General features: G+C 33.4%; 1 protein-coding gene and 1 pseudogene across 1 annotated transcript; one reads left to right on the top strand and one right to left on the bottom strand.

Annotated features, from left to right (window-relative positions):
- Window positions 1-31,371: 31,371 nt before the first annotated feature.
- LOC133201836 (deleted in malignant brain tumors 1 protein-like) lies at window positions 31,372-105,163 on the bottom strand. The gene is made up of 27 exons (XM_061337639.1): window positions 104,930-105,163; window positions 103,035-103,176; window positions 100,256-100,419; window positions 97,185-97,326; window positions 95,992-96,161; window positions 95,733-95,874; window positions 95,220-95,395; window positions 94,973-95,126; window positions 94,624-94,805; window positions 94,409-94,550; window positions 83,394-83,560; window positions 83,172-83,313; window positions 81,089-81,255; window positions 80,867-81,008; window positions 63,102-63,268; window positions 62,828-62,969; window positions 61,321-61,487; window positions 61,102-61,243; window positions 53,626-53,789; window positions 53,403-53,544; window positions 52,924-53,099; window positions 52,681-52,822; window positions 45,671-45,849; window positions 39,860-40,010; window positions 39,457-39,638; window positions 31,854-31,995; window positions 31,372-31,745 (listed from the first exon to the last, which is right to left on the bottom strand). The coding sequence occupies exons 1-27, from the start codon at window positions 105,141-105,143 to the stop codon at window positions 31,577-31,579; spliced, it is 4,311 nt and encodes a 1,436-aa protein (XP_061193623.1). The 5' UTR covers window positions 105,144-105,163; the 3' UTR covers window positions 31,372-31,576.
- A 17,143-nt stretch (window positions 105,164-122,306) lies between these two features.
- Window positions 122,307-124,835, top strand: LOC133201854 (golgin subfamily A member 6-like protein 2; annotated as a pseudogene).
- The last annotated feature ends 5,979 nt before the right edge of the window (window positions 124,836-130,814 follow it).

Here is a 130,814-nt window from a genome sequence, read left to right as displayed (position 1 = left end):
ACAATACTAGGACGTTGGACTAATGCTTATTAAAGTTTATGTTTCAATTACAATTTATTTTATAAAATTCCAGGATTTTGTACAAATTTATTGAATAACTTGTTTACTTGAATCTGATTTGTCTATTTCATACGTAAATGAGTATTATGTATTGTACATTATAAAATACGATCTACGGCGCTCTTCGGGAGAGCCACTATACGATCAGCTTTACGACTCACAACTTTCAGTTAATAAACTCTTTGCAAACATTTTGGTTTCATTGGCTTACATGTACATGAAAATATGAACTGATAACTGAACTACTGATTATATTAATGACGTTTTTAAAAAAAATCTTTTATCGACAAGTCAGATATACGTAGAATAAAAATGAGAGGAAGGAACTAATTTTTTTTTTAACTTTTGTGAAGAAAAACATGTTTTAAAAAGGACTTGGTTAGAGCGCCCCGTAAGCTCCAATCACCAAGTACTGTAACCACTGCATGAAAAACATCAAATTGTATTTTTCTCAGGCATGCATTGACACTGCATAAGATCTTTGATTCATCTCAAGTAAAGTATAAGCATTTTCATATTTCAATTGATAATATTTACATTTGCCAATGCTTTTTCTTATATAACAATACTAATTAAATTGAAATTCAATTTTCAATGGCATGCAGTTGGTCACATGATCAGACTTTCTTGCGTATGGAAAGCAAACTGCACGAGCCATTTGAAACTTCCGTCCTATAACAGCACCTGGCTGTGTCGACAAATTGAATACCTAGCACAATGCTTATATAGAAATTCTTATATTTACATTCTCAAATTTCTCTCTTCGTAATTGTTAATTTCGTTATTCTATTTTATGAATTTAGCGCCTTTCAGTGATTGAGTTATGTCAACATCCAGTATCATAAGATACTTGGATTCTATCTCACTCATAAGAAAAAAGATAATTAGGGTCTAATTCAAATGCAGATTAATGTCTAACTGCAGTCTTGAGTCCTTCTTCCTGTAATCATGCATTCAAAATCCAGTTGTTAAACGAAAGGAAAGCAAGTTAGCGTTTAGATATTGCTGTTCATTTTTAGCTCTACTGGTCAGAGACCAGAAGAGCTTATGCGATAGTGAGGTGTCCGTCGTCCGTCCGTCTGTCTGTCTGTCTGTCTGTCCGTCCGTCTGTAAACAATTTTTTAAAACCCTACTCCTCCTAAAGTTTTGGTCTGATTTCAATATAACTTGGCACACAAGTAGACTACACAAAGATACATAATTCTGTGTATCAGTTTTTGATTTCAATGAACGGTGTTGCCATGGTTACTAAAAATAGAATTTTTTTGAAATACTTTCAAAATGCTATTCCTCCTACAGTTTTGGTCTGATATCAGTATAACTTGGCACACACGTAGACTATACTAAGATACATAATTCTATATATCGGTTTTAGATTTCAATGAACGGTGTTGCCATGGTTACTAAAAATAGGAATTTCTGTGAAAAACTTTCAAAATGCTACTCCTCCTACAGTTTTGATCTGATTTCATTATAACTTGACACACAAGTAGATTACATTAAGATACACAATTCTCTATACCAGTTTTGGATTTTGATGAACGGTGTTGCCATAGCTACTAGAAATAGAAATTTTTTTAAATACTTTCAAAACGCTACTCCTCCTACATGTTTTGTCTGATTTCAGTATAACTTGGCATACAAGTAGACTACACTGAGATACATAATTGTCATTATTGCTTTTTGATTTTGTTGAATGATGTTGCCTTGGTTACTTAATTCGAAATTTCTGTAAAATTCTTTTAAAAGGCTACTCCTCCTACAGTTTTATTCTGATTGCAATAAATCTTGCCACAAAAACAGACTAAACCAAGGATCATTATTCTATTTATTGCTGTTTCAAAGTTTCAAGTCCAAGTGCTACTTTTATCTTCCTTTATAAGTACAACCAGTAGAGCTACAGTCTCCTCAGAGTCTTCTGGTTTATTATAATAATTGCATTAAAATTTTGGGTCATTGTAATTTTATACAATTCAGTGTGTAAATAATGGCCTAACAATTAGTATGAAAAACGTCAGTCAGCATTTGACTAAATGATAGATTGTATTTACTGACAACGTTATTTTATCGACCAAAGAACTTGCGAAATGATGACTTTAAACGGGACTGTTGATATTTTTGTTTCATCAACTTGTTTGTCAATAGCTTGTCTCGTTTTAGACAATGTTCATACGCAGAGCATGCTCTTGCGTATCGAATCAACTGGGAGAAATAAAACCCATACGCAGGTGATAAAGGTATATTGCTACATAAAAAAAGGAAAGTGCAGATAGAAACATTGAAGTCATCAAGTTTATCATAAAGTATTGTTGTTAGGTTACCATTTATCTCTTTTTCTAGTAAAATATCCAAATACGAAACAGACTTGTCAGACCCTGTGGTATCTGTGGAATATAGCTCTTTTTAGAACTGGTGAGCTTAATAGACGTAAGAGCCGATTTAAAGTGGAAAGTTAAATAAAGCAATGTATATTGCGAGAGGAAAAATGTCAAATTAATTCTAAACGTACAGGTACATTTGTTATATTTTTACAATAGATAATTTCATAGGGTAATATTTTTTAATTAAATTGAGCCAAACAATATACCGGTACTTTATGTTGTTCCTAGAGTATTGAAAATGCATATACAATATAGTTCCTATAGTGTATTCTACTGCGCAGTGACAAGGTTTCGTGTAGTGTTTTGAATGTTTAGATTTCCTATGGATTTCATAAAGAAAACTACACTGAATGTAAATATTGTTATATAATGCATTCTTAACTAAACGCCTGTTGACCGTAAGACATATATTTCACAGCCAATGATTTAATGAGATGGGGTAACGTAGTCAGCGGTACGGATCAGTTGCTAAGTCATTTAAATTTTGATACCCGCACGTTGACCACTTTGTTCACGAAGCACGTGTATTTTGAAGACCCGCCACCACCCCGGCGATCCTACCTCTTTTCTTATTATTAACGTAGCATACATGTATGTAATTTTTCTTGGCCAATTTTGTTTGGATGTGCCATCGTTTTGCTATATTTTTCTTATCGGGTTTGAATTTTTTTCTTTTACATGTACTTTTTTCTAGTCATTTTTGGGGGATCATTTTTGCGTAATTTACATTCAGAACTTGTGAGTCTGATCCTCCCTTTGTATGTAAAATTATTTTCATTGATATCGTTTTTTGTATAAATGACATAATTCATTTCTATGAACGTGTTCTAGTCAATTTCAAATTTACTTTGCAAAAACCAGCTGCAGTGAACCTGATGAGCAAGACACAAAGAAAATTAAGTTAATAACACTAATAACATACGTGTATCTTTCCACTACAACATGGATATCTTTTATCATTTCTAGTATTAACAGATATACGATGCTTATAAGGAATAAATACAAAGAAGTAGCATAGATAAATTAAACTATAAAGATCCACACCTTATAGTTAAATCAACAAAAACATGAAATTAACTAGTTCTAATTGTAACGGTGACCGTTACAGATGTTCCGTAAACGCTCCCCCTACTCCTTTTGGGGCCCCATATGCTTCAACAAATTAAGCAAAACCTTTGTATTATAGACTTTACAACTTATTTTCAAAAGTATTTTGAAGAAATGTTAATGCAAATACATGTATAGCAGAGTGAGCATAAGCAAATCAGATTTAATTACACGTGCAAGCACATGATTTTGAATATTGCTATATACATGTACAAAATCTGATAGAATGCCATAATGAAAAGTTCTATTTAAAAATCAAAGAATTTTACGGAAAACAAAGAAAATTCGGCAACATGAATATTAAGCAATCAGAAATCAGCGCGAGGGCATGCTGGTCCTCATATTCATGTCTGATGATTGAATAATGTAGGAACGTATTAATTATATATACTCTGAATTTCTTCCTCTTTCCTTAACAATTAAGAACGTTGTAAATACTAACAATCTTATCCAATCAGATTCAGCACATGTGTTTGCGCTTATTTTCTAGATTTCTTGCATATTCTTATAGTGCCTTATAACGTATGCCAATGTCTTAAATTTCAAAGAATTATATTGAATATTAAGGGAGATACAACCTTTAAAGCATTAGCCAATCAGATTTCAGCACACATGCATGCATGTCATTGCATTCAATTCAATTTTCATAGTAGCATAATGTAGGGACCCGTTTTACCTATCTATATTCTAAATTTCATTCTGTTTTATCTAAAACTAAATAAGTTATAGTCATTTAAAGTTTCAGTCAATCAAATTGCAGAACACATTCATGCTCGTAGATTCACGAATTATTGTATATAACATATTGTAGAACCTTATAATGTATACCTATATCTTAAATTTCAAAGGATTTTGTCAAAAAACAAGGAAGATATTGAGATTTTTGTTTCAACCAATCAGAGCGAAGCGCATGTGCATGCGCGTGTGTTCATGTTAATTTGACCATGTCATCTTGTCTACATTACCAATATAATTATAAAACTATGTTTTGAGTTTTAAGGCATTTCATAAAAAAAATATAAAAGTTATGGCTATCTTAAATATATCATTCATTTCACTCATTGCACGCGAACACACATGCATACACGTGCGCGCAAACGCAAATCTACACAACATTCCTGTTTACCCTCAAAAGGTTTCATATCAATCGGATTAGTAGTTTACGAGAACAATCGCAGACAAAAAAGTACCGGAGAAGAAATTTTGAAAAAAGAAAGTAAAAACAATATGTTCCCAAACTTCGTTTGGGGAACATAATTATGAAAGTTTATAATTATAAAATGATCTACATAAGCTGATAAGCTTTGTGCGTATTATGCACTTCTACTCAATTGCGAGTTATGACTGTGGAATAATTTTGAATATCTCTCTCCACTGTATTACTAATCGGGGATCCTTGAATTCGCATCAGAGAGATTTTTTTTTTTTTGGTCTAGAAAAAATCTCTTTACGAATGAAAAAACCCCATGATACTATTTCAGAGACTTCCTTGTTAAATTTTCTACAGTATACTTATGTAATTGTTTTCAAAACATAGCCAAGGACACTGAAGAAAAATCAACATATCCTGTAAGATGGTGAGCAAAGATGGTGAGCAAAGATAGACAGTTAGACCTAACGAAAAAATAACTTATACAGGTTTAACATCATTTGTGTAAGATATGCATTTGCACAAAATTATGTTCCCAGTAAAAAAGGGAAAAAGTTATCTTATTCCTAATTAGCTCTATTTTATATAAAAAGAATCCTGACATGCTTTTTTATCTTCGTAGGAATCCTTAGAGAATGTATTTAACTTCCTTACACGTCGTCCTGTTACAAGGGGTCTTAAAAGAAGAATTCAAGTGCGGATATAAATGCAAAATTCGGTTAAGATATGAACAGGAAGGAAAATTTTATGGATTCTCATTTTATGGTCAGAAAAATGTTAGCAATTCAGAAATGATGATCGTTCCATTCGAGGAAGAACGGTAATTCTTATAATTATTTACAGGAGCTAAATTAAAGAGGCTGAAGATTTTTTTTCCAGCAAATATAAAAAAAATTATACTCCATCTGTATGATAAATAATTAAAAAATGCTTTTAAGAATTTTCAAATTTCTAGAATCTATCACCAATACTATTATATAGACAGTATTTATCTTTACACAGCTTAGAAGACAATAAAAACAAATCTTTATTTCCTTAAATAAGGAATGCATAATTCATATTCATAATTCAATGACACAAGAAAAAGTCATCGAATGATTAGGAGCTGAAACCCGTTTTCATTTGTTTTCTTATACTAGTACGTTACTGTATAAAAAACAAAATTGCACTGAAAAGTTTAAGTAAGCAAAGGTAATAAAAAGAAAGGATTAAGCAAGGATAATCAAGGTGCTTGCAAAAAATTTCTCCAAGATCTATAGATTTAGTACCAAAGTAGAAAGTACTTACCAAGGAGACATGTATAGGAAAAATTTTTGTCCCCTACGGCTCTTAGAGAAATAACGGCAAGCAATACTTGTCCTAGAATTAAATGTAGATGGTTGAATTTGATTGGATCTTTGCACAAGCAGCCACACTTCTCATGAGTAAAACTGGAATGTTCGTAATTTCTTTGATAAACTAGCATTTATGCAATACATGAAAATATTTATAATAATAAAAATGCTTTTTTAAAATCAAAAATACAATTTAAAATGAATAATTTCAGTATTTGATTTGTATGGAACATCGTTTTTGTTTGAATGAATTATTAATTCTTTCGGATAATTGAAATATTTATTCGGTCAAAATAGTGATTCGTTCAAATAAATAAGATGTTCGGACAAATCATTTCTTCCTTTGGACGAATTAGATATTTGTTAAACGGGAGAAACTTTTCTTTGCACAACATTTATCATTCTCAAGGTAAAGAAGCAGATCGAGAAAATTGGAAATAGATACGAGAAATGATCAAAAAGGTATTATATATTTCTAAGATTTGCATTATAATTTACAGCATATATACATTCATTCTATACAAGCATTTTAATTTACCTGATCATTTTATATTGTCAATGAAAGTTTGAATTCCAGAAAAGATTTACCATCATACTAATAGCCCATCACTGAGTACACCTTTCCGTAGACAACAGAAGAATACTGGATTAGAAAACTAGGCACGGCCTTTCCATATGGTAGGAATGACATTGTAGATAGTGTTGGGAATCATTCAAGCGCAGATTGTAACAATGTGAATGTGATGGGACTTTTTAACAGTACAAAGAGACGTAAGCGTAGTCATTGACATCGGTCTTACAACAAACCTATTATACATGATGTCTCCTTTAATTCACTACTACCTTAATATGTAAATAAGCAGTTAGGCCTTCATCACATTCGCACCAAACTTTACTCTGTCCCATTCAACGTTTTGAAAAGTCTATTTGTCAAAGACAAGGAAAGTCCATACTTTGATTCCTCGACACGAGAAATCTGTGGTTATGGATATTGCAAATCATAGGCTTTTTAAACGTTCTACGGAAGAAAATACAGATAAATCTACCATTTTTTTTCCTTAAACTTCAATATGCCAACAAAGGATTTGACACGGTTAATATAATATAAGTAATATTCTTAATCACAAAAGGGCCCAGTCTTGTATTCCACCATTTTCCAACTGAAGACTACACCCTGTATTTCCTATAAATATACATTGACTATTGCTTTCAAACTTTTTCATTACATCTGATACAAAATCCTCCATCGTGTTCATGTTCTTCTTTTAAAAAGAGGAGTACTGTCCAACAATATATATATATATAGATGTGGATACTGAAAAATTCCAAGGAACTTTTTGAAAATTTTAAATCACAAAATTTTACCAAAATCAAGAACATAAAAAACTTACGACTTTTCAACTCTGTATACAACCATTCCCCAAGATAAATTAAAGTCCAGGATTTTTGACATCATTGACAGCTGTTTTTTCAATAAAAATGGAACTCGTAAATTTACTTACCTTGTCAGTGGTCATTTGCATAATTATTTCGTTAAAAAAACACTCTGATTATACACACAAGTACTCTGGAGTTGATATTAAAAAGATGCTTGAGTTTCTGATTGACAATATCTATGTGGTTTTTGGAGACCAGGTCTTCCAACAATCTGCTGGAAATCCGATGGGTACCAATTGCACCCCGTTGTTAGCAGACCTATTTTTGCATTCATATGAAGCAGAATTTATTCAAAATCTTATACATGAGAAAAAGAAATCTCTTGCTGTGGCCTTCATCCCGACATTTAGATATATCGACGACGTATTATCAATTAACAATAGTTATTTCCATTCATATGTCGACACGATATATCCCAGTGAGCTTGAAATAAAAGGAACCACAGAGTCTGATACATCTGTTTCATATTTGGATATTTTACTAGAAAAAGACGTTAATGGTAATCTAACAACCAAGCTTTATGATAAACGTGATGACTTTAACTTTTCAATCGTCTACTTCCCTTACTTATGCAGCAATATACCCTTATCACCTGCATATGGAGTGTATATCTCTCAGTTGATTCGATATGCAAAAGCATGTTCTACGCATGAAGAATTTCTAAAACGAGGTAAGTTATTGACAAACAATTTTTATGAAGCAAGAATATCAACAGTCTCATTTAAAGTCATCATTTCGTAAGTTCTATGGTCGATACAATGACCTTATCAGCAAATACAATTTATCATTGAGTCAAATACTGACTGACGTTTTTCATATTAATTGTTAGGCCATTATTTACACACTGAATTGTCGACGGATTTTTCCGTTATTTCCCGATCATGACAAGGAGCACACGGCGGGTGTGACCGGTCGGCAGGGGATGCTCACTCCTCCATGGCGCCTGATCCCACTCTGTTTTTGGAGGTCTGTGTTTGCTTTGCTTCCGATTTGTATTGTTTTAGTTGACTTTGAGCTTGAATACTGTTCGTTATCTCCATATTTCATTACAGCCGTTCCTTGCTCGAGCGACTGATTCAACCATTTTTTGTCACAAGTCATATACATATTGACATCATTTTCACATTGTGATGTCATAAACATGGAGTAAAATATTACTTAACACATGCGATTTATAGATCATGTTTACGACTATTTGTATGCCAAATTTCATTCTGATCTGAATTGAGGTTATATAGATTCAGAGATAGTTCGCGAACTTTTTTATCACCCCTCGCATATCAAATTTAGGATTCATGCATTACGTTACTATCTTAAAAGAATTAATATTAAAACAACAGAATATTCTGCTTATTTAAAAAGAAATGTGAAACAGTACATGTATTTTCATGTATTAACATTTTGCCATTGTGCAATAGTCTTTGCCAACAAACCATTAAGGGTGAATATGAAATTGACAATGTCACATTGTCAAAAAATCAACACAATTGTAATTTTCATGTATATAAAACAGTACAGTCATCTTAACTTATTTATTAACAAAAAAAAAAATGCCGCATTTGCAACATCTCTTAAATATCATCTTAGAGTTAAATATAGTATTGACAATACTGACAAATATTTATCAATCAAAATGTACAAAACTTTAATTTTAATTCCATCTTATTTTTATGGAAGCATTTTTTTTTTACTGACATTATACGTATTGAAAGTCAGTGGACATTTTGAGTTTATTTTTCAGCTACAAACCGTCTTATTGAAAAAACCCACTGCATATTAGAAAAATATAGGTATAAAGATTACAAAAAAAAATAATTATAATTATTATCTTTCTCCCTCTTTATGTTTCTTTTCATATGAAGTTTTCTTTTTCCTAAAACCTTTTTTGTTTATTTAAGAAATAAATATTAGTGATGGAGGAAGATGGGAGTTTGTTTGCGATCATCTTCATCAACGTAAAGATGTTTACTTGTAATTATTTTGTATATTATGAGGAAAAAATTAAATGAATGTACAAAACGAGAGAATAATACATACAGGTATACAAGGCACTGTAACAATCACTATTATACTTATACCTCTAAATTGTATTTCCCGCGTTTTCCCCCTATGCCCTTTCTACCCATAAGCCCTGGCAACATAGCCTAACCGACCAGAACAATTGAGACCTGCAGGCATGCTTATGGAAATTTCCTAAGATGCGTCGTAAGACGTGTGTTAGGATATTTCTTAGGACATATCTTAGGAATATCTTAAAACACGTTTTAGGTTGTAAACCAAAAGCATCCTAGAATATCTTAGGTTAAGATGCCCCCTCTCCCCTTTTAGAAAAACGCTTGGATTCACGATTGATATATATTCACCGTGTAGAAACGGACTAGGGTAAAGTGCGTTACCCTAGTCCAAGATGGTAATAGGCAAGATCGCTTCATATTTTCTCGTACAAATATTGGTGATTTCTAGCGAAAAGCTTTACTTTATTTTGCACCAATCTGTCAGGCAAATTCAATTTTACATGCTCGCTTGGAGATTGTATTCAACTTCAGCGCAATTAAAAAGAAAATACACGTCAAAGTTTTGCTGCGGATTAAGGTAAAGTTTCTGAAATATTTATTTACGATTAGGGTAAAGTTTTTTCGAGACTAGGGTAAAGTTATTTATTCTACAACCTGATAGTACACGATTTTGTTTTTTAAACTGCTTTATTAATTAATATGTAGTTAAAAAAGTCTTCCTGAACTGTTGCTTCCACAAAGAGGTCATACCGATCGCATTTCTTTTTTAATAACCACAATTTTCCTACAAAATATTACTCTTATTATGAACGTTATACTTTCAGTTTAATGTACATATATATTATTTTATACATGTTTAAATTGTGTAATTAATTTGTTGGGTTATCTTTAAGTATTGTTTCTTGTATAAATCTAAATCTGCTTTGCATCTTTTAATCCCCACCTTTTGCGAAATCATCGAAAAAACCGTTGATATCATCTTTGGTACTCGACAGTAACGGAATTTTGACCAAGTTAAATTCGCATTCCGGCTAATTAAAATAAACTTTGATCAACTGAAATACGAAAATTACGAACAGTAATCATGCTCAAACTCCAATCAAACAATACAAATTGTGAGCAGAGCAAACAAGGACCTCTGAAAACATCATAGGTGCAGGTCCATGGGGAGTAGGCATCATCTTTCGATCAGTCACCTCCACCATGTATTCTCTGTTTTAATTCAGGCAGAAAAATAATAAACTAACTATTCATATGAGAAAGGTAAGTCAATATTCGAGCTAACATAATGTATTTCCTAACAAATTCATTGCATTGACCATAGAATTTGCAAAATACTGGCTGTAAACGAAATTGTTAATACCCTTGTGTCATCAACTTATTCGTCAGCAGTATGCCTCGTTTTAGAAACTGTTTGTGCGAAAATGTGGTCTTGCTCAATGAATCAATTAGCGACATATATTGCTACATTAATAAGGAAAGTTGACGACAGAAAAGTTGGAGTCATCACGTTTATGGTCAACTTTTGAGCCTAGGTGTTAATTTACCATCTATGTCTTTCTTGAGTAAAACATCCAAATTTGTAACGTGTTAGACTTGTAGTGTCTTTTATTGAGTTTAATGGGACATATCGAATCAATGTTTGAATGAAAATGAATATTGTAAATTGACAAAACGTCATAAATGTATCTTTTTGTTTTAAAGTATAATTATGTAAATTCTGAAGATATCTTATATTGATCAATCTCATTAATCCGTAAACAAAACGAAACATATACATGTACATGTATTAACAATGTGCAATGATGACGACATAGCTCTATCAATATCTTTTTACAAAATGACTGACAAATTTGATATAATTTAGTAGTCAAACTAAACACTTCCATCACAAAAGAGCGCACTTTTTGTTATTGCTCAGGAGATTTAACTTAAGTGTTTGGATTTTCTAAGATTTAAAATTTATTAAATGGTTGAACAAAAAATGTTTTTTTCTAAGTTAAGAATATTTTAAGTACATTTTATGAAAAACTTACACAAGTTTTCTGAATATAAGCCCAGGTTAATCTGCATTTATCTTATTCTTGGACAAATGCTTTGTCAAAGTTTTCTCAATAAGTACAGCAAAGAGAGGGAGGGAGGGAGGGAGGGAACATACAAATACATGTAAGTTGATGAGACAAGGATATCAACCATCTCGTTTAGTCAACATTTCGCTAATTCCATGGTTGACACAACGACCTTGTTTGCGAATACAATATATCGATAAGTCGAATATTGACTGTCGTCTTTCCTACGAATTATTAGACAATTTTCTCCCATTTACCTGATCATAACAAAGAGTACATGGCAGGTTTAACCGGTCGACAGAGTATGCTCACTCCTCCATGGCACCTTATCCAACCTCTGTTTTCTCTTTTCAGAGGTCCAAAATTTGAATTGTTTAAATTAGATTTTGAACATGATTTCTGTTCGTTATTTTCACATTTCATTGATGGTGCTTTGAATAATCTATAGATATTTGGAAAGTTTTTCGCCGTATCGAAGTCAACAGGGCACTAACTTCAAGACTCAATTTGTTTTATAAACAGAAAAATAATCTGATTTGAGCAAAAGTACCCAATTGTGCTCTTCCAGAAATTGTCAGCGCACCGAGAATTTTTCAAGTACATAGTGTTTGGTGCAATGAATTATGAATTTACTGACAGAGTGTATTTTGAGTCTGCTGAAATAGTATCTTTTTAAATCCTGAAACAAGCAAAATGACATTTTACACATGCTTTACCGTAGTCACTCAAAGAGGTCACAAAATCTTTACCCTAGTCGTAAATTTGCGTTACTCTAATCTTGTTCAAATTTTCTACCCGTAATTTGGCTTTTAATCAGCGCAGATCATCCAAAATTTTTGCAATAGGTACGTAATTCTATTTAAAATATTTAGAATAAAACCACCCATTTCATAATGTACGCCTATATAACACGTAAACTAAGTGAATAATAATCGAAGCGTATTTGCTTGTCGCCATCTTGGACTAGGGTAACGCACTTTACCCTAGTCCGTTTCTGCACAGTGCATGTTGCTTGTGAAAGATCGTCGAAATCGTGATAAAGTGTTCAAGGACATTGATAACCATCTTGATTGACCAAATATTGCAAAATAAATATTCATTTATACTATTTATATATATTCCAAATATTCTCCAACAGTTTGTCTAAATCAATATTTACATGTATTTGTTTCCTTATGTCACTGTGTCGCTCAGTAAGATGAAAATTGGAAAATGAAATAGCTTTATTTTTCTCTACTCTAAGAGGATACGAATTTCCGATTCGGAAAAGTTGGGATTCCTTTTTTCAAATTCATTATGCAAACACATAAAACGAACATGTTTGTCTGAATAGAATATAGTGTTATTAACATCCACGAAGAAATCTCGAGAACTTTTCATGGTTCAGGATGAGTAAATGATATTCTATAAAAGATTTACCTAACAAAAAATATCATATATAGTTAACTGTAGTTTACTCTCAGAGTATCAGTTTTTTATCATTAATAGTCAATCAAACTATTCTTACTATGAATTTCAAATTGTTATATTTCATTTTCCTAAATTCTTACATGCATTTTTTATTTGTATAAATATTAACTGTATATGTTCACATAATATGACTATGATTTACATCATTGACATGAAATTTAAGAGATATTTACGTCTACCCCCCCCCCCCCCCCCCACACACACACACAGATTCATAGTAAATCAAAGTGTATTGGTTATAGTTATAACGCAAAACTTTCCCTATAAAACAGAGACATTTGCATAAATCTCCATTTTCTTTTTATTTAATGATCTCGTTTATTCATTACAATGAAAAATGAAAGACTTTTTTGGACTTGGATTATCACAATCTGAAATTTTATATTTTTTCGCCATTGAATGTCTTTCCGTTTTTCTAAATCTTCTTAGCAGTCAAATTTTGTCTTTCTCAACGCTGTTCAAACATTTTCAAAGTCTATGCGAGTTTTTCCAAAGTGAAACTCTTATAATTAGGAATTTCGGACAAATGATCCCCCCTTTCCGGCGTCATTTTTAACACTCTTAATGGAATTTGAAATAAAATTAAGATCTCAGTAAATTGACAAAAATGAGGTAAATTTGTATATTTTAGGGAACAATTGTGTCACATCACATGAGTAACCTAAAGTGAATATTGAATGACAAATATTCGTATCAATATACGTATATATATACATACACAATACGTCCTATTTCTTTCTTTAGGCGGAAAAGATGATGTTAAATAAATGTGTACAAACTTTTTGCTGTATACCTTAAGCAGTTTTAATTTATAGCGCTAGTCCACAAACTTTTTAATAACCCCTCGTATGTATAAATTACGGAGGAAAATTAAGAAAAGTAGAACCCTCCTCCCTGAAAAATTTGTGATTAACATTTTCCTATTATAATTATTCTTTAAAAAGCCTCATATGGCACGTTAAGCTCATGAAATGATACATTATTTCCTTACTTTTAAACCAGATTTCAACAGTGAATAGTTTATAGTCCAAAATGATGGATTTCTTTACTAGTGGTAAAATTGTAGTGAACGTAAATGATAAAAAAAAAGTCTTGAAAAAGAAAGTGACAAGTGACAAGTGGAGATCTTCCTGAAAAAAAAAAATCAGTCTAAAGAATTTCTTGGATTCTACAAAACAAGAATATCTTTAAAGGAATATTCATTTTATGAATAAGTAGGATTTTGAAATTAAATGCAAATTTCTCAAGACTATTTTACCCATTTCTCGCATCAATTCTCTTTTTCATCTTCAGAAGAAATGTCATTTATAAATTAATAGAATTCCCCGTCTGTGTTCATGTTTCTTATCTGTCAGTTAAGATCACAAGTTCCGAAGTAACATGACCAAAAAATGCATGTATAATTTCGCGTTATAACGCAAAAGTTTCGCGTTTATTCGCGAAAGTTACGAGTTATAATGCAAAAGTTTCGCATTATAACGCGAATTTTTTTTTTTTTAACCTTCGAAAATGAGCTCAATTGGCTTTCGTACGTAATTAATGTTGCAGCTTTTGCAAAAAAGTAAATAAATAAATAAATAAATTAATAAATAAATAAAAACAGAAACACAACCCGCGTAAGGTGGTTATGTTATTTTTTATCTGCAATAGCTACAACGTTAATTTCCGTACTAACAAACAAAAAATACATTTTATTGTTTATATCTGTATAAATAACCATATAGAAGAAAAATAAGTACTTTAAATATTGTACAATTAATATGTATGTCATTGTATGTTTCGTTGATGAAAGAGCCGCTGTTCAAGAAATTTATACAGGTGGCTTGCTTAGTGGCGTTTATTGATTGATAACAAACATGGTTTTCATACAGGAAATAAAGGAGGTAATATTCATTGAATGTAAATATTAGGAAGTTAAACATATCAATACTCATTATCGATCAAAGATGTGATATATTTTCATCAATATATTGAGCACGGTTTTAAAGGGACTGGGACACAGATTTGAAGCTCATATTTTCTAAAATTTTCTAAATAATACCATAACTTATATGTTGCTAGAGCATTTCACATCGAAATATATTAAAAAGTCTGTTTAGAAACTTCTTTTATGTGGAAATTATTAGAATTACAAATTTCGGGACGCGTTTGATTGACACATATATTGCACTTTCACAAAGTAAACTTTATCTATAATACTTCAACAAAGTAGAAATTTTGTTGTGTATGAATGGAAAATATGAATTGCAAGAAAGCAAAACCAGCTCAGCAGTATTTTCAGCCCGTGCTCAGTGGTGTGTGCAGACTTTAACAATTGAACACACCCGGTAAAACGTAAACACTAACAACAACAGAGCTCGTGCCCTGTTTACAAACACAGGTGTTTGACTGATGTTAATAATGTCGTTGTCATTGAATTCTTAGAATGGAACCCTCATCCAAGCGTCCTTTAAGATGTGATGGATGAGGGTCATTTTCCGAATTAGCCGAAAGGCTACGAGGGTTTAAATGGAATATCGTGTCACATTTAGTCCACGTGTGTACCTTCTTTTAACGTGATCAAAATAAAGATATTTTTTCATACCTGAGTGGTTCTCATACCTTATATATACCTGTAGCAGACCATTGTCCGTGTCTTTTTAAAGTACACATTATAAATTTTTCAGGATCTAAACTTGTATATAAGCGGTGGGCAAAGATGATACCAAAAATATTAAATGAGACAGGGAGGGTATTTAAACCCTCGTAGCCTTTCTGCTTATTCGGAAAACGACCCTCATCCATCACATCTTAAAGGATGTTTGGATGAGGGTTTCATTTTCCTTCATTGAGCCTCCAGGCTTTACTCTGGTTTAATTTTAATCTTTAAAGCATTTTAAATTTAGAAGCTGAAAAGAATTTCAATAATTAATTTTGAAAAATTATTTAAATGAGTATGACCAAGACAACAATTAATCTTAATGACAAATATTTATTCAAATACTACCAACATTCAAAGGACTTTAACACATTAGTTATTACATCATAGATAACAAATTATGAAACTTAAGCGCAGTCCTTGTAAATGTACATCACATTACACAACAAATGAATCCACCAATCATCACTGTAAATGTCTATCCTATATAGCTAATCACACAATCCAGAACAGAATACTCCAATTCCTCACAATCCCTTTGATGCTACCTCCTGGAAAAAATCAATTATCTTTTGTCCTTAATATGGTATCAGAAAAAGAATTTGTTTTTCTCTTATGATAAGTATAAAATGTCTTTGCATTTGTCCTGTTAGCAGTTTCTAAAATCTCACTCAATTGAACACCTCCTGCAAATGCTGCAGAGGTTGATGCACTTCTATCTAAATGAATGTGCAGAGAAAACTGATTCATCAATACCAGATCGCTTTAATACCTCTTTGAGCCATCTGGCTACTGTAGATGTTGAGATATCTTTGTGGGTTTTAAATGATATTAAAAACTTATTAGTTTCCCTTTTTCTTTAGTAATTTTCAAGTAATATTTTTATGTGTGTAAAACACAACAGCTCTTACTGTTCTTTATTTTTTGAACATCATGGCCCGGTCTTGATGTTTTCAAAAGAACTGAAATTGTGAACACTACGTATTCACCGACGTCAGCCATATTATTGATATCCAATGATATCAAAGCTTGAAGTCTTTATGCTGTTGTTAAAGCAAGTAAAGCTGACAATTTTATGGTAAGATCCTTCAAATTTACGTTTGCAAGGGATAAAGAGTTTTTAAATAATTCAAAACTTTGCTAACATACCATGTCACACTGTATTTTGGTTTTGGTCTATTACAAGAAATACACCCTTCATAAATCTAATAATAATTGGACTCTGTAAGTATGAAAAATTTCCACAGGCTGAAATGGTTTGAATTATTGCAGCTTTATGTGCATTTATAGTATGGTAAGAAAGTTTTTTCTCCGCTAGATTGGACAGATAATTTATTATTTCATAACAAGAAGGTTGCATGGAATTGATTTCCCTTTGATCACATCAAATTTTCCAGTTACGCCAAATAAAGTTATACACTGTATTTTCTATTTTTACTTGATCTACATGACTGAATGATATATCTGGTAGAGTCTTCTGATAAACCTGTATTTTTGAGTCTATTCCTGATACAAGACAAGCGCATAGAAACAAACAACAATTATTAGAATAATAATTGTATTTATGTATTTAATGCGGGTATTTATGTAGAGGATTCTATAAGACTTAAATGCTTTCAAACTTCCTTTATTGTAAAAATTTTTAGATCCACGCCTTGGCCAATGTACTAATTAATATCGCCTAGCCATGGATGGTATAACGTCACGTGGTCAGCTTAGCGAGTCAGTTGTATTTTGATACCCGCACGCTGACCACCGTTTACACGAGGCACGGCTAATTTGAAGACATTACAACTTTTTGTGATCGTTATTATAGTCAGCCAGGAGGCGTGCTTTCTTATTCTGTCGAGGACCTGGCGTTAAAAGAAAAGCAAAAAGCAAAATACTGTCGAATACTGGCACAGTTTGTGCTGTTTGAGTGTATTTTATTGTTTACTTGACCGATAGTGTTGGTGGTAGATGTGCGCGGGTCATACATATGTATAGATATTTCAATACCCATGTGGTGTATATTTTTCTGATGATTGGACTTAATTAAATATTGTGTTGTGTTTCGGACTGGCACTCTTTCATAAATTTGATGGACGGAGATTCCCACATAGGGCGCGTGATAATATTCTTTGGTTATTTTAATTTTTCCAGCAAACGTAGTTTTGCTCCAGATTTTGAAATAATATAAGTGAATTTGATAATTGAACGACTTTAACCGGACACATTTATATCAATGACGACACGGAGTTGTTTGGCGAGGAGTTGTGATAATAATTGCCAGTGTTTGCGGGATGGCGTTGATGTGAAAACGAATACGCAGCTGGAGACTTTGACCAAGTCTTTATCAGGGATTCAGTTTTGGCGCCACTAAGTTTTCAGGAAGAACTTGAGCTATCAGGTCCAGATGGTGGACATCTGTGCTGCACCCCCTCGCACGACCAGCCCTTGCCGAAGTTTCTTCGATGTATAAGGAATGCAGTCGTCTTAATTATTAAGGCCAGTATAACATTCCATTTTATTGCACAGTGGGGTGCTTATGCTTGGGTTAGGCTATGAATATTAAGGTCATATAGATAAAGTTTGTCAGCCAATGCTATCGAGTAAAGGCAAGGATATGAATTTCTGTGTCAAGCATTTAATATTTTCCTAATATTAATAATTACGCTGGCAGTTTTGTTAACTCGTTTCTGTGGAAATTATTTTATAAAACATACTTTGCCCTATTGTTCGGTTATCATAATGACAATGGTTTCCGTCTTATGTTGTAATTATTCATTTAGACATGGTTATACAGATCTATATGTACCATATGAATCAAAGTTTCTCGTAGTGTTTAATCTTGGTGCAGAATTTGTAGAGAACTATGGTAGAGAGTTTTTATTCCACCAGTTTGTTTATTATTGATACGTGATATAGAGATTAGGCCTTATGTACTTATCGTGTGGAAGTAGAGGTACAAAGTGTATATATGAACCTACCCACGTTGTTTAACAATAATACAGTTTAGGCCTTATTTGTACTTATTGTGTGGGATTTTGGGCACAAAGTATATCTGTGCCTACCCACGTTGTTTAGCAATAGTACAGAGTTTAGGCCGTATATATGTACTTATTGTGTGGGAGTCTGGGTACAAAGTATATCTGTACCTACCCACGTTGTTTAGCAATAGTACAGAGTAGGCCGTATATATATGTACTTATTGTGTGGGAGTCTGGGTACAAAGTATATCTGTACCTACCCACGTTGTTAAGCAATAGTACAGAGTTTAGGCCGTATATATGTACTTATTGTGTGGGAGTCTGGGTACAAAGTATATCTGTACCTACCCACGTTGTTTAGCAATAGTACAGAGTAGGCCGTATATATATGTACTTATTGTGTGGGAGTCTGAGTACAAAGTATATCTGTACCTACCCACGTTGTTTAGCAATAGTACAGAGTTTAGGCCTTAATTGTACTTATTGTGTGGGAGTCTGGGTTCATTATTTTTATGTACCTATTCACATGTTTAAGATAAGTACAGGGCTTAGTGTTTGTTTGTACCAGTAACGGAGTTTGGGTCGTTCGTGGACTTTTTGAGTTGGAGTTTGTTTATCGTTATTTTAAATGTGGTCAGATGAATGGAATTTACCATGATCAATTGTTTTATTAGGTGATGCATTGACGTACTAACGTTAAAAGAGTTCCTTGGTGCTATATTTGTAAATTTATATATATACCAAGGAGTCATAGTTATCTATTGTTTTTGCATATAACGACATAATTTGCGTCTTATGTAGCATGATTTTATTTAGTTTAGAGTTTTTACGTACCTATGGGTCAGAGTTACCCGTATTGTTCATGGTTTTGTACGGAGTATATATGTGGGCATATGGGTCGAAGCTATCCATATTTTTACTGGTTTGGTTTAAAGTTTATATGCTCTATTACCTCTTTATGTGGTAACAATTCATTTCATGTTGATTACAGTATATATTAAGTAGAGTATAATGATATTTCCCCCATTTGCTACAAAGTATGTGTTCCAAATAGTAGATTACCTCTGATTTATCAATATTTATTTAACTTTTCTGTTGGTCAAATGGGTAGAGTTCTGCCAATTTAGTCAAAGCAGATCCTCTCATCGTTTTAATAATTTATTATTATCAATATGTTTGTAATACATTTGCTAACAAGGTTAGTCTAGGGTAGGAAGTTTACTCTCTCTGTTCAATGCTGTTGCATTTATTTTGATGATCATGATGATGTAGATTTTTGTTTACTACTCAGTTGCTGGTTTGTGGCGTCCTCTCTTTATATGACACCTTAGACTTGGAAAAATATTCATATAATTTTAATTTTTAAGTTACAGATACCTTCTGAAGAACTTTCGAGAACACACAAACATAAGAAAGAGTCTAACCATCCTTACCAATGAGCAACTTTGCCACATGCTAGCAGCACCAGTGAAGAGGGAACATGGCTATATTATTCATAGCCCAGAGAGCCCAGCAGAGTTGTGTGCCATGAATTTAATGGCAATAAATCATATGTTTATTGTTTTACTGAACTGTTTAACAAATATTGACTCAGCAACAGGTTTTATCCAACAAACTGCATAAGATCCGCATCTACAAGCTAAATTGCAGCAGTGTTGCCACCGTTGGATAATGTCCTAAACCAGCGAATAAAGAAGATGTCCCACCACAGTTGGTTGTCAGAGCATCCATACCAGTCAGATCACTAGAGTCAATTTCCTATAGGTGAGTCAGCAAGCACACCCAGCAAGCACACGCAGGTCCAATTATCTCTCGGTTCAACGGTGACCGAAAGAGTAAAACTATGTGGATCTGCACCTACTTTGCTCTCTCACTAACGACCCCTAGCATATTTAGTAAGAACAAGTTAATTTTATTTCATTAGACATCAGAAATCAAGACTTCAATGTAATTAAATTGCTTTTACATCTTAATGATGTATATTTTGAAAAGGGACAATATCTTCCAACAGATAAAATTTACTTGTGTAAGCTTATTCAGTAAGAAAGAAAAACAAGTATTCTTAATTTTGATATTCCTAAGGAAGTTACAAATTAGGAAAATGAAATTCGGTCTTGGTACATGTATCTCCGGAAATGCCATTTTTGAATCGTATCGTTAAACATAGGTCCATATCCCTTAAACAATAAATCACCATAAAGAACATTTGATTGATTGTTGTTTAACGTCTCTCTCGAGAATTTTTCCCTCATATGGAGACGCCACCACTTGCCGGTGGAGGACTACAAATTTTGATCTATTCTTGGCACTGGGGCCCATTGAACAGTGAGGGATCTTTTCCGTGTCGGCACCTACTGCGACACGGGACCTCGGTTTATGCGGTCTCATACGAAGGACCGGTCTCCGCGTCCCGCAGTGGGATTCGAACCCGCAACATAAGGATCAGCTCCTTACTTCGCGACTCTAGAGCAGACGCTCTAACCACTGCGCCACGCGGGCGACTACAGAACATTTGAAGATGAACCTAAGGGTTATGTAACTTGCAAATTATCTCAGTCGATAGCTTAAGCAATTTTAGATTTTTAAATCCCTATTTATTAACTACGCTCTCATAATGTCTATGGTAATGATATAAAGATTTCTGAACATCCTCAGGATATGAACGTGTATTTTAATGCCAATTTTTCTGCTAAGGGATTTCTAATGTAATTTTGTCATCCCCATTTCCATGATTTCAGTGTTTCACAAGGGCGTTGTTTACAGAATTCAAATGATATAATAATTAAGGGTCTTTCATACCTTTTTCTTTAATTGCTGAAAATCATGGTGATTCTATTTAACAACATATTAACAGCATCGTAACACATATTTGTAATTGATGGTATAGATTCCTTATGGCAAGATTCTACAGGACAGTGCATTTCATAGCATGCTGTTAAATTTATGATTAATTCCTTCTCGGTTCTACAGTGAAAGAGCAGATATGCAGGCATTATGGAGGTTACCTACCATTTGGAACAAGTTGGTCTGTAAAAACTTGAAATGGTTTATATTGTTTTAGTTTCGGGTTTACATCTTTAAATTACAAGTAACTTTATGAGTTGGACAATTCTGGTATTTCTTATTTAGTGGTTATTTATTTATTTATTTTAATTTTATTTTATTTATCTATTTATTATTTTATTTCTTATTTTTAAAATAAATTTTCCCGCATGAAATTGTCCTCGTTTAAGCAAATATCTATTTGGAAAATCATACATGCTATAAGCATTGCATCACTCTCATATTCCCCAAAATATGACTTTCTCAAGACTTTGCCATTACCAGTCACTAGGACAATGATATAAAGCGTTCTTAAATTCATGAAATTTTAGTAATACCTTCGATGCATAGACAGCCCCAATGTCACTCGCATATCATTTCTCTTTTTTGTAAGACTATATAACTTGCAAGGTTGGTTCTCAAGCATATTTTGTTTAGGCCCGGCCACTCATAGTAAATTTGAAATCTGTATCAATCATTTTAGGTGCTGCAGTTCTAATGTTTTGCATAGATCTATTGGGTTTTCATCACTTTAACTATGATATTCGTGTTTTTTTTTTTTTTATTTATATATTTATACATATATATTAGGTAATATTGACGAGAGTGTAGTTTAAATGCGGATCAGTGTTCAACTGTTCTTTTGTTCTACTCCCAATGAACAGTCAGGTGCTAGTAGTTAGTTCAATGCTGGTCAGTGTTTAACTGCTGTTTGTTCTATTCTCAATGACAGGCAAGTGCTAGTAGGTACTAGTAGTTTTTAATGCAGGTCAGTGTTCAACAGCTGATTTGTTCTGCTCGCTATGAACAGTCAATTGCTAGTAGGTAGTGGAAATACAGACTAGTGTTTAACTGTTCTATTCCCAGTTCAAATACAGGCCAGTGTTTAACTGCTGTATTTGTTCTTCTCCCAATGAATAGTCAGTACTAGTAGGTAGTTCAAATGCAGGTCAGTGTTTAACTGCTGTTTTGTTCTACACCCAATTCAAATACAGGTCAGTGTTTAACTGCTGTATTTCTCCCAATGAATAGTCAGTGCTAGTAGGTAGTTCAAATGCAGGTCAGTGTTCTGCTGTTTTGTTCTACTCCCAATTCAAATACAGGTCAGTGTTTAACTGCTGTATTTCTCCCAATGAATAGTCAGTGCTAGTAGGTAGTTCAAATGCAGGTCAGTGTTTAAATGCTGTTTTGTTCTACTCCCAATTCAAATACAGGTAAGTGTTTAACTGCTGTATTTGTTCTACTCCCAATAATACCTATAGTTGTTGAGACAGGTCAGTGAACAGCTGCGGTCGAAGATTGTTTACTTAGCATCTCCCTTACTTAGCTTGCTTGCTGGCTCATTTAACATTTATATATATATATATATACTTAGTCTAGCTACTGTTAATGTAGTATTCTTATTGATATTTATGGCTCATAGTCGTGTATATAAATATTGTCCATGGGATAACAGAAGGTAGATTTTAGTATACAGTTTTTCTTTTTGTTGTTTTGGATTGTGTTCATAAATTATTTTCGGATACATTAAATGGATAGGCCAGTGATTAACTGCTTCCATACAGAATTGTTATTGGATTTGAAAAATGTAATTTCATTGTGCGCAAGCTCACCTTGGATGGCACGGATGCTATCTGTATGTCACATCTTGCATTGTTGTGACTTGCATATCACATCTTGTGGCCCATTTTGGTTTTGATGTGCCATCTTTTTGCTAACTTTTTCTTGTGATGTTTTGTTTGTCTTGTTTTATATGTACTTTTTTCTACTCGTTTTTCGGGGGATCAGACATTATCATATTTTACGTAACTTACAATCAGAGCTTGTGAGTCTGATCCCCTTCTTGTGTGTTAAATTGCTTACATTTATACCGTCATTTAAATAAATGACAGTACTAAACGCAACAGATCTGGTCTGACTGGTAGTTGAATTGGATTGGCTATTAGCTTTCCTAATAGTTTTGGAAACCAAGACTGAGTTCCCCCACTTTGGAACAATAAGGATAGCTTTGCTCATCTTGTCATCTTTTATTTTCTGAAGAATCTTTCCAATCAAAGTGAAAGGAGGAAATTTATAAGGATTAAAATCTGACCAATTCACTGTAAAGGGATCTGATGTTAATGCAGGGAACTAAAAAATATATGATTATCCAACTGCTTGTTTAATCTAGAGGCAAAAAAGGTCAATATCAGAAAAAATGTTGATCTACAAATAGCACAGAAAACTTTTTCATTTAATTTCCACTCTGTTGAATCACTAAACGTCCTAGACATATAATCTGCAACAATATTATTTTTTCCTGATATGTGAATGGCAGAAAGAATAATATTTCTATCATCACACCACAACCATATCTCTTTTGACTCCTAAAATAAAGAAATCAACCTCCTTGATTATTAATGTATGAAACAGCAGCACTATTATCTGATCTAATACATATATGAATATTTTTCTGATGATTACACAAACTCTGAAGGGCAAATTTTACAGCTTTTTAAGCTCCAAAATATTTATATGCAATAATGACTCTGCGTAGTCCATCTACCCCCAGTAGTTTCCAAATAAAATCGAATTTGAGGATTCCTTATCAATTTCCCATTTTCCTTTTTTTACCTTATTCTTCCACCAAATTATTTCATTTTTAACAGATTCAGAAAGAATCATAACACTGTCGTAATCATAATTATTTGATGTCCTTAAAGCTTCCACTTTATCTCTATCACGATATCTGAAAAATAATCCAGCTAAATTCACTGCATACATAGATGAGGTAAAAAGACCAATCAATTTAGCTGTTTCTCTGATTTTTTCGTATCTTTTTGAGGAGTAACTTTTCACAGAGTAAACGTATTTTTTCACTTTTTTTCTTCTGGTAAGTAAATTTAAAATCCACAGAATCTATTATATGACCTAAGTAATTAATTCTAGTGGTTGGAATTAATACGGATTTTTCTCTGTTCACAAAGAAACCAAGTTTCTCCAATAATTTCACAAGATAATTTGCATTTTGCTTGCAAAGTATAACATTTTCTGCCTCATTCAATGAGTCGTCTATGTAAAAGTGTTATCTTATTCCAAATACTTGTTCAAAATTAATAATTATTTCTTGCTGGTTTTGTCTATGAAACTGTAGTATCAGGTACATGTAATACAAACCCTTAGAAATTTTGATATACATCAGTATAATAAACGCTTATCCACTGGCTGTGAGTGGGATAGCTCTTTCATCAAACCCTTGACAGGAACTATTCCCCTCGGGCAAGCCCTCGGGGAATAGTTCCTGTCGCGGGTTTGATAAAAGAGCTATCCCATTCACAGCCAGTGGATAAGTGTATAATATCCTCCTAATATAGTATTTAAAATCCATCTATCTGATGTTATGTTTTCCCATTTAGATAAATGGTCCGAGAGACCCCTAGCAATAAATGTAGATAAAGTTTTACTTACATTTAAAACTGTGTCTGATATCATCCTCTGGCTCCTCTGAAGCCTCTTGGCCTGTTTGATCTTCCTCTTTGGAATACTAGAGAACTGTTGTAACTTCCCCTGCCTCTCCTCACAGGTCTCCCTCTGAAGTTTTTTTAACCTTTAGACTGAACATGGATTGGCCCGTTATTTGTTTATTAATCTTTGGCACATCATTTATCTCCTTCATCCTTTTTGTTATATCGCTAGGAAATAACGTTTTTTCCTCGATGGGAGTTGAAGCTGAACACAACTGCTGAAAATGTTTCTAAACATAAGCTTTCAAAATAAACCTCCTTTTAATGTTCATTTCGTACAACGCATTGCACGCCAACATTATAGCGTCCGACACCGATTTCATTTCTTTGCTTTTTTTTCATTTTAAGTTTATTTGTTTTAAATATTTCTGCTGATGCAATCACTGGGACAATTGATAGAACTTCTTGTAGAGGTTTATCTCTTTGCTTTGATTATTCAATGTCTCAGAATTTATCATGGGGGGAATCAATTTTTTGCAATTTCCAGGGATTTTTTTTTTTCTTCAATGTACTTTGAAATGTCAGCTTTTTGGGTACAACCCATCTTTATGAACTTTGACATGTTTTCTGAAATAGGTTCACAGAACTTAGTTTCATCCTCGAATATTTTGGCATGCTAAATTCAGTTTTTTTTCATCATCAAAAACAACCTCAGGATCATTATCTGTTGAAAAAATTTCATAAGTTTGATTTTCATTCTCCGTTTCCGGAATTCAATCTTCCATAGGAAATTCGTTCAACCCGGAAGTACTACATTCAGCACTCTCTAGTTCTTGAAAGTTATTGGGAAAAGAGTACCAATTATTTTCCCATAGAACTCTATACAAACCTTATGCCTTCTCAGTACTTTACCATATCACTTTCAGACAAATCCTTAACACCGTTTGAAAATTCATTCTAAGCGCTTCTAAAAAAAACTCCCCAAGAATTCCCGCGGCGTTTATAGGTCAAAATTGCAGTTGTTTACAACTTATAGCGATCGGCAGTAAATGACACTCTGCAAAAAATATCAACTCCCACTCCTACAATCTCCCCTGATATTTCTATATTTTCTGTAATATTCTTACATTCCATCATTTATTTCAAACATTAATATTTTTACTTTAAAATGAAAAAAATTACATACCTGAATTCAGCCAATCAGGTAATGCACACTATTCAGTACTCTATACTACTTTGTGTAACAAACAAAACCACGTGTACATCCGGGGATTTGGTACTCTCCTTGCGTGGACCCTGAGGTCCACGCAGAAAATATATTAGCGGAGTTAAACCGGATGCCATGGGCTTACGTCAGGCTACGCATGCGCGAGGATGCTAGAGAGTTCGCCTCTAAGACAACTTGCCCGTAGAACAATTCGCCCTCTTCGAATTAGAATATGCCAATCATTGGCAAACCTCGCTCTAAAATCTGCACATCGTATTTATGTATTCTTTGGCGTAACCAAGATCTGAATTTCTCTTTAACACATATATCCTTATATACAAACTAAATTCTATGGTACAAGCATTTTAAATAAGTAGGAAGAACTTATAAAGATAGCTTAACAGCTTGAACATGTTGAATTAAAACACTAGGTTTTAAAAGATAGTCTTTGCCATGTTTACCGGCATTAGTTTTGTGCATCAAGGTTTGCAAAATAATTTGATAGACAGCAATCCAAATATAGCTTGATAAAGGCCTGTAGCAATGTTTTTCCATGTGGGGGAGAGGGAGAAACATCCAAAAAAAAAATTCTGCGTACTACAGATCTGTGCTACACGTGTACCATCTATCTTTCCAATGATAGGATACTTCCGTATAAATCTAGTACAGATGTCAAGTCCCAGCCGTTAAGCATTACAGGTATCGAAATAGCCCGATTTTTTTTCAGTTAAATGACAAAACTTATAGGCCAATCGGGAATAAAATTTAACAACTTTGCTATGAAAGTACAATCACTCAAAGTAAGCAGATCATTGTAGAAAATGTTAACGAAAGATAAACCTATGCCACCTTTCAGAGTAACCAATGAACTCGCCCATGGATGCATTGACGGTCGTTGTAACAAGAACAGATATGGGTTACCCCGTATCCAAAATATTCGACTTTTAATTTACTCCAATTTTCACTAGAAAAAAATCTGTACATTTTATGAAACTGGTGTATAGTTCTTCATGTTTGTAGCAAATACCGTCACCAGTCTAAGCGTCACTAGCAAACAATACACACACCTGTGCTTGCAAGACCAAATAGCCTAGGTCTACACACGTGCGATAAGATTCTCAGACCTTCTGCCGAGAAGTTACGATTGCAGTTGTTGTATATTAACCATTCCGTTATTTAAATGAGACAGACAAAACACACACAAACACAAAATTAATCTCTTTTTTGTGTTTTTAAATTGATCGAGTTAATCGATAACTTAGCATTGTTTAAGATAACTCGAGACCCTTTAGTAAAGGGGGGGGGGGGTCTAAGTCACACCACAGGCACTTACATTCAAGCCCGTAGCAACGGTTTTCAAAGGGTGCAACCTCCAAAAAGAGTTGACAAGCAGAAATAAATAAATAAATTAACAACCTGTGCACCACCCTCTAAAATCCTATTTGGGGGGGGGGGGGGGGGGGGGACTTCGTCTAACTTTTCGGGTACATTTTGATTTCTTTTAAATGTTTGATTTTCTGTATTTTGAACCTTTCCGCAATAAAAAGGGCGGGGGAGCTCCCTATGCAGATTAAAACTTATACATTCAAATTCTAACAAAAGATTTTTTAAAGAAAAAGTGAGCCCCCCTCCCCCACATACTACGGGACATTTTGAACCTTTCTCTTCAATGATTAAAATATCCCTATAGTATAAGGAGATAAATATTGTCCTTTACAAAAATTTTGATATTTCTTAAGCAAAATTTGTACATGACAATTAATTGTCATGTACAAATTTTGCATAAGAAATATCAAAATTTTTGTAAAGAATAATATTCTCTTATGGATACTTCCTTTCATGACTTTTTATGCATACTTCTTAAAGTTAGTTACTTTAGAAGATGGTCCAAAAATGGCATAGCCGTACGTTCGTTCGCTGGAATCATCCGATGATATCAAAGTGAAATATTTCAAGTTACATGTGGGTGGTCGAGGCCCGGGACCGGTATTGTGAAGGTACACGGAGGAAGCAATAAGCAAAACTCTATCTAGAGAGCAGAAAGGGCAGAGATTGAAGTACTTCATATTTTATTGAAAATACTAGATGTAAAAAAAAACATGTATTACAGAATAAACATTCTCTCTCTCTTCCTCTTTCTGCAAAAAAAAGGAGGTTCCAACACCCGAACCCCCCCCCCTCCCTGGATACGCCAATGGAGATTACGATACCTGCACGCTTAAGCCTCTTTTAATTCTGTTGTTAATTTTAAAAGCTAAATTACAATTGTGATAGATACCTAGATCAACATTTCATATTCACATCATTTCAAGGTCATGATTTTTCTTATCATTACAGCCTAATTAAACAGACTTAAATAACGATGAAAATTAGAAAAAAAAAGATTAAACTTAATTACACCTTTGTAAACTCACTAAATCTAGAAATTTTCTTTGAATTTCGTTTCGAAACACATGCATATGGTCCATGTATTGCAGTCCTTTTTTAAAGGACAGCAACTTGTTCCTATATATTATTATCTAGCATTTCTACTGAACGCTAGGGGGAGACAAAGAACGATAACTCTAAATAGCGGAAGTTGTGACCTATTGATATTTATTGCTCGTGAGTTTACAAGCAATACACCGCGAATTCTATTTGTAACACTTCCCTGGTGTATGACATTGTCCGAACAAGGTAAACATAATTTCTGAAGGTTCATGGAAAGCAATTTTTGGTAAGATTTAATCAATTACAACTTGAAATGTTAACCCAAAAAACAATTTAAACGCATTTTTTATGAATTCGTCAAACAGAAAAAAATTATCTACAATGGTATTTCTGCCTGCTTCAAGTTGCTTCACCGATTAAAAGTTGCCGAATATAATTAGATATTTTTATGCAAAATCACAGTTTGAACAGAGGAAGCAATTTTTGTCACTCATTTTTAAGTATATTGAAGCGGTGTTTTGGTGTTTGATTACCTCCCTGTTGTTTATAGTTTTCTTCTATAGACATAACATATTTTCACGTTAGGTATGTTCTATGCAGTTTCATTACTTTAATTAATGGCAACATCTGCTTAATGAATAATATAATATATAGTGAATAAGTTTATTTTAAATGCACGGCATTTTTTGATGTTCTATGTTATGCTATACTAGTACAAAGAAACGGGTTATAGATAGGAGTTATCCTGCCTAATGGAAATTCATCTTTGTTGTCAGGTTAGATTATTTCCTTTGAGTCACAGATCGCTGTCTAAGGTAGGTTGTACATATAACTTGATTTTATGAAATCCAAAAGGTACTGAAGCAAATTTCATTTAGAATCTACTAGGGCTGGGACGATATATCGAGATATCGATAATATCGATTCAATGTGTGGATGATACGCATATCGATACGTATGAAGAAATATCGAAATATCGCAAAAACAATTTCTGACATGTTTTTCCTTTGTTTGCTTAATATTTTGGATTAGATATATAAAATAAATATGCAGAATATAAATATAAATATGAAATACATAATAATAAACCCCACTTGTGTAAAATAATTTTGTTTTACAACAGATATACAACTTCTTTGAATAAATTATTCTCATTTGTGAAGAAATGTTTTGTTCATTTCAATACAAAAATTTTTTTTATAACTAATTCAACATATCGTGATACATATCGTATCGTGGCTCAAATATCGTGATACATATCGATATAGAAAATGTTGTATCGTCCCAGCCCTAGAATCTACAATTATATGGAGATAGAATAATGAAAAATGATATTTGACCTTATAATCTTTTATTTTAATTTTTAGGAAGAAGTGCTAGTATTATCTGATCGAGTTCTTGCAAAAGTGAATTAATTTGTGAAGGATTAACATCCTCTTTTGGTTTCTTGTTTGAAGTAAGTTTTTCGTCGTTTTTACGTTTTGATACCTTCTTCACAGGGGCTTTACCTTTCTTGTTTTTTCCAGGGCCTTTGCCCGTCGATGTGGAAGCGTGGACATTGCTTCTCGTATTTGGTCGACTCGAATTTTCTCGAGCTGCTTCCTTGTCATTAAGATGATTTTCAAAAGCCGACTCCTGTTCCGAAGCGAATAATTGTACAACGTCAGCGGGAATATTCCTTCGTCTTCGGAACTGGTATATGATAATTTTGGCATCTTTTTTAAAGATATATTAAATAGAGTTTTTTGCACTGAAAGTATGTTATTAACTCGTAAGAGACACGGACAATGGTCAGATACAGTACAAGAACCACTCAGGTGTGAGGAATATCTTTATTTTGATCACTTTAAAAGAAGCTACACGTGGACTAACTGTGACATGATATTCCATTTAAACCAGAGTAAAGCCTGGCGGCTCAATGAAGGAAAATATTCATGTAAGTTCAAATCATTAAACTGAAGTTATTTTCATGAAGAAAATATAGACATTTAAAACTGTAAACAATTCAACTGTGTCCAGGCCCCTTTAACCTAGTGAGGTTGATTAGTCAACACATAGGTAAATACATGTACCTAATTACGGGTGATTAATCTTCATGTCTACCACAATATTTCATAACAATTTATATTTGTCCGTCGATCTATCCGAAGTCAACAGACCTTTGAAAGTTGATGAAACTACGTATTTTCATTGATAAATAACTTTTCGTTGTAAAAATCGACACAAACGCACTTTCCGGATTATTGAGATAAAATAACGTTAGAAAAATCCCCACCCCACCCCCAAGGAAATCGTTCGAAACTTGAATCGACCGGATTATCGTCGTGCGGGTAAACGATACTTCTCTGTATACGTATGAACTGTATGGTTCTTGGTTATAAACAATACAATTATACAGTAAACATGTAATTACACTTCTCCCCCATCCCATTAAGATAATAATTGTAACTATGCAATAAATTGATAAAAGCCAAATGTTTATTTCGTAAAAAGCTAGACTGCAAAGTCTGAGATACAATATCAAACTTTATTTAAATCTAAATTGTCTTTATCAAAAAGGCTTGTAATCAAATGGATTTATTTTAAATAATAAATAGTCTTTTAAAGTTTATTTTATAGAATGGTAATAGTATAATTATTGAAATAATTATTTTTACTGACATTGATATCGCTTTGCAGTTAAACAATTATTGATTCCCTTATTAATCACTGAAATAACATACACAAACACACACACCCACACACACACACACACACACACACACACACACAGAGTACTAAACGCAAATAACTGTTGAGAATTTTAACAACTTTGAAGCATAAACTATTTGCATGTTACACCAGCATCCTCAGAGTGACTACAGTTTTCGTTGCCGTAGCTATTTTGATCACAATCGAAGATGGATGACTCAGTCCCCTGACATTTGACGTCATCTAACCAAGTAGGTTCCGATCCTCGTCCAAAATAGGCACTTCCGCGAGCAGTAGAGTTTCTATGGAATGAACATGAAAAAATACAATCAAAGTACATTGTATGTCGTTAATAATTATTAACTGTATAATATATGTGATATATAAATACATGTACAGTAAATATTTACCCTGAATATCCAAGACTTCTGCACACAACACGTGCATCCTTGTCGTCCCAGTAGTCATCACACACAGTGCCCCATACACCGTTAATAAACACTTCTACACGCCCTTCATTGCTTGAAGTTCCATTGACAAGTCTCATGATCTCTTTATATAGAAGAATAATAGATTAAAAAAAGGATTTAGTATTTACTCTGAATAAGATTAATGCCCTGTGCACACGGAGAGTTTAATTCGCAGTAAATTAATGCGTATTAAACTAATGCGAATTAAATTGCGTTCACAAGACAGCTAATGCGAATTATTTACATTTGCAAATATTTTTCTTAGATGAACCTATTGAAGAGAAAATATGTTTAATTCTGTATGAGCTTATTAGGGGGTCAGAGGTCATGGCGTGACCGAATCACACAGCGAGATGATATCTTGTCTACATATATATTTCTGTCACGGTGACACTGGTTTCGGAACTTCTAAGCTGTTAAAGCGATGAAAAAGATAAAATTATTGAAACAGATATGTTTTTTTTTTTCGTTCAACAAATGATCATTAGTTCTTTCTTCGGTGTGAAGAATGTTTTTAATTAACTTAAAATCACGCTTACCTTTTTAACCCTTTGAAGTTATGTAAACTGAAGACGATACCATCGCTTTTGACTTCATATATTAAGAACTCATACAATAATAGTAAGATTATTCTCAGTAGCGATCATGGATTTTTCATTATGAACATTATGAACAGATATTTCCTGAACTGCATTGCTGAACATCAATGTAAGTTAAGTATTCAAATGTTGGAGCGAGGCGAACTCTCAAGACCAAACAGCTTCTAGGTCATTGCGCGTCACAACATAGCAATACGGCGGGCCGTTCGTGTAATAAATGCAGTTCATTTCAGAATATTCGTCTCAAATGTAAATAAAAGTAGTAAACAACAATGTTAAAAAGTTCACTGGGAAATGAACTTGGTTGGCCTTCGGGCTTCACAGGATTTGATCACGTGACCAACCAAGTTCATTTCCCAGAGAACTTTTTAACATTGTTGTTTATTTCTTAAGTAAACTAATGCGAATTATAATTTTATTTCTACAAGGCTTTTATGACGTCATTTACAAATCACGTCATATTGTGCAGAGCAGATACACATTTGACAAAATGTCAAAGTGTCTGTACACATTTTAGTGATTAACATAATTTTCCTTTGTTTTCCACTCAAAAATAGCACAAGTATCTATATTTGACCATCGACATGTGGCCTGTGACTAAATTTTGCCCTTACGCATGCGTCAAAATTTAATTCGAATTAGCTTCGCTTAGCGTTCACAAGGAGCTAATGCAAAGTTATTTAATGCGCAGTAAACTAATTCGAATTAAACTAAATCGCATTAAATTCTCCGTGTAAACGCGGATCAGATTTAAGTCGCAGCAACTTACGTTTAATTCGAGTTAAACTCTCCGTGTGAACAGGGCATATTAAAAAAATCAATTTTTTAAACAAAATTTTGTTCATGTTTTGCATATTACTGGATTTTTATATTTAAAAAAAATGTGAACATATTCAAATAAATAGTTGATATTGATTGGCACTATTCTTATTTAAGTCATGGTTACGCCTGGTTGAGCGTTACTCAACAAAGCCATATTAATACGGACTGAACCATACTTTGTAAGCTCCCCTTTAGCTCACAGTATTTGTTATATACGTGTATTACCGTTTACTGGAACTCACAGACAAAAGGCCGAAGGGCTCAACAACGCTCAACAGAATAACATAGGTCCTACTTTATTTCAAAACAAGATTTAAAGGGGCATAGACACAGATTCGAAATTAATATTTTCTCAAATTTTCTGTATTATATCAACTTATATGTTGCTATAGCATTTCCCAAGGAAATATAATAAAAAAAACTTATTTTTTTGGAAATTATTGAAACTACGAATTTCGGGACGCATTTCATTGACGCATTTCTTGCACTTTCACAAAGTAAACTTTATCCTTAATACTTAAGAAAAGTAGATATTTTGTTGTGTATCAAAGAAAAATATTAAAAATATAATCCAGAAAATTCAGAAAAGCCATGTGAGAAAGCAAAACCAACTTACCAGTATTGTCAGTCCGTGCTCAGTGATGTGTGCAGAGTTTAACAAATTGAACACAGCCAGTGGAATGTAAACTGTTTTGTAAACAGAACACGAGCTCTGTTATTATTAATGTTTACGTTTTACTTGGTGCATTCAATTTGTTAAATTATACAGAAAATTTGAGAAAATATTAACTTCAAATCTGTGTCTATGTCCCTTTTTAAAAAAAACTTCCCCCATATTCGCAGTGAAAAAAAGATCCCATTCTATGGTTTAAAAAAAAGGCCTAAAAGGGGCCGTGACCGTACCAAACTGGAATCTTCACAATATGCATGGGGATGTTGAATATGAAAATGGCTACAGCAGCGGCTAATCCGAAAAAGATTTTTAAAAATATTTTCTCCAACATTCATATACACTGTATCAGTAAAATTTGCCGATTTACACCTCTAAACTCCAGAGTTATAATAATTAAGAAAAATGAATCCACAAGATGTTGGAATGTAAGCATTTCAATATGATTTGGTGTAGCCCTTCTACTCTTGTCCATAGAGTTCGTGGACAAATGGTAAAATTTTCTTAGTGACCGTGTACGACAATATATCGGCACCATAAATTAGTAAATACATGTACATGTATAGAAAAATTAAAACAATACAAACTCTTTTACGAATGTTATAAGTATAAATACTTTGTATATGTAAGTCGCACGGCCCAGTTCTTTGTAAAGCTAATTTCATGATAACGTCAAAAATATGAAATTTGATTTTTTTATTACATGTTCACGGACACACGCTACATTTTCTTTATTATGCCACACAGCCAAGTGTGTGCAATAATATTTATGTATAGGCCAAAACTTATTTAAATTTTAGAATTCAAAATCGATACACGATAATTTACGAGCATCGTCAGTATAAACATTTCGTTTATACATAGGCTGTGCAGCCCAGTCCGACGTTGCGCTAGATTTATAACAACATCATGAATAAGGATATCCTATTTTCATCAAATAACAGTGGTTTTCCACTTCTTGTAGTGTCTCTTAAATTGTATAAACTGTTGAAAAATTGTATATACTAACCAAATCAATAAACTTAATATATTATATTAATTCAAAGTTGTTTGAATAAACATTTTGTCTCCGACGTTGTTTTAACTATATTAATTAAAACGCAGCTATGTTAAGGCTTCCCGAAGCTTTAAAATGTGCTCAAGGCATATTATTATACCTCATTATTATAATTCTATACAACGCGTTATCTGATTGGTTCTAGATAATCAAGTGAAAGGGCCATAAAACTTCATATATTTTCCTGTCATTGTCATGCTTTTCATCATATTCAACCTCTTCGGAGACCTAGTGCATTTTCCCACAATAGTTATCGTTAGTTGAACGAAAACTCGAGAGAGTAGTAGACGTCACAATAGCTTTGTTCACGTCACAGAAGTGCTGAAGTGTTTTCAGTAACTTTACGTTAAAATTGAAAGTAAATTTGAGAGCGGTGCCGAATTTGAAAGTTTAAAGTTTATTTCTAAAAATTTTCCTTGTTTGAAGTGTTTCACATAAATCGCTTCGGCGCAGCCGATTAACAATAATTATTAACATTTTGTTATATAAATAAACTCATTGTATCCTTGTGTACCCGAAATGTGCTCGAGAAAAGTCATAGTAATACTTGGGTACAAAATATTTCGTGAGAAATTCAACTTACCTACAAATTTGAGGGTATTTCCCACACAATATCGGAATCTGTATTAAAACAAAGCCATCACACATTTTTTCCCAAGCAAGATTCAGTTAGAGAACAACCTCTTCTTACAGATTTCCACAAGAAAATTCAGATTAATCCTCAATATTTACATTTGCTATGTTTTTCTACTAAGCCAACTGTGCAATTGATTTGAAGTTTATTTTTGTGTATACTCACGCCTAGAAATATACATGGTGAAACTCGCGGTAAAGTGACGTCACAATGAGGCTACAGAGACGTTAATAAAAATGTAACGATACAGGGCAGCAAGAAATTCAAATATTGAGCATAATATTGCTGCTTTTGAACTTGTAAAATGTAAATATAAGGAATGTTTTTAAGTTTAGTGTGAGTTATTGGTGTATAAATCACACAGACTTGCACGTAGGCATATTTTTCATGAAGCGCTATATTTTTCGTAAGCATTTTGAACATGCTGAATTTCAATCAAAGGTACGTAAGCGATGTATTTTAAAAATATTTGGACATATGACTTAAAAAACCTTTAACGATCCGTGAATTTTGCAATAGATAGTTTTCACATAACATATTTTCTCTCGAAGTTATTTCCCTTGGCCGCCATCTTGGTGGTCAACCTGGTAATTTTTCCTCTTTGTTTTACCAAATTTAAGAGGGTGTAGCAGAAATATTTGGGGAGAAATCTTTATGGAATAAAAATTATGAAATGAAGGAGACTTTAACAAATGTATATTTTTCAGAAAAACAATGCTTCCTACCCCACAATGGCCAGTATAAAAAGTTAAAGTTGGTTGAATGATGAAGGAATATGAGCATGTTGACCTCCAATATGGCGGCCAACGGGAAATAACTCTTGATAATATGGGCCTACTGAAAACTATCTATAGCAATCTAACATTTTACATGCAGTTTGAAAAAAAAGTGTAAAGTTCATGACACTCTTCCCGTCATAACAACTCAAGTTGGCAGTGATTTGACGTCATTTTCCATTATGACGTCATAATTTTGTAGTTCAGAGAAGTGAAGGCACAGAGTGCTCTGTGATATTCTATGGGAAGCCTTAACCTACCTGCGAACAGAGTTTTATGATTTGACGCTGTTCCGTTCGGATGGCCAACGTCACTTTTTCTGTCAATTTTTGAAAAAATATTTCTTGCGGTTATTTTTTCTTAATATTTTCACTTTCTGTCAAGTAAGCGATACTTGAGAAAGATATCAGAAAATGACGATTGACGATAGCCGCTTTATTTGCGACAAATTTAATTTTTATGAAGCTTTGACTTGCTATATAAAGAAAATAATCATTTTTCTCAGAACACTTTACTTCAAAGTTTATGACTTTTTAACTCTGGGCCGTGCACACTATCTGCGACCTTTAAAGACCGCAATTTTTACGACATATGAAGTTCAAACAATCAAAATAAAAAGAAATACACATTTTCGTGCATTTTTTTATCAAGTAAACTAAATTCATACACAGAGGAAGACGAAACAAAAAGACGTAATTGATATTCTGATCATTCTAAGTCTTGTTCAGTACACTTTACACATTTTATTTCAACTTAATTTTTTTTTTTAACCTTGAAACATCCTTGAGATATCAAAGACATTGATACTTTTTCAGTTCAGATGTTAAAGAAGGTCATGCTGCACTGTCATTATAAACAGAAACTAAGTCTGAACTATCACTTAATTATAACGTACAACGTTTGTTTAAAAATATAATTTGACAAATAGTTGCAAAAGATATTTGGGATAAGTTTAATATTGTAATCAGTTCACAATAATCAAATTTGATTTAATTGATATTATTAAAGAAATAAGGACGGCTAGGTAACGACATGGTGTTTAAAACAGCAACTTACATATCACAAACTCCCCAGTCGCCTGCATGACGCAGTGATTAGAGCGTTTGTTCGAGAGTCGCGGAGTAAGGAGTTGATCCTTACGTCGCGGGTTCGAATCCCACTGAGACTTGGAAACCGGACCCTTTGATTGCATGAGACCATATAAACCGAGGTCCCGTGTCGCAATAGGTGCTGGCACGAAAAAGATCCCTCACTGCTCAATGGCCCTAAGTGCCGAGTATAGGTCAAAATTTGTAGCCCTCCACCGGCAAGTGGTGGCGTCTCCATATGAGTGAAAAATTCTCGAGAGGGACGTTAAACAACGAAAAACAAACAAACAAATTCACCAATTACCCCAACGATCTCAATCCAGAATAAAATGCTATTAAATCTGTTTTAATTTGTCACCATTGTTTATGTTTTTCTCTGTATACAATTGTAAGATTGTGATGAGATTAAAAAATAAAACAATTAAAAAATGAGATTAAAAAAACCAAGAAAAATCGGCTGAATCTGTTTTTTTTTTTTTTTACTTTGTAAATTGAATTTTTAGGAAATTTACGCATATTTTATTTTTTTCTTCCGACTAACTGATTGCAGACTTTCTAACCGATAACCATCGTTCCGACCACCGAGTAACCGGTAACAAACTCCCATCCCTAATATATACCTGATATATATATATATATATATATATATATATATATATATATATATATATATATATATATATATATATAGATATAGATATAGATATATATATTCCCCTCAAAATCTCAAGGAAAAAATTTGATGGTTGCATAATAATTGTTTTATGTTGAGGCCCTGTTGTTTTTGTAAGGAATTCGAATCATTTATTTTATATTCTTATGTAACACTTTGAATCCCTATTATGACCTCACTCTACTCATGAGGATCATTATTGAAATAAAATAAAATTTGCACTACCTGAGGATATATGCATATCAATGTGACCAACCATGGCTTTCTATTTTTCAGAAGAGGATTGACAAAGATGATTTCCTACATATTACTTATTTCATACATATTCGTTAGGTACACTTTAATCCCTGCATATGGTGTTTATGTCTCCCAACTGCTTCGATACCCAAAAGCATGCTCAATTTTTAAACCTAGGTAAGATACTGACAAATAAATTTACGTATCAAAGATTTCAACAACCCTGTTTTGTTTTTTTGTTTTTTTGTTTTTTTTTTTTTGTTTTTTTTTTTTTGTTTGTTTGTTTGTTTGTTTGTTTGTTTATTTTTTGACCTATACGTCTTTATAGATACGTGATTTATCAATATTCTTCAATAGATCCACCGTTTTGTCTTCGAAGACGCTTTAAGTAATATAGAGTTTAAAAATATAAAAAGTTCTCTTACACGATTATTATCTTTTTTTTTTGCAGCATCCGATCTCTTCCGATGAAAATTATCAGCAAAATATTACTCTTCTTTCATTCAAAAGATAGAAATAAATCATAAAAAAAATAATGCGTATATATTAAGAGAGAAATATTTAAAAAAAAAAATAAAAACTGTTCTAAAGTATATACTCTACCCATTTAACATCCAATATGTTGGAAATATTCAAATTAAATTTGAAGAAATTATCCGAATTTATGAAAACTTAGTTTGAATTAAGTGGATAAGAGTTTTTTTCTAAACCGACATCAGATGAAAAAAGGTGTTCGAGAAATTTGCAACGTCAATGTCACTGGCACACCCCGTAAACACCAAGGTTACTACAAACGTAATCGTAACAGTGAATAAGATGTTACCCAAATATTAGCAGGTATTAGATCATTGAACTAAATTTTGTTCTAAATTATCGTTGGACGTTAAAGTACCATTTCGTATTCATTCTTTAAAAAAATTTCAAAAATATATTTTCAAATAAGTCATTTGATATAATAAAAATTGAAATACTTTAATATTACTATACTTTTCATATCGCCGGAATAACATTCAATTTCCAGACCATTATTGGAACTACAGTGCTCCGAACTAAATGTGCCAAATCTACACTCTGTTAACCTCTTTTCCCGGCCAATGCACCTTATACTGTTCACCAAAGGTTTACCAAATGAATTTCCATATTCCCAATTGCGTAACAAAGCTTGATGCCTGCAAATTAAGAAATACAGTGCTTGAAACTTGTATTATCATACATAGTTTGATATTCTGTATGATACTATAACTACAAATTATCAGAATAATGAGGTAATGATTATAAGATTATTGTACATGTATCAGTCTTTGTTAACCGTGTAGTTTTCTCGTCCCGAGGATAGCTTTGATGTGTGAGAGTGTGTATGTTACAATGAAAATGAAAAGCGAAGACATACCCAGGGAATCCAAGACTTCTACAAATAACATTTGAATCTGATTCATCCCAACTGCTCTGACACAATACTCTCCAAGTACCATTGATGTAAATTTTAGGTTTAACTACATTCTTCACTAGTGCAGTGTTTTCAATTACATATCTAATCGTGTCTGGAAAGAAAATCAGAAAATGTGCCATTTAATCTTCCGATTCCTTTCGGAATCCTTTTTTATGGCCCGGGATCGAAAGATCCCGGGGGTATATTGTTTTTGTCCTGTCTGTCTGTTTGTCTGTTTATCTGTTTGTCTGTCTGTCTGTTGTCAACTTTAACCTTGCCCATAACTTTTGATTGGTTGGAGCTATGACTTTCATATTTCACATGTGTATTCCTTGTGACAAGACCTTTCTTTGGGTACCATCATATTTGACCTTTTGACCTTGACCTTGGAGTTTGACCCACTTTTGCAAAATTTTATGAGACTTTAACCTTGCCCATAACTTCTGAACATTTGGTGCTTGGGGTTTCAACCTCACATGTGGCCTTCCTTTGGATACCAACAACTTTGACCTTTTGACCTTGGAGTTTGACCTACTTTTGAAAAACTTTAACCTTGGCTATAACTTTTGAACAGTTGGTTCTTGGGGATTCAAACTTCACATGTGTATTCCTTGTGACAAGACCTTCCTCTGGATATCAACCTCTTTGACCCTTTGACCTTGACCTACTAGTTTGACCTACTTTCGAAAAACTTTAACCTTGGCCAAAACTTTTGAACGGTTAGAGCTAGGGCTTTCATACTTCACATATGTAATCCTTGTGACAAGACCTTCCTTTGGATCCAACCACTTTGACCCTTTGACCTTTACCTAGGAGTTTGACCTACTTTTGAAAAACTTTAACCTTGGCCATAACTTTTGAATGGTTGATGCTAGGGTTTTCATACCTCACGTATGTAATCCTTGTGACATACCTTCCTTTGGATACCAAGCACTTTGACCCTTTGACCTTGACATAGGAGTTTGACCTACTTTCGAAAAACTTTAACCTTGGCCATAACTTTTGAATGGTTGGTGCTAGGGCTTTAAAACTTTACATATGTAATCCTTGTGACAAAACCTTCCTTTGGATACCAACAACTTTGACCTTGACCTTGATGTTTTACTTACTTTTTAAAAACTTTAACCGTCGCCATAACTTTTGAACAGTTGCAGCTAGGGCTTTCAAATTTAACATTTTTTATCTTTTGGCCTGGATTTTGACTTGCATTTGAAAACTTTAACCTTCGCCATAAGCTGCCATATGGGGGCATCAGTGTTTCACAAACACATCTTGTTACGTACTATTTTCATTAAAAAAAAAAGAACTAAAACGATCAACCTTCTGAAAAACAAGTGGCCCAAGGGCCTAAACGGTCACCTGAGTATCATAAACACTGTAAAGGATCCATAGAAGTATAAAGCAAATTTAACTGAAAGATGAAGCTATGTTGCCCAAGAATTTCAAACATGGGTAATCCCAGATTACAGAGCTTACCTCAATGAATATTGTCTTTAAGTAAGGCAAACTAATAATCTAGTAGTGTGCATCCCTAGATGTAGCATTTATGCAATTTTGGTCTGATAGGGCATGCAGTTACTCGGGAATGGACTTAACTAAAAATTGAAAACTAGTCACTCATCTAGAAAATGTAAGTCAAATCCAGCATCTAAAGCAAGTTTGAGAATGTTCATCCCGTGATGCATCATCCATGCAAGTTTAGTTCAGATACCCCTTATAGCTCCAAAAAACATCGGGCTTATAGTCACTTAAAAACTGGATCCGCTCCAAACACATTAACCTGGTCACGCATCTAAAAAATGTAGGTCAGATCCAGCATTCGAAGCAAGACCAGTAGTTTTCATCCTTAGATGTATAATCCGTGCAAGTTTGGTCAACAGAGGGCTTTTTCTTACTTGGAAATGAGGTCTGCTCCAAAAACTTTAACCTGGTCACTCATCTGGAAAATGTAGGTCAGATCTAGCATCCGAAGCAAGCCTGGTAGTTTGGATCCTTAGATGTATCATCCATGCAAGTTTGGTCAATATAGGGCTCATAATTACTTGGAAAGGAGATCTGCTCCAAAAAAATTTAACCTGGTCACGCATCCGGAAAATGTACGTCAGATCAAGCATCCGAAGCAAGCCTGGAAGTGTGCATCCTTAGATATATCATGATGCAAGTTTGGTCAGTATAGGGCTTATAGTTACTTGGAAATTAGACCTGCTCCAAAAACTTTAAAGGCAAAGATTTTAAGCACCGCCTTCAAAAATACCTGGCCTGTGTACCCCTGTCAATCAAGTGCATTAAGGTACATCATTGGGTGCTAGAACTTGACTGACATTTACTTACTAGTCCCTGTGTATACCCTGTACACCTTGTTTGGCACTCGTGGTGACCTTCAAATTAACTTTTGATCCTTTGATATTTACCACACATACATGTAGCATAAACAATAGAGAAGCTGTATTACTATGGAATTTTTAGCTTGATAATATATATATAAACCTTTAGTATTAAAAATAATTATAATACTCTTTACGATGATATGTATCACATTTGGTACAACTTTTTTCAAAGCTCAACAAATACTTTGACTAAAAATTATTTTTTAATTGGTGGGTATGCTTTGACACACATTCAATTACAAATAAATAAAAATTATTGAGATTAAACTTTATTTACATCTTTTTATTTTTAATTTAAAATCATCTCAAAATCTCAACACAGGTAAAGTTTGACTACTTGGGTACTCTACTGTGTATTAAATCATCTCCTGTGTATAGGGATTCGGAGACAAACGACCTCAGGTAGAATGCTAGCCCTCAAGGTATTCACACCTGTACAAAATAAGCCCCTCCCTCACCTGGAATTTACCACCCGGTAAAAAATCTCTGCCTTTAGCCTGCTCTAAAACATTAACCTGGTCATTCTTTAGCTGAAAATGCAGCATCTGAATCTTTGATACAATGAAACATACTAGAAACATCCTCCATGCATTTCTAATTAATATAAGGCATAGAAGAACTTGAAAAGAAATCTGCTCCAAAAACTTTAACCTGGGACGCCGATGCCAACGCCGACCCTGACGCCGACATCGAGGGTATTACATAAACTCCCCCAAAGTTCCTTGAGGTGATCTGAAAAATCTGGTAAAAATACCCTTGCTTATTGTAACAAGCGAGACCTGAGCGATCCCCTTGGGATCGTACTTGGTTTGCCCAAGTCTTACAAGGATGATAATGAATGCAAAATACAGTATACAAATATAATGTACCCCGTGCCTAGTGTGTAAGATATTTAAAATATACATATATATTTCTGCAATTGTCACTTGCCAAGTACTACAATAAAGTACACAAAGGGAAATCTCTAATGCCTGTATATTTACTCGAGGTGATGCCTCTTGGCTACACAAACAACTCAGCTGCTTGCCACTTGGTAACACTTGGTATCAACACTTTTAAGTATACAAACAACTTGGTAATACTTGTTACCAGCACTTACCACTTGGCAATACAAAATGGCTATTTGCCACTTATCACGAACTACAACATGTCCCCTAGTCATCCTGGCTTTCAGTAATCATTTGGTCACTGATAAAGTATAAAAGAATTTTGAGCAGGCATTTATCATCTAGTCTATTGTCTCCATGATTTTACCTGACAAGAACTCATCAATTGTTAATCACCATAATATATCTAAACCCATACTCTTTTCAATCGGCTATTTTGCTACATACATAATCTTTGTGTCAATCTTTTATAATGAAAACTATGGAGATAACGAACAGTATTCAAGCTCAAAAGTCCATCAAACAATACAAATTTTGGAGTAGAGCAAGCACGGACCTCTAAAACATCAGAGGTGGGATCAGGTGCCATGTGCCATGGAGGAGTGAGCATCCCCTGCCAGCCGGTCACACCCTCCGTGTGTAAATAATGGCCTAACAATTAGTATGAAAAACGTCAGTCAGCATTTGACTTAATGATAAATTGTATTTGCTGACAAGGTCATTGTATCGACCATAGAACTTACGAAATGACGACTTTAAACGATAATAATGCTTTACAGACAAGAATCCGACTTTGAGCATGCTTTGATCATTAAACCAAACATTCATTTTTATTTTGTTTCTATATACACATATATCATTCTTTCTTGTATTCTATTCAATCAAATAACCTGTTAATTAAATTATAACTCTCATTTGCTAATACAATTTTGAACTCTGTTTGCCTCCTAGATACGCAAGAACAGAGAAGAGGTATATTTATTTATATTTATACATTTATATATTATTGCATTTAATTTGTTTGCTTAATACTCAGGAGCAGAAAAGAACATTTTCAAAGAATCAATGCATTTTCACTTCATAATCAATAGAGCCCCCCGGGAAGTGGGGCCACATCTTTCACAATTTTGGACGAGACACGCTTGCTCATCATAACTATGCATTTAGTTTATTGCTTAATACTCAGGAGGTGAGGAGAAGTTTTTAAAGAATTAATGCATTTCAATACGTAATCAACAGAGCCCCACCCTAACAAAAGAACCCCTGACCCAGGGGCCATGAAATCCACAATTTTGCAAGATACACCCTTGCTCATCATAACTTTGCATTTAGTTCGTTTGCTTAAAACCCAGGATGAGAAGAGAAGATTTTTAAAGAATTAATGTATTTTCAATAGATAATCAACAAAGACCCACCATAACATCAGAACCCCTAACCCAGGGGCCAAAAATTTCACAATTTTGGAAGAGACACCCCTGCCCATCATAACTATGCATTTAGTTCGTTTGTTTAATACCCAAAGAAGAAGAGAAGATTTTTTAGTATATAATGTATTTTCACTATATATTCAACAGAGCTCCGCCCTAGCACCAGAACTCCTGAACCTGGGGCCATGAATTTCACAATTTTGGTAGAGTCCTCAATGTTCATTACATTCGTGCCAATAGTTTGACTTCTTGATGTACAGGAGTAAAGAAGAAGATTTTTAAAGATTGCACAATTTTTTATGGTTTTAGCCCCATCCCCAAGCCTCAGGGGGAAGGGGGGCATCAATTTCACCCATAGATGCTATATGCCAAAACTGGATCAGAGGTTCCAGAGAAGAAGCTGAAAATGTTCAAAAGTTTACGACCGACGGACGACGAACAATGAACGACGACGGACAAAAACAGATAGCAATAAGTCACCTGAGTGCCTCAATTGACCTTAAAATACATTTAATATATAGAGGATATGGAACGTTTTGTAGTTGGACATGGAATTTATTTCACCAATGGGACAGGATTTATTTATATTTTCATGTGTGCGATGCACGAGTGAAAATAAAAAAAAATCCTGTCTCACGAGTGAAATAAATTCTATATCCAACTTCAAAACACTGAATTTTCTGTTTATTATATTTTCTTCCATTTTCCCTTTGCCTTTGTCTTTTCTTAACACAGTGTCATAGGCTGTGACGTCATAGTTGAGCATGTGAGACGTCATAGCTTAGCAATTGAGAGATTGAAAACATTGTAACATGGCTTTTAGAAACATATTTGGGAATAAATAGCATGGCAGTTTTAGTCTCTATCAATATGTTTTAGTTACTATGTTTATTTTATTACAAACCAGAAATTATTTTTTAACTAAATTTGATATTCTTTCACACTAAGAAAGAATATCATTTTGGTGTCCTTTCAGACAGTGAGAGAATATCACTTTTATTCAATAAACAAACCACAGTACTTCACTGTTGAAAATGTAATAAAAGACTAAACATCATCGTTCAAACAAACCATTTTCTGTATGGTAGCAGACTACTGCGGCCTTTCCTCCACTGTAACAGCTACTGGATAGTGTAATTGATCTAGGACACTTTAATAAAGAATCTTCATTTCCAGCACAGTACATTTCACCCAACAGGACAGCATCTTCCCTATCGTCTACATACATCAGCGATGAAACTGGAAACCCTCTGTTAAAGAAAAAATAAAACTTATGTTAATAATCTTGAAAACAATAACAGAAATGCATCAATGTTATAATCACAGGCCTTTACCTCGTTTCTATCCGACTTACAACAAGAGGCCCATGGGCCACAGCGCTCACCTGAGTAACTTTGGCCTTGCTGTTTTTCACCTGATCCCCCCCCTTGTAGTACTTATAGTGGCTCCGCCCTATCCCAGGGGTCATGATTTGAACAATTAGAATCTACACTACCCCAGAATGTTTCCACATAAGTTTCAGCTTTTCTGGCCCAGTGGTTCTTGAAAAGAAGATTTTTAAAGATTTTTTTCTGCATATTTCAATGTAAAACTTCGATTCCTTATTGTGGCCTCGCCCTACCCTCGGGTCATGATTTGAACAATTTAGAATCCCCACTTCCCCAGTATGCTTCCACATAAGTTTCTGCTTTTCTGGCTCAGTCGTTCTTGAGAAGAAGATTTTTAAAGATTTTTACTATATATTTCTATGTAAAACTTGGATTCCCTATTGTGGCCCCGCCCTACCCCCAGGGGTCATGATTTGAACAATTTCGAATCTACACTGCACCAGAATGCTTCCACATAAGTTTCAGCCTTTGTGGCCCAGTGGTTCTTGAGAAGAAGATTTTTAAAGATTTTTACCAAATATTTCAATATAAAACTTGGATTACCTATTGTGACCCCGCCCTCGCCCAGGGGGTCATGATTTGAACAATTTAAAATCTACACTATCCAAGGATGCTTCCACATAAGTTTCATTTTTTCTGGCCCAGTGGTTCTTGAGTAGAAGATTTTTAAAATTTTTTACTACATATTTCAATGTAAAACTTGGATTCCCTATTGTGGCCCCGCCCTACTCCCCGGGGGTCATGATTTGAACAATTTAGAATCTACACAACCCCAAAATGCTTCCACATAAGTTTCAGCTTTTCTGGCCCAGTGGTTCTTGAGAAGAAGATTTTTTAATGACCCCACCCATTTTTTGTATTTTCTTGATTATCTCCCATTTGAAGGAAACTTGGCCCTTCATTTTAAGAATTTGAACTCCTCATTACCCAAGGATGCTTTGTACCAAGTTTGATTAAAATTGGTCCAGTGGTTCTTGAGAAGAAGTTAAAAATGTGAAAAGTTTACAGACGGACGGACGGACGACGGACAACGGGTGATCAGAAAAGCTCACTTTAGCTATCAGCTCAGGTGAGCTAAAATGGGGTGTAAAATAAGATAAAAGTATGGAACTCCTTACATAGTGTTCCCACTTTCGCCTATGTAATACCCTTCAATCAGATGATCTAAAGTTTTACTTTCTGTTCACATCCAATCATATATAAACAACCTACATTATTTTCAAAGTTCTTTCCAAAATTCCGCATACTTTCCGAGATATGATAAAATCAATTCCAAAACTGACCTATTTTTTACTCGAAATTAGCTTGGCCTCTGATCATTACTAACCGTATAGGGGGAAGGGCGGGGCGAATTTTTCCAGAAATTTATTCTATACTCTCTGGATATTTGCATTTTAGCTCTCAGTCTCAACAAATTTTTATCTATTTGACCATATGGTCTTACTAAGTTACAAACAACATTTTAGCTTACAACGCACTTTGAAAAATTACATACTTTGAAAAAAAAAATTTCAAAGTGCGTTGATTTTGGGACCACGTTAACGCACTTTGAAAAAAAAATTCTTTTCAAAGTGCGTTAATATCGACCATATTAACGCATTTTGAAAAAAAAAATTGTGCACGGCTTGGTCAATATTCTTGCAAATTTTAGGTATGATAAATAATTATTTGAACCTGGTTGGATAATTTTTCGGTGATGACGTCAGGATCTGAGATATAGACGTTTTAAAGATTTTTAGGAGTTGTCTTGTTTCCAAAGTTTCTTGTAACTTATAAAAGGGAAATGGGTCCTAGAAATAATGGAGGAATGATTTTTTAATAGCACAGTTTCGTTTCTTTTTTTCTTTTCTTTTTTTAAATTTTATCCAGTCTCTAATAAGTTCGGTAGATGTAGGTGTCGAGAAGTGACTTAAAGCATCGCATTTTTCTTAGGGGAAAAGGGAGCGATCATGATTTTTCCATACCATGACAATTCTCTCTCTCTCTCTCTCTCTCTCTCTCTCTCTCTCTCTCTCTCTCTCTCATCTATTTTTCTATCATATTCATCTATCTATCTATTGTGAACATATATGAAACAATGGTTGATTCATTTATTTGATAGTAAGAAAATAGACCTTGGCAACATTACTCACTCGACTGAAATTTTTACCTCGTTCACTAATAACTTTTTCTCAAAAAGTTATGCAGTCAGATTACTTCGAAATCTGTAATTTGATATCATAAAAACGCTAGACATGTCAAATAGCGTGTTTTAATTACCATGTAAAAGCATTTTTTCTTAGGAATCATTGTGGATACATTTTTGAATAAAGGTTATGCGGGTCTCTTCTTTAATATAATAGGGTTCGTATTTCTTTTTTTTTTTCAGGGAAGCTTATCTCAATTTTTTCATCTATTTTACGTTAACTCAAATTTACTGAGAGAAATAATATCAATGTCACACCAGTTATGTAAATACATATATTTGTGTACGAAAGATAGAGAGTTGGGCTGAGGACCTTTCTACCTGTCATCTCCTCATTCTCGATGAGGGTAGATCAATTCATCAGTTTTTCGGAAGAAATATAACAAATTAATGCTGTTTATTATTAAAATCTAAGTCCACAATTTTTGTTTTATACTTATTTTTCAAAGTGCGTTGAGTTTCTCCATGGTAAAAAATGTTGATGTACACTCTTAACGCACTTTGAAAAAATTTTTCAAAGTGCGTTGATTTTGGCCCAGTTTTAACGCACTTTGAAAATTTTTTTCAAAGTGCGTAATTTTTTCAAAGTGCGTTGCCACAGGTCTTATTTTTCTTTTTAAATCTAAAAGTATGTAATACATTCCGGGAAAATTTCGTCCATTCATACCTTTTTTTACATTAGTAGACAACATGGCTGTTCAGCGGTTGAAGCAGACGTTTTATAATGGTGTGTGTGTTTGGGGGGGGGGGGGTACGTGGGTGGGTGTGGGTGTGGGTCGGTGGGTGTTGTGTGGGTTTTTTCTCGAAAGGAATTATTACAAATTTAATCATACCAACTGTAGTAAAAAAAAATCAACTTTTAAAATGTTGATACATTGTGCAAATACATGTACTATAGAACTGTTCGCTGCGGTTCGAACAAGGTCTGTATACATGTAAATGACCAGGGGCCCAAACTAATTTCAAGTAAAAAAAAAAAAGAGGGCCACATCGCTCAACTGAACACTATGGCTAGAAAAAAGCCATTTTCACAACGTCAGGGGTCCTGAGTCAACACGTTGCCGTTGGACCCCTGACAAATTTCATTCGATATCTTTGGGCTTGCTTCTCTCATTGAGAAGTCCCACTCAAATTGAAGTAGACAGATAATGTAAACAGAAAGGAATCAGTTGACACCGAAAATGCAAGTGTTACGCATTGTTTATCACCGATTGATTGATTGTATGTTGTTTTAAGTCTCATTCGAGAATTTTTCACTCATATAGAGACGTCACCATATATCGGTGAAGGGCTTCAAATTTAGACCCTACTCGGCACTGAGGGCCATTGAACAGTGAGGAATCTTTATCATGCCAACACCTGCCGTGACACGGGGCCTCGGTTTTTAAGGTCTCATCCGAAGGACCCGCAACTTCACTTCAAAGTGCTGAGCGCTTGGCGAAGGAACAATTGCTACCTGTTTTTAATCGACTTAGGTCAGTCGGGGCCGGAGCTAGAACCCACGACCTTCCCATCACGGAGCGAGCGCTCTACCGAAAGGCGTAATGTGAGATAAAAAAAAAAAAAACAGATTTGGAATTTTCCCGAAAGATGTTGCTGCAGTCAGCCTGCAAGATATAGAATGAAATTTGTCAGGGGTCCGACGCCAAGGTGTTGACTCAGGGCCCCTGACGTTGTGAGGACAGGAAAACGCAGACATCAGTTCAGTATTGTGTTAAGATATGTAGGTGGGGAGGGGGCATGAATCGAACCTCATGAATCTACACTACCTGAAGATGCTTCTACATTAATATCACTGATAAAAGCTTTACTGTTCTTGAGATTTGTACAAACTTAGATTAAGACTACCTTTCATATAAATATGACCAAACATCACTTTGCTGTTCTCAAGAAGAAGATATTTAAAGATTTTTCCTATGTATTCCTATGTAAAATTTGATCGCCCATTGTAGGCCATCCCTATCGATGGGGGTCATGATTTGAAGAAATTTGATTCTACAATACCTGAGGATGCTTCCATATAAATATGACCAATCATGGCTTTGCTGTTCTTGAGAACAGATTTTTAAAGATTTTTCTTATGTATTCCTATGTAAAACTTTGAGCAGTCATTTTGGCCCCACCTTGCCCCTTCGGTTTAGGTGAGCTAAAAAAGGTCAAGTTTGGAATTGACTTCCTTACATCTCGGAAAATGTACGGAATTTCGGAAAGATCTTTGGAAGTAATGTAGATGGTTCTAATGTGAATAGATATTAATAGAGAGTAAAAGTTTATATCATTTAATTTAAAAGTATTCCACTGGCGAAAGTGGGTACCCTTTGCAAGGAGTTCCATACCTTTTTCTTTTTTTTACATCCCAAAGGATGATTGCACTTAACGTCTGTTTTTGGATCTTTTTCGATCGCTTCTGATGCTTTTATATCTTAACTTAATTTCACTTTTGTTTATTTGTCAAAAAATCTTATCAATTTGGAACATAATTTAAATTTTAAAATAAATTAAAATTGTGACATGATAAAATAATTCTATGTTTTCGACCTCACTGCTTTCCAAAAATAGAGAAGAATTTACACTTACCTGCCCTTGATTGAACATTAGATATGTGTAAACCTATAGTGTTTAGAATGGACATTTTATTTGAACATTTTAAACTTGGACTATATTTATATCCTAATCATTTTAGTTATTAATAGTGAACTTAGTAGTAACAGTAAAATAAAATAAAAGGTTGCTAAACAAGGATATACATTGTTTGTGCACTACATACAGTGATTTTATAATTGGAAAAGAGACTTTAACATCATGAACTATAATTATATTGTTAAAACAAAATGGATGTTGTTATTGATGCAATGAACTATAATTTTGTAAACTCATTTGTAATGGAATTGATCAGAATAGACCAATTAAGCCCATCGATACTAAGTAATAAAATTTGAACGGAAATGTAAAGTTACTATTAAGATTCTTGATTAAGAGTAATAAAATTGGGAACTTTGAAGCTGATAAGTAAAAGAGCCTAGGGCTAGAACTCCTGTGGTGCACAGATGGATACTGAGTCCATAAATATTATTAATGAAGGTATACTTGGATTGGAGGGTGGTGCCATGTTGGTGTTCATAGGTCAACGGACAGCCCTACGGACTAAGAGTAGGTGGTATGGTAATGTTAAGTCAGCCAATGAAAAGTACTTTTATATCCGAAACCATGAATACCTTCTGAGAACAAAATACCCTGTTTTGCCGGAAAACGGCATTCTATTCTCTCTTTTCTTAGAATCTTTTAGAATACTTTTGGACTCTAATTTTTTGGACTTCACCTTAATTATTACTTTTGGAGTTTTAGTTCTACGCTCTTCTTAAATATTTCGGACGGATCTTTAAAACTTTTGCTATAACCAGTGTATTGGTCTATTCTGGTGAAATTTCAGAAACAAGCATATAAAAATCTATACGATCACGGTTGTTAAATAAACTTTTCAAAAAACTTACAAACTTTGTCATTGGCTTACATATGCATGAGAGTAAGAGCTAACATTGTGAGAATGGGTCTAAAATTAGACTAGCATAGATAACAATGACATGCTTAAAAATAAATACGTAATAACTCTTTTCGCATTTTTCTCTCTATTCTGTATGTACAAGTACACTATTTACAAGAATTAACAATTTGGCCACGTCCATGTAAGTATAGCTAGAAGAATTTAAATCAATACCTGACAATTTAACGTGTTGGAACACAGTGTCCTAGTTAGCACATAACATGCTACATTTTACAAGTCACGTGGCGGAATTTTGTATTCACAACGTTATCTGAGGTAAGAAACCACACACTGAATTATAATATTCAACATGTCACAACCTTTGGTTACAACAGAGAGAGCAAATGTAAGATGAAACGCTTTTTTTCTCTCTTTTAAACCATGAGCGCATGTTTGTCTTTTGATCTCCTTTTGACACAAGTTTATTAATGCAAATATTCAACTCCTGTTAAGAAGAGAACAGAAAACATGGCCTGACTTTGCATTGAGTCAGTAAAAAAGTGGTCGTCCTCATTATCTATAGATTTTCAAGAAATCTTCATGACCCCCACCTATGAAAACAGATTCGAACTTCGTAAATACATACTTTTATTTAATGTATTTACATTAAGTTGCAGATTGGATGTTGACCATTCCCGGAATTAAAAGAAAAAACGATCGATTTGAAAGTTATTTTGTTGCAAATTTAGCATGTCTTTAAGCTGAGTCATCCTTTTTTGTAAGTTGGATTAAGCAATCTAAAGACCTGTGGATAAATTAACATACATTATACACGATATGATCCCATAGCTACTTACGGCGCTAAACTGATGGTTAATTAAAATGAAAATGATTGCATACACTGACATACAAATAACAAATACATTAAGTAAGATAAAATTACATGTCTTTCTTTAAAAAGTCCGGCTTAAAGTAGTGAAATAAATATTCAAAATACATTAAGAACAAAAATATTTTAGCGATATACCCTGAATATCCTAAACTTTTACACGTCACATCAGCGTCATTTTTGTCCCATCCTTCCTTACAAACACTAACCCACCGGTGATTCTTCCAAACCTCAACTACACCCTCATTTGGAGAGCTGCCATTAACAATTCTGACAGTGCCTGAATTACAAATTATCTATATTATAGATTCTTCAAAAAAATATTGTGAAATCTAGAAAATGAATATGAAATCTAGAAAAAATAAAACTTTAATAACGCACCATTTACCGTGTGGTTATAACAAACAATTCCAGCCTCTCTATAAGAATTACAAGTAATTGATCCTTGGGCTGCACATTCGAACAAGGAATCTTCATCTCCATTACAACTCATGCGATCTAAGAACCAAATGGTTTTATTCCTCTTTTCTACAGCTGGCAATGAAACTGCATGACCTCTACAAGTAATATTTTGAAAAAGGTTTATTTTTGTTTGATATTCACAGTCTCACTTTGTAGGAACGTTATGCATTGATGAGATTTACCTTGTCCGACTTAATCCTACAAGGCCAAGAAGAACAACTTATGTTCTAGATAGCCAGCAAATGTAATACTGATTTTGGCAAAACTGCAACTGAGGTTTAACAATATTTCTTTCAGAAAGAAATAGGATTTTACGGTATGCAGAAGAAAATTGTGAACATGTAAAACAAAGATAAGAAAAAATCTGTCATTTACAAAAAAGAACAAGATAAAATTACCCTAAAAACCCTTGACTCCTACATGTTACATCTGCGTCATTTTTGCCCCAATAACTGCTGCAAACTTTTCGCCATCGGTCATAAACCAAAACCTCAACACGACCTTCATCTGAAAAGCTGCCATTTACAATTCTAACTCTGCCTGTAATGGAAGTTGTAGAAATTGAATAGATTGTTCAATAATTTTACAAAATCTAAGATGAATAAAATATCCATATCTAACCTTTTACAGTGCAGTAACATATAACTCCCGCTAAGTTACAACTACTGGATCCTGATCTTGCACATTCTAACAAGGAATTCTCATTTCCATTACAACTCATGCTGTCTAAGAACCAAGCTGTTTTCTGTGTCTTTCCATGAGGCGGAATGGAGACCGGAAATCCTCTACAAATATATTTTTTAAAAATTCATGAATTTTGAAAAAAAAATCGATTCTTTCTTTATATCTATTCAGGAGAAAAATAATTTTAATCATAAATGAATAGGAATGAGTTCACCATGCATCAGACACCCTCGTAATTGAAGAAGTTCTAGCGATATTGCTACAGAGCGAATATTATCAGAATGGAACTTAAGAGGAATTATGTTATCAAAATATGAATTTGTGACAAAATTTAATGCTATTTATTGAGAAATATTATTAAAACACGGATTTTATTTTGCAATTAGCCAGAATTCACCGTGGATCGGACAGTATTTCCATGCATCGGACAAACATCTTAGTTACATTTATCGCTGTGACCTTTAAAACACCTGAAATGCTAAAAAAAAATAGTAACATGAAATATTTTTTATGCTTCATTTAATAATTAACTCTCTATTTTAATTTTATTAAGGTCTTTCGTCTCCACGGAAGACCTTATAGTGATTCTATAGTTTCTTATTATTATTATTCTTTTTTTTTAGACAAAATTTTGTGCACGCGATTTCTCGAAAACTATTCAATGAATTTCCTTGAAATTTTCAGGGATAAAAGGACTTTATATGAATTTTATATAAAATTCCGTTTTTTGGTAAATTCGGTTCCAGTGCCAAGTTATGGACAATTTTCTGATTTTAAAATGAAATTTTTTTTGTCCGCGAGTGTTCTCAAGAATGGCTTAAGATATTAACTGGAGACTTGTTAGAGATGATAGAACATGATTTCTAGATTGGAGAGGGCACCTTTTCGTTCGTCGTCGGCACCTTCCGGTCGCTACAGGAAGTGATCAAAGAAATCGTTAAATTTCAACTTTCTTTTTTTAAGTCAATTCTTACATCACAATATTGCATCTTTTTTGTAGTTTTGAAATATGTTGGTCCCACCGGAAACAAAAACGTCAACTTCCGGTTATAAGAGAAAAAAAAAATAATTCGAGTATTTTTCTTTCCCATTAATTTCCTTTGTAGATAAAGTATATGGAATGAATTTTAAATATGTTATTCAGACAGCAAATGTCTAGAGTAACCTCAAATATCTTTCAAAAACTCACTTCCGGTCGCATGTTTTTCTGTCCTAAAAATGAGAAGTCTGAGCAAGATCTCGGAAACGGTAAGAAATTAAGACACCATACTTATATGAGCAACAGACCTTAAGATGTAGCCAAAATCACTTGGGTTCAGAGCGTCAGCCGTCACATCCGTTCGTCACAGGAAGTGATCAAAGAAATAGAAAATTTCAATTTTCCTTTTTTATTTAAAATTGCATCACTTTATTGCATCTTATTCGCAGATTCGAAAGATGTTGGTCCCACCGGAAACAAAAACGACAACTTCCGGTTATAAGAGAAAAACTACAAAATTTGAGTTTTTTACTTTCCTATAAATATTCTTTATAGATAACGTATTTGAAATGAATTTTAAATATGTTATTCAGACTGCAAAGGTCTAGAGTAACCTCAAATATCTTTCAAAAATTCACTTCCGGTCACGTGTTTTTCTGTCCTCAAAATGAAAAATTGTCTGAGCGAGATCTCAAAAACAGGTAAAAGATTAAAACACCAAATTTTTATGAGTAGCAGACCTTGAGGAGTAGGCAAAACTATTTTGGTTATACGCGTACGTCGTAACTTCCGGTCGTCACAGGAAGTGATCAAAGAAATCAAAAATTTAACTTTTCTTTTTCAAATTAAAGTTTGCATCACTTTATTGCATCTTTTTCGCTGTTTTGAAATATGTCAACTTCCGGTTTTAGGTGATAAACTACGTTATTTCGATATTTAACTTTCTCATAAATATTGCTTGTCGATAAAGTACTTGAAATGTTTTTATGCATTTTGTAGATACTGCAAATGTATAGAGAAACGTCAGAGATTTTTTTTTTTATATAAAATTCACTTCCAGTCACGTGTTTACCTGTCCTCAGAATTAGAATTTTTTCTCACAATATTGCTTGGCAACAGTAAACGACTGAAGTCTAAAACTTTCAGAACTGATAGTCAGTCATCAGTTTATTTGAATCGCGAGGAAATCTTGTATCGCCGTTACCTCCGGTCGTGACAGGAAGTGATGCAAAAAAGTGAATGGTTCATGGTCTGCACGTTGGATTTTAACGCTGACAACCAGGGTTAAATCTCCAGAGTGTCTGAATTTCTTTTATCACCTTTTCAGCTTGAATATATATTTTTATTTTCAAAATCGGACCGAAGACCTCTCATTGCTCGCAATGAGTTTCTAGTTAACTATATTATTCTACAAATGTCGAGGGATTTTACTTTCATCATATCGCCTTAGATAGCCCCCCCCCCTCCCCCCAATGTCTCGTTTATTAGATTACAACTTGTGTCTTTTTCTTTGGGTTATCATCCTCTAGTTTGAAGAGAAAAAGAGAGCTTACTTTTAGATGACATCTATCGATAACTTGTATTTTTACTGAAAATGTTGAATTTATATTTTTTTTTATTTCCGCGAAAATAGCTGTAAGTAGGGTTATTTATGTATCTATTAAAGGGAAGTGATTACCCATGCATCGGAAAGTGTCCGATGTTTGGTTAATTTTTGTCCGATGCATTTTGAAATGAATGTACTAGTAAAACAACATTAAGAAAATCAAAAAAAAAAACTTTAAAATGAAAATTCTTTAAATTTTCTATAAAATTATCAATCACTAACAAAATATTTTTGCCATTTCTGAATGGAGACTGCAAGGAAGACAGTTTATGAAAATTGAACAATTTTAATGTTTACTTCTGAGTTAGGAGGAAATTAAGCAAGTAAGATTGAAACTAGTGAAAGGATAATGATTTACCATAAAAAATAGTTCAAAACATTTTCATAATGATTACTTAAATATGGTGCCTGAAAAGTTCATCCCCGTGATGTATATAACAATTTTTGGAATTGTTTCATAACTTTTATGAATAATTCATCGGAAAAAATCTTGCAAAATTAGACATTTGTATATGAAACAGTAGTTTTAATTCAATTCAAAAGAAAGAAATAAAATTGTATAAGAAATTACAAATGTATATTATCAACCACGATTTTGTTTCTTTTAGGCGGTCTCCTTCTTATTATTTTTTTTCACTTGCTTAGAAAAACTGCTTCAAATACTATGGACCGGTAAAAATTCTTATGTGTATTAAGCACAACTTATGTGTTTCTGTAAGAGAAAATTCTTAATCAAAGCAATGCATATAAACCGTTATAAAATTTATTTTAATTAAATCATATATAATAAGCACACTAATAGTATTGAATGAGCAATACTGGTCTCTTACCAGCAATTGTATTCTGGATACTCTTAAAAATTTTTAAAATGCAATTCCGTCAAACGTCGTTGAAGCGGATCAATATACAAACTGTCACTCATCAAGGTACATCAGATACAATAAACCAGCTCAATATCTGCAAAAAGTTAGGGGAAAAGTGCAGAAAACCAAGTGGGAAACCTGGTTTCCCTTACGAATTGAAAGGCTGAAATCCGTGAAATCATTTAAGTGGAATCGTATGTAAACTTGATCTTTCTCAGTAAGGTAATTTTTAAAAAAAATCTTATTCTCCTCTGCTCCTGGGTATTAAGCCGATAAACTTAGTACATAGTTATGATGAGCGAGAGTGCCTCTTCCAAAATTGTGCATTTTATGGTTCCTGGATCAGGGGTTCCGGTGTTACACGTAAGGCGGGGCTCTAATGATTATATAGCTAAAATGCACTAATTTTTAAAAATCTTCTCCTCTGCTCCTGGGTACTAAAACGATGAACTAAGTACATAGTTATGACGAGCAAGAGTGTCTTCCAAAATTGTGAATTTCATTGCCCCTGGGTCAGGGGTTCTGCTGTTAGGGCGGGGCTCTAATGATTATAAAGTGAAAAAGCATGCATTCTTTAAAAAAATTCTTCTCTGCCCCTGTGTATTAAGCCGATGATCTAAGTACATAGTTATGATGAGCAAGAGTGCCTCTTCCAAAATTGTGAATTTCATGGTCCTAGCCGGGTGAGGGGTTCTGGTGTTTGTCCGGGGATCTAATGATTATATGGTGAAAGAGCATTAATTCTTTTAAAAATTTCTTCTCTACTCCTGGGAATTAAGCCGATGAGCTTAGTACAAAGTTATGTTTAGCAAGAGTGCCTCTTCCAAAATTGTGAATTTCATGGCCCCTACTCAGGGGTTCTGGTGTTAAGGCGGAATTTTAATGATTATATAGTGAAAATGCATTACTGCTTTAAAAAGCTTCTCTGCTCCTGGGAATAAAGCCGATGAACTAAGTACATATATATAGTTATGATTAGCAAGAGTGTCTCTTCCAAAATTGTGAATTTCATGGCCCCTGGTTAAGGGGTTCTGGTGATAAGGCGGGGTTCTATTGATTATGTTGTGAAAATGCATTAATTATTTAAAAATCTCTTTCTCTGCTCCTGGGTATTACGCCGATGAAGTAAGTACATTGTTTTCATGAGCAAGAGTACCTCTTCCAAAATTGTGAATTTCATGTCCCCTGGGTCAGGGGTACCGTTGGGGGCTTATTTATTTTATACAAAAAATGAATAAATGCTTTGAAAACCTTCTCCTCTGCTTCTTGGTATTAAGCAAACAAACCAAATACATAGTTATGATGAGAAAGGGTGCCTCTTCAAAAATTGCGAATTTCTTGACCCCGTCAGGGGTTCTGCTGCTTGGATGGGCTCTATTTATTAATTAGAAAAAATGCATTAATATATGCCTTGAAAATCTTCTCATCTGCCCCTGAGCACTAAGCAAACAAACGAAGTGCAATAATATCATTGTAAATGTTTTTTAATAAAATTATAAGTAAATGTGCCTTTTCTTTGCTCCTCGGTATTTAAGAGGCAAACAGAGTTCACAATTGTAATAAGTGAAGCAAATGAGAGTTACTCCCCTTTGCTAGCTTGTGTTAATCAAGAAATCTCTGTATATAATTTAATTAACAGGTTATTTGATTGAATGAGAATGCAAGTAAGAATGTTATATATATAGAAACAAAATAAAAATGGATTGTCGGTTTAATGAACAAAGCTTGCTCAAAGTCGGATTCTTGCCTGGAAAGCAACATAAAAGATTGACATAAAGATTGTTTATATATTTAGCAAAAGGTCCAGTTGTATACAGTATGTTTATACTATGGTGATCTCTTTGACAGTTGATGGGTTATTGTCAGGTAAAGCCAAGGTTGACAAGAGACTGGATAAAGTTGTTTTTACACTCTATCAAAGTGGACAAATAATCATAGAGAGCCAGGGTGGCTTGTTGTAGTTGGTGACAAGTGAAAAATAGCCACATTGTATAGCCAAGTCTTTGTTTACTGAATTGTAGCACTGGACAACTGACAAAAACATATCTGTATATATTGAATACCTTATGTGTCCATTGTATTTGTATATTTTGCAATCATTATCATCCTTGTAAGACTTGGGAAAACCAAGTATGATCCCAAGGAGATCACTCGGATCACGCAAGTTACAATAAGAGTATTTTTACCAGATTTTTGAAATTCTTGGGAAACATTGCTTCGTCTTGCTTTTGTTTAATACATCTATTAATTATTTACAGTGTTGCATTATACTCAGGTGACCATTAAGGCCCTAGGGCCTCTTGTTTTACTACAGTATACCCATGTCGTGCTATGACTATGCATTAAAAGACTACAAAATTATTATTTCCAATCAGTCTGAGGACAAATATCAAAATTAAGATTTATAAACTTTTTCAGCCTTTCTTAACATATATATATTTTTTAGTGGTAGGACGAAAGTACAATTTACATTTCAGAAGTTGACAAATCGCAAGTCTACAAATTAAACGTGAGCATTGACATAACTTGCAATTAACAAATTGTGATAGAACAATTGACAAATTTTGAAATAATGATTTAAGATTTACAGATTAAGGTTTACATATGCACATTTAAAAGATTACAGAGTTTCAATTTTGAACCCGTTGGCTTACCATAACACTCAGGTTGTGCTAAATCTTTGTGTTAAAATGAGTTTTCTATATTTCTCCGTTAATTACTTACTTTTTATGCTAGTGACCCCTAACATGCCCAAATGACTTTGAGTTATGTCAAGAAAAACGTCATGGTCATGGTCAATTTTTTTGCTAACTATGAGCATTCAATATTATATATATATATATATATATATATATATATATATATATATATATATATAGATATAGATATAGATATATATATATATATATATATAAAGCACATTTTACAACAACTCTTAAACTAATATAACTGCCCTAAGTGAAGAAATATTAATATAGAAAGCACAAAGAAATTCACTTTTATAAGGATACCCACTTCCGCCCCAGCCCGGGGTTGAACTCTCGACCTGCGCGCTGTTCCTGTACTGCTAGGAGACAGATTCCGCAGGTCGAGAGTTCAACCCCGGGCTGGGGCGGAAGTGGGTATCCTTATAAAAGTGAATTTCTTTGTGCTTTCTATATTAATATTTCTTCACTTAGGACAGTTATATTAGTTTAAGAGTTGTTGTAAAATGTGCTTTATAAATAAAATTAATTTCATTACAACGTGTATTGGTAACGATCCTCTGATAAAACTAATGTCCAAATAACTGTATCTCACTTCCATTCTCAATGACCGTGTAGTGTAGGACAGCGCCGCGAGAATTCCATCATCATCGAAAGCAAGTTTTTTGACTTGCCTAGATAGCCGAGCGGTCTAGCGCGCTGTTCCTGTACTGCTAGGAGACAGATTCCGCAGGTCGAGAGTTCAACCCCGGGCTGGGGCGGAAGTGGGTATCCTTATAAAAGTGAATTTCTTTGTGCTTTCTATATTAATATTTCTTCACTTAGGGCAGTTATATTAGTTTAAGAGTTGTTGTAAAATGTGCTTTATAAATAAAATTAATTTCAGTACAACGTGTATTGGTAACGATCCTCTGAAAAAACTAATGTCCAAATAACTGTATCTCACTTCCATTCTCAATGACCGTGTAGTGTAGGACAGCGCCGCGAGAATTCCATCGACATCGAAAGCAAGTTTTTTGACTTGCCTAGATAGCCGAGCGGTCTAGCGCGCTGTTCCTGTACTGCTAGGAGACAGATTCCGCAGGTCGAGAGTTCAACCCCGGGCTGGGGCGGAAGTGGGTATCCTTATAAAAGTGAATTTCTTTGTGCTTTCTCTCTCTCTCTCTCTCTCTCTCTCTCTATATATATATATATATATATATATATATATATATCAACATTACTTATATGAAACAATCTGATAACATGACCCGAAATTACCCGGAATATCCAACATTTCTGCATGCCACACTAGCGTCAGCTTTGCCCCATCCATTACTGCATACACCTCGCCAATTGTCATTGACTAGAACCTCTACTAGTCCCTCATCGGGAGAGCTACCATTGACAAGCCTAACTGTACCTGAAATATAATTGATAAACTGAATAGATTCACAAAGAGGAATTCGGAATTCTAAGTGAATAAATCTCAGTACTCACTGTTTAAAGATTGGTAACACATAACTCCAGCCTCAGAGTTACAGCTGGTGGCTATAGATCTTGCACATTTTAACAAGGAATCTTCATTTCCGTTACAATACATGCTATGCAAGAACCAATTGTCTTTTCTCCGATTTATAGTTGTCGGAAGCGAAACTTGAAAACCTCTAGAAAAAAGATTTTTCATCATTAGACTTGATTGGAAAAAAAATCTTAATTTACAATTCCGAAGGGCACTAATTGTGCTCCTTTATTAGCCGACGTGTTTTTAAATTCATATGAAGCAGAATTTTTTCAAAACTTTCTAAATGAGAAGAAAAAAATCACTTTCTGTGACCTTCAACTCGACATTTTGATATATTGACGACGTATTATCAATTAACAATTGTTACTTCCATTCATATGTTAACTCGATATATCAAAGCGAACTTGAGATAAAAGACACCACAGAGTCAACCACATCTGTTTCATACTTGGATGTTTTACTGACTATAGAAAGGCAAACTAACAGCTAAACTGTATAACAAACAAGCTGACTTCAGCTTTTCCATGTCAACTTTCCTTACTTATGTAGTAATATCCTACTATCACCTGCATCTAGTGTTTACATCTCCCAGCTTATTCGATACTCACGAGCATGTTTCGAATTTTTAATCCGAGGCAGGCTACTGACAGATAAGGTGATGTAACAGGGATTTCAACAACCTCGTTTAAAGTCATTATTTCGTAAATTCAATCAAAAAAATATACTTAAAGCCATTTTTATCTAAATATTGTCAAATTAAACTAATGAATCATATAAGCTACCATAAAACCTATCTCAATTTTATTTTTATTTAAATTTCCCCAAGGGGGAAATGATGGCCACAACACTAGCAGTATTGTCATCCAAAAGGAAAGTTAATTCCTAATTAAATATGTTTTCTTTAAAGAAAAAAAAAGATAAAACGGACATTGCATCTAATAAAAAAAAAAATCAAATAACCATACATAGGTCTTCAAAATTTGAACTTTGAAACATAACAATTTTCCTAGCTGATATAAGCCGAAAAACACTTCTGAACAATAAATCTGGAGAAAAAACTCTATTTCTCTATTACTCTATTTTGAAAAGAGATGCTACAAGAGACCACAGAATTTAAAATATAACCAAGTGAACTGTGTTCAGACAGAACAAAATACAGTGTGATGAAAACTGGACATTGTTTTAAAATGTCAAAACTTGTTTATGGAACAAGAATAGAAGGTGGAAGTGAAGAACAATAAAAAAGTTTTTCAAAGAGAAATGCTTTTGAAAGATTCCATAGATTTGCAGAGAAACAAAAATTGAAATCCGTTAATCAACGTTATACTAGTTTATAAAAGGGTCAATTACGTAAAGTCACAGTGCAATATACGTGACCTGGATAATTGTTTTTTATATTATTAGAATAAAGCATCACATTAAATATTATAATAAACATGATTAACTTAACATTTGGTGTTTGATAATACAATCTAGAATTACCCCGAATAGCCTAGAATCCTGCATGTAACACCAGCATCATTTCTATCCCAAGAAGACGAGCAAACAGGCCGCCACCGGTTATTCACCAAAACTTCAACTTGTCCCTCATAGGGAGAGCTACCATTGATAAGTCTAACTGAACCTGAAATACAAATGATAATAAATTCAATAAATCTGCAAAAGAATTGATAAAGTAAAATGCAAATGATAACATTGTTGATAGATTTACAAAGTGGAATTAAGTTTTCTTTAGTGAACAAATCTGAACACTCACTATTTAATGTTTGGTAACACAGAACTCCAGCTTCAGAGTTACAGCTGGTGGATATAGACCTTGCACATTTTAACAGGGAATCTTCATTTCCGTTACAATACATGCTATTCAAGAACCAATTTTCTTTTCTCCGATTTATAGTTGTCGGCAATGAAACTGAAAGACCTCTACAAAAATGTTTTTATTATTACTTTTTCTGAAGAAAATTATTTATTTATATCGAAGTGTCAAAATGACATAATTTATGCAATCATCTGGATTTATATTGAATTAACGGTGTAAAGACGGATAATGGCCCTCATAGAAATATGATCGGAAGTCATTTTTCGAAGTCGAACAAATGACCCTTGGTAACTATTCTATGGGAGTCATTATTCTTCTTTACACCTGAATGTACTTATCTCTAGAAATCTAAAAAAGAACCACCTTTATGATAACTGTAAATTTTATTAAACGTGTACAATATTTGTCGGCATTTAATTTATTTTTAAAAATAGGGTAGATTATATTTAGTGCATTTCTGAATGTCCTTGATTAAGCAGATGCTTTCTCTCGCCAAAAGCGCTAAAAAGTTTACACAGGCAAATGCTATACGTTTACAGTTAATAGTGAGCAAAGACGTCATTCCTGATGAAAAAAAAAATTGAAATCATTTTTTCATAGAGTTATTGGAAATGTTAAAATTATTCGAGGAAAAATCAACAATTGACAATAGATCGAATGATTCAAAGTAATATATTAAGAGTTTTTTTTCTATTAGCTCAGCGCTAAACTCTAATACACACTTGGTTATAAATACAGGTCTTTTGCATACTGTATATGTACTTAAAAAAGCGAGCTTTATATTCTAGCGGCTTTGGCGCGGGCAACGATGCACTAATTCATTGAAAAATACAATACACGGCGCGGACATGTGTAGCGCTAATTCATGATTACGCCAACAACTCCATATATTACTGCCTTGAGTCAAAATGGTCTTATAATTAAGTTGCCAGGGCTACTAGTGACCCTGCAGAGCTGATACGGATCTGCAGGGCTGGATAATTAAATATATTTTAATCAGAGTTTATTGTGCGAGTCACAAACAAAGGTTTATTATCTCTTAATACATAAAGGGGGAGAACGTTAAGTCTTTAAGAATTGGAGTCCTTTAACAATGTTTAAAACACTGCTGTGACGTCATGCCATTGTTCTTGCAATCTAAAAAATTACCTGTTGCCGTCCGATAATAATAATTACCAGTCCATTAACATATTATCGGACGGCAGCGATAACAAAATCGGACAGTATTAAAAAAAAAAACAACATGTAGAGTAAAATCAAGGTTTATTATGTCCAGAAAAAAAGTCGGGGAAAAAAATTCAGGGAAAGCAAACGCAAGGAAATTAAGTTGCTACAAAATACCACGCAAATCCATGAAGAAGAAATCGAATTTTAACCCTCCTTAAAAGTAACACTTTCCATTGGGATTTTTGCTGAGCGTTTTCGAAACAGTACTGTAAATAAGCGAATTTTAATCCATTTCTGAAAAAAAATCTTTGAATCTTGTCATTTATAACGAGGATTGTTTGCCGATGGCCGCACTTTTAAACTCAAGATTTTCATTCTATCACTCTACCAAAAATTTAAATAAAACCCCATATTTTTACTTTCCATGCATTATGATGATATCATCCAACACGGTGTCTGAATCAATGTCAAACGCACTTAATAAAAAAATATTCCGAATCATAAAAAAATTCTTTCATCACCTAAACACTGTCGATAGTTCCTACTACACTAAACGACTGTCATTGAATGAATGAATAAATGAATGAATGAATGAAACAAGAGTTCACTCACTGTTTTTACTGTCTAAAGAAAAAAAACCCGCTTTTTCTTTTCTTTTGTCTAGTACTATATGGTTTCAGGAAGAAAACTATTGATGCATAAACTCCTATTGTGTTATTATCGGACTCCTGCAGGTAACTTTTGGACATTTAAATGGCAATGTTTTAAGAAAGATATATGCCGAATACTGTTCTATATGTAAAATTATCAGATTGTTTTCGACCCTAACGGGCCTCAAACAGTCTGATAATTTTTTATATAGAACAGTATTTGGCATATATCCATTGCATAATACACACTACAAAATAATAGCAAAAATACTTGAAGAGAGATTAAAATCTGTCCAGCCTGAACTATTACACCCAGATCAAAAAGGTTTTGTAAAGGGGAAAAACATAAGTGATACCAATAGATTTATTCAAGATATTATTGATTTTGCAGATAATGAAGATTTAGAAGGTGGAGACTTCCGGTGCGTGCTTGTCTACGATGTAGACGTGTCGAGCGTCGAGAGAGAAAGTTTTCTTTATTTAACGGGCTGAAGGTCTATTACGATCAGTTGCGGTTTGCTGTGTTCCCACAAAATATGCCGGGAAAAGGTAAAAGCAGCCAGAAAGTCCAGAAAGGCGCATTAGACCAATTTTTAAAAGAGTCGGAGAAGAATTCGACAGAGGAAACTCGGACCAAATCTAAAGACGCGGGAAGAGCTGGCGAGAAGGATGAGAAAGGTGAGAAATGTGATATTTCAAACAATGATCTCAAAGAACTGATGACACAGTTATTTAAAACGATGGAAAAGAATATTGAGGAGCGACTTACGATTATGAACAAGTCTATCGATGATAAGTTCTGTGCTTTCAAAGAGAAAATGGATGACCTCGACAAAGCTGTCCAAAGTCAAGACGACAGATTAACGGATATGGAGACTTCTCTGTCAAAACTTAAAGCAGTTGAAAAACTTGAGGTTGAAGTAGAGGAATTGAAAAACTATATTACCTACCAAGAAACCAGGTCAAGGAAGTACAATGTGCTTATATATGGTGTGGAGAAAAGAGATAAAGAAAATGTAACAGAAGTGGTGAGAAAGTTTTTTGCTGACGAATTAGGAATAGACGAGGAGAGCATTCAATCAATTATTATCCAGAATACTCACCGTATCCCAAGAAACCCAAACAACACGTCTATCAACTCTTACCAAGAGTCAGCGCCTGAGGCCATAATTGTGAAGTTCGCCCGAATGGAAGACCGTAACGCCATCCTAATGAAGGCCCGGAACAGTAATTTATCGAAAGGAAAAGCTGTGCGAACGGACCTACCTAGTCATTTGAAGAAAAAACGTAGTATCCTTTCCCAACAAGCATACAAGTTGAGACGCGCTGGACTCAAAACTCGAATCATTGAGGGAAAGACCGATGTGGAACTACAATATCGCAAGCCAACAGACACAGTTTGGATCAAATATACTGATGCATAATCAACTTTTTCAAGCAGCCAACATACACAATATGTTGAATTTTTTCCTCTCTCTCTCCATTATTTTTCATGTTTCCTTTTAAGCATATGCAGGAAGCTTGTGGTTTTTTTTATTTTTCAGTCTATAATGATTGAGCTGTGTACGTATGTAAATATGTGTATGTTGTGTCCATGTTTCATTCTGTATAATAAGTATGGCTAGTAAGCTTAAAATTATTTCCATGAATTGTAGAGGGCTACACGATCATAGTAAAAGGAAGGATGTTTTCAAATATTTAAGAGAACATAATGCAACATTTTACTGCTTACAAGACACACATTGTACAGATAATAAGAGAGATATTGTTTATTCACAATGGGGCCTTGATTTTTTGATGTGCCCAGGGTCTAGTGATTCGAGAGGAATTTTAACACTTTTTAATGACAAAGTAGAAATTAAAGTTTCAAAATTCAAACTTGATTCCCTTGGAAATTATATTGTTTCAAGTATCCTTATTGACAATAGATATTCTATTACACTAGTAAATCTATATGGCCCAAATAAAGATAATCCTGACTTTTATATTGATCTTGGAAATATCATTGATGAGTTTGATGATGATTTTATTATAGTCTGTGGAGACTGGAATCTTGTACCAAATTATGATCTTGACTGTTACAACTACATACGTGAAAATAATCTGAAAAGTAAATTGGAAGTAGAAAAATTAAAGAATAGATTTAATTTAGTTGACCCATGGCGCATTTGCAACCCAAATGTAAAAATGTTCTCTTGGGCTAAAAAATCTCCCATTAAGCAGGCTAGGCTAGATTTTTTTCTAATATCAGAAGAGCTTATGTCAACACTTGATACAGCAGCAATTCTCCCAGGATATAGAACAGATCATTCAATTATTGAACTTCAACTAAGATTTGACAATTTTTCAAAAGGAAGAGGTTTTTGGCGCTTTAATAATTCTCTGTTGAAAGATCTTGACTTTGTTAAGAAGGTCAAACAAATTATTTCTGATACTGAGGTAGAATACTTGGTAGGTGAATATAGATCACCAGCAATTGATGACAATTTATTATTAGAAATTATCTTAATGAAAATTAGAGAGTTTGCAATTTATTTTTCCAGTAAAAAATCCTGTGAGAGAAAAAAAAGAAAGAACTTCTTCAAAAACAAATTAAATTTATGCATGAGATGTTTAACATGCACCATCTTCAAATTTATGGAAATTTACTGAATGATCTTCAGGTTGAACTTGAAAATATCAGAAAATATGAGCTTGAAGGACTATTGATACGAACACATAGTAAATGGATCGAGGACGGTGAAAAACCAACAAAATATTTTTGTGCTCTGGAAAAAAGAAACTATGTAAATAAAAATATAACAAAAATCATTGACAGTAGAGGTAATTCAATTGTTAATCAGAAAGAAATTTTAGATAACCTTAAATACTTCTATCAATCTTTATATAGAAATCTAGATGATTCACTAATTGATGTTAACCTAAACAATGTTCTAGTGGATTGCGAAGTTCCCAAACTTAGCAATGATACAAAATCTCTTTTAGATAATGATATCTCCCAGTCTGAAATTTTAAACTCTTTAAAAAATATGAAAAATAACAAAACTCCTGGAACAGACGGATTCACTACAGAGTTTTTTAAATTTTTTTGGTCTGATTTATGCAAATTTTTGATAAATTCATTTACCTGTAGTTATAATAAAGGATGTCTATCAATGACTCAAACTCAGGGCATAATTTCTGTAATTCCAAAGGGAAATAAACCAAGAGAATTCTTGAAAAATTGGAGACCTATCTCTCTTCTCAATGTTACTTATAAGTTGCTGTCCAGTGTTTTAGCCGACAGAATTAAAAATGTTCTCTCCACACTTATTCATGAAAATCAAAAGGGATTTCTTAAAAATAGATGCATTGGTGAAAATTCTAGACTACTTTACGATGTTATTCATTATTGTAATGAGGAAAAGATCCCAGGATTTGTTCTTCTTATAGATTTTGAAAAGGCATTTGACTCTGTTTCATGGAGATTTATTTTTAAAGTTCTACATTACTTTGGTTTTGGCGAAAAGTTCATAAGCTGGGTTAGATTGTTGTTTTCAAACGCAAAATTGTGTGTAATTCAGCATGGCCTATTTTCAGAATTTTTTGATATCGGAAGAGGATGTAGACAGGGGGACCCTATTTCGCCCTATTTATTTGTACTCTGTGCTGAAATCATGGGTATTATGATCAGAAACAATCATGGAATCAAAGGAATTTTTATTAAAAGAAATGAATATAGACTATTGCAGTATGCAGATGATACAGTCATCCTTTTAGATGGTACAAAATCCTCTCTTACATGTGCTCTATCACTTGTCGATCAGTTTTCTAAATATTCTGGTCTTAAACCAAACTATGAAAAAACTCGTTGTATAAAAATAGGCTCCTTGTCTCAAGAAAATGTTGATATCTGTTTAGATTTTAATCTTCATTGGTCTCAGGAACCATTTACTGTATTAGGTATAACCTATTCTGTAGATTTGAACCCTAATACTATGAACGAACTCAATTTCCAATCTAAACTTGTTGAAATGAAAAAAATAATTGGCTCTTGGTCAAAAAGATTGTTGACAACTGCCGGCAGAATTACAGTAGTTAAGTCAATCATTTTTCCAAAAATAACCCACCTGTTAATTTCTTTGCCGAGTCCTCCCCTTAAATTTATGCAAGATCTTGAAAAAATGTTTTTCAATTTTATTTGGAGCAATAAACCACCTAAGGTAGCAAAGAATTGTATTATACAGAGTCATGAAAACGGTGGCTTAAGAATGATAAGTGTTAAAGATTTTTGTAAGGGTTTAAAAATTACATGGATTCGCAGACTTTTTAGCAATATTAATGTGTCTGCATGGAAAACTCTGTTTTATAGTATAATTCCAGAAGTGGAATTTCTTCCCTGTTTTGGTAATAGTTTTACAAGGGTTATTTCCAATAGAATTTCAAACCATTTTTGGAAAGATGTTTTTAATGCCCTATATGAATTAAGAATGATTATAGAGACTGACAGTTTGTCTATGTTTGATCCTCTTTGGTATAATGACAATATTAAGATATCAAATAATTTTATATACTATAAACATTGGGCTGATAAAGGTGTAAAATACATAAAAGATTTGTTTCTTCCTGATGGCCAGCCTATGAGTTTTGAAGAATTTTGTGATGTGTATAATTTGTCAACCCCTTTTACATTATTTCACGGTGTCTTACAAAGTGTCAGAAAATTGAATTTAATTTATACTGAAAAGGATGCTTTTTATAATTCTCCTTAATATCCCAATTTCTTCCGAATAATTTTTAAGAGTCAAAAGGGATCAAGAGATTTTTATGACATTTTAATTTCATCTAAATGGGATAAACCCAAATATGAAAGTAAATGGGAAAATGTACTAGATTTGAATGTAAACCAGTTGTGGTGGAATACCCATAATAAACTGATTTTTAGTATCACTAAAGATGTACAACTTAGATGGTTTCATTATCGAATTGTACATAGAATTATGAGTACTAATGTTTATTTAAAGAAAATAGGAATCGTGCATTCCGATCTGTGTACTTTTTGTGGTACGCATCCTGAATCTATAACCCACTTGTTTTGGGAATGTTTATATGTTGATATATGGATCAGAATGGATCAATTATAAAACAGAGCACAATACTGAAATAAACATAATTGATGTTATATTTGGTAGAGAAGGTAAATATCATATTATTTTGAATCTTTTAATATGTATAGTAAAAAGGCATATTTATAAGAAAAGAATTTGTAAGTCACTACCAACCATAGAAGGAGCAAAAAAGGAAATCAATCATTATTATAAAATTGAAAAATTTATGTATAAAAAGAACAATGAATTGGCTTTATTTGAAAAGAGATGGGGTCTTTTTTCTTCACTGTTTTCTAATGTTGGTTAAAAATTGTACTTGTTTAAAACCATTATGTTATTCATTATTTTGATAACTTTTCTGGTAAATACATACACATATTGGATGCATGGGGTGTGAAAGGATTTGTTTACATATTATTTTTTTTTCCAATGAAAAATTGTCCTGGTTGAATATTAAAATATACAGTGTTTATATTAGTAGTACATTATATGTAGTAGTTTATTTACTATAGTGCCATGTGACTGTCATCATTACTATTGGCTATATTTTATGCTTGTAAGTTTGGTGAGTCCAGGGCTCCCCAACCCTGGCGCCATCCATCGAATCTTATATATCGCTGGGGCAATAAAAAAATAAAAAATAAAAAAAAAAAAGATTTAGAAGGTGCAATAATATTTCTTGATTTAAAAAAAAGCATTTGAAAGATTAGAATGGGAATGGCTAGACTCTACCTTAAAGAATTTAAATTTTGGTTATAAATACTGTAGCTGGATAAATGTGTTGTTAAGAAAGGCCAAAACTTGAATTAAAACAAATGGATTCATATCATTTTTTCCCTTGAGCGCCTCACTGGATGCCAGCACTGTAATTTCTCTCCAGTGTATAGTGCTTTTTTGGATACTAATTATACTAGTTTCAAGATTCTTCCGTGATATTGTGCTAAGGAAATGTTCAGTGTACAGTGGAAATATAATTTTGTGTTCTAAAATACTAAATTCAGAGCGAATTTCAAGGATTTACATCAAACAATGTGTGTTATTATTGGGATATAAATAGACAGTCCACAGGAGTGCAGCCAGGCGTTACATCTTTGAAAACCTATTCAAGGAGTGATCTGACCAACATGTGTGTCAAGGGAATAATACCTGCTGACCTCAAGCAGACACTACAGAACAGCAGGTACAGGGGTACACGTGGAGGATCCAGGAAACAGCACAAAATTTCTGTGAAAATCAATAGACAGCGTCAATCATCTGAGAAATCTAAAAGACAAATAAACTTTCACAACTAAATTATTTTTAGCCATTATTCCGATTTAAATTACCCAAGTCATATATCAACCTGTATTAGAAAACGACCACTGGTGCCAAGGTCAAACACAGTCAGGAATGTGAGTGTATCAAACTTGAGGTCAACACCTAAGACTAAAGACTATGTGTGTGATAGGTACATGTACATTTCCCTTGTTACTTTGAATTGCCGATCAGCAGTAAAAACAAAACAATTGCAATCAATGATTATATTATCTCAAATGATATTAACCTTCTAGCTCTTACGTAGACATGGCTTGCTAGAGATAGTGACAACATCATTTTATCCGAACTTACACCTGAGGGATATCTTATTTGACAAAGGAAAGATCACCGAGGAGGTGGATTAGCAGTTATCCACAAAAAGCAAAGTAAAATCAAACCAAAGACTACTGATTTTCATTTTACTCATTTCGAGCACTAGGAATGTACTGTTAGTTCATTGAACAATCATGTGTGTCTCTGTGTAGTTTACCGTCCACCGGCATCTAAAGCTAATGGGTTCCAGAACTCTGTGTTTTTTGTTTTTTTTTTGAGGAATGGTCGAGTTACCTTGACAATCCGGTCATCCCCCCTGATGAGTTGATAATCAGCGGTGACTTTACCTTCCATTTAGATGATCCAAACAACACTGAGGCTAGGAAGTTTCTGAGAGTCCTGGAAGAGCATGTTTGTTACAGCATGTGAAAGGAGCCACTCATATCCGAGGTCACACTTTGGACTAAGTCATCACAAGGAATAAAAGCCGCATTCTTGATAGTCTGCCTACAATCCAGGATCCCGTCCTTTGTGATAAAAGTGGCGATGCTGGAGGTGACCACTTTTCCGTAACAGTTCAACTGCAAATATCCAAACCCTCAAAATAACGTAAATCTATATCCTTCCAGACACTTTGTATTTCGGAAATCAGACGTGACCTAATTTCATTAGACTTACTCTATGATGTAAGCAAGCCAGTGGAAGAACTAGTTAATATTCATAATCGGGAATTATGCACTATCTTGGACCAACATGCCCCTGAGCAAACTAAGTCTATTACATCACATCTAACACCCCTTGGTATACTGATGGACTAAGACTGGCAAAACGCGAAAAACGTCGAGCCGAAAGACTTATGCGGATAACAGGACTGACTGCAAGGATGGAATACTACTCAGAAAAAATTACAGAGATCGGAAGTGACCAGAAACAACATTATAGGATAACAAATAATTTTTGGGGTAGTAATCATGGTCCTATTTTTCCCACTTGTGACAACGAGAAAGAACTTGAAAACACTTTTGGGAGCCTTTTCCTTTTCCTTGGGATAATATTTAGCATCCGGGACCAGCTTGCTACTTTTAAAGATTTAGAAACTGATGCTCTACATGCGATCATCGGATTTATGGGATCTTCTTTGGACTGTTTCTATCCAATTCAGAGACTGAAGTTCGTAAACTCATCATGAACTCAGTGTCTAAGTTGTGTGAATTAATTTCATTCCTACGCCAATTCTAAAGTTATGCATTGACAGTCTGCTACCTATTATTACGACCATAATCAAGAAATCCTTGGAATCATCGCTACCATCATTTAAAGAAGCCATAGTCCGCCCACTGTTGAAGAAACAAGGACTTGATGCAGGGGTATTTAAGAACTACCGCCCGGTTTCCAATCTTACTTTCATCTCAAAGATTCTTGAAAATGTGGTTAGTACACGCATAGAACATCAATTTGTGTCGAACAATCTACAGGATACTTACCAATGTGCATACCGAGTACACAATTCCACATAGACAGCTCCCCTGAAGGTGCATCATGACAGCGTGTCAGAACTAGATTCAAACCTATGTGCGGTTCTCTTGATGTTGGATTTGTCAGCGGCCTTTGACGTGATCGATCTTTCTATCCTAGTTAATCGCCTTAAATTTTCTTATGACATCTGTGGTGACGCTTTGCTTTGGATAGAATCTTACCTTAACAACAGATATCAATGAGTCGCGGTTCAGTCATCAGTGTCGTCTGATTTTCAACTAAAATTTGGAGTTCCTAAAGGAACTGTTCTAGGTCCTAAGCTCCACTGCATGTTCTCAAAACCCTTTTGTGAGTTCTGTAGCAGACATGGAATGTCCTTTCATAATTACGCTGATGATACCCAGGTATATATATTCATCAAACCAGCAGCGATCTGGGATACCGTAGCGGCTAAGCTAGAGAAATGCTTGCCTGATATCAGGGCATAGATAAAAACCAACATGCTAAAATTAAATCAACACAAAAACGAAAAATGTTTTACGTCGAAAAACAGATCCAGTGGATTCGTAAATTACAGCTTGAACTTTGATGGTATTATTAATAAATCGTCCTGTGTAAGAAACCTAGGCGTATTTTTTGATCGGTCATTAAGTATGGACGACCAAATAAGCTCAATTTCGTATGGACAACCAGATAAGCTCAATTTCGAAAAAGTGCTTCTACCAAATACGTAACATCGGTCCCAAACGTAAACTTATTTTTAAAAAAGTACCTGCAAGACCTTAGTGTCATTTCTCAATTGGATTACGGAAACGCATTGTTATACGGGTTGAGTTAGAGCTCCCTTTCAAGACTTAAAGAATTCAGAAAACTGCGGCTAGAATGATAACTAGGACTTAGAAGCAAGATAATATCACCCCGGTCCTCATTTCTTTGCATTGGTTGCCAGTGGAATTTCGGATCCAGTATAAAAAATTAATAACGGTATTTAAGGCACTGCATGGGATGTCACCGTTATATATTCAAGACCTTGTTAATTTGTATTTCCCAGCGAGATCATTGCGTTCTGAGAATTCCAGGTGTTTAGTTCAACCTCATGCTCGAACCAAGTCATACGAAAATCGACGTTTCGGTGTAGGCTGCATTCTGGAACAGCCTTCCGGCAGATTTGAGACATGAACAAAATCTATATAGTTTTAAGAACTTCTTAAGACTCACTTTTTTAAAACAATTTTATTTATCATTAACACAGTAATTATATAATTTTTTTGTTCTCGTTCATACATAAAATTTATGGACTCTTCTTGATTTGTAAAACTATTTTATGTTTTAGGGTCATTTTCTCCCATTCATTAATGTACAGTATATAGCAATAGGTACTTCAGGATCTTTTTTTTATTTAAATATCTATGTGTCAGTTTCAGATTCTTAATTACATGTTGAATATTGTATATTTTTTCCATTTATTTCAATGTTTCAGCGCTTTAGAGTAATTTTGATTACATTTAGTGTTATATAAATTTGATAATAATAATGATATTAATAATAATGATATTAATAATACAATACTTTACAATATCAAGGTCAGCAAGACAAGGATGTCCAATAGTCCTCTTGCTATATGTATTGCAAATAGAGCCAACGGCATGTGCCATACTCCAAAATTCAAAAAACAATACATATTCCTTAAAAATATCCAGCTCATTGAATGCAAAATTAATACGTTTGCCGAAGATACACAGTTGTTTAATAAAGATGAAGAATCCTTTAAAATTTTAGAAATACATGTATATGCTCTGCAGGCGACACAAAAATGAGCAATTGTCTTCAAGTTTGGGAAACTAGAAATTTTAAATTAAAAGGAAAAACATCAATAACATGTATAAAAAAAAATCTGATAATTACAATCATTGGGTATGAAATTGAAATGAGAGGAATACCAAATATTTAAAGCAAACAAATAAATGACATTTTCTGGTCTTTCTTTGGGACCAAAAAATAAATAAAGCAGACAGGAATGTCTGCTGCCTCAGTTAAGCAGAGGTAGGATTGAACATGGTAAACTTAATTTTATTCATTAAAACCAAATAGATTCAAACTATATTGCAAATCATATGCTTTTTAAACCGCCTTGATTCACGGAAGAAAATACAGCTAAAACTACCCGTTTTTTTCCTTAATATACGGTTAATAAAAGTAATATTTTTAATCACAAAAGGGTTCAGTCTTGTATTCAACCATATGTCCAATTGAAGACCACGCCCTGTATTTCCTATAAATATAGATCGACTATTGCTTCCAAACTTTTTAATTGCAAGAAAACTTTACAGAGCCTGGATATTGACCATCTGAAATATAATCCTCCATCGGGTTCATGTTCTTCTTCACCCTACAACTATAGTCCTACTGGACACGTTTTTTCTGGTGACGTAAATATAGTTAATAATGAGGACCTTAAATCGCTTATTTTAAAGGACCAAAATTTAGGGAACCCGGATCTTTCAACTGGGATCACAATTTCATAAATATTATGATTTCTATGGATAATTACGCCTGGCGATGGGCCAGCCATGAAAAAGAAGACCTTGACACTTTGTCAGAATAGATTAGTTGTATCAGATGTATGTCAAAATCTCGCATTGGCTTAATCAACGAAAACGAAACTGCGTACATAAAAGGAAGATACATTGGCAAGAACGCCAGGCAAATACAGACCATTTTTGAAAATTGTGATTCCGAGAACCTAGGTGAATTTTATTATTCGAAAAAAGCTTTTGATTCTGTTGAATGGAACTTTCTTTATAAAGTAGTGAAGAAATTCAAAATGGGTAATAACTTTATCAAATGGGCAAACATTCTCTATACAAACCCGGTCTTAAAAATGAAAACAATGGATAGCTTTCCAAAGCGTGTTCCATGACTAGAGGAATTAGACAGGGATGTCCCCTATCTGCACCCCTTTTCCTGTTTGTAGCCGAAATACTAGCAATTAAGATAAAGAATTATCATAACATTAACGGTATCTCAATAAATAATCACGAAATTAAAAATATCCAGCAGACAGATGACTTAACGGTAGCTTTAATGACGAAATATCCATCAAGAATTCAGTAGATGTAATAAAAGCGACTTTGTTGGCTCTAAGATTAATATTAACAAAACAGAATGTATTTTGCTTGGGAATATGAAAAACGACTTTGACAGGCTCTATGGAATTGAAGGTTATCAATAAAGCAATTAAATGTTTAGATATTTAATTTAGCCCATGATAAAGAGAAATGCTACAATAAACTGGATGAGAATACGGTATATCATGAAATGGAAAAAAAAAATTGAATCTTGGAAACGGAGAAAATTAATTCTTTTAGGTAAAGCTTGCATTAATTATTCGGACGCTTGATATTTCTAAACTACATATGTAATATATACATCGTCAATATATACCCTCCCGATAATAATTATGTTAAAAACTACAAAGATAAATTTTAAATTTATTTTGGAAAAACGGAAAGAATTAAACGTAACACACTGATAGGTGACATAATTCGAGGTGGACTATCTACAGTCGAAGTAGAATGTAAACTAAAATCATTGATAGCAGCATGGATTCCACGATTGCTTAATTCAAAAGTATCTTGTTTGTTATTTTAAAGGATTTTCGTAAAAAAAACTTAATACTGATATCTATTTTCCTTTGAAATGTTCAACAACAGGCGTGGAAAGTTTAAAAGGTATACATTTGCCACTATTTACAAAGAAGTGCTAAATTGTTTTAACGAATGTAAAAGTTTTGAGAAAAGATAATTTGGTGATATTTTGCAACAGCCAATTTGGAAAAATCGTAAGTTGGTCTTCAAAGAAAACTATGTTCTTTGATACTTGGATTAAATCATACTAGATGAAATCCCGCGCAGGCGCGGGGAATTGAATTTTTACCAATGCTGACGAAATAATTCCAGCAATATATCATAGTTTATACAGACAATTGATTACAGGCTTATAGCAGGAAGAACTACTTTGTTCAAAATCCCGCAATTGGTTTAGGAGCAGAAGTAAATTTACCCCCTCCCCGTCTTTTTTTATGCCCCCGTATCGAAGATACGGGGGTATATAGTTTTTGCCCTGTTCGTCCGTCTGTCTGTCTGTTTGTCTGTTTGTCCGCAAAAACTTTAACATTGCCCATAACTTTTGATTGGTTGGAGATATGGCTTTCATATTTCACATGTGTATTCCTTGTGACAAGACCTTTCTTTGGGAACCTCCATATTTGACCTTTTGACCTTAACCTTGGAGTTTGACCCAGTTTTGCAAAATTTTACCCAACTTTAACCTAAGCCATAACTTTTGAACAATTGATGCTAGGGCTTTCATACTTGACATATGTTATCCTTGTGACAAGACCTTCCTTTGAATACCAACAACTTTTACCCTTTGACTTGGAGATTGACCTACTTTTGAAAAATTTTGACCTTGGCCATAACATTTGAACCGTTGCAGCTAGGGCTTTCATACTTGGCATGTTATCCTTGTGACAAGACCTTCCTTTGGATACCAACAACTTTGACCCTTTGACCTTGACCTTGGAGTTTGTCTTACTTTTGGAAAACTTCAACCTTGGCAATATCTATTGAACCATGGGTGCTATGGCTTTCATACTTCACATGTATAATCTTCTATTGGATACCAACAATTGTTATCCATTGACCTTGACCTCGACACAATACCTTACTTTGGGTACCAACTATTTGATTTACATTTGAGAAAGTTTAACCTTTGCTATAAGTTGTCATACGGGGGCATAAGTGTTTCACAAACACATCTTGTTTAACTTTAAAATCTCAATTTCACTAATTAATTGACGCTTTTTCTTTACATGTTAGCAACTTTATTTTGATACCTGGTGTATTATGTTCAACGTATTGTACATCAAGAATAAAAGACGTGAATATGCACATTTTCCTGAATTTGTCAGCACATTTGGGGGGGGGGGGGATTAAGAATTAGATTTTCACACCTTAAATTATGTATATAGACCTAATATTTCATACATAAGACTGTATGCAGAAAGATTGATTAAAGCATAAATTTTTAAAAGGTTATTCAGCCATAATCCATATTCAACATGTTCATTAATTGACATTTTCTATTTTGCAAATTTATCATTACTATTTACAATTTGTACTTCGGGTTCGTTGCCACGATGCTCTCAGTGGCGAATAATGGAATATGCACATTTTACTGTTTTACTGAAAAATTTATTAGCACAACTTACTAAAAATCTTTTGATATATAAATATATTCACAACTTATAGTGTTGTTAATTGCTTTACCATTATTTCCATGTCCATTCACATCAAAAACATTTTATATTCATGTAGTGTTATTAATAGCCTTGTATTTTATTTTAACATCGGGTTTGATGCCATCTGACCTTCTAGAATATAGACGTTTAACTAAAATCGGATACTGGCGAAAACAATTTGCACATTTTGTTTTTTAATTGGTAATCATAACTTATTTCTTCTGCATCACTTAAATCAGGTTTTCAACGAATAATTCATTAATGATGTTTTATCAAATAATTTAACGATTGCTTGTTGCCAGTTTCAATAAAAATTGCCAGTAACTTAGATCCGCCAACCATAACCACCACCGTACTCTTTTTTTTTTTTTTTTTTTTTTTTTTTTTTTTTTTTTTTTTGCTATTTCACGGCTGTTTATCGAAAATGAAAGCAGACTCTTAATTAAATTTACGATAATTAGTATGCAAATGAAATCTGAATATAGTTTACGGACATCATCTCAGTAAACGTAAAAGTATAGATATGATTTGTTTGATAAAAAGCGAAACTTTAGGCCTCTTGACCATTTTTCCATTATAATTGAAAAATGTAATTGTCTATGTGAGTACAAAATTCTTCTCTTGACCACTAAGAACATACTTAAAGTACACGAATTTTCAAATACACGTTATATAAATAAACAAAATGTTATGAATTTTAACTTCTCCTTAGGGTATTATAATGTATCTTGAAAATCAAGTAATTTTTTCTACTAGAATCTTACTGAAAAAAAAGTTTTGTAGATCCTATTTTCAAGCAATATTATATAAAGATTTTGGAATATATGAGGGGTCGAATAAGAGAAATATTTATGAGTGTAAGATTACAGTCTGATTAAAACCAAATCTTCACTAGCTCCTTTTTATTTTGATTAATAATTTAGTCTGTTCCACTGTTTTGTTGAAAATGCTTGTATTCAAAATGTATTATTTTTAATTAAGAATTTAAATATCTTACGAGATTTCTTAGGAACAAAATCATTTTTGTTTAAAAGGAGTTTAGTTAGGGTCCTATCCCTGACAGCTGCCTTAATTTTTTTAGAGTTAGGGTACATATTTTGTTATAAATAAGGATCTGGGAAATGAAATATTTTTTTAAAAAAATAACCATACATTACTTTCTTCAACAGTCGAACTTTTGAAATTTCCTATCTAATGTAATATCAAGCTGGAGAAAACAATTCTGTTACTCTATATTGAAAGCACAATTACCGGTACTTCCAGAGACTATCAAATCAAAAAATAAGACTTGATCTGACGGGCTCAACAATTTACACAGGCAAAAATAAGATGATGTGATAAAGATTGCATCTTCATTTAATTACTTGATCTTGAACTTGATCATATACATGTACATGTACAAGGACATATACTCAGCAGAAACAAGCCTGTGAAATTGTAGGAAACTGATCTTTAGAATAGTTAAAACATTTCAGGAAGAAGAATGAGACAGAAAGATGGATTTACATGAGAAGAAACACTTGATGTGGCCTTAATCTAGACATTTAGATATAGACCACGTATTATCTATTTACAATTATAGTTACTTTCATTCATATGTCGACTCGATATATTCCAGTGAATTTGAAAGAAAAAGACACAAAATAGGTTGTGCCACATCTGTTTCATATTTGGATGTTTAACTGACTATAGACGATAAAGGCTAACTAACAACTGAACTGTATGAAAAACAAGATGACTTCAGCTTTTCCATCGTCAAGTAGTAATATCCCACTATTACCTCCATTCGATTCTTAAAAGCACGCTCCGAATACAATCAATTTTTAAACCGAGGCAGGCTACTGACATACATGCTGATGTTTCAGGGATTTCAACAATCTCGTTTAAAGTCAACATTTCGTAAATTCTATGGTCGTTTTAATGACCTTGTTAGCAAATATAACCTATCAATGGGTCGTATTTTGGCTGACGTGTAATACCTTTTTATATTGAATTTGACTACAGAATGTTCCGTTTACCTGATCAATACATAGGGCTCACGGAGGGTGTGACCGGTCAACAGGGGATGCTTACTCCTCTTAGGCACCTTATTCCACCTCTGGAATTTCCAGGGTCCGTGTATTATGCCTTTTTTACATATTTGTAATGTTTACGGATTTTTTTTTTGGATCGATCACTGTTCGTTATCTTCACCTTTTTTATATGAAGAATATTTAAAAATGCACACAAAGAGAAATGCATTGACAAATTCCACAGATTTATGAAGAAACCGAAAATGAGATCCAAAAAAGCAACGTGATTATACTAAGGGATTGGTAACGTAAAGTCACAGAAAAATAGGCTTTACCTGGCTAATTGTTTTCTTCCTTTTCCTATAGAATCAAGCCTCTTATATGAAATATTATAATAAACATGGGAAATTTAACATTTGATAATGCAATCCAGAATTACCCCGAATAGCCTTGACTTCTGCATGCAACAGCAGCATCATTTCTGTCCCAAGAAGAAGAGCAAACAGGTCGCCACCGGTTATTTACCAAAACCTCAACTATTCCCTCATCTGGAGAGCTACCATTGATAAGTCTAACTGTGCCTAAGTACAAATCATAACATTATTAATAGATTCACAAAGTGCAATTCAGTTTTCTATAGTATATAAATCTCAATACTCACTATTTAATGTTTTGTAACACATAACTCCAGCCGCATTGTAACAGCTGGTGGATATAGAACTTGCACATTTTAACAGAGAATCTTCATTTCCGTTACAATACATGCTATTCAAGAACCAGTTTTCTTTTCTCCGATTGACAGTTGTCGGCAATGAAACTGGGAAACCTCTGCAAAAGATGTCTCTATTATTGGACCTATTTTGAAGATAATTATTTCTTTATTTATATCGAAGCGTCAAAATTATACAAATTACATTCATTCATTTGGATTTATATTAAATTCCCGGAGTATACTTATCTCTAGAAATCTAAGAAAAGAGTTAACTTTATGATTACTGTTAATGATTAAATTAAACGTGCACAATATTTAGCGGCAATAGATTTTATTTTAATTAGCGTAGATTTAATTTAGCTATTTCTGAATATACTTAAGCAGATGCTGCCTTTCAACAAAAGCGCTAAAAAGATTATACACGCAGCCAAATATAATACGTTTAGAGTAATTTGTTTGCAAAGACGTCATTCCTGATAAATCAGTGGAAATCTTTTTTCAAAATTTATTCGGAATGTTCAAAATATATTCGAAGTATAAGCAACAACTTACAACAGATCGGGTTAATCAAACTAATATCTTTAGAGCTATATTTATAATTTACTTATTGATAAATACTTGTCTTGCATATGTGATATGCTTGACGTCACAATAGCCATATAAGCTTCCAGGGCTAATACGGACCCTACAGGGCTGATACGAATATATATCACACTACTTGTAGATTTCACTTTAAAATACAGTACTTAATTTTACTTAAATTACTGTTCTTTGATGTTATGAGATAGTCAGTGATTAATTATTTGTATTTGCACAAGTAGATTTATGCTATATTTTATTGCTAAGTATGAAATATACATAATAAAACATATCCTTCTCCATATTCACATTTTGGCCCTCAGGCATATATTGGTGTATCGGGCTGATACAGAATGTGATATAGAAAATGGTTTGTATTATTCTTTATATAAAATATGATTGATTGATTGATTGTGTGTAGTTTTACTTCTAGTTCGAGAATTTTTCCCTCACATAGAGACGTTACCATATATCGGTGAAGGGCTTCAAGTTTAGATATTTACCCGGCACTCAGGGACATTGAGCAGTAGGGGATCTTTATCATGTTTATCATGCCAACGTCTACCGTGACACTGGGTCTCGGTTTTTGAGGTCTCATCAGAAAGACCTGTAAGTTTCACCTGAAAGTGTCGAGTGCTTGGGGAAGGAACAGTTGCTACATATTTTTTTTATCGACTTAGGTCAGTTGTGGCCGGTGTTTGAACCCACGACCTTCCGATCACCGAGTTACCGTGACGGTATATATAAATATATTTGTCAAAATTAAAATGAGAAACCCTTCAAGCTAGAATAAAAATCATTACATTTTTTTTACCAAAAGGGATAAAATGGCTACCACATAAGCAATATTGCCGCCCAAGAGAAATAATTATTTTGATTATCTATAAGATGCAATACGTTTTTATCGAGGAATTTTTTTTTAAACATATTTTATAATATAATCTGAAAAGTTCTTTTAAACAGTAAGTCTGGAGAAAAAACTCTTTAACTCAATATTAAGAACACAATTGCTACTAGAGACTATCGAATCATAAATATTCTTGATCTGAGATGTTCAAACATCTACAGAGACAGAAATATTGACAATTTGATAAAAGTTACACATTCTGTAAAACTGCTATACCTTGAATTCCAGCAGAAATAAGTCTGTGAAATTGTAGGAAACTGAACTTTGGAATAGTTAAAAATATTTAAGGAAGAAAAAGGTACATGTATGCACAGGGAAATGCTTGTGAAGGATTCCATAGATTTGTAGAAAAAAAACGAAAATGAGATTTTTTAAAAAAAAAAAAAGCTACTTGATTATACATAGGGGTCGGTGACGTTCCGTCACTGTGCAATATACGTGACTTGGCTAATTCTATTTCTTCTTTTTCTCATAGAATCAATCCTCTAATAAAATATTATAATAAACATGATAAAATAAATATTTGATAATACAATCCAGAATTACCCTAAATAGCCTAGACTTCTGCATGCAACAGCAGCATCATTTCTGTCCCAAGAAGTAGAGCAAACAGGTCGCCACCGGTTATTCACCAAAACCTCAACTAGTCCTTCATCTGGAGAGCTACCATTGACAAGTCTAACAGTACCTGAAAATCAAATAATAACATATTAATAGATTCAGAACGATGAAATAAAACTTCTAGAGGGAATAAATCTCAGTACTCACTATTTAAGGATTGGTAACACATAACTCCAGCTTCAGAGCTACAGGTGGTGGATATAGATCTTGCACATTTTAACAAGGAATCTTCATTTCCGTTACAGACCATGTTATTTAAGAACCAATCTTCTTTCCTCTGATTTCCGATCGTCGGTAATGAAACTGAAAAACCTCTACAAAAAAGACGTTCTTGTTGATACACTGACTTGGAAGAACATAAATGTACATTTACATTTTTATTAATAATTCTGTCAGACAGCGTTTTGTATACAAGCAGGTTAGATAAAACTGTATGGTTTGACATATAATACGTCAAAAAACAATTTCAAGCAGGGAAATATGCACCTTAAGAAAATACGTACGGTTAATGGTATGTAATCCAAATGTGAAGGTACGTTAATTCCAGCGAATCAGATTTCTAGTGTCGTTTTGTAATATAATCAGATTTTAATCAGAATAAGCTTCTTAGCACTAAAGATACTATATTCCACCCTTCAGCGTCGCACAGGAGTAGCGACACCCTTAAGCATGAACCCATGTTTGCACCTGGGTGTCTATTAATAATGCGTAAATCATTCAAACTGATTAGCATGCATCCAATTCAACATCGAAGCCACCTGAAACTGTCAGTAGCCTGCCCCGGTTTAAAAATTGATCGTACTCGATCGGAGCCGTTTGATTAAACAAAAAATCAGAAAAGCGGCTCCGAGCACGATCAATTTTTAAACCGGGGCAGGTTACTGACAGGTAATTGATGTTAAAGGGATTTCAACAATTTCGTTTAAAGTCAGCATTTCGTAAATTTTATGGCCGTTATAATGATCTTATTAGCAAATATAATCTATCATTGGGTCGTATTTTGGCTGATTTGTATCATACCAATTGTTAGGCCTTTGTTTTTATACTGAATTTGACTGCGGAATATTCCGATCAATAAATAGGGCTCACGGCGGGTGTGACTGGGCAACAGGGAATGCTTACTGCTCCTAGGCACCTGATTCCACCTCTGGAATTTCCAGTGATCCGTGTTTTATGCCCTCTTCACAGAATTGTGCTGTTTATAGCTTTTTTTTCGATCACTGTTCGTTATCTTCACCTTTTTCATTCCATGCACTACTTGGATATCGATAGTGTCAAGAAATGTGCATTAATGGCGTCCATTTCAAAGACGAAGGCAATATTACTTCTACAGGAACCTGCTATGGTCAATTACTCAAGCGATCAGAACCTGAAGAAAGTAGGCGCTCTAGATAGGCAGTCGGCAGGAATCATTGACACGAAACATTTCAGGTTTAAATGTCCATGTACAACATTGTTTCTTACATATCCTATAGGTTGCACAACAGTATCAAGTTTTGCTATATATTCTTACCAAAATTGCGCAACTTTGAGTAGGTGGTATTAATTTAAAACAAACTTTTGAGAAGTTTCCTTTTCAGATCTTGTAAAACAATTCTTTATAAAGATTTTAGTACCAAAAAATACATAGCAATCCAGCAAGGCACGCAAGTTTGTTCCTGTCGAAGTCGAGCAGATGCTTGAAAATCAAGTCCAGGACATAATCACTCCCCACTCAAATACAGTTTATAGAAAAATCAGCACGCCCTAAATTATAATGAATCTGGTCAATACAGATAGTTTACATATAGTTTTTCATCTCATAAAAAAATTCAGCTCCAGTCTCGTGCCAAAATGCCCGAATCGGAAGGGGAGATTCAGGAATTATTTTGCGTCAGTCATGATTTGACGTGAACCTCAAGTGAAATACTGTTATGACACCTGCACAATGAACCTTATCCTATATAATGAACCTAGATACTGCATTGCCCGCGTGGCGCAGTGGTTAGAGCCTTCGCTCTAGAGTCGCGGAGTAGGAGTTGACCCTTACGTCGCGGGTTCGAATCCGACTGTGGGACGTGGAGACCGGTCCTTCGGATGAGACCGTATAAACCGAGGTCCCGTGTCGCAGTAGCTAGGTGCTGGCACGAAAATAGATCCCTCAATGCTCAATGGCCCTGAGTGCCGAGTATAGGTCAAAATTTGTAGATCTCCACCGGCAAGTGGTGGCGTCTCCATATGAGTGAAAAATTCTCGAGAGGGACGTTAACGTAGGTCGCGGGTTTGCTGACGTCATTAAAACTGGGTACGCAATTTATATGGTTTGGGCGACTTTCTTGTGCACATTTGATTATGACGTCACAATGAAAAAGAAATTGCTATAACTTTTGTTGGAATTGGTATTAAATTTTTATTGTTATATTATTTAAGGCACAACTTATCACAAATAATGAAGGCTTTTTACGATTTGAATAGTCGATACAATATTTAGATATAACTTTTGTTGGAAATGGTACACTGTAGCCTAGTGTAATATGTTATTTATAGAACAAACTGAAGTTATCAAATATAATGAAGGTTTATATTACGATTCGAATCCAACACTGGAAGTATTAGAAAGCGTTTCATTATGTGTTATCAATCGCATCCCGGAGAGCGCTCGGAGAGAATTTTCGGCTTGTCGGAAAGGTCCGCGAAATTGCGATTGATTTCACATGGTATCACGAAACGATATGGGCACAAGTTTCAACTGACCTCTTTTCCTTTGAACGTATTTGAATTAACAGTTTGTTTAATTAATAAAGAAATCATTATATAACAATCACAAATACAAATATTACATTAAAAGTTTAACCTTTATTTTTAAAAAGGACATTTTAAAAATATATTTAAAGGTTTATCACAAATTAAAAACTGCTAGGGTACTATGAAACATAAACTAATACATTTTTTGAGCGACACTGACCTCCTGTAAGTAAACACAGGCACTTGAGATATGGATCCCCCCCTTTCCATTTTTTTCTCTTTAAATCTGGGGTTGAGTCACTTTTTTTCTCTTTTTGTATTTTAATACCGACAATTTACCCTTAGGCCGTAAAGATGCCCTTAGATGCGGGTGATTTAATCGAAATATTTACTAATCGGGGGCACATGAAAATTAAATGGAAATATTAAACGGAAGATGAATGTGTAAAAAAAAAAATCATTAATGTCTGCATATTTCATGTTATCTTATGCTGTAGATAAAAAAATCATGCGAAGTTTAAGTTTAAGAAGTGAGTTAAACGACGAGAAAATCTCTCTTTTTATGTATCAGTCGAAACGATATATTTAAAAACAGCTTATAGAGACAAAAGGGTTACATTATTGATAACATATAGTACATATTAGAATTTCAAAAATAGGAAAAGGGTGACTCGACCCCAGATTTAAAAAGAAAAAAATGGAAGGGGGGGGGGGCGGTCAATACCCCAAGTGCCTGTGTAAGTAACGGCTTACAATGTTGTTATCTACAGAAGAAGTTATCGTAGCTATTAGCGCATTGCTAAATGTTCTAAATAAAAACATTTCATATGTATACTTGAATAAGAGGATAACCGTTTTCCACCAGCACGCTGAAAAAATACACAGCCAAATGTAGGATACTTATCTACGAAAAAGAAAAGAAAACAAAACAAAAAGAAAAGAAACGGTAAGAAAACAACACATAAAGAAAATGCATTGAAAGAAAGAAACTAAAGGACTGATTGTCGTTTTACGTCCCTTGAGATAATTTTCACTAATATGAGACGTACAAAGAATATTAGAAGAGAAACATGTCTAATAATCATTTCATTGCTATTGAATTATTATGATACGATTCGTGGGTCATATGAAATCAGATAGACGTGAATTATAAATATTTTAATTTGTTTTTCTGCTCTGTATACCGGATCGATATTCACGACGTCAAGCGTGACGTCGCGATATTTTACGACGTAGTTCTTAAAAATGTTAAATTTTGCGGTATAAAATCAATTGTCTACATTTAAATTACGAGAAAACAAACCCGAAGACATATTAATTTTTTCACATAGATTTATTTCAAATCAATTCTACTTTAAGATACCAAAGGGGGATCAATTTCGTCTGCACCATTTAAAAGTTAATGATATTTTTTGAAAAAAAATCTTGCCTGAAAACGAGCCGAAATCGACGTTTTTCCTATATAATTCAATACAATAACGTTGAAAATGTTACTACAACAATGGCATCTTTGGGATTTAATTACATAAAAACGATGCAGACGAATTTTATAAAATTTTCAGAGAATGTAAAACAAAAGTAGAGGAATTATATATCTAATTTTCATGGTATGTTTTCGGACACTTTTAAAAGGCCTGCAAACCCGCGACCTACGTTAAACAATAAACAAACAAACAAACATAGATACTGCATTAAAATAAATTCTTAGATTAATGCTTGTTTATTTGTTTTAAGAGCCATTCTCTGTAATGACTTGAAATTTTATATAGGAGCTGTGGCACGCTTAGACTCAGAACTTCTTTGATAACGTAATCTCAAATCAAGCAAAAATTGTTTGCTATGTGCCATGATTAACATGACAACATGTCATAAAGTTTGAAACATGGCATTTCTCAACATGTTCGGAGTCTTATAATTAACATTTGCAGCAGTGCAAACAAGTGGCAATAACTGTTTCCAAAATTTGAAGGCCTAATTCTTAATTGCATGATAAACACATTTGGGAAATCAACTATTAGATATGTTACTTTGGAAAGAAAGTATGCAAAAGTAATCATTTTATTCATTAATTTTAAAAAGTCATACACTCAAAAATAAAAGCAATTAAAGGTAGAAATGCAACCAATTAATAGATAAAGATCCTTGTAACACAGAACAAGGACGAAATGTGATATTTCTTATTTGTTGGCATTGGTTGCTATGGTTTTAATACCGCAAGGGGATTTTAAATTAACTCTATTTATGCTTTAATGTGATCCTATTTTTTTAAAAGCACATTTCCATATAACTGGTAATCAATTTTTATAAGCACTGGTGTTTTCCTAATTTTCATAATTCAAATTAAATTCTTTAAATATAGCGTGGCTACGGAAATAAGCAGAAAAAACATGCATAAAAAGCTGAGAAATAATTTGTTTCCTTGGATACGTACCCTTGTATGTAGATTCTCAAAACTCTTATGATTGATATTTATGAACAACTAACCTGACTTTTAATTTGAACTACCAAATCTCTAACTGGATGCAAAAAGCTACCACATGGGGTTTTATATTGCTATAAAGTGAACAAAATCGAACATTTTCCCTTCTTGGTAATCATAGCAACAGTGTTATTTTCTTCATTAAACTTAACCAATAGAAATAAATTGAAAGTGGGGTGACTCATTGAAAGTGGGGGGCTAAACCAACGAAAAAAGGATTTTTTATAGCATAAGTGGCTACTAGGTTTCATGTTTTTGTGAGAATGGTTTGTTTGTTTTCCTTGATCTTTTTAAAGGCTCAATAAAGATTCAAAGAAGCTGAAAATCTAAATTTTTCAAACTTTTCCGGCTGTTACCATTGCAACCAAGACAAATAGCAACCAAACTGTATTTGATATTTGTTTCTGGTGTCAAGTTTAAATAATGGGCAAAGTTTCATCAAAATCGGTGACCATGCGTGGCAAAGAAGTCTACGTGATTACAGAGAACTCTTTAATTGTTTTAATTATAAGGGGTTCTCGAAGATAAATCCTTGTTGGATACATTTGAACGGGATAACAGTAAATCAAAAACTAATTGAATGGTACACTGTATTTTATATGAGTTACAAGCACTTAATTACATTATAGATATATTTAAATTCTTGTTATATACAATGTACAAATATATTAAATTTTATACTTTATTATAAGAAGGGAACACCGAGTACCATTTAATTAATTAAGTTTTTTTTTTACTTTACTGTTACCCAGTTCAGGACAGTTGCTTTTGACAATATATACACAAAAGTTTTACAAGCATCCAGAATTCCATCGTTTCTTCATTTAAACAGACATAGACGTAAGACATCGAATAAATTTGAATCGAATTGACTATACTTGAATTCTCTCAACAGTAAACTTTTTAAGTTTATTTTCGTATCAATCTAACATTATCTGAGAAGCCCTTTTGAATCATCAGGACGCAATAAAACAAAACTCTTTTCTTCAGTAAACGTTGACATTTTCTATACATAAAGAAAATCTTGAAATACTTTATAATTAAAAATTCATATTAAAAATAATTGAAAGAAGTTACTTGAAATGCCATTTGAAGCTGTCGATTTTTTTTATCTCTGTGTCTCAAAAGGCAAGATGAATTGTTTAACGTGACTAAATCTTGATTCCAACACAATATAGAGAATGTTTACACATACAGAGGAATGAACTCTGTGAAAGAATTTGGAATAGAAATTTAAAACAGTTAAAACAATTTTGAAAAAGAGAAGCTAGACATAGGAAATGTGTGAAGATAAATTAAAGTCAAATTACAAACATTCCTTAAAGGGGCCTGGACACAGTTGTATTGTTTACAATGTCTATTTTTATTCAAAAAAATAACTTCAATTTAATGATTTGAATTTAGATGAGAATTCTAAGAATTCAATGACAAGGATATTCTTCATAACATCGCGTCAAACACCTGTGTTTGTAAACAGGGCAGGGGCTCTGTTATTGCTAGTGTTTACTTTTTATAGGGTGTGTTCAATTTGTTTAATTAGTCTGCACACATCACCGAGCACGATCTGACAATACCGGTGAGTGAATTGGTTTTGCTTTCTCGCATTTCTATTCTGAACTTTCTGGATTATAGTTTTCATATTATTCACTAATACACAACAAAATTTCTACTTTTCTTAGGTATTATGGATAAAGTTTATTTTGTGAAAGTGCAAGGATATGTGTCAATCAAACGCGTCCCGAAAATCGTAGTTTTAATAATTTCTAAATAAAAAAAAGTTTCTTAACACACTTTCAATATATTTCGGTGTGAAATGCTCTAGTAATATATGTCATAATATTTAGAAACTTTTCGAAAATATAAGCTTCAAACTATGTATCAGCCCCATTAAAGAGTTGTATAAAAATGGGAAATGATATCCGAAAACCAAAGTCATTAAAAAAATGTCGGTGACATGTTATGCAGCAATTGAGTAGCCTCGTAGATGGTTTCTTATACAGCTCAAAAACGTTTTAATCTATCATGCTTTTTGTGAACCTATTAAGGACTAAAGTCCCTCTGCTCTAAATTTCACATTTTTTAAAACATTGATTTTCATCAAGAGCTATAGTATCAGCTTCAAATGTAAAACAATATGAGGTATGAAGCGCTGCTTATTTTTTTTCAGAAATGATTGTTATGTTGGATCATGATATGAAGAAATCTTAACAAAGAGGATAGAAAGACTAAAGATTTATTATCACAACCTAAAATTAACAAGCTAATTCAGAGAATTTGTGTGTGTAGGGAAAAAAGAAGAGCATGAGCAGTTGGGGGGGGGGGGGGGGTCACACTGCCCCCTGTATTTGTAGAATTATTAAATGTATACATGTATATTGAAGCAAATTTAAACAAAAAAGCCAAAATGGATATAAGGATTTGTTTGCTTATTCTTTAACAGGTGTATAGAAGATTCTTTTTAATATACTATATACAGAATATTTATCACACTGTAATAATGATTTTATGAGTTTGTACTCGCCAGACATCATCACTTTTTCATTTCACATGTTGAATAGTATCATTTAGTAAATCCAAAAAAAAAACATAAAAAAAAATTGGATTGTTCGGGACTTGAACCCGTGCCTCTCGCTTGGTAAGCGAGCGAGCAACATACCGCTAGACCACGGAGGCACTTGATTATACGTAAAATTAAAGCAAACACTACGTCACATATAATGTTATATTCAAGTTTGATATTGTCAAAATTTTACACAACAAATGTTGTGTAATTTAGCCTTTACTAAACAGTTCTAATAGCTGTAATTAGAATATAAAGTCCGCCGACAACCTGTATTATACGTAAAAACTCTCGACATGCCCATGTGCTAAAAATAGTGCCAAGCGACTTTTAATACAATAAATAAATTAAAAACAAAAGGGGCGGGACACTTTGAGAGGGGCAAGAGAGGCCATAATTTAGCCTTTACTAAACAGTTCTGATAAATGTAATAAGAATATTATGTCCGCCGACAACCTGTATTATACGTAATAACTCTCCACAAGCCCCTGTGATAAAAATAGTGCCATGCGACTTTTAATACAGTACATGTAAATAATAATTAAAAAACGGGGCGGGACACTTTAAGAGGGATGAGAGAGGCCCTAGGGAGTATAAATTTTCATTGCAAAAGCTCAAAAGCTTTTTGAGATATCTCCCGGAAACAAAAGTGTTACACGCAGACGGAATGTATGAATTTACGACCTTGAACTTTGACCGTTTGACCTCAAAATCAATAGAGATATCGCGCGGAAACGAAAGCGTTACAGACAGACAGAAATACAGACGGACGTAAGGACGGACGTAAGGACGGACAGACAGACCCAAATTAATATCCCCCACTTTCAGTGAAATCGGGGGACAAAAAGAATACATCTCTTTGCAAGAGTTATCTTTCTTATAATTTTTTTTTTCATTGGAAAAAAATGTAATACTAATAAAAATTCTGCATTTGGTACTTGAAACATTAAACCATTTTTAAAATGGTCCTTAAAAAGATAGAACTTATTTAATTTATAAGGCTTTTATTACGGAATTTGAATGATTTCTTGTTAAATATAATAAAAGAATTTGAAAAGTATAGACAAAGGAAATATAAGGTAATGTTTCCATCGTATGTCAAGTTTGATCGACTTAACTACTCCACGGTCTCGATACTGAAACTCTGATTATGAAAACTATGAGTTGTGTTCGTATTTTTTACTTGGAAAGTTATCTCTCTTATCAGAGGGTCGGTACCCCTTAAATTCACATTTTGGAAGTAAAAATATTGCTACTAAGCAATGCCGGAAAGAAAAGATATAATGAATTTTTTTTTGCAATTTTAGTAAAGAATTTATATCTTTGATTGATAATTTACTTTAAAGTAGTTAGTTGCTCCAATTTTTGCACTAGAAACAGCCTAATAGATATTAAGGTTGTAATAATCTAGGTTTTTACAGCAGGAATTTTGAACTGAATACCATATACACTGAAGTATCTTCCACAAGTCTTTTTCTTAGCCTTTGACATGCTTTTTTCATATTCCTTATATTCCACCCTAAAATTTCATTGAATTGGTTTAGATTGAGTTTCAATTGGGATCGTTTCCAGGCCGCGTTAATATTGAAAATGATTTGGGTCTGAGAAACTCCCTTGTGCATATCAGAAGAGACTGAAAAATTTCAGGAGCATATGTATACTTGTAAAGAAAACAATTTGTATGTACATGTATAAAACAGCATCATTTAGTAGCACCAACTCTCAAAGCACAAGGGAAGTTCTCAAAAGGAGTGTAGTTTCTATCAAGAACTTTCCTCAATTCCAAGAAAAGGTTCTGTGAAAACTTTTATTTCATAACATTCATGATTGCATTAAGATTGTTATTCGTGCAAAAAGTGTAGCAGGTAAATACCACAAAGTAAATTATCAACTAGGAATATTAAAAAAATATATATGCAAATAAAATTGCAAAATTCTTCATATTCTTTTGGGTGCGCCATTGTTTAGTAGTAATATCTTTACTTTAAAAATGTGCATTTAATTCGTTCACAACAAAAGCAATTTAGGTTTAAAAGTTTTTTAAGCTATGTATTATTGTCCCCCGCTTTCTCTGAAAGTGGGGGATATTAATTTGGGTCTGTCTGCCCATCCGTCCGTCCGTCTGTAATTCTGTCTGTTTGTAACACTTTCGTTTCCGCGCGATATCTCGAGAACCCTTTGAGCTTTCGCAATGAAATTTTACATAACAACTCCCTGTGGCCTAAGGAAGAACCCTATTTATTTTGAGGTCAAGGTCAAGGTCATCAATTCATAAATTCTGTCTGTTTTAACACTTTCGTTTCCGCGCGATATCTCGCGAATTCTTTAAGCTTTCGAATGAAATTTTACATAACAACTCCCTGTGGCCTAAGGAAGACCTCTATTTATTTTGAGGTCAAAAGGTCAAAGTTCAAGGTCGTAAATTCACAAATTCCGTCTGTGTGTAACACCTTCGTTTCCGGGTGATATCTCAAAAAGCTTTTGAGCTTTTGCAAAGAAATTCTATACCATAACTCTCTATGGCATCTCTCGCCCGCCCCTCTCAAAGTGTCCCGCCCCGTTTTTTTTTTTTATTTATTGTATATTAAAAGTCGCTTGGCACTATTTTTAGCACAGGGGCATGTGGAGACTTATTACGTATAATACAGGTTGTCGGCCGACTTTATATTCTAATTACATCTATTAGAACTGTTTAGTAAAGGCTAAATTAGACAATATGTATTGTGTAAAATTTTGACAATATCGAACGTGAATATAAACATTATATGTGACTTAATGTTTGCATTTAATCAGACTTAACTCAACATGAGTTAAGTCATATTATGGAAATGAGTAGATCAACTTCTTTTTAATAGTCAAAGAAGCATAACTCTTACAACATTATCATTACTGACTTTTGACACTACCCTTTTGAAATAATTTGCTGTATAATCAAGTGCCTCCGTGGTCTAGGGGTAAGATGCTTGCTTACCAAGCGAGAGGCCCGGGATCAAGTCCCGAACAATCCAATTTTTTTTAATGTTCTTTTTTGTATTTACTAAATGATACTATTCAACATGTGAAATGAAAAAGTTATGACGTCTGGCGTGTACAAACTCATAAGATCATTATTACAGTGTGATAAATATTCTATATATTAAAAAGAATCTTCTATACACATATTAAAGAATGAGCAATCAAATCTTTATATTCATATTGGCATTTTTTATTTGCTTCAATATACATGTATACATTTAATAATTCTACAAATCCAGAAGGGGGGTCCGACCCCCCCCCCCCCCCGAACTGCGCATGCTCTTCTTTTTTCCCTAAGCGGAGGACACAAATTCTCTGAATTAGCTTGTTTTTGTTATGGTCTGGTATGTAATATTATGAAAAATATATATGATCAGAAATTACCCCAAATATCCTAGATTCCTACATGCAACACCAGCGTCAGTTCTGTCCCAAGAAGATGAACAAACACGTCGCCATCGGTTATTTACCGGAACCTCTACTAGTCCCTCATCGGGAGAACTACCATTTACAATTCTAGCTTTATCTGTAATATAAATGAAATATGTAGAACTATGAAACATGAAAGAAGAATGAGAAATAAACGAACTGTAACCCACCATTTTCTATATTGTAACAAATGACGTCGACCTCTCTACTGTTAGTACAGTTAAAGTTGCTGGATTCAATGATTGAATGCGAACATAAAAGCAAGGAATCTTCATTTCCGTTACAAGCAATTTGGTTCAACCATACTTGTCCATTGCCTTTTCCAAATAGATCCGATGATATAGGAAACCCCCTAAAAATTATTACATGGAGAGAAAGATTCAAATTCAAGTAATTTTACATGCCTTATTAAATTCAATGCACTGTCACAACTTTTTAATTAATTGGAATTATAATAAATGAAAGGATTGTACATTTTAGAAGGAAGGTAAAATTTACTGAAGATTTAATATAATTCACCCTGAATTGCCCAGACTTCTACAAGTCACATCAGCGTATTTTTTTTCATATGATGATGATGATGGTGATATACAAACACTTCTCCACTGACCATCTATCGATACTTCAACTCGACCTTCATGTTCAGAACTACCATTAACCAATCTAACAACATCTAGATGACCAAAGAATAATGGTATTACTCAAACATGTAAGATAAACATCAAATATTAAAAATGTATGAATTACAAAATGCATCGTTACCCACCGTTTCCTGTATTATAACAGACAACTGCGGCATTTCTACTATCACCACAGCTGCTGGATCCCACAACTGATTGTGGACACTCTAACAAGGAATTTTCATGTCCTCCACAATTAATGCCGTCTAACCATATTTTTGCATTTCCCTTTCCAAACACGGATGAAATGATAGCTACACCTCTAAAAGTGTATGTTTATAACGCTTTAATTTAAATATAAAAACATGAAAGCATAAAAACAAATATTTTAGTTTTGAAAAAAAAGTGTTAACTATCCTAACTGTCCTTTATTTAATTCATTTCAAACTATTTTCATTTACATTAAAATATTCTCGAAAAAAGTAATAACTTTCAATATTCGACGTTATTCAATAATTCTCTATGTGTTTGATTTTATGCATCTCTTGCTATAAAATCAAACAAATGTGAAACTGATTAAGAATATCAACAACAAGTCTTATCTATTAAACTTGTAACAGTGATCTTGGCTTTGTTTGATTTATTGAATTAAAAAATACCCAGAGTATCCTAGAGATCGACAGGCAACTTTAGCATTTTGATTATCCCAATCTGTATCACACACAGCTCCCCATACACCATTGACCGACACCTCAAAAAAGCCCTCGTTTGCAGATTTTCCGTTTCGCAATCTCATGAATTCTATTGAATGATTTGAATGAAAATTTTTCTAAGTATTCGTCTCTTATATCAGTTAGTTTTTTGTTGTTTTTTTTAAGCCTTTACAATACGCTTAAAGTATAAAAAGAATTTACTCACGACTTGGTAGAATACATATAGCACCAGCATCTTCGGAGTGACTACAGCTATTTGTTTCCGAATTTGCACAGTCAGACAGACCAGTTTCTTTTCCGCTACATTGTACGTCATTTAAATGAATTGTGCCTGTTCCTCCTCCAAATACGGTTTTTGAAACAACTAGCCCTCGTCTAACAAAAAGATTTCATGAGGACAATTGCTTTAATTGATAAACGTTAAAGTTTGTAAAGAATAAATGACCAGGAATTTGATATTCGAATTACTATTTACTTTAACTATTTGCAAAATTTTGTAGAATTTCATTTATATGATAATTATGTAATAATAGTTATCTTTTTTTTAAAGATCCATACTGAAGGTACGCTACCAAATATATAGCAGCAATATACCACAGTTAATAGCAGTTTCCAGTTGGACATACTTCAATACATTGAAAATGATATTTTTAGAAAATAATTTAATACATTGAATTATCACCAATAGAATTTGTTTTGACATTTTATAATTTAAAACAATTTAATAACTAGAAAGTATGAAAAATAAATCTTAATTGTTTTGGAGCATATACATTGTACATGTATATCTCTCAAAGTTCGTATCATTAATAAAAGCTTGTAAAATAAATAGCACATGAATATAAAGTTGACATTTCGTTTGCATTTTTAAGAAAATGCGATTGTTAATGAAATATAACATTTTTTTCCAAAATAAATGTTTTAATTCGGTTTTACAAAAACTTTCCACTTTCACTTTGGCAAGAAACCTTGTATTGTAATACAATGAGTTTTTCAAGTAGGTTTAGTTAACTATGGTTTTTTTTTTTTTTTAAAGTAAACTGTGGTCATTTGCAAAGGGAGTGGATATTTATCATTTGCTGGGAGAATGTTTGTGGGCAATTATGATTTATTCCTTAATTTGGAGGGTAAAAAAGAAGTTCTTATCAGCTGATAGTGTTCTTGATACATGTAATGTTTTTTCGTAAGCAAGGGTGACCTACGAAGATGAAGATCATTTCATTTGTATATCACATCAATTAATATAATGCCTTAACGTATTTATTGGACAGCTGTTGACTTCTTTTGTGAATACTTTCTTATTAGTTACCTCTTATGGAATACAGAGCATCAAGAGGAGACTAGATTCTCCATTAAATGTAGACGACAAGTTTTAAATTTTTAGTTATTTAAACTTACTCGCTATAACCTAGTGATCTACAAATGACGCTAGCGTCCTTGTAATCCCAGTTTCTGTCACATATTGTCCCCCATCTATTGTTCTTATAAACTTCCACTCTTCCTTGAAAGTCTTTTTGTTTCGAAAGTCGAACAGGGGGAGCTGCAAATATGAAACGAATCAAATGGGTAAGAAATTACAGGGGAAAATATGGAAACTTATTTAGGACCTTTCAAAAATTTGACAGAATCCGATATACCAATTTGTCGAATTTGTTATAACGAATTAAATTAGTTATAACAATTTTTGATAGTGAATTAAGTTGTTTATAACAAATTTCTTATAAATGTTATAACAATTTCAAAAAAAATGTTATAATAGATTAAATTCGTATAAACGAATTCCAAAATTTGTTATAACAAATTAAATTCATTTTAAAACGTTTTAAAATTTTTATAACGAATTGAATTCGTTTAATTCATTAAATTCAACAATTACGGTCTGTAGTTAATTGTATACGAATTCGATCAGACAAATTGTCAAATTTGTGAAAACGAATATAATTCCTTATACGTACTTAATTGGTTGATTGATTGAATGTTGTTTTACGTCACATTCGAGAATTTTCACGTATATGAATACCATACAACGGTGAAGGGCTTCAATTAAAAAATAAATAACAAGTATAAAAACTTTTCTGGGAAATGAAGTGGGTCGGTCACGTGATCAAATCCTGTGAAGGCCGAAGGCCTTCTCAGGAAATCTTATCACGTACCGACCCACTTCAATTCCCAGTGAAGTTTTTAAACTTGTAATTTACTACTTAATATATATACATTTGAGCCGGACAATCGAATATAAATATTGCACTAACTGTTCGATTTTGACAAATTACGCAAGGTGTAAATCGGCTTGAAAAGCGGTTACGCTTCAGATTCATCCGGCAAATAAATCTGTTTTGAAGGGAATATTCTATGAAAGGCTACTTGTGATCAATTATAGTGACCATATTGGTGTCTGGGAATTTTTGTATTCATGAGAACCGTCCCATATTCTATGTTAAAAAAACACAAGAAACACGTCCGATGTTTATTAATTAAATGTTGGAGGAATTTCGGTCGGAAAGGGATGGATGGAGACACTTGTCAGAACCAGTTAACTTGAAATCAGGTATAAAATTGGATCAGAAACATAAAATCTACGATTTCAGTAAGGCATATTTATTATGATGTTGACGCGGAGACACTGGAGACACTGGCGACAGCTTAGGACAACGATCTCGAAGATGGAGGTGTGCCTACTGAACTTCCGAAGTTAAGTGTTTGTCAGCTGTTTGTGGCGTAATTGCATTACATTGATATTTTCCAACAGATTTTCAAATTTATTGTGAGTAAAGTTTAATGGGGAAAAAAATAGCATTCAGAGGTCTACAAGAAAAATAAGGGTAATCGTTGAGACTGCAGCTCAGACATGAAACGTAGTTTTCTATTCTCTATGTAAAATCAATCAAGAACTGTGTTAAATAATCGTTTACATTGTTAATAAAATTATTATTATTTTACTTGCGTATTTTGTACATTTTTATACACGAAAAACATGCTATATTGCTAAGTAGAGTAAGTCTGCGCTGTGTGATTAGGTCACGTAATGACCTATGACGTTCGAAAAACTTCATACAGGTATGAAGATATTTGCTCTCTGTATGTTTATATAACAGAGAGATACCACAAATGTATATATATTTAGACCTTTACTCGGCACTCAGGGTCATTGAGCAGGAGCTTTATTGTGCCAACGCCTACCGTGACATGGGGCCTCGGTTTTTATAAGGTCTCATCCGAAAGACCCGCAACTTTCACTTCAAAGTGCCGATCGCTTGGCAAAGGAACAGTTGCTACCTTTAATTTATCGACTAAGGCCAGTCTCGGCCGAGATTCGAAATCACGACTTTCCGATCACGGAGCGAGCGCTCTACCGACTGAGCTACCCTGACAGCTACATGTATAATAAATTGAAGAATTCGTTTTCACGAATTTAATTCGTTATAACAAGTTTTAGAATTTGTTAAAATGAGTTGAACTCATTATAACAAATTTGATTTGTTAGAAAGAATTCAAAGAAATTGATATATTGAATTTTATTCATTTAACAATATGGTATTTTTATTCAAGCCACAGAACTAATAAATGAAAAGGTTACTCTTGTTTCAATGTGAACAAATGTTTTTATATTTATGCTCCTGGACTAAACTTTAAAATAATAATAATTATTATTGTTATTATTGTATTGTTATTGTTATTATTATTATTATTATTACTATTATTACTACTACTACTACTACTACTACTACTACTTCTACTACAATTTACCTGCTTAAAATTCAAACATACAAGTAACAATAAAAAAATGAATGAAATCATATTTTCTGAGTTTTGAAAGAAATCATTTCGTTTTTACTTTTAAGGCTAAACTTATCAGTGCATTATAGATAAAATAAAGAATATTTAAGAAAGAAGGTATCATTTTGAAAGTTTTATCGGGATGTAAATATAGGTTGGTCATGTGATCAAATCCCATAAATCCCAAAGGGCTTTATGGTAGATTTGATCACATGCCAACCCGTATTTACATCCCGATAAAAGTTTTAAAATGATACCTTATTACTTATATTTACATTTGTGACTGATTCATTATAAATAGTAAGGTGCTAAAGTTTTACACCCATAAATGATTTATTTTTTTTTCAAGACTCAACGGTATAAATTGAATATGTTGAACACGTCGATTACTTATGACGTCACTATGAAGTTATGTAGATCATTCATGACTAAACAATCAATTTATGGTCACATGACGAACTGGATTTACACAGGTGTAAAAATAGTGTTATATAATTATAAGGAAAACATTTGCAAATGTAAATATATATGGATAGCTCTCAGGGAGGTCGTTAGGGACATAAAGCTGCATGTGTATAATCACTTTTTTTTAATTTTACATTAATGATTACAAAATCAATAACTATTCTTGTTATAAGATTCCCAGATACAAATTCTTTATTCCCTGTAAGATATAAATTTCTTGACGATACCTTTCATACACATAACACCTGCATCTTCACTATGACTGCAGCCAAGATTTAATTCATTTGTATGTCTGCAATCCTGTAGAGAACTCTCTGTACCACTGCATCTCACATTAGCCATAAGTATTGAACCCGTTCCAGGTCCAAAGTATGCATTACTATATGGAATTCTGTTTTGAAACCATTGCTACATGTATATTTGCACTTCTATACGTTATTCTGTTTATAAATGTTTTATCTATAATTATGTATATGCATTAACATGAAAAAAACATTAGTTTTATAGTAGTTGAATTATGTTTATCTTGATATTGTAAAAATCATTTATAATGCAATATACTTGAATATAATTATCACTAATGCGTTGTGGCAACATACTTTGAAAAAGAATCAACTCACTTTGATTTTTCTTTTCAAAGTGCGTTGAATTTAGGGCAAAAGCAACCCACTTTGAAAACATCGACATTTTTACCACTTTGAAAATATTATGTATAAAACAAAAATTCTGGACTTAGATTTTCGTAATAGGCGGCATTATTTTCTTTATAGGCCTATTTCTTTCGAAAAACTGATGTTTCATATAGTATGTTCACAATTATTAGATAGATGAATATGATAGATTGTTAAACAGATAGAACAGAGAGAGAGAGAGTGTGTGTGTGTGTGTGTGTGTCCATGGTATGAAAAATCATAATAGCTCCCTTTTCTCTAAGAAAAATGCGATGCTTTAACTTATCACAAACTGGATAAAATAAAATTAAAATACGAAATTGTGCAATTTAACAATCATTCCTCCATTATTTTTCCGTTGTTTCCCGGTCGTGGCAAGGAGCACACGGCGGATTTGACCGGTCGGCAGGGGATGCTCACTCCTCCATCGCACCTGATCCCACCTCTGATGTTTAGAGGTCCGTTTGCTCTGCTCCTGTTTTCTATTCTTTAATGGACTTTTGAGCTTGAATACTGTTCGTTATCTCCATATATTTCATTGTAAAAGATCCATCTCCCTTTTTATAACATTTACGAGAACCTTTAGGGAACAAGACTACAACTAAAAATCTTTAAAACGTCTACATTGTATATTCCAGATCCTCATCACCGAAAGAATTATCCAATCAGGTTCAAATTAATTATTTATCATACCAAGTTGCAAGAATATTGATCAGGCTGTACACATTAATTTCAAAGTGCGTTAATATGGTCGATATGAGCACACTTTTATTTTTTAAAGTACGTTAACTTGGTCCCAAATTTAACGCACTTGTTGTAACAATGCATGTATGATAATCTGCCATTTCTTTTACTAAATATAGAATGAAAGTTGTGTGTTCTGGTGATTTTTAGTACTAGTACTCTTTTTCAGTCTTCCTTGATTAAATTCTACTTGCTTTCACATTTCACGGTATTAAAAAGTTTAAAATATTAAAGTGGTTGGGGGTATGATTTGAAAAAAAAAACTTGAATCAACACTTCCTAAGGATGCATTTGAATTAATATGACAGATAATGACTTTGCTGTTCTTAAGATGAACATTTTTATTGATATGTCCTTTAGATTCCTTTAGATAACTCTGAGCCCCTGTTATGACCCCTTTGTTTTCCTGGGGGTCATGATTTGAAAAAATTAAAACTACATTATCTGAGGATGCTCTTATATTGTTATGACCAATAATGGCCTTGTTGTTCTTGTGAAGAATTTTAAGATTTTTCCAATGTATTCCAGTGTAAAACTTTGATCACCCATTGTGCCCCACCTTACCCCCGGGAGTCATGATTTGAACAAACTTGAACCTACACTACCTGAGAATGCTTCTATATAAATAGGTCTTACGATAGCTTTGCTGTTCTTGAGAAGAAGATTTTAAAAGGTTTTCACTATGTATTTATATGTAAAACTTTGATCGCCAAATGTGGCTAAACCCTACTGAAGGGGTCATGATTTGAACAAACTTGAATCTACACTACCTGAGAATGCTTCCATATAAATGTGACAAATCATGGTTTACATGGACAACGACGACGACAGACAACGGACAAATTTTGAACAGGAAAGCTCACTTGAGCCTTCGGCTCAAGTGAGCTAAAAAGTGAGTGTTCTGTAGGGGAGGAAATCGTTGTTTCTTTCCGCATATTGGACTTTTTATTCTCTCAGTTATGTTAGCGTCTGGACGAATCAGATAACGACTTTAAAAATTATCATAATTAGGTATAATAGAAAAGTTTCAATCTATCAACCGGAATGCTTATATTGTTTTGAATTTTAAGAGGAAATGATAAAGCTCTGGGATATGATACATACGAGTATAGCACTAAATCCTTTTTTTCGTCTGTAAAATCTTGCATAATCAATTCATAATTTAAATGCAAAAACATTGCAAAAAAATTAAGAACACGTTACAAACAAACATTTGGATGCATGAATTGGTATTTATTTTTTTTTTTACTGATTTCGTTTTAAATGAAGTAGGAATCAAAAAAAAAAAAAAAAAAATAAGAAGAAATTGTAATTTTTCAAATTTCTTCCTTATTGCCTTCATCCTTATACTAAAATCTATACAATTTAATATTACTTTATAGAATATTATTGAGAAACATTTCCGGCGGTCAGTTATTTATATTACATATACTAATAAAGACATATAATTATTTAATTTTTAATTATTTTCATTCTTTTTTCATTTGTAGCATATGTCCTTAAACGTTATGTGACAGTTGAAAGGAAAAATTATGGAATATTTATAAATAAACATTGATATATAATTTTAAGAAAGAAAATAAGCACTTACCCAACTAATCCGAATAGTTGTGTACAGACGACATTGGCATCATAAAGATCCCAACCATCGTCACAAACAGTTCCCCATACTCCATTCTTGTATACCTCCACCCTTCCTTCTCTTGAAGAATTTCCATTTACAAGTCGAATTTCTATGAATAAATAAATACCTTAGATTTTCGTATATCAGATATCTGGACGTTTCACCTCCCCGACATTTTCTTTTGGGAGGGAACCACGACATAGAATTTCCAATTATTCAAATATTTCAGTTAGACCTTTGTACATTTTCTTGAAAATATGTGAATAATGAAGAAAAGAAACAAAATGTTGGCATTTTAATATTGATCATCATTATAAAATTAAACCTCTCCATGAACAAGGATTAGAATTCTTGTGTAAAACTTTGATCCCCTATTGTATCCACACACTACCTCTGGGGACATGATGTGAACAATTTCAAACTACGCTTCGTAGGAAAGTTATAACAATTCTGTCTCAGTTTTAGACAAGATTTTTTTCCTTCAAATTCCATTTTGATGTTTATATTTCTGCCACACACTAGTCCGGGGGTCATGTTTTGAACAAGTTAGAATCTTCACGATGTCAGGAAGCTTTCGTTTAAGTTTTAAATTTACTGTTTCAATGCTTCTTGAGAAGATTTTTAAAGACTCTTTCCTATGTATTCCAATGCACAACCTTGATTCCTTATTGTGCTTCCCTACCCCGGTCCGGGAACCATAATTTGAACAAATAAGAATCTACAATACCTTTAATATTTTTATTAGGTTTCACTTTCTTTTCTGTCCCAAAGTACATGTGATTTAGACGAAGACGAAGAATTTTTTCAATAACTCTACCATATTTTGGCATTTTCTTGATTATTCACCTTGTATAAAGAGCAGATCCTTAGTTTGTATAATTTAGAAAATTTAGAATTCCTTTTACCCAAGGATGCTTTGTGTCAACTTTAGTCAAAATCGGCCGGGTGGTGTTTAAGAAGAACGTGAAAATGTGAAAAGAATACTGAAAAGAATACTGACGGATGTACAGACATAGATTGTCTTTAGTTCAACAACAGATCACTATCTGAGATGCTTTTGTGAACACACATTTCAAGATATGATTATAAGCACATTCTCAGCGATATTGGTCTAAAAACAAGCTAGGGGATCTGAATCCTTTGACATAATACCAACTGCCTTATCTTTCTTTACACTAGAGAGAAATATCCTATAACGCCATGAAATATGCCTAAGCTCTAGACACATGACATCTTAAAGATTCAGCTCGTAAATCTGCCACTCATCTGTATTTCCTATGCATATTTGTAAGAGGATCTTTTCAATATGTAGAAACATTTAATTTTAAAAAAAAATATCTGAATCAGAAAGATTTCCTATAGCAGAATGGCAGAGATATGGTTCCCTTCTTTTATGGTCATCAGTCTCCTGCTAGATAAACATATAGTTCATGTACATCAGGTACATGTAGTTTAATTACTAATTTCATCTTTGCGGCTAAAGATGAATTTCTCTAGAAGCAGCTGTGACTCATTAATCCTCATGAGAAATGACTTAATACCGAAGCCTTATATGTGGTTGTGTGCATGTTTCATTATTAATGCTTATGCTATAATTGATTTAAAAATAAGAATTAACTACTACATGTACATGTAGTAGGATTTAACATGCATTAATTTTAGAGCAGTGACTAATTTCCTTTTTAAATACAAACATTCTCAAAATGTTGAAAATCTAGAAGCTGTTGTGTATCTATAAGTCGATGTATACAGCCTGGTGAAAGCATTTTACACAGACAAACAAGCAGGTAGGTTTTTAAAGATATATATATATATTACCGTTTAATCATATTTGAACATTACTTAATGGGTCAAATACTTACTCGGTTTTGCACTCCCTGCTTCAACTTGTTTCTGCAAACTCTCGATTAAATGCTGTTGTTTTAGAATTTGTTGTTTCATCAACTTCATTTCCGTGTTGTGGGCTCTAACCATCTCACTCAGTTCTCTTACTGAGAGAGTACTTATAGAGATAGTACTCTGATTTTCAACTGCCACAATTGAGAGTACAAACACCAGTAGTTTACATATATCCATGATGCTGAAAACATAATGGAAATATTAACAGATTTTTTCTTGTCTTCACTGCTGGCGAGGACAAGTACAACAAGAGGCCCAATGGGCCACATCGCTCATCTGAGCACTGTGGCTAGGAAAAAAGCAAAAATCAGTTTTGTATTGAAAAGCTTTAATGCATAAGTGGTCCCGACCTACGCCTAAAAGGGAAAGGGGGATATGATTTGAACAAAATTGAATCTACACTAACTAAGAATGCTTACATATTTTTTTAACTAACTGTGACTTTTTTCCTACAAGTTTGAACTTTCATTGTGGCCTCACCCTACCCCTGGGGGTCATGATTTGAACAAACTTGAATCTACACTATCTGAGGATGCTCAATATAAACATGACCAACCATAGCTTTGCTGTTCTTGAGAAGAAATTTTTTAAAGATTTTTCCCATATACTCCTATGTAAAATTCTGATCGTCCATTGTGGCCCTACCCTACCCCCAGGGTCATGATTTGAACAAACTTGAATCTACACTACCTGAGAATGCTTCCATATAAATATGATTAATCATAGCTTTGCTATTCTTGAGAAGAAGATTTATAAATATTTTCTTATATATTCCTATGTAAAATTTTGATCGCCCACTGTGGCCCCACCCTACCTCCGGGGGTCATGATTTGAACAAACTTGAATCTACACTACCTGAGGATGCTTCCAGATAAGTTTTATATTTTTCTAGCACAGTGGGTCTTGAGAAGAAGATTTTTAAAAGATGCCATAAATTTTTCACGATTTCGCAATTATCTCCTCTTGAAAGAGGGCGTGGCCCTTCATTTGAACAAACTTGAATCCCCTTCACCCAAGGATACTTTGTGGCACGTTTGGTTGAAATTGGCCGAATAGATCTGGAGAAGAAGATGAAAATGTTAAAAAATTACGACAACGACGCCAACAACGATAACGACGACGACAGACAACGGACAAAGGATGATGTGACATACGGCCCCCGGTAAATTGACAAAAAATTAAATATATAAATTTTACTCTAATTTTTGCATGCACTTAATCACTGACATATTTACCCTCATAAAATACTACTTCTACCGAAAATAGAAACATAATTTGGAAGATATATGTCTGTATTTTGAGTAGGGGTACCATGTTTACATCCAATTCCCATTGGATTTTGGCCACTCTTTGAAGCCCTTAAAATATACGAGCGCAAGTAGGTACATTTTTCTCCTTTGGCTGGTCACTGTATTTTATTGAAATCTACCTATATGTGAAAGAAGAAAAATGTACCTAACTGCGCTCACATGTTGTTTTTAAAAAATTGTAAAATCTAGCCGGCCTTTCCCATTATGACCAGATCGTCGAAACCATTTTTTCTGACGTAAGAATAAATTCATATGCTAATCGAGGCTCTGGCGATACTTTCTAACTGACCAATCAGCTAAATGAGTTGCATTACTAGTGAGTACCACAAAAATACTAAGGACATTTTATGCTTGGAAAAAAGGTTGTATTTTTTTACCTGCTTTCCGATAAACAATTTTTTATGCATTTGAGTCACAAATTAGACACATATCTACACTTTCCCAGCTCACATTAACAAACAATTGATTTATAAATATACATAGTTCAAAGTTTGTAAAGCGTTTGATGGGCAATTCGCTAGGTCTACATGTATTCCCGAGAATCAGTGAATAGACGTTTCTTGTGCATTTCTTGACCAAAAACGGTAAACGCTGAGGTTCCATGCGTATTATTTTGTTTTTGTATAACTAGTCTTGGCTGACCATTAAAAGTTTGAAATGTAGTAGAGATATTGTGTGAGTTGGCCTAAACCACGTGCCTGTGATGAAAAATAAACATGTAGTAAACCAGCATGTTTTGTCGTTCTGTCATAGGATTGGACAATTGTTCTCGGTAAGCGACTATGTGCGAAAAAATAACAATAGCCATATAAGGTAGATTCCTCGGACATGCATATCCCTCTATTGTACTAAGACCCGCCTATTCTCTTTTCATAAAAGAACATATTGTCACAAACCAGGCCGAATTTTGCTGTCATAGGGTCTAAAAAATCATAGATAATGCAGTAATCCTTATAATTAAAAATGTGTCGGAACTATCTAAACTATTCAAAAGGCGTTGTATTTATTCACTCATGTCTGAAAACTATCAAAATCGTTGTAGATTAAATATAATTCGTCGTAGAAAAAGGGGCCCCAGATAGCAGTTATGTCACATCATCCTTTTGATCAGAAAAAGCTCACTTGAGCCTTTGGCTCAGGTGATCTAAAAATTAGGTACTGATACCACACTATGACTCCCTGTTCCACAAATACTGTAGATACTAGAAAAAAAAACTGATTCGATAAAATTAACTTTAGATTACATGACTCATTTTTCTCCTGGAAAATCCACTACTTTCCTTAAAAAAAAACTTTTTTGGTTTCAAGAATTTTGACTCGTAAATCATTTTTTTATCAAGTAAGCTTCATAATGGATACTCTAAATTTCCTATTAAAACTTTTTTTTTTCCCCTATCATTAAAAAACACTTAAAATGTTATTAGATGTATCATATCAATGCCAGCCATACATTAAATTTTTATTAGTCCCCTACCGGTGAAACCAGAGGGAACTATAGGTTTCCTCTGAGTCTGTCCGTCCGTCTGTCCGTCTGTCTAGATGTCCCTCTGTCTAGCTGTCCCTCTGTCTGTCAGTCTGTCCCACTTGGTTTTCCGCACTTTTTTCCTAAACGCTTGCAGATACTGAGCTGATTTTTGGTATGTGAGTGTATCTTGATGAGTTAAACCCCTGTCACACCGGGACTGCGTCCTCGCGGCGATCGCACGGCGTCCATAAAAAATGCAAAACGCCTTGGTGAGCTCAGTAGAGTCTCCTACAGCGCCGTGACAACGCGGCTAGATCTCCACTGAACGCGGTAGGGTCGCGTAGGGTCTCCTAGAGCGCCAGGGAACGGCGCGCACTTTGGGCATGCACAAAGTACGCGCCGTGTGATCGCGGTCAGAAGTCTCTGATGAGACTGTAGCTCTACTGGTCTTTACGTATAACAAAGGAAAAGTACGACTTGGATTTGAATCTTTGCAACATGTAACAATAAATAGAATTATGTATCTTAGTTTAGTCTACTTCTGCGCCAAGTTATATTGAAATCAGAGCAAAATTGTAAAAGGAGTCGCGTTTTAAAGGAATTTCACAGAAATTTCTATTTTTAGTAACCATGACAACGCCGTTCATTGAAATCAAAAACAGATGCGCTAGATTATGAACCATTGTACAGTCTACTTGTGTGCCAAGTTACATTGAAATCAGATCAAAACTGTAGAAGGAGTAGCGTTTTAAAGGAATTTCACAGAAATTTCTATTTTTAGTAACCATGGCAACACCGTTCATTGAAATCAAAAACAGACGCACTAAATTATGTTCTACTGTACAGTCTACTTGTGTGCCAAGTTATATTGAAATCAGACCAAAACTGTAGGAGAAGTAGCGTTTTAAAGGAATTTCACAGAAATTTCTATTTTTAGTAACCACGACAACACCGTTCATTGAAATCAAAAACAGATGCTCTAAATTATGTATCTTAGTGTAGTCTACTTGTGTGCCAAGTTACACTGAAATCAGACCAAAACTGTAGAAGGAGTAGCGTTTTGAAAAAAAAGTTTACAGACAGACAGACGGACGGACACCTTACTATCGCATAAGCTCTTCTGGTCTTTGACCAGTAGAGCTAAAAACGCAGTAGAAACGTAGTATGATCGTCATAGCAGCGCGGTGAGATCTCCATTAACGCAGTGGGAGCTCCGTACACACACCGTGAAGACGCACATGATCGCAGCATGAATGCAGCGATAGTATACTGCGCTTCCACGGAGACCTCGCGGAGTCTTGTGATTTTTTTGACTGCGATTATACAGCCACAACAAGCAGTTGTCACTGCGATCATTGCACTCCCTTGGCGTTTCTACCGCGTCTATTGGCGATCACAATGCGCTTTCACTGCGTTGTTAGAGCGTTGTCAGCCAGCTCACAAAACAAAAGCAATGGCCTCATATTTGACCAGCAATAATTCTAACGTATTTGTTGCACTCCTGGCCAAGAGCATGTGAATAGAATTAGGAAAGAAAAATTACACCAGAACTTGTTCTGTTGTTTCAGTGGAGTTGCGGTGGAATAACTCAAATTTTATAACAACTTTTCAGTTTGTTTATTTTTTACATTTATAACAAAACCAAAGAAAAGATAAAAACACATCTGAATTGATATAATTGAAAAAAGAAGGATTTTAATAATTAAACTATAAATAATTTAGTACTAAATTTTTCAAATAGATCATTTTAATTAAAAAATATTCTTGGCATAAGTAGAAGTCTTTTTCGTCATGAGACTTGAATCTTTAAAAAAAATGTGTTACACTCCTTCTGAATATATATCCATAGTGAAGAACGCATCTTCACATTGTGAAAATTTTACAGAAATCTGTGCAACTTCCCTGCGATTCCACTGCGATTTTAAAAATCTAACAATGCCGTAATAACTCCGTGTGGACGCAGCTAGGTGTGACAGGGCCCTTACAGATCAAGTTTGCATTTCGTTCTGCTTCATTGATTTTTGAATTACGGCCTTTTCAATTTTTCCGGGTTTTCCGCAATTTTCTTCTAAACGCTTTCAGATATTGAGCTGATTTTTGGTATGTGACTTTACCTTGATTAGTTATAGATCAGATTTGCATTTTGTCCCGCCTCATTGATTTTTGACGGAATTATGGCATTATTTGGCAATTATATGGCAATAATTTTCAATTCTTAACGGGAACCAGATTACACTTGCCGGTAGGGGACTAGTATTGCTAATGCAATACTCTCAGAATGCTTGTTAGTCCCCTACCGGTAAAACCGGAGGGGACTAGAGGTTTTTTGGAGTTGTTTCACTAGCGCAAGAGGAGTCAACTGTTGCCGCTAAATGTACTCCACCTTCTTACCTAGGTATCTAGTTAAGCAAAAACAATAATTATTAATCCATAAATTGACCATAGAAAACAATATCATCAGTCTGAGATTAAAGAATTTAATGAAACAAAATTTCTGTTTAAAAAGATGTTTTCGGAAGAAAGTTTTTGTTAAAAAAATTTTTGAGCTAAATTTGGCTTGAATATTAAATCAAAAAATTAACTGAACATTTAAAGGACGGTAACAATCAAATTTAACAAGCATTCTGAGAGTATTGCATTAGCAATACTAGTCCCCTACCGGCAAGTGTAATCTTGTTCCCGTCAAGAATTGAAAATGCCATAATTCCATCAAAAATCAATGAAGCTGAACGAAATGCAAACTTGATTTTAACTCATCAAGATACACTCACATACCAAAAATCAGCTCAGTATCTGCAAGCGTTTAGGAAAAAAGTGCGGAAAACCAAGTGGGACAGACTGACAGACAGACAGACAGAGGGACAGACAGGCAGACAGACGGACAGACCGACAGACGGACGGACAGACTCAGAGGAAACCTATAGTTACCTCCGGTTTCACCGGTAGGGGACTAAAAAGATGTTTTACTAATGCATGAACTGGTGTTCTGTGGTATTTTTTGTTTCAGAAAAATACTTTTATACCTTAGATGGTATCCCTATGAAAATTTATAATCGTAAAATTTACTGCACATATATGGCCCCATTAATCATTTTCTAAATATAATGATATGCCTACTGCATAAAATAAAAGAGAAGTTTTGGGGTAAAATTTTCACAAAATGGTTCCTAAATGTACAAATTTGAAATTTTCAAAATATGATTATCTATTATGTCAAATATCAGAAGACTTCATCAAACCCGGCTTTTGGTAGAAAAATCATGTTTTTCGACCCCAATTGACCTCTAAGATGATAATGAAAATTCTGAAATCTTACCACGTATCTTAAGCAAAACACTTATTATACATGACTGGACTACTGCGTAAAATATAGGAGCATTTCTGAAAACCGGGAATTTATTTTTTTTTTTTTTTTAATGTCGTTTTCGACCCCCAAAGGTGAAATTGAAATTCCAAATCCTTAAGCTTATTACACTTTTCATGATCTTTTTGTTCTAGTTTATAGCAATAATCTTGATACATAAAAATTAAATTGAGAATATGGCAGAAATACAAAAATGGTCACTAAATTATCGACATTTTACAGCAAATTTTTCGGTATGATTCAAGATGGTAAAAAAAGAACACTGTAACCAGAGTTTTATGAAATCTGAATTGCCACTGAACGACTTACAAGGATTTTCTACTTGAACGAGGAAGTTTTTTGTTTGATAATTGTAAAGGAAACCTCATTAAGATTGGAAAGTCCCATGATTCTTTAAAGAGGCTTTACGAAATAAAAACTCTTGAGGATACTTATCACGTGTTTTAAAGATGTCTTCAAGTATACTTTAATCAAACATTATTAAGATCAGCAAGATGATAAGGAAAGATAGGATGCTACACCTATCTAATGGTTGAAAAAAAAAACGGTTTTGGTTTATTTATTTGGCTCTATGTACGATGTTTTTACACCGAGGCTGGCTATGACAGAAAAGTTGATATTATACGGATTTCAAGAACCTTGTTTAAAATCAGGATTTTGTAAAATATGTAGTCGTTGTAATGATCCTGTTAGCAAATAAAGCCTATCATTGGGTCGTTTTGGTTGACGTGTTTCAAACCAATATATATTAATTGTAAACAAATGTTCCGTCTACCTAATCAATACATATGGCTCACGGCGGGTGTGAACAGTTAACAGGGGATGCTTGCTCCTCCTAGGCACCTGAACCCACCTATGGAATTTCCAGGGGTCTGTGTTTTATGTCCTGCTCACAAATTTGTATTGTTTGCAGATTTTTATGAGATCGATCACTATTCGTTATCATTCACCTTGTTATATGAGATATACATTCAAACCAGATTATGTTACATTGAAAATCAAATTGTATATGACCTTATTTTAATTAAAGCAAATTAGAAACAAAAAATTGATTATTCTTCATTTTGCCACACTAATCTTTAGTTTAGAGATTCTCTAAAAGATTATTATTAATTTTTCCCTAATTTTTTTCTTTTTTTTTCTTTTTACATTTCAGCTAAAACGTTATGAAACAAGAATTAAAGTGCTTGTATACATATAAACATTTCTTTATTCTGGAAAGATATAACCAGGAAGGATAATTAAATTACCATAACTAAGAGCTAGATAGTTCATTTGTTTTGATCCCTACTTCTACAGGGTCTGCTCTAAAGAACATTTTACGTAAACAAATAACGATAATAAAACATAAAATAAAACTTCCAAGGAGATTGAAAAAAATGTTCTTATCTAACAACATTGCTTAAAATAAAGTTAATTTTATATCTTTGAGTTCCTTTACGACAATCAAAAATTAAAAGGATAATTTTAAAAAAAAAAAAGCATGGGTTCGGACAATATACGTATATATTTGGGATATTTTGGTCCTTCGCTTGCGCGAATTAGATATTTCTTCGGACGAATCAGATATTTAATTAAACGAAGGATAAAATATTATTTTATTTTTGAACTTAGATTTTTTTCGAATCAGAGAATATTTTTTAAACGAGATTTACTATTCTCCTGATATAGTAATGGGTCAAAACAGATAAAGCATTAGTACACGTTTAAGGCATATAAATTGACTCAAACACATGTTCATTTTGGTTACCAGAGTTTATCTGGTTAAAAGAAAATTTACTTAAATATTTCAAAACATGAAAAGAAATCAATCCTTAAATTCTAAAAATGTATTTAGTATACAAAAAATTCGAACTACCGAAGCTTAGGGCAGATGATCATGAGCCCTCGCAATGGTGGACCTTTGAGCTAGCAGACTATCGGTCCAAACATATAATATATCATTCACTGTTTATCAGAATTCATGTGGCGGATCCAGGAATTTCATAACGGGGAGGGGGGGGGGCAGTAGAGGACAGGGGGGTCTGGGGCTGCATTGAAGCCCCCAGCGGGTCCATGGCAAAGCCCTGGTGGGGGTACCTGACGAATTCTAACAACTAAGAGGTGTTTTCCCCTTGATTTTAGAATAATACAAACAAAATTTCAAAAATAACATTCAAACGGGGGTGGCACGCCCGGCGCACCGGCGCTGGATCTGCCTTTGGTTTATTAGAATTTATATATTATACAAATACAAGCAATAAACATACGTATCTTTAATAGCAAGAGTAAAATGCATGAACAGTATATTTGATTAAAGTTCCCGAGAATATAAACCTGTGCAATTTAATTTCCGGCATTACTTAAAAAAAATGTAGCAAAAAGTTTTTTCTTTCTTTTACCATCAGTTTTTGTCTTTAGTGCACAAGTGACTAAATACAAAAATGGAATACACTTACCAATAAGATTAATAAATGGACCAAGAATAAAAATAAAACATACTTACCGTCAAGACTTAATTCATATGTCTTCTTTCTTTCGCATAGAAAAAAGGGGAAAACATAAATTGAGTCAATAAATTCACTGCATTTTTTTCTTGTTTTAATCAGTACTCTTGATTAACCAGAAAGATGCTCTTGACATTTTCTTAAGTATTTCCCACTATCAACTTATCTCTGATATAGCAAATGGGTTTTTGTGACATCATCATCATATCCTGTCCTTGATTTTTATAGGAAGCTAAAATAACTTGTGCTTCCAAGCCCTAGAGGGTCTGTTAATAAATAAAACTAGGCCATCATTTCACTGGTTTTTCCACACAAAGCTCCATATCCAAATTATAACATATATTTACATCAACTGAATATTATTATGTACTTTATTTCTTAAGAAAGCCATTGTCGTTCATCAGTCAGTAAACGCCACTAGGTATACCACCTGTAAAGATTTCTTGAGCAGTGGCTCTTCCATCAACGAAAAATACAAAAAATACATTTAACCTACTTAATCCTCTTTATATGATTATTTATATAGGCATAAATATTAACAATAAAATGTGTTTCTTTGTTTTTATTATGGGAATTAACGTTGCAGCTTTTGCAGAAAAACATTACATAACCCGCTTACCCGGGTTGCGTTTTTTCTGCAACATCTGCAATATTGGGTCTTTAAATTTTGGTCGCTCATGTTGCTCTTATACCTTAATCTAATTTCACTTTTGTTTATTTATAAAAGCATCTTAATATTTAAATATTAAAATGATTTTAGACTGTGATAAATAAAATTAGTCTATATTTTCGTCCTTACTGCTTTCAAAATACACTTACATGTACCTGCCCTTGATTGAATATTAGATTGATAAAAATATGCATGTCAGGCGGAGCTAACATGGATCTAAAATTAGACTTGCATAAATAATAATGGCATGTGAATAAAAAATACGTGATCACTTTATCCATCTCCCTCTATTTTTGCATGGCACAAGTAGACTATTTACAATGGTTTCAAAAAGATATTTACAATATGGCCACGTCAATGTAAGTACAGATGATTTTAAAGCAATGCCTAACACATTAACGTGTTCCAACACCATGTTTTAGTAAGGCTAGTTAGTACGTATCCTGTCCTTGATTTAAGAGTAGGCCTAGCTAACTTTCACACAAGACCTAGAGGAGATTGTTTGTAACATTACCTCATAGTTTCACTGGTTTTTCCACACAAAATTTAAATACAATATACAATTGTTAACCGAAGATTGAATCCTCATTAAAAAGTAAAATTCTTTTGATTGAAACTTCATTTATGCATGCAGAAATAATAAATGATAGGGAATTTGCATACAGATATTGGTTTATTAATAAGGTGTTCGATTTAAGATTTACGAAAGTCTATTAGGATTAATCTATGGAGAAAAAATTTTTAAGTAGGCGTTATCCTTTTCAACAAACGTAAATAGGCCTTTCAGAAAGCCGCTATTATGTCTTTCAGAAAGGCATATTAACGCCTTTCAAAAAGGCGTTATTACGCCTTTCAAAAATGCATTATTACGCCTTTCGAAAAGGCGTTATTATGCCTTTTGAATAGCTATTATTATGACTTTGACAGTCCTTGGTTTTGAAAGGGGGGGGGGGGGGTAGCCTCCCCAAAAATTGACAAGCAAACAAGAAACAAAATACCCATCCCCACCCTCCCCGAAAATAAAAACTCAACTGCCTCTTGGTGGATCTTTTTTTAACAATTCGGTAAAACTTTTTTAAATGCAATAATTTGCCAAAGTTTGATCATACTCCAACAAAATATTCAGGGACCAAGCAGCCAATAAATGATTTTTTTATATTTAAACTATAGCAAGACTTTTTTCCCAAAAAAGTGGCGGGGGAGCCCCCCCCCCCTCCCCACTCAAACTCGTCTATTGGCCTATTTGAAAAGGCGTTATATCCAAAATGAAAAGGTTTACCTTATCTTAATTAATGTATGGAAGACTGAATCAAAGCCATCTTTATTTATGCAATATTTTAAAGTATTTTCTATATTCCTGCACATCTCGCAGGCAACTGTTTGCATGCATATTAAGAGAACTCAACACTCTAATTGTGAAAATCCAGGAAATAGGCAGATGTAGCTTGGGGCTTTGCTGGCCATGTCTAAAAAAATTCATGTCAAATTTGAAAATATTTTTCTCTCCTCTTGGAAAAAAACAGGCAAACTATTTGCATGGGTATAATGAGCAATTAACCTTTAACCAAAGTGAAATCCATGACCCTTGGTAGAGGTGTCTGGCATCAGAGAAGGATTAAGTTGGTTTAACATTGAAAATATATTACACATTTAAAAATCTTTTTTACTGGAAATCTAATTACAATATGATTAAATTATTTTTTGAGCAATTAGCCCTATAATTAATTGTGAAATTCATGTCCCGAGGGTAAGATTTCATCCCCCGGGTGGGCTAAGTTAGTCATGTATTGAAAATAAAAGGCGTAATAACGCCTTTTAAAAAGTTGTAATAATCCTTTTTTCGCATTATTACGCCTTTTTTCGCGTTATTACGCCATTTCGAAAGGCGTTATAATGCCTTTTAATTTTTTTTTTTTTCTCCATAGATTGATCCTAATAGGATTTCGTAAAGATTTGCTTCTTTTATATACAGGGATTTACAAAAAGATTTTGAGTTTATCTTGTTTTTAAACACGTCAACTTTTTCCTCTTTGTTGCAGAAGCTGATTTTGTTTATTTTTCAGTCTTGCAGGTAGGCACTCGTTTTTGGACACTTTCAGAGACACTGCCCATTAAAGCAGAAATCAGATTTTCTGTCTTTTAAAGGATTACTGCACTTAAGGACATGCGGAATTTGCGACAAAATAAACTTTCAAAACAAGCATTTTTCTTTTCATTGCAAGAATGGTCAACATCCAATGTAACTTTATGTAATTACGCTTAATAAAAGTGTGTATTTACGAAGTTCGAGTCTGTTTTCAAAGGCAGGGGTCATCACAATTTCTTAAATCTCCATTCGATAATGAGGACGCCCACTTTTTTACTGACTTTATACATAGTCAGCGCATGTTTATCTATTGTTCTACGTTTAATAGTAGTTGTATATTTGCATAAATAATAATGTGTCAAAATGAGATTAATAGACAAACATGCGCTCATGGTTAAAAAGATTATTATATAATACAAAGTGTAAAACGTTTGTGTTATCATTGCAAGACATCAAAGTTCACTTTTAATTTCAATCATGCTAATAAGCATTGGTATCTTATGTTAGATTAAAGGAAATTCAACTTCTCTAAAAATGAATTTATTTTTGTACAAATGTACAAATGTAGCAACTTTTTTTCTGCTCATGGTTAAAAAGAGAAAAAACTGCTTCTTCTTACATTCGCTCTCTGTGTTGTAACCAAGGGTTGTGACATGTTGAATATTATAATTCACCACGTGATTTCTTACCTCAGGTAACTTTGTGAATACTAAATTCCGTCACGTGACTTGTAAGGAAGCATGTTTTGTGCTAACTAGGACATTGTGTTCGAACACGTTAAGTCATCTTGCATTGATATAAACTCTGCTTTAATTACATTGACGTCCTCATATTGTTTATTTCGTTTTGAAACCTTTGTCAGAAGTGTATTTGTGCCATACAGAATAGAGAGGGAGATGGGAAAGAGTGATCACGTTCGCTTTTCCAAACATGTCATTGTTATTTATGTAGTCTAATTTTAGAGCCATTCTTACAATGTTAGCTCCACCTCTCACGCATATCTAATGTTCAATCAAGGGCAAGAAAGTGTAAATTCACTATATTTGGAAAGCAGTAAGGACAAAAAACATTGAATCATTTTATCATATCACAGTCTAAAATCATTTTAAGATTTAAATGTGGTTCCAAATTGACACTATTCTTTCATAAAAATACAAAAGTGAGATAAGGTTTAGATATAAAAGCAACAGAAGCAACCGAAAAAGACCCAAAAACAGGCGTTAAGTGCAGTCATCCTTTGCACAAGGTCTTCATTTTCATTGAAAGTTTTGTCACTGGCTAAAATTTTTATATCGTTGATTTTCTAAAGCCCATTACACCAAACCAGTTCTAAATTGCTGCCAAATGGTCACAAACGGACAGAACGTAGTAGCAACATTTTACAGACTTTTTAACAACTTCATGGACGTGCTCGAACACTGGCTTTGACGAAAAGGATGGCCAGAGCATATCGTCCTGAATTTGTCTGGGTTTACAACCGACTTCAAGCGAGATGGACGCACTGACAACAGAACTGTTGTACTTGGAACGGAATCACCGAACTTCGGTCTTACTAGGGACGTGATAGACCGTGACATGGTTATTCATCAATCAGCAGTGCGACCAGCTGAGTTTGTAGATCAACCGTGTCCATTTGTCTCCGTTGACAAACAGACATAAATCGACTGCGGTTCATCCTCAATAAGTTCAAAACTAAAAAATTTGAATGCACTAGTAACTCGTTTTAAAGTTTTTTTTTTACTTAAACAAGTTCAATACGTTTTGAGATGAGTATTTGTCTATGATCCTCAAAAGAACTTACGAAGTCGAACCAGTCTGCAACAGTTTACGTTCGGACAAGGAATTTCAAACTTCTATTCATTATTTGGCTAGAGAAGCTCAAAAAGCACATTTCTTTGAGATCTCAATATTTTCAACTGAAATATGTATGGATAGACTTTGTGTTTGTAAGATGTTAAAAGTTCGATATATGCAAGTACATATATTGTTAGAACCAGAGCAAGAGGTTGTAGACAAAGGAAAAAGGACAAAACCAAGTCCATGTTAGACAAAAAAAGCTGGTAGAAACCTGAGAGAAGAATAGCCCTTGGACACTTTTTTCCTTTAAAGGCATGATGAAATCGAGTACTGTGTAGTATCTATTTTCAAGGGCTGAAAAAGAATGAGTAATGACAAAGAACGCACTGGATTCTTAAAGCCCGTGATTGAAACACTGCACGAGCGCGTTCAAACGGATTAAGAACACGATGAGGACAATGTGAACTGTCTCTGGTCGGGTTGAAAAATAGAAAGAGTTGCAAACTATTACGAACGGGTTTGGACGTATTGGAAACGAGACACAACTACATGTATCGTTTGATTGGGCTTTGTAAATGATTTCTGTTCGTTATCTTCTCATTTCATGTTGTTAAAAACGAGTTTAATCTTAATTTGGTTTTCTGTTTGTTTGTCTGTTAAGCGTCCCTTCAAGAACTCTTCACTTATGTTGAGACGCCACCCATTGCTGGTTAAGGGCTGCAAATTTAGACCCGTACTCGGCACTTACAGTCTTTGGACTCTAAGCGATATTTTTCGTGATAACAATTTCTGCAACACGGGACCTCAGTTCATACGGTCTCATCCGAAGGACCGGTCTTCATGTCCCGCAGTGGGATTCGAACCCTCTCCGTAAGGATCAACTCCTTACTCTGGGGCACTAGAGCAAACAACTATCCACTGTGCCACGCGTGTGACTTCAACTACTTGGTAGTGCAAATTTACCCGATCGGAATTAAATATGGATAAACTGTGGGTGGGATACAGACCGATGGATGTATTAAGGTCTGTTTATGAACAAACTAGGATCGTTTTGTAGAAATGTATGGAAACTTACAAACTCAACCTCCGACCCTTCTACGATTTTAGAGGACAAGATAAATTGGTCATTCAGGAAACGAGATTGGTGTGATGGGGGATTAGTTGATTTGTATGGCCATTCTGACTATTTATATTATCATGATCAGGTAAAGTGACATGGCTTTGTTCCTATAAATTGCTTAAACGACTATGTATTGAATAAATAGTGTTCAGAATTTCGTCAGTGCGGTTGCTTTCTTTATCAGTATTTTGTTTGAATTAGATCAAATTTAAGTTTGTCAAGCTTTGATTCAAACATACGTATCATCGTTGCCTATAGCTGAAACGTTTGTTAATGGATTATTTGCGCAGATTGTAGCTATTTTTGTATGTTTGAGTTAAAATTCTGGTTTAGTATTTTCAGATTCAAAAACATACAAACGCTACAGTCGGCAATGATGGTACTTTTCTTTAGATTGTTGTTCTTTTCATACAGTACAAAGCTTTATTGGACTATTATTTCACTCTCCAATACCAAACCAGCTGTGCCCTGGTGATCACAACTCTCAATCTATTAATGTGTGGGGTCTTGTGAAGAATCCTGTTGCTACTGATCCTATTCGAGTACTCTGAAATTGATATTAAGTAATGATGCTTGAGTTCGTCATAGAAAACATATATGTACTAGATGGAGACCATGCTTTCCAAGAATCTGTTGGAATTGCAATGGGCACTAATTGTGTTCCTTTATTAGCCGATTTGTTTTTATTAGCTCACCGGAGCCTAAGACTCAAGACCTAAGACTCAAATGAGAATTCATCCTCTCAAGAAATGCGAACCCATGATTAGTTATATTTGTATGGAAGCATCCTCATAATAGTGTTGATTAATGATTGTTTAAATATAGGATATAGGTTGGGGCCATCAAATTTTACATAGGAATTTTTTAACAAAGGATGTATTCGTTATAACAAACGATTTTACCTATAGGAAAGAACAATTTTCCGGAAAAAGTCATATTTAAAAATCAATGTTCTTTAGTTTTTTTCTATCGTATATTTGTCTAAATTTCTTCAAATTTGCATTTCGAACCTAATTTTTTTTTTATTTGCAACTTTGAAATTAAACTAAAGTTGGTCAAAACAGTATTTTGTCCGTTAAAGCACTAATTTTTGCGTGAATTTTGGCATAGAAGTCCTTCAGGTACTATTCCAGTTAACGTCATTTTAATCTTAAAATAGTAACAACCGGAAGACACCTGGTAGCCATATCTGCATGCGTTTGTCGATGGATATTGGATCCTAGAAATAATTCGAGGTAAGTATTACTTGACGGACTTTGATGTTGATGACAGTGGTGCGTGAGGTGTTTTTATGATGGGGTATAGTTTGTGGTTTGCCAGAAAGCTCTTAAAAACTGTTAATTGTTTTTAAATCAGTTGAGAACAAGAAAATATATGCACAAGAAAGGTCGTTGCATTTGTATTTTCTATGATTCCTTGGCATCCATAGGAAGTAGCATGAATTTAGACATTTATAATGATTTTTTAAAGGCTATTGATTTTTATTGAAATGTAAAATGTTTTCTGTAACATTGCACATTTTTGCACGATTATTTTGGAAGTTGGTAGATTGGTCAACACAGCCATTTTCTGGGAATCAAATTACCTGCCCTTTATATAGTCCATTTCTTTATAAAACATATATTAATATAAAGACGTAAAAAGGCAATTGGACATATAGGATCTCTCATGATTTGTGGTTGGGTATGATTTTTTTAAGGCTCGGGGATAAAACACACAATGAGTTTGATAAAAAAAAAATCATGTGTAGCCAAAAAACATGGGAGTTTGTTTTTATCACATGTTTCACACATAGCTATTTCATGCGTTATATTGTATTATATATATGTAAATCCTTAATATTTGACTTGATCAAATTCATGCAAAAACCATTGTGATGTCATAACTGTGGATATGAAAATGATATCGTATGAGCAATATCCACTGTATAAAGGAGTATTACATGTGATAAAATGATTTTCTCATTAAAAAGTTATATTATAATTTTTTTTGTCGTATTCTAGGACTTGAGAAATTACGAGTGACACAGTGACTGAATTTTTCCATAAAAGGTAAATATATCTCAATTTTTTTAAAGCATAAACTGCTTTTATGTATGTGTGATATTTTTATTTCATTTTTTTTGTTTTTATTTTCTTTGATTCACTGTCTTTGTCTTTTATTTTTAGTTTATTGTCCTCATCTTGTATATTTAGTTTATTGTCTTTGTTTTGTGCGTGTCTTCATTTTTTTTCCATTTCATTTTGCACATCATTCATGGTAAAAATTCAGTTAACACTCACTTTTTAGCACGTAATCATGGTTCTCACGTACTTATGTGTTTATGAAATATACTTAAAGCATAAAAACCGTCCAAACTTTATGAAATGCTTACACCATGAAGTGTGTGATAAATTGAAAGCTGAATATACAAAAGTGAACAGAGTAAGTCTCTCAAGAAATACAGCAACAAAAACAAAATAAATGCATACTTAAGCAATATCTTTGAATTACCCCAAACCAAAAACTCATTGATAAGTAATGGAAGTGGAGAGGAAGTGGAGAACAAGGAAATTCGAAAAGAGGATTCATCAAAGGAACTGAGAGAAATGAAGGAAGATGAACTTTTGAAGGAAAAACTCAAAATTATATCGGAGCAGAATATTGTGATTGAACAATTACGGAGAGAAAATACAGCTCTTAAAGACAAAATAAGAGCTTTTAATCTGTTTCAAAATTATTTTACAAAGATGGGACAGGTGATCCCAATGATATACAAGTTTATATGAAAAACCATAGTGTTTCAGACATTCCCTTTGTAAACTTTAGAGGGAATCGTTTCAATGTTATGTTTTATAATGCTGCAGGTACTTTTTTATGCACAAACTTGTATTACAGTATTTTTATTCTTTGAAAACTTCTTACACTTTTAATCAGAATTTTATTTTATTATGTTTGCAGAACAAAACATTTTTAACTCTTTTAAGATCACTTGGCATTTTATGCAAAATTATCACAGGACCTTATTTTTTAAAAGCAACAGAAGTTGGAAACATTTTAGATATGGGTTCTGTATTTCAGAGACTTTTATATGTTTTAGATTTGTTTATTGAAAATCCAATTTTAGCTTAGAACAATGAAGTTTCACTTTAAATGGTCCATATTTTTATGACGAGGTTTTTGAATTTTTATTGAAAACTTCACTGAATGATAATCTTACATGTGTTTTTTATAAAGCGTCTTTGTAATGTTTTAAAAAGGAAAGCTAGACTAAGTAAACTATTTAGTGAATTTTTAAGTGGAGGGAAATATTTTAACATCAGTGGGAATGAATTAAAAGAGTGTAAATCATGTGATACGAATAACATTTGCCTTGAAAGACTCATGGGACAGTTAGATTTTAAATTAAAAGCAGCCTCCACGTCATAATTAAATACCATCGAAAGTAGCATTTTATATTGTAATAACAGAACAGAAGAGTGGTTGAAAAAGAAGGATATAAGTGAACAACAAGAGATAATAAATCAGGCTCGTTCAGAAAATAGAACTTTTATGCTAAAAGACAGAGAGAAAAAGGAAGAACTTTTTAGAAAACAAAGATTTTAGAAGAAAAAGAAGCTAGAAGGAAGAAGGAGAAAAAATCAAGTGAGTTAGATAGAGCAATAGAGGACATGAGGAAAGTTGGGCTTTGGGAGAGTGAGGAGAAGATTAGGGAAGAAATAGAGAAGCTGAAGACAAAAAAGGAGAAAGTAGAGACATTAAAGAAGCAAATCAACATATACAAAAAAAGTTTTTAAAATTAAAAAAAAAACAGAAGGAGTTGCTGCAGTTTTCTTCAAAAGGAAAGGTTTTTGATCATAAGAAATTACTGGATAATCTTTTGAAATTAATAGAATTGAGAAGAAATGCGCAAGAAACCAGATTCCATCTCGATGACTTAGTAGGTAAAGAAATTGTGCATACCTGGACTATAGGGAGTGGCGAAAACCAAGATTGGGAGGGCCAAATAAGGAGTTTTGAAAATGGAGTTTACAAACTTAAGTAATTGAATATGAGATTTTTACACTGTTTCACAGAATGCATTAATTGTGCATGGCACTTAATATCATAACAAATTTTGTAAAACATCCTCTAAATAAATTTACAAGAGGCCCAAGGGCCTTAATGGTCACCTGAGAACAATACAACAAAGTAAAGGATCCATAGAAGAAAGAGTAAAATACAACTCAGGGCAGAGAAGAAGATTTTCAAAGAAATAATGCATTTTCATTATATGATGAGTACCTACAGCTCCACCCTTACTACAAAATCCCTGACCCTGGGGCCATGAATTTTGATAAAGGGCTCAGTAAATATTACAATCGTGCCAAAAGTTTGACTGCTTATTGTCCAAACGTAAAGAAGATTTTTTTTAAAAATTGCATTAATTTTGATGGTTTTGGTCCCAGGCTCCTGGGGGACAGGGACCATGAAATTCACAATTTGTTCCCCCTTACCCATACATGCTATATGCCAAAATTGGTCGATATTGGTTCTGTTGTTCTAGAGAAGAAGTTGAAGATATTCAAATGTTCACAGACGAGATGCAAGGCAACGGACGGAAACAGATAGAAATATAGAGTGTTAAACAGAGAAATGCAAAATGGCGGCATGTTGTACGTACCTTTGCGAATTTTGAGTTTTTGGTGGATATTGCGTGAGATACAAAGTATATTAGCCTATCACTTGATTGGGTAAAACAATAACATGTTTTACATTTAATTATGAGGTATAATAATAATTTAACACATATCCAGACCAATGTGTTATTTAATGTAACACACTTTTTGTTTGCACTCTGATTCTGCATTTATCAATAATTTGCCCCTCTGGACAGAAATCATAAAAGCTATGTTAAGAAAAAATCATCCTCAGTAAATTTATAATTTCATCATTTTATTCATCAATTTGAGTAAATATCAGTCATCTTTTTTGTTCTTCATCATGATGCATTCATAACTAATTATTTATGGTAGTATATTTATGTCTTGTGCATGTTTTTAAATGTTTATTGTTTATATTAATGTTTTTGGTATAAGGTGTATTGCCTAAATGTTCAATTGAAATTTATGTTTATATATACAAGTATTTCAGTTATAAAATTTATAATTGTATCAGCCATACAAATTAATTTCAAATATTTCATCACTTATTTATGGCTAATAAGAACAGGAATATAATATAGTTTTATAAATGATAATTTAGATTGTGTACTTGTTTAATAAACAAGAGCTGATAAGAATGGGATTATAATTGTTCAAATGATATTTTAGGTTGTGTACTGGGATGATAAAGAAAGGAAGAATGCAGTGAGTTTGAGTTAACAGAGAGGGAGATTAATATTGACATACAAGAAGGAAACCTATTTATAAAAGGTAATTTTTTATAGCATCTACATCTCATTTAACACCTTTCATTTACCATATTTCTTCATTCCAGGATAATTTTTTCCCTTTTTGAATGTAAAAGGTGATATATTTGTTCATCTCTTATTTATTTTATTTTAGACACCACCAAACTGGATCACTGTTACTCAACATTTTGAAAAAAGACTATAAATACAGACAGTAAGAGTTATCTTTCATTATATTTCTTTCTTTTTTTTTTTTTTTTTTTTTTTTTTTTTTTTTTTTTTTTTTTGATTTGGAGTAAGTTACAGTTATTGCCCTTTGGTGCTTTAGTCCTGCTCCTGCTATTAGTATTCATAGCAAGTTATATATTCACAAGAAGGGAGCCAATGAAATGTGTTTTATTTTTAACCATGTCTTGTAGGTCAAGACCTTTTGGTGTTATTTTTAAAACTTATTTTTTATTTTCTAATTTTAGGTGGATTAGCTACTTCAGGGCAGGCCTGCCCCTAAATTAAATTATGAAATTTTGATAGATTTTGATGTAAAGAATGATTTAAAACAAGATTTTTTAGGGGAACCCCCTGCCCTATGGTTGAAATTCGTAAAAAAAAAACCTACAAAAAAATGTGAAAACCTATTTCTATTATACTGGATTATATTTATGACGTAAGTTTTCATAGTCAGTATAGCTCAGAGAGATAGACCGTAGACTCTCACCATGGATATACATGTATTTAGTGTCCTGGTTCAAATCCACCTGTTGGCACACTTTTATTTTTTCAAGTTTTTCACCTGTATAAACACAAATTCAATTTTTTATACAGGCTTTTGATTTTACTTCTATTTTCTTCCTTAAATGTATGTTTGCTGTTGATATAAAAGACATTTATGGAAATGCAGATCATAAATTCTCTTTAACTAGACGTAATCAACCGGAACTATACCTCAGTGTAAGCACACTTTATTCGAGGACACGAATCACTTACTTTTTGTTACTCGATACTGCAGGTGTCATGAAAAAAAAATCATGCCGAGCAAAAATTGCTATGTTTGTCTTTCAAGAACATCTCTGGGTAATAGTACTGTTGTGTCATTGGGAGAGATACTGCGCTATGCAGAGTAGATGCAGTTCATTCCTTGGGAAAATTGTGTGCATTGGCGACATGTTATGTCAAAATGCAGGAGGAATGTTTACAGATTAGAAAAGAATGTGGTAAGGTCAGTTATGGTTTTATGTCCCGTTGCCATTACCAAGGCATCAAGTAAGGACCCTCATATAAAGGATGTATCTGTAAATACTGATATAGGGTCATATGAAGAACACAGTTGACTAGAACTGAAACGATACATGAGAAACAAGAAACTACACGCATGTGGCCTAAAGTCTTTTCTAAAGACTGAAACCAATATCTGCCCTATAGGTCAACGTATATACAGTATAATTTGTCCAAACCGGCTATCCCCGGTTCCATAAAATTTGGCCGGATTAGACAGAATCCGGAGTGCAGGAAAAATGCGGGAAAATATTTGAAATTTAATTTCGTTGTTTTATTTACGAGTACAATATATAATATATTTAAAAAATGATAAAATCAATTAATATTTTGGAGTCTAGAAATTATTAAAGAGCATTGCATGACTTACTGTAAATTTTTCTTTTTCGTTCACAAAGTTTGGGACTTAACATGAAATGTTACCGGAGTCAAAATCTACAGACTCGTATATTATACTATAAATATCACGCGGCCCGGGTTTTGCATGTCAAAGAGCGCATTCAATATAACTATAAACACAACTATTTACGATTTGATAATTATTGGATTGAAATTTTAATTTTTATGTAAAAATTTACGTCTTCCCTCTAATGTAATGGCGCCATTTTGGGATTAGACGTTTGAGTTTCGATCCCGATTTATATTTTGATTTGCAAATCGTGTATCTATACCGTATTGATTTTTCATTATACTGTGTGATATGGAGTTAAAAGCAAGTAAAATGTGTGAGTAATTTTTTTTTTAATTTACTTGTAATTTAATCTTACATTTCTCCAAGTGGGCTGTGTCACCGCAACGTTTGAGTTCGTCTCATGGCACTCATGTAAACACACGTTAGCACATCTTCATCAAAGGTGTTAATTGCTTTGAAGTAATTCAGGTTATTACGCGTGGCCGGATTAGAGGAAATAATTTCCGTTAATTATGAGCAGTTGGGACCAGTATGGCCGTTCGGAATACAGAATAGACATTATCCAGTCTACACAGAATTTTTTCTAATGCATTTGTCATAAAAGTGCATGGGACTTAAATTTATAGCCAGAATGGACAAAAATCCGGAGCACTCAGAGTCCGGATTAGACAAATTTTACTGTATTTACCTAGAAGAGATCCTTTTCTCAAAAACAGCAAAACCATATTTTTTATATTTATATTGAATCCTCCTCAGGTAGCGAAGATTCAGGTTTAATTGTTCAATAGTAACCCCTTAGGGTAGTGTGGGGCCACAATGGGCAAAGTTTTACATAGAAATTTTTTTTCTCGAGAACAGTAAAGCCATGACTAATCATTTTATATAGAAACATCCTTCGGTAGTGTAGATTAAACATGTTCAAATCATGAACCCCGGCGGTAGGGTTTGTGTCTAAAGTTGTACATGGGAATATTTATGGGGAAAATCCACTGATAAAGATGACAGACAAAGCCAAAGTGACTCTATATGAGAAGAACCCATTTGCTGTTGTCTTCATCTACACGTTCAGATAGATCGAACAAGTTTTATCGATTAACAATAGTTACTTTCATATGTCGAGTCAATATACGTGTATCGTAGTGAACTCGAAATAAAAGATATCACAGAGTCTGCCACACCTGTTTCATATTTTGCTGTTTTACTGACTATAGACGATAAGGACCAACTAACAACTAAACTGCATGACAAATGAGATGACTACAGTTTGTCCATCGTCAACTTTCCTTATTTATGTAGTATTATCCATTATCATCTACATATGATGTTTATATTCCAACGTATTCAATACTTAAAAGCACTCAAAACCGAGACAGGATACTGACAAATAAGTTGATATTACAAAGATTTCAGCAACTTCTTTTAAAGTCGCATTTCGAAAATTCTATGGTCTTTAAGATGACCTTGTTAGCAAAAACAACTTGTCACTGGGTTGCATTTTGACTGATATATATTGCATACCAATTGTTAAAACTTTGTTCCATTACTAAATTTTACTACGGAATATTTTGTCAACCTGATCAATGTATAGGGCTTACGGTGTGTGTGACCGGTCGTAAGGAGATGCTTACTTCTCCTAGGCACCTGATCCCACCTCTGAAATTTTCCGGAATCAATGTTTCATGCCCTGCTCACAAATTTGTATTGTTTGTAGGTGTTTTTTTTATTTAGATAAATCACTGTTTGGTATCTTTCCCTTTTCATTTGGTAAAGTCAAAAGTAAACCATCATTGAAGTCATCATCATTTGAAGGGTATTTGTAGGGCATTCGCCGCTTCCGTGAGACCATCTTGTATAAAATCGGGTGACAAAACAGTTTGTATCAGTTCGTTTTACTATTAACTTTTCTTTATTACTTATTCCTTTACTATTATTTTTTGTTTTGGTACATATTCAACTGCAATAGATCGTCTCAATTAATTTCTGTCTTTCCCATTGATTTTTATGCCTCTATAATCGAACTAAGTTAGTTGTCAAAAGTGGAAAATTCGGGGGCATATAGTTTTAGTCCTGTCCGTCCGTCTATCCGTCTGTCTGTCTGTTTGTCCGCAAAAGCGTTAAACTTTCAATTGCCATAACTTTTAATTTGTTGGAGCTATAGCTTTCATATTTCACATGTGTATTCCTTGTGACAAGAAAAATCTTTGGGTACATTTGTATCAACATATTTGACCTCTTGACCTTGAAGTTTGGCCCATTTTTGCAAAATTTTATCTCAGTTTTATCTTGGACATAACTTTAAACTGGTTGGTGCTAGCCCTAACAAAAAAGTACTACAGTTAACTATAGTTTATTATAGTTAAATATGGTTAACTATAGTAAATCAAAGTTTCAAAGTTATCACTTAAGTAAATCACAGTTTTCAAAGTTATCACTATAGTGTCAAAGTTATCACTATAGTAAATCAAAGTTTTAATAGTGATTACTATAGTAAATCAAAGTTTTCATAGTTATCACTAAATTAAATCAGTTTTCGTAGTGAACTCTATAGTGAATCAAAGTTTTCATAGTTATCACTATGGTAAATCAAAGTGTCAACGTTTACACTATTTTAAATCAAAGTTTCAAAGTCAGTAATATGGTTTATAAAGGTTTTAGACATGAAGCCTCTAGAAATTGAAAGTTTAAAATTTATTTCTACAGTATATAATTTTTTGTGATACATGTAGAAGATAATTAATTTCACAATATTAGTATTATCCAGTTTTGCCGATTTTCTCAATTTACAAAATATATCTATTGATGTCTTCTGTTTCAAATAATTCCATGCACCTTGCATGCAATTCATTTCTTGCATTCAATTTTATTTTTAATTTTATGCTTTTTGGGAAAAAAATATGGTTTTCCAAGACTTATACTGGATAACATTTCTAAAATGAATATTATTTGGCTTTTAGTTCAATTGGTCTTTTTATATTAGTAATTAACATAATTTAATGTTATCTAGTATGTAAACAAGATGTATAGACTTTATAAAGTATATTTGATTGATAACTTTAATAAATCAATGTTTTCATAATGAACACTATAGTATTTCAAAGTTTTCATAATGTCAAAGTCATCACTATAGTAAATCAAAGTTTTAATAGTGATCACTATAGTAAATCAAAGTTTTCATAGTGATCACTATAGAAAATCAAAGTTTTCAAAGTGACCACTATAGTAAATCAAAGTTTTCATAGTGTCAATTTTATCACTATGGTAAATCAAAGTTCTCATAGTGTCAAATTTATCACTATGGTAAATCAAAGTTTTCATAGTGTCAAATTTATCACTATGGTAAATCAAAGTTTTCATATGGTAAATCAAAGTTTTCATAGTGTCAAATTTATCACTATGGTAAATCAAAGTTTTCATAGTGTCAAATTTATCACTATGGTAAATCAAAGTTTTCATAGTGTCAAATTTATCACTATGGTAAAACAAAGTTTTCATATTATCACTATAGTATATCAAAGTGTATCAAAGTGTCAAAATTATCACTATAGTTAACTATAGTTTTCATAGTGTCAAAGTTATCACTATAGTTAACTATAGCAAACTATTGTTAACTATAGTATTTTTTTTTGTTAGGGAGGGCTTTCATACTTCACTTGTGTATTCTTTGTGATAAGACATTTCCTTTGGTAAAAATATTTTTGACCTCTTTGACCTTGGAGTTTGACCTACTTCACAAAAATTTAACCTTTGCAATAAGTTTTGAATAATTAGAGCTTTGGCTTTCATATTACACATGACGAGATCTCCCCTTGGGTACCAAAATTTTACCCTCTGACCTTGATCTTGTAGTTTGACCCACTTTTGAAAAACTTTACACTTTTGGTCATATCTTTCGAACGGTTGGTACTAGGGCATCTATATTTCACAGGTGTAATCTCTGTGCAAAGACCTTCATTTGAGTACCAACAATTTTGACCTCTGATCTTGATGTTTGAGTCTGACATACATTTGAAAAACTTTAATCTTGGCCATAACTTTCGAACGGTTGGTGCTAGTGTTTTCATATTTCACAGGTGTATTTCTTGAGACAAGACCTTCCCTTGGGTACCAACAATTTGATTTTGTTTGACCTATGAAGTTTGGCTTGCATTTGAGAAACTTTAATCTTAGTCATGAGCTGCCGAACGGGGGCATCGGTGTTATACAAACACATCTTGTTTTTATTGTTTATATGTTGAGAATTCCTAAAGATATAGCATGATATACACGAAAAAGAGTATATCACATAATTTGCTTTTTGTTAGTCATCATTGATACTCATTTCTACTTTTCATGAATGACACCTGAACATACTCATTTAATATATACATCATTCACACACCTTTCAGTTTATGATATTTGTACTGAACGAGTGTATAGAAATATTTTGAATATTTTGCAAGAGATAATTACAATGAACATGCCTTAAAGACAAAGAATAAAACACATTGACTTATCA

The sequence above is a fragment of the Saccostrea echinata genome, unplaced genomic scaffold, assembly GCF_033153115.1.
Source record: "Saccostrea echinata isolate AGI-Se365-2 ecotype Australia unplaced genomic scaffold, CSIRO_AGI_Sech_v1 ptg000045l, whole genome shotgun sequence".
Lineage (NCBI taxonomy): Eukaryota > Metazoa > Mollusca > Bivalvia > Ostreida > Ostreidae > Saccostrea > Saccostrea echinata.
Note: the sequence above shows the minus strand (reverse complement) of the source record. Positions and strands in the feature narration are given on the sequence as shown.

Bases quoted from the DNA above. Each gene is read 5' to 3' on its own strand.
- LOC133201836 (XM_061337639.1), bottom strand. From the start codon at position 105,143: ATGGATATATGTAAACTACTGGTGTTTGTACTCTCAATTGTGGCAGTT. The intron at 81,009-81,088 runs GTGAGTATTGAG...ATTTGTACTTAG, and splicing joins GTGTTACAAAACATTAAATA to GCACAGTTAGACTTATCAAT. The intron at 40,011-45,670 runs GTTTGTTTGAAC...TTTTCTTTCCAG, and splicing joins CTGCTACCATACAGAAAATG to ACACGATTAGATATGTAATT.